The 136,855-nt window shown below is 41.6% G+C and overlaps 22 protein-coding genes and 1 pseudogene across 25 annotated transcripts in view; 17 read left to right on the top strand and 6 right to left on the bottom strand.

Annotated features, from left to right (window-relative positions):
* LOC102714311 (60S ribosomal protein L17-like) overlaps positions 1-1,890 on the top strand; it is a 2,397-nt gene extending 507 nt beyond the window's left edge. Inside the window, exons 4-7 of the mRNA XM_006659526.2 lie at positions 821-1,051; positions 1,141-1,243; positions 1,315-1,382; positions 1,637-1,890. Of these exons, the coding sequence (XP_006659589.1) occupies positions 821-1,051; positions 1,141-1,243; positions 1,315-1,382; positions 1,637-1,669 (435 nt within the window). The 3' untranslated portion in view covers positions 1,670-1,890. The remainder of the gene's footprint in view (positions 1-820; positions 1,052-1,140; positions 1,244-1,314; positions 1,383-1,636) is intronic.
* Positions 1,891-2,409: 519 nt separating this feature from the next.
* LOC102710146 (uncharacterized protein At4g15970-like) lies at positions 2,410-7,311 on the bottom strand. Its single transcript, XM_040527079.1, has 4 exons — positions 7,249-7,311; positions 5,016-5,204; positions 3,868-4,239; positions 2,410-3,190 (listed from the first exon to the last, which is right to left on the bottom strand). The coding sequence occupies exons 2-4, from the start codon at positions 5,187-5,189 to the stop codon at positions 2,702-2,704; spliced, it is 1,035 nt and encodes a 344-aa protein (XP_040383013.1). The 5' UTR covers positions 5,190-5,204; positions 7,249-7,311; the 3' UTR covers positions 2,410-2,701.
* Positions 7,312-8,781: 1,470 nt separating this feature from the next.
* On the bottom strand, positions 8,782-14,148 carry LOC102709867 (uridine kinase-like protein 1, chloroplastic). The gene is made up of 14 exons (XM_015840686.2): positions 13,818-14,148; positions 13,624-13,715; positions 12,841-12,910; positions 12,608-12,726; positions 12,036-12,132; positions 11,790-11,869; positions 11,464-11,658; positions 11,295-11,378; positions 11,120-11,180; positions 10,279-10,339; positions 9,653-9,746; positions 9,487-9,559; positions 9,287-9,369; positions 8,782-9,204 (listed from the first exon to the last, which is right to left on the bottom strand). The coding sequence occupies exons 1-14, from the start codon at positions 14,029-14,031 to the stop codon at positions 9,061-9,063; spliced, it is 1,467 nt and encodes a 488-aa protein (XP_015696172.2). The 5' UTR covers positions 14,032-14,148; the 3' UTR covers positions 8,782-9,060.
* Positions 14,149-22,629: 8,481 nt separating this feature from the next.
* LOC102709588 (triacylglycerol lipase 2-like) lies at positions 22,630-26,010 on the top strand. The gene is made up of 9 exons (XM_040526961.1): positions 22,630-22,901; positions 23,018-23,146; positions 23,987-24,127; positions 24,468-24,578; positions 24,682-24,825; positions 24,957-25,000; positions 25,087-25,166; positions 25,260-25,355; positions 25,482-26,010. Exons 1-9 carry the CDS (start codon positions 22,668-22,670, stop codon positions 25,802-25,804), a joined length of 1,302 nt encoding a protein of 433 aa, XP_040382895.1. The 5' UTR covers positions 22,630-22,667; the 3' UTR covers positions 25,805-26,010.
* A 1,105-nt stretch (positions 26,011-27,115) lies between these two features.
* On the top strand, positions 27,116-32,211 carry LOC102709304 (triacylglycerol lipase 2-like). Its single transcript, XM_040527187.1, is given in 9 exon segments — positions 27,116-27,331; positions 27,415-27,525; positions 30,327-30,467; positions 30,891-31,001; positions 31,092-31,235; positions 31,355-31,398; positions 31,517-31,596; positions 31,704-31,799; positions 31,889-32,211. Coding segments are annotated over 9 exon segments (1,266 nt in total).
* Positions 32,212-35,080: 2,869 nt separating this feature from the next.
* On the top strand, positions 35,081-37,024 carry LOC121055212 (putative F-box/kelch-repeat protein At1g15680). The gene is made up of 2 exons (XM_040527186.1): positions 35,081-35,104; positions 35,912-37,024. The coding sequence occupies exons 1-2, from the start codon at positions 35,081-35,083 to the stop codon at positions 37,022-37,024; spliced, it is 1,137 nt and encodes a 378-aa protein (XP_040383120.1).
* Positions 37,025-37,522: 498 nt separating this feature from the next.
* On the bottom strand, positions 37,523-38,895 carry LOC102708738 (putative F-box/kelch-repeat protein At1g15680). The gene has a single exon (XM_006660255.3). The coding sequence runs from the start codon at positions 38,852-38,854 to the stop codon at positions 37,712-37,714; it is 1,143 nt and encodes a 380-aa protein (XP_006660318.1). The 5' UTR covers positions 38,855-38,895; the 3' UTR covers positions 37,523-37,711.
* Positions 38,896-42,630: 3,735 nt separating this feature from the next.
* On the top strand, positions 42,631-44,242 carry LOC102708460 (CBS domain-containing protein CBSX6-like). Its single transcript, XM_040527185.1, has 2 exons — positions 42,631-42,953; positions 43,133-44,242. The coding sequence occupies exons 1-2, from the start codon at positions 42,631-42,633 to the stop codon at positions 44,025-44,027; spliced, it is 1,218 nt and encodes a 405-aa protein (XP_040383119.1). The 3' UTR covers positions 44,028-44,242.
* Positions 44,175-46,295, bottom strand: LOC102714578 (proteasome subunit beta type-1-like). Of its 2 annotated transcripts, none has more exons than XM_040526947.1 (6): positions 45,985-46,295; positions 45,376-45,457; positions 45,006-45,135; positions 44,764-44,906; positions 44,599-44,682; positions 44,175-44,501 (listed from the first exon to the last, which is right to left on the bottom strand). In XM_040526947.1, the coding sequence occupies exons 1-6, from the start codon at positions 46,125-46,127 to the stop codon at positions 44,424-44,426; spliced, it is 660 nt and encodes a 219-aa protein (XP_040382881.1). In that variant the 5' UTR covers positions 46,128-46,295; the 3' UTR covers positions 44,175-44,423. The 2 variants fall into 2 exon arrangements, with proteins under 2 accessions (XP_040382881.1, XP_006659590.2); XM_006659527.3 differs by having other exon boundaries at positions 44,324-44,498; positions 44,598-44,682.
* Positions 46,296-50,198: 3,903 nt separating this feature from the next.
* Positions 50,199-54,830, top strand: LOC107304769 (probable auxin efflux carrier component 5c). Its single transcript, XM_040526921.1, has 5 exons — positions 50,199-51,285; positions 51,396-51,481; positions 51,604-51,761; positions 54,202-54,278; positions 54,444-54,830. The coding sequence occupies exons 1-5, from the start codon at positions 50,507-50,509 to the stop codon at positions 54,511-54,513; spliced, it is 1,170 nt and encodes a 389-aa protein (XP_040382855.1). The 5' UTR covers positions 50,199-50,506; the 3' UTR covers positions 54,514-54,830.
* Positions 54,831-62,069: 7,239 nt separating this feature from the next.
* Positions 62,070-65,940, bottom strand: LOC102715135 (FHA domain-containing protein FHA2). Of its 3 annotated transcripts, XM_015839950.2 has the most exons (5): positions 65,781-65,940; positions 64,965-65,697; positions 64,089-64,246; positions 62,786-62,848; positions 62,482-62,571 (listed from the first exon to the last, which is right to left on the bottom strand). In XM_015839950.2, the coding sequence occupies exons 2-4, from the start codon at positions 65,629-65,631 to the stop codon at positions 62,789-62,791; spliced, it is 885 nt and encodes a 294-aa protein (XP_015695436.1). In that variant the 5' UTR covers positions 65,632-65,697; positions 65,781-65,940; the 3' UTR covers positions 62,482-62,571; positions 62,786-62,788. The 3 variants fall into 3 exon arrangements, with proteins under 3 accessions (XP_040383044.1, XP_006659592.1, XP_015695436.1); XM_040527110.1 differs by lacking the exon at positions 62,786-62,848 and having other exon boundaries at positions 62,070-62,571; positions 65,781-65,931; XM_006659529.3 differs by lacking the exon at positions 62,786-62,848 and having other exon boundaries at positions 62,070-62,571; positions 64,965-65,931.
* A 1,027-nt stretch (positions 65,941-66,967) lies between these two features.
* Positions 66,968-70,465, top strand: LOC102708176. The gene is made up of 2 exons (XM_040526558.1): positions 66,968-67,455; positions 68,639-70,465. The coding sequence occupies exons 1-2, from the start codon at positions 67,172-67,174 to the stop codon at positions 69,975-69,977; spliced, it is 1,623 nt and encodes a 540-aa protein (XP_040382492.1). The 5' UTR covers positions 66,968-67,171; the 3' UTR covers positions 69,978-70,465.
* A 1,493-nt stretch (positions 70,466-71,958) lies between these two features.
* Positions 71,959-73,754, top strand: LOC102707893. The gene has a single exon (XM_006660252.3). The coding sequence runs from the start codon at positions 72,037-72,039 to the stop codon at positions 73,243-73,245; it is 1,209 nt and encodes a 402-aa protein (XP_006660315.1). The 5' UTR covers positions 71,959-72,036; the 3' UTR covers positions 73,246-73,754.
* A 6,597-nt stretch (positions 73,755-80,351) lies between these two features.
* LOC102707609 (GDT1-like protein 4) lies at positions 80,352-83,626 on the top strand. Its single transcript, XM_040527026.1, has 9 exons — positions 80,352-80,495; positions 80,592-80,648; positions 80,759-80,878; positions 80,984-81,082; positions 81,176-81,248; positions 82,147-82,232; positions 82,800-82,883; positions 83,058-83,117; positions 83,244-83,626. The coding sequence occupies exons 1-9, from the start codon at positions 80,394-80,396 to the stop codon at positions 83,430-83,432; spliced, it is 870 nt and encodes a 289-aa protein (XP_040382960.1). The 5' UTR covers positions 80,352-80,393; the 3' UTR covers positions 83,433-83,626.
* Positions 83,627-84,282: 656 nt separating this feature from the next.
* LOC102715413 lies at positions 84,283-85,766 on the bottom strand. Its single transcript, XM_040527099.1, has 2 exons — positions 85,593-85,766; positions 84,283-85,259 (listed from the first exon to the last, which is right to left on the bottom strand). The coding sequence occupies exon 2, from the start codon at positions 85,111-85,113 to the stop codon at positions 84,484-84,486; it is 630 nt and encodes a 209-aa protein (XP_040383033.1). The 5' UTR covers positions 85,114-85,259; positions 85,593-85,766; the 3' UTR covers positions 84,283-84,483.
* Positions 85,767-88,157: 2,391 nt separating this feature from the next.
* Positions 88,158-92,269, top strand: LOC102707333 (ubiquitin carboxyl-terminal hydrolase 2-like). The gene is made up of 3 exons (XM_015840322.1): positions 88,158-89,516; positions 90,072-90,735; positions 91,569-92,269. Exons 1-3 carry the CDS (start codon positions 88,259-88,261, stop codon positions 91,798-91,800), a joined length of 2,154 nt encoding a protein of 717 aa, XP_015695808.1. The 5' UTR covers positions 88,158-88,258; the 3' UTR covers positions 91,801-92,269.
* Positions 92,270-93,864: 1,595 nt separating this feature from the next.
* Positions 93,865-98,671, top strand: LOC102707055 (ubiquitin carboxyl-terminal hydrolase 1-like). The gene is made up of 3 exons (XM_040527184.1): positions 93,865-95,611; positions 96,150-97,143; positions 98,119-98,671. The coding sequence occupies exons 1-3, from the start codon at positions 93,865-93,867 to the stop codon at positions 98,348-98,350; spliced, it is 2,973 nt and encodes a 990-aa protein (XP_040383118.1). The 3' UTR covers positions 98,351-98,671.
* A 758-nt stretch (positions 98,672-99,429) lies between these two features.
* LOC102706777 (ubiquitin carboxyl-terminal hydrolase 1-like) lies at positions 99,430-105,195 on the top strand. The gene is made up of 5 exons (XM_015840302.1): positions 99,430-99,493; positions 100,125-100,316; positions 100,410-102,122; positions 102,573-103,488; positions 104,507-105,195. Exons 2-5 carry the CDS (start codon positions 100,136-100,138, stop codon positions 104,736-104,738), a joined length of 3,042 nt encoding a protein of 1,013 aa, XP_015695788.1. The 5' UTR covers positions 99,430-99,493; positions 100,125-100,135; the 3' UTR covers positions 104,739-105,195.
* Positions 105,196-108,796: 3,601 nt separating this feature from the next.
* LOC102706499 lies at positions 108,797-112,874 on the top strand (annotated as a pseudogene).
* Positions 112,875-115,033: 2,159 nt separating this feature from the next.
* LOC102706221 (ubiquitin carboxyl-terminal hydrolase 1-like) lies at positions 115,034-119,674 on the top strand. The gene is made up of 4 exons (XM_040526543.1): positions 115,034-115,061; positions 115,360-116,919; positions 117,492-118,536; positions 118,983-119,674. Exons 2-4 carry the CDS (start codon positions 115,365-115,367, stop codon positions 119,212-119,214), a joined length of 2,832 nt encoding a protein of 943 aa, XP_040382477.1. The 5' UTR covers positions 115,034-115,061; positions 115,360-115,364; the 3' UTR covers positions 119,215-119,674.
* A 1,582-nt stretch (positions 119,675-121,256) lies between these two features.
* LOC102705939 (ubiquitin carboxyl-terminal hydrolase 2-like) lies at positions 121,257-125,517 on the top strand. The gene is made up of 4 exons (XM_015840724.2): positions 121,257-121,333; positions 121,716-123,293; positions 123,849-124,548; positions 125,054-125,517. The coding sequence occupies exons 2-4, from the start codon at positions 121,721-121,723 to the stop codon at positions 125,283-125,285; spliced, it is 2,505 nt and encodes an 834-aa protein (XP_015696210.1). The 5' UTR covers positions 121,257-121,333; positions 121,716-121,720; the 3' UTR covers positions 125,286-125,517.
* Positions 125,518-126,589: 1,072 nt separating this feature from the next.
* On the top strand, positions 126,590-130,639 carry LOC102705656 (ubiquitin carboxyl-terminal hydrolase 2-like). The gene is made up of 3 exons (XM_015840189.1): positions 126,590-128,066; positions 128,678-129,449; positions 130,019-130,639. Exons 1-3 carry the CDS (start codon positions 126,590-126,592, stop codon positions 130,248-130,250), a joined length of 2,481 nt encoding a protein of 826 aa, XP_015695675.1. The 3' UTR covers positions 130,251-130,639.
* A 549-nt stretch (positions 130,640-131,188) lies between these two features.
* LOC121055168 (atherin-like) lies at positions 131,189-133,126 on the top strand. Its single transcript, XM_040526971.1, has one exon. The coding sequence runs from the start codon at positions 131,527-131,529 to the stop codon at positions 132,301-132,303; it is 777 nt and encodes a 258-aa protein (XP_040382905.1). The 5' UTR covers positions 131,189-131,526; the 3' UTR covers positions 132,304-133,126.
* Positions 133,127-136,855: the final 3,729 nt, after the last annotated feature.

Raw genomic sequence — 136,855 nt, 5'->3', positions numbered from 1 at the left:
TTTGTAGATAGCATTCCGAAAGGATTGGAGAATCATTCTGTATATTGTGTAGGGATTGGAGAATTGTTCTGTAGATAGTATTAGAGTCTGATAACCTAAAGAGTAAAAGGTTCTGTTCTGTTTTTTTTCACACGAACAGTTCCCACGTTACTTTAGGGACATGAATGCACTGTCTTCTGACGAACTGTTGTATTGCAATGGCAAATGGTTCAGAGGCAATGCGACATCATCCTTATTCCTTGGCTATGATTTTGGCCTAGCAGATCATAAGTGTCTATGTTTGGCGAGAACCTATATCGTCTATCTGCTAAGTTTGATTTGCAGAAAGTGATAATAGTGATAATGTGAGCTTCACGATTTTTTTTGAGGACATTACTTGCATTATGCTATTCAACTCTTGATGTTGCTTTGGTGTGCACTGCACAATCCAGAGGAATTTATCTTAGCCTGATTGTTACATATAATTTTAAGAACGCGTCAAATGTTTCACAGGATTTTCTTTATCTGATTAAGCTTGGATTTACATCTATTATATGCTGTTACATTACTCATTTGACTTGTGTTTTGATCTTCCACGTACATTGAAATTTCATGTACCATTATTGTATAACATTTTGCTTTCTTGTCACACCGCCCATAACTCACTCTATATGCTGCTGCTAATATGAAATCATTTCGGAGCTATTCTTTGTGTGCATGGCAAACTGAATTCAGTGGAGTTGTATATACTTAGACCCTGATGTGTATGCAATTGTTCGTTGGTTGGTTCTTATTATCCTTTCTCTAGCCTAATGTCTAATACCCTGATAATGGTTTGCAGAACACAAGGGAGACAGCCTTTGCACTTCGCAAGCTGCCTTTGGTCAAGGCTAAGAGGTACCTTGAGGATGTTATTGCCCACAAGCAGGCAATTCCCTTCCGAAGGTACTGTGGAGGCGTGGGACGTACTGCACAAGCAAAGTCTCGCCATTCAAATGGGCAGGGCAGGTGGCCTGCCAAATCAGCCAGGTTTATTTTGGATCTGCTAAAGAATGCTGAGAGTAATGCCGATGTATGAACCTGTTGCTAGTCCTTTATATTTATATTTTAAGGTTGACATTCATTTATTTGAGCTAACTAATGGACTGTTGTTGCTTATAGGTTAAAGGCTTGGATGTCGACAACCTCTTCGTTTCACACATCCAGGTGAACCAGGCCCAGAAGCAGAGACGCAGGACATACCGTGCTCATGGACGCATTAATCGTAAGTTCTAAAGGATGGATGTTGGTTTGTGGTTCCATTGCTAGTTTACTAATATTTCTTTTTTGTGGCAGCTTACATGTCCTCACCCTGCCACGTTGAGCTTATCTTGTCAGAGAAGGAAGAGGCCGTGAAGAAAGAGGTATACCTTTTCTTTCATCCCATTATATTTGTTTCAGTTGCTTACTCGAATTAGACTTTGGATACAGACTATTTAAGCTGTCCTTGTCTTAGTGCCACATTTGCAATGAACAAAAAATCCTGACATTTACTTAAATCCATTTATCCTTGTCAGTCGGAATAAAATTTAGTAGACAACATCCCTTGCGATCATTTTGATTCAACTTTTGTTTAGCTGTTCCCTTCTAATCCATATAATGATTGTCTGTTTTGTAGCCTGAGAGCAGTATCGCACCGAGGAGGCAGTGAGCTCGTCTGTCCAAGAGTCGCAGCTGTAGTTTTTTCTAGTACTTGTTATGGCAGTGTTCTATTTTTGTTTCCGGTACCATTGTTTTAGTCGGAACTTGTTAATGTTGACTCTATCCTTTCGTTTGTGTATGATCAAATGGTAACGAGTGCTTACTTGACTTGTCTGCCAAAATTTTCCTTTCCTATATAAAAGCTCATCATCAACTGCCTTTGATTGCTTATTCAAATCTTATTTTTCGTGTATGCAAGCGGTCGGTCGTTTCTGGCAAACGGATGGTTAATCGGTCGAATTGCATGTTGTTACGCCATTTAGATTCACAAAAATTGCACGTACTATTAGGGGGCTTTCTAAATAGTTAGGATTTTTTATTCGTCTTCAAAAACATTTCCATCAGCGATGTTTACATAACTTTTCTGAGATATTTATCATCTTCGATAACGTTTTGAGCTTTATTAATATATTTACATGAGAATTTATCCATGATCTATCCAACTATCTAGTTGGAACAGGTCCTTGTAGTCATCTTTTGGCTGATTTAGTGAAAAAAAATGAAACAATATATTTGCAAATAAGAAAATATTTGTGAATAAAACTTTTGCATGCATACTCTTAGTTATCTAAAACCAAAGGCTAAAAAATAAATTACGATAAAAAAACTCTAAAATTAATTTAAATTTAAATTAAAAAAATTTAAATTTGGGTGTATAAGCATGAGTAGAAGCGAAAAGATGATGCCGGATTTAATCAATTAAGCCATCCATAAGTAAGCTGTATTATGTTCATACCACAAATGAAATGCAATTTGTATTATGTGGCATGATAAGAACACTTTTGTTTACAAAGCTGCCTCCTGAAACCAATCAATCCCACTATCAGAGCCATTGTTGGGAGGATCCCAACAAGAAGGGAAAACTCAAAATGTACACGCACGCACTGAGCAGTAACACACTATCACAGTTGGTTGTATAGTCGTCGGAGCAGCTAGGTAGCTAAGCCTTTTGGAGCCACTAGCTAGCTGCTCGAGGCCGGTGTCAGCGGATGCACCTGCCTGGCCTGGTCCAGCCGAAGCCCCCGCGGCGGCGGGCCGCCGGTGGCGCCGCCGTGTAGTTGGCCCAGTCGCGGAGCGCGGCGGCGAGGTCGTGCACCTTGTTGGCGAGGCCGGTGCAGCAGTTGGCGTGGAGGGTGCAGACCCTGGCCAAGTCGCGGCTGAGCTGGCAGAAGCCGCCGCAGTGCGCGGTGTCGAGGAACTGCATGCGCACGCCGGCGCGGCGGCTGAGCTCGGCCTGCGTGCGCTCCAGGACGTGCTGCTCGTTGGTGCCCGGCGGGAAGCGCCGCCGCGCCCGGCGCCACCGGCGGTAGAAGTCCACCGTGCGGTTGGCGGCGCGCACGTAGAGGAAGCCGCCGTTGGGGCGGTTGCGGAGGCTCTCCGGGTCGCCGTTGTAGTAGTCGTTGGCGATCGCGATGTCCGACGTGATCGCGATGTGCCGCAGCGGGTTCCGGAACCACATGATGTCAATGTCCTGAAATTTACAACGATTAATGCACGTCATATTACTCTCTCCGTTTTTTCTGACGCCTTTGACTCATATAAGCTAACCGTTCATCGTATTTAATTTTTTCAAATATATAAAATTATAAATTATGCTTAAAGCATAGTATTTAGTAATAAACCAAATCGTAACAAAATAACTTAATTATGTAACGTTTTTGAATTTTACGAATAATCAAACGTCCATATAAAAGTTAACGATGTTAAATAAAAATGAAGAGAGTATTCATTATTGAGTTGTATGTACCAGATAGTTTACGTGAAGTTCATCAAACTTATACTTTGAAAACATACTTTCTTCGAACCATAAAAATTTGACATATAGGAATAAAATTTGATCAAACTTTTCAAATTTTGATTACTAATTTTATTATATTAGAACAAGTTTAGAGAATATAACAGTTTTATGACACAATGCTTATACTTTTGAATAATATATACTTAATCTATTGTTAAATATACGATGCTTTCACTTTTTTTGATATAATCGTTTGACCACTTGTCTTATTCAATTTTTTTTTCTAAAGTTTCATTTCTCATGACTCGTTTTATCATGAAAAGTTAAAATAGGGTGACTGTTTTGAACACTACGTGTAATTGTGTAAAAGTAAAAACATGGTGAACAGAGGTAGTAATGTTGAGTCATACCGTGAAGAGGAAGTTGAAGCCGAGCTGGAGGATGGTTTGCTGGAACAGGTTACGTCCCCACATCATGTCGAGGTAGTCCTTGGTCATGAAGTGCTTCTCGTCGCTGTAGTCCACGGCGCCGTCCGGCCGCCGGAGGAGGTAGCAGTGGGGGTGCACCGACCGGCACCGCTCGAGCGCGCCGGGGTCCATAGCCACGATGAGGACATGCTTCAGCAGCGGCTCGGTGCCCTCGCCGAGCCGGAAGCTCTCGAGGAAGAGGTCCAGCAGGGAGCCCGGCGCGGCGTACGCGCGGTTGATGGACGTCATGATCACCGTCCTGTCGTCCATGGACGCGTTCCTCAGCACCTCCGTCAGCTCAGCCAGTGCTCTCATCTGCAACGCAATTTTATTTTTTCAGGCGTTTCATTAGATGCTATACAAATCAGTACATGCTACAGTTCATGATTTTGATTGAGAATCTGAATAAAAGGTTCAAGTAAAATTATCGAGATGCAGTTCGAGCTGGAAAGTTCGCACGTACAAAGTTTCTCATCACACTCGAATCAATTTGGCTGAGTTGTAAATGATGTAATAAATCCCACAAGGCTGCTTGGACATCAGGTTAGCATATTCCTTGCCTCTGCAGTAGTCAGTTTCAGCTTTAAGCTTTTTTGGGCCCTGGATGTGACAAAGCTACAGGAAGCTTATCTTATTCTTAGGCTAATGCTCGAAAAAGTATGACTGGCATTTTGATAGACTTCGTATAATCAAATTCTAGGCTTGATTACTACTGCGACGAACATATCTGCACCATTATTGGATATGGATTTTGTTGCCGTAGTTGCTTAGATGCTTTATGAGTTCACTGAACGAAGATGCAGCTAGAGGAATCTAGGATAGAAAGGGAGCCACTACTCTGATAATGATCATCTACACTGTCCCTAGTTGCAACTCCAGAATGTTTGCAGCAAAATGAAAAAATGAAATGGAAAGAAGGTAAAAAAGTGTTTTTTCAACCAGAACCTCAGGTGGAGTAAACAAAGTTACTGCAAAAACTTCATTTTTGAATTTAAGGCCATATCACATATACGACATCACCAGCTCAACCAAACAGCACTGAAAATGTTCAGATCGTTAAGCAGAAAGAGCAGCATCAATAGACCACTAACCTCTTCGGTGACGGCTGGCTGAGCACCATAGTTCCAGGTGGCCAGGGCGGAGAGCCTCCAGTTGACATCCAGAGTAGCAATGAGGAAGACGAACGCCGCCGTCAGTGCCGCGCCGAGGAAGAAGGAAATCACCGGCAGGAGCTTGCCGGTGTCCCCTTTCACCTTGCAAGCCATGTTCAGATGTCCTTGCTGCTCCTTGGAGAAGATGAGAAACAGGACGGATCATCAGAAAAGAGCTGGGGCATGATTTTATATATGCATGGCAACATGCAGCTTTTACCTACTACTAGTAGTCTAGCTAACTCTTAACCAAAATGAAACTGGGTCACTGAGCTGTCAAGCTAGTTAGTTACATGACCTCCAAAGCCCACTGTTTTAGCATTTCTAAAAGAGATTTTAGCCTTAATGCTGATGGTTAGTACGTTAGAATTGTTCTAAAATATTGATATTATCAGTATGCATGATTAAAAACAATTAAGACGTGAGAATTTGTCAACTTGAAGGAATTGGCAGCGGGAGTAGTGCTCCGGGAAAGAATATGCTGTCCAAGTGTCCAAGCAAATGAGTTTGTGCAATGCCAATGAAGGAATCGAATTTGTTAGCTTGACAGATATTCTGTTATTTGAACTCAAAAATGAAAAATGCATAAATAAGAACAAATATTATAAACTGAATGCCATAGCTAGCGAAGCCATTGAAATGTCAAAAGGAGAAAAATCAATTTTCATCAATTTGCAAGGATTTGAAGGGACATGTCCCTTGGAGAGATGGAAATTCAGAGTCAGACCAATTCATAAGAACAAAACGTGCTGTCTTCAACTTGAAGTAAAACCATGGGGGTTTAAGATCATGTTTAAAATCTTCAAACAATAGGGGATTGGCCCCCAAAAAATGCTGAAGATCCAAGTCTTAGCTGAGAGAATTAATCCTTTCATGTCTGAAAACTGAATGCAAAATTTTAGTGTGAAGCAGTTCATTTGAAATAATTTTATTTCATATCTCTACTCCTTTTTTCTTGATACATATCTCTGCTCCTTAAAAAAGTGCACTCATCCATACTCCCTCTTCTTTTGCACGTATCGCACTTCTACCCTAAGAAACCTGAAAAAAAACCAACCGCTCCCCACACCCTAATAAAACCGAAAAAACCATTGCTTCCCCACAAGCAGTGAATCACGTTCACAAGAAAAAACAGAACAAATAAACTTTTGTTTTTCTACTCAATCTTTATTAGACATATTTCCAATAGATCCATAAAATAATTACTACTATATTTAACTCAATGTCCCATTGTAAAACATGGGTGTGTAACATCTCAACTATTTAAAATTGGAGTCATCCGTGCTCTTACCCCACCCCATGTCACGTAAAAACCACTGTTTAACAAAAATCAGAAAAAAATGTCAAATGATTTCTTTAATAAATCATTTATTTTCTCTCTATAGACATGTGCAATACATCTTTAAAAATTAGGCAGGACATGTTACGATGAACAGTACAGTACTAGTTGTTACGAGTGTATATGTACGGAGACATTGTACGTTGCGTATCGTACATGCATGTACGGCGGAACACTTATTCGGTCAGTGGACTCAGTTCATGATGCATGCATGTGCGGAAGTTAGTTGAGTTAGTGGCTGAGCCATGTGTGCGATGCATTGCCAGCAGAGTTGGTGTATGCAGGTTAGTTGAGGACGTTGTGGTTAAGGTGATTAATTAGCATTTGTATTTAAATAGGGTTTTATCGGGAGCTTCTATGGCTGAGGCTGAAGGCTTGTAGCTGACAGAGGAAAAGAAAGGTATTTGGAGCGACAGAGAGGGAAAAAACAGTAAATTTGTCGCTCATCTGAATTGTTATTACAAAACAAACTTAAAAAAAATATCACTAGAGCTGTCGTTTGAAATTTAAATGGTGTCCTTACACACACAAAAATAAAAACAAATGATACGTTTGTAAATGTTCCCGAAAAAATTCCCCAACCGCAGACAAATTCAGAAATTGTAACTACACATGTACCGGCCCCAAACTGTCAGTTCGTACCATGTCTGAAACCGATGTAAAACGAGAGGAAAGGAAAACGAATTCCCTGAAATCAGTCGCGATGATCAGATGATCTACCAAAAAAAAAAGGAGGAAAAAATCCAACCGGATTCGCAGTGATCTGTATGCGATGAACTGATGATGAATGCCTAATGATGGCAAGTAAAGAGATCTCGAGTCACTCGTGATTACCGAGAGGTTAGCCGGCGGCCGGCGAGGCCGGCGTCGAGCGGCTGCGCGAGGGGGGCGACGGTGACGGTGGGGCGGCGGAGGAGGAGGAGGAGAGGGGGGGTTGCGGCGGCGGCGGCGGCGTGCCGGCGCGCGCGAGTGTGTTGGCGAGACCGCACGCTGTCCAAAGCCGCGAGTTGAGTTGGGTCGCGCCCGCCGCCTTTCGCTCCCGCTGCGTGGGTGCACGGTTCGGGCCGCGGCCCACTCGTCTCTCTTGCGGGAAATGGCCGTGATGGCCCGCGCGTCTAACGGGCTGGGCTGAATTTGACCGAGTGCTGCTCCCAGCCGAAACCACCACAACCACAAGCTGGAATTCTTGGAATTAACGACATGTTTGAGGGAGCTTCGTACGTATGGCTACTGTTTTTTTATAGTTTTTGTAAGTTATAATCTCTCTTAAATAACACTATGTTTTTAAGGATCCGGAGCTTCGGAGAATTAGAAGTTAGATTCTCACCAACTGATTCTCAATATCAGCTCTCAAAATAGACCTTTTAGGGTGAGTGACAGTTTTAGGGGCAGGTGAGTGACAAGTTTTACTTAATTACATCAATAAATTAGTGGAAAATAGGTTTGTAGTGGAGCCGTGAGCAGCAAAAATCCAACTGCACTCTTATAGATCATTTTCTAGAAGCAGTCATGCACTCGTGCTAACTCCACTCTTAAAAAATAGAATCTATATTGATTAGCACAAGCCTAGCTTGCAACTCGAATTGTTTGACTTACTTAACGAATTTAAATAGTGACCACGATTTGATTTTGGAGGTATATTAGGTTCTAACGAATGGAACGATATGTTTGATTCTTAATTTAAGCTATTTTATAACCAAACATCGGTACAATTTGACTTCGAAAGTTGCAATGTGTATTGATGAAATGAGATCTTCTGCACTTCGTCTACAGCAATGTTCATTAACATACTCCCTAACATATGAAGTACAGTAGAGGATCTGAATCCATATATTGATCTCACAATTTTTTTTCTAGTTGCTCTGTTAACATGTTAAAATGTCATTATTCATAGCTTATAAGTCCAAACAAATAGACATTTTTTTTGTCAAACTTTATAGAGTCATAAGCTTTTCTTATACTGTTAAATCAAAAGCTAAAGTTTAAGGATCTTTTTATATTTATTTATTTAAAGTAAATGCACGACCCTACTGTTTAAAAACCATTAGCCTATAATAAACCATACAAGTCAAAAATTCAGGTTATACTACCCGTGATAGCGCTCATTAGTCATTAACCGCGATCCCCTGTCTTAGACACCAACCTGTTATTCGCTATATTTATTAGCCGAGATTGCAATTTACAGGCAAACGTTACACGGGGCACGAAAGCACGAGAATCACCACTGCATAGTACATGATGATAATACATCATCACAGTGATCACATAGCGCACTATAATTACACCCATCAAACATTGTTTTCCCGGCGCGCAAACAATACTGTTAAGACAATGCATATACTTTGCCAATATGTAAGTTTCATTATGATCATCAATTCAATCAGAAAATCACAACTGAAACCACACGGCATCTCCCGCGTGCGGGCCTTAGGCCAATCTGTGATAAGTTTTTTTTTTTTTTGGTTCAGCGCCCAAAGTTCATCATAGAAGCAACAATGAGCACACGTCCAATTCCAATGGTTGCACACCACCGAGTATACCACAAACAACCAAACACAACCAGTATATCCCTCTCACGGTAATGTTAGCTCTAATGTGGGTATCTTGTCAAGTCCCCAGTGAAGAAGCAGTATCAACCGTTGTTGATTAGTCTGTGCCGAAGTAGCGATCACCATACTCCCCTAAGCCTGGGATGACACGCCATTCCTCGTTCAACCCGGTTTCTATCTCAGATGTTACAATCTTCAACCGGGGGAATCGCTTGCAGACACAATGGACCCCTTCAGGAGCCTGTTCATCAGAAGATGCCATAAACAAACTTTCACAAAATGAACCATGTTATATATCACATGTCAAAGAGAGATTGTTTTACCGAGATAAGATTGAGAAACATAATCCGCTCCTCAGGAACTCCTTTTCTTATAAGTAGTTCTATAGCTTGATTTGCTGAGTTACCTGTAGAGTTGAATAGTTATGACAAGAAACTTTAGCCGGGACTTCAATAATTCTTCATTCTGACAATTATGCAAAACAACATTACGAAAGGAACATTGGAAGAATTCAACCCAATACCTGTACCAAGCACAGGATCCATGAGTAGAACATGTCGTTCAGCAATATCCAAGGGTAACTTGTGGTATATGAGCTGGACAAGGGAAAAGAAGAAAGGTTCACTCAACATTTCACAGAAAGTGAATTATTTCCATGGTATTCGCAAGAAAAATACAAAGCACTTAACCTGTTGCCCGTCATCTCCAACCCTGTGTATTAGTATTTTGCCTATTTTAATCCCCTTACAACAAGCACGTAATGCATTCTCCATGCTTTCACCACTGCAGAACAACATATATACCGAGTGTTTAAGTGTTTTCATGCATAAGTATGTACAAATAAAAAATAAATCAAAGAAATGGATTATAAGTTGACTGACTACTGCTGGTCAGCTTGGGCTGAGTTATGAGTATCATAAATACATATTGAATAAAGATTTGCATCACAATAATATGCAAAAGAACTCTTTTACCCTATCTTTTGATTTTTGCTTATGCTTATGCTTATAAGCCAAAATTTGAATTTTCAACCTTAAATTTATTGATTTTGAGGTTTTTCATCGTAGTCGATTTTCCAGCCTTAGCTTTTAGATCACTATGAACGACACGCATATAAAGGTTTTATTCACAAATTATTTTTTGTTTACAAATATGCCGCTTGGCTTTTCCTTGGAAAATCCAAAAGATGACCCCCTCTGATCTATATATGGCATAGCAATTTACTCAAGTTTGAGAACATTGGAAGCGGCCCATAACCCCATCAGAATTTTTGCCTTTGAAGCTATTACTAGTTTTCAGGAAAGTAACAGCTTACCTTCGAACAATTGACACACCACAGAGCTTCTTACAGAAGTCAACTCCCATGTAAGTAGACCCTGGACCAAAGAACAAAATAATCATGGAAGTCATAAACGTGAAAACTCCCATAATTTGTTTGTGTGAAAATAAACGGACAGTGCTAGGCATGTGAAACTGTAAATAACCAGTAATTGTAGTGCTCTGCTTCCTATTCATTTATACAATGCCAGCAGAGCTGACCTTTCTAAAGAAAATAATTTCATGTAGTAAATAGGGCAATCAGTCAACAATCTTTTAGAGCCCCCAAATTCAAGACTTCTCTTGCCAATGAATATTGAACCAAGACAATTAGATTCCTTGATTCACAACTTCTTAGGAAATACATGCCATATTTTTCCACTTTGGATGGATAAGCTACATTATCTCCATCAATTTCAAACCAGGAGTGAAATTGTAAAGTGGTTATTCCAGCTCCTGTTGTCAGTATTTTTCAGGACAAAAGATAACAGGTAAGTAATCAATAAGTTACGTGATTCTGGGCAAAACCACCAATTTGCCAATGGAAAATGTCAAATGCCATGTTTTCATAGTGATATGTAAAATGATCTAGTTTTGTCAAATTGTAGTCCTTTCATTTCTACAGTACACAATAGCTGTTCTTACATACCATAGCAATATGTTAAGAAAACCTCTAAAGCATCAGATAACTTTTTAAGAGATAATTTCAAACATGATTAAGGTATTTTCCTTTTTTCTGGCTGGCATATGTTAATACATTCCTAGCGGACAAATTGCAAGAAAAAAAGGCGCATTTCCTCTATAAAAAGGTGCATGGTACAAGAGAACCAGCAAAATACCTGTTGGTGTAACGACCTGCTTCTCCGTAAATGGCAAATGCCCCAAGCCATGCTCAACTACCTAGCAAGATATTTATTTTGCACATAAATAATGCTTTAAATAAACAGTCAGCTACGTCAATAGCTCTCTAGTTCACTTAACTAATGAATTAGAGCCTTAAAGAATGAGTGCTACCAGACGAATCAGACGATCTGAATAGAAGACGAAATCAGGAGTCGCAATGTCCCGGTCGCGAATAAGAGTATGCATTCCACGTATCTGTTTAACCAAATGGTTATAACCACAAGTTTGTACATATAGTAATATCATGAAACTAAGGATCAAGAGAAACAATTGAGTGTACCTGGAAAGTTGTATGAACCACAAAAACATTTGGGTAAATTTTGCACAAGTCATGCTGACCAAGTTTTGTACGAATATGTTGCACAATTAAATCAATGGCAACATGGTTATCCCCCCCTCGTGGTATGATCACATCAGCATATTTCTTGGAAGGAAGAACAAAATCATCAAATGCAGGCTTCACAAATTTCCCATACTACAATTCAACAAGGTTCATAAGAAAAAAAGTGTCATTACATACATCAGGGCATGCAGATTCTTTAACATATTTAAATAGCAAAATACTAAAATCCAAAAATGAAGAAGATAGACTAGTGTTTAAATTACCTGCTCGAGCACTGAGATGACATCTCTACCTCTTTCAACTGTATCACGCCTTATACGGCGGGCAAGCCTAATATCGGCATCTAAATTGATGAATAAAAAACAAATGGATAAAAGGTCAACAATCACAGATTGACTAGAATACGATTAACAAATAAAGTTTGAAACCACTATAGGTCTAGAACATATACAGTTTCCGAAATTGTTAAATATTGATTATAGTATACCTAATAAAGAGGAGCAACAAACCTGCGTCAACAAAAATTTTCATGTCCATCAAATCACGAACCCTTTGATCATGAAATACTAAAATTCCCTCCAAAATGATGACATCTGATGCATTAACCTAAGAAAACAAATTTGTCAAGAGGTTTAAACCTAATTAACAATCATAATTCATTAGGGTTCACTAGCATTAAAGAAATCCAGAAAATAGACCACCAAATGACACTCGATTGAAAGAGAAATATCACTTATGATTTATTGCCGTGGTGGAACTAGGGTTGGGGTGGCTGAGGTTATGAAAAGTTTCATAAATCATAACTGCTATATAGGTTGAGAAAGGCCCACAATAAAAAGGTGACTACTCTTTTAGCATATGTAACTCGTTTATTAATAAAGGTCTCACAGTACACTACTTAATTACGTGCTTACAGATTCAATATTTTGCACCAAATTTCTACAACAGAATAAGAAAAGGGGCACACCATTTCAATGATGTACGTACAATCTTTGCATACAAAGTTATCAGCCAGTAATTAATCATAGGTAAAAAAACACACTATCTTTTTCACACCAATGGTCAACAATGATATTACTACCTTTCTAAAACTTTCAGAGCATCGGCGGTGGTTCTTAAAATCATATATAGGAATATTTACGGATTGCCCACTTTTTAGTTGTCCCATGCACTCGAGAAGTTGGTCTGTATCAAATGCATCTGCAAAGAAAAAGAACGGAAATATCTTAGCCTCTCGATCCTCTCCCCAATGTCAAGTAGCATATTGAAACCTTGAGAACTCAAAAAACAATTGATCTTTATCAAATCAAGCACCTGGGTGATCAAAGTTATAGTCCTGCACACGTTCAGATTCTTCCTCAGTTAAACCACGGTAGAATGAATCCTGAAAATTTGGAACGTTAGTTGAATTACATAGAGTAGCTGCACAAATTAGAAATATCTATCAGCCATAGTCAACTTGTTTTTGCTAGCTTTTGATGCAGCTCTTAATCAAATGACAGAAACTTGCAAGTACACAGATTAGCATTCACCCAACAGAGCAAGAAATCACTCAACCACTGCCAACCATAGGAAACACACAACTGAGTATGGATGCAAAATGTGCAGGCAATTTCTCGAAGATGTGCTCTAGCCTGTCAATATGCATAGTTTGTTCAGGAGGATTGTTTTCACAACCGATCTCTCCTTTTAACAATTTGCACAAATAGCAACTCTGCTTGCTTGCCTTAAAGAAACACGCTATCGCTAGTACAGAGAAAAAAAATATAGGACTGCACTAAGGGCCATACATGTTTAGGATTCATAAAACAGATTAAAGATGAACATACAATAAAGTAGTAACATGCTAGAGGTGGTGATCCCCTCCCCCATTTCCCGATATCACAAATGACCCCATCACAATATGTTCCGCTCAGTTATTTTGTTATGACAAAAGCTCAGTGATAACTGCAACCACATGTAGGTTGATTGAACAAATCGCTCGAAACACGAGAGGTCAGTACGCAAGCATATGCATATATTGCAACAGTACCAATCAACAAGGAGAACAAACAAAAAAAATTGTATGCAGCCCAACGAGCATCGAGCACGCCGCACCTGGTTGACCAGCACGACGCGGTGGTCATGCAGCTGCTGGATGATCATGTCACACACCGTCGTCTTCCCCGACGCCGTCCCGCCCGACACACCTTCACAACCACCAAAGTTCAAAACAAGCACCACCACGATTATCACGAGGGAACGAGCCGCTAGGGGGGAAGGCGACCACAGCGGCGGAGGAGGACGCGTACCGATCACGAAGGGCTGCCTGCTCCCCTCCGAGGCGGCGGTGGACGCCGCGAACCCGTTGGCCGCCGCCGCGGCGGTGCCGTCGGGGGCCGTGCCGCCTTTGCAGCTGCTCGAGGCGGAGGGCGAGGAGGGGAGGGAGGAGGAGGAGAGGCGGCGAGAGTCGAGGCGGAGCCCGCTGAAGTGCGGCCCCACCGCCGACTCCATCGCGGCGTCCATCTCTCCCCTCGCCTTCCCCTTCGCCGTCGCCGCCGCCGCCGCCGCCGCCGCCGTGCTGAGCTGGCGCGCTCGCTTCGGAGGCCGGAGGTTTTGACACGCGGATTGGGTGGGTTTTTGGTGGGGGCTGCGTGGACCCGGCTTATGTAGACCCTCCCCCGAGCCGGTGCCACGTCACCGCGCGGTCCACGAGGGACCGGTCCAGGGACGTTTCGAGGAGGAATATGAGGGGGTAGATTCTTTTCTTTTTTCACTTTTTCTTTCTTTTATTTTTTTTGATGCGCTGTTGCTCTGCAGAAATTGCAGTTGCTGGTCCTGTTTGGATTTTGGAAATTTGTTTCCTTCCCATTGTATGCATCTCCTGCGTATTTATGAGCCTGTGAAGATTTTTTTTTGGTTGTTTGTTTGATTTGAATGTTCATGAATGTCCTTTACTGCTCCAGCAGCTGTGAGATGTGCCTTTGACCGAATTTCTGCGTTTTTGCCGCTGCATTGGTACTGCCGACGTTCTCTGGCTCTAAGCAGATAAATGGGGTTGTTTAGATTAGCCCCATGTCATATCAGCAGGACGTTGAAGTATTAAATATAGGTTAATTAAAAAACTAATTTTATAAATGAGAACTAATACGCGAGACGAATTTTTTGAGTCTAATTAATTCATAATTAGCAAATGTTTACTGTAGCATCACATAGGCTAATCATGAATTAATTAGGCTCATTAGATTCGTCTCGCAAATTAGTCCAAGATTATACATGTATTTTATTTATAGACTACGTTTACTATTTATAATAAATGTCCAAACATCCGATATGACTAGGGGCTAAAGTTTAGCTCCTAAAAACAAACACCCCTTAATGTCTCGGTTTCACTCCATAGTTTTTAAAACAACCAATTCGATTAAACGATGCATGAAACAACTACCCACGGTGTAACATATCATTGTACCATTTCGAAAGTTAACTAAAGCATTTAATTACTACTGAAAGTTTGATTGAATGCAGAGAGAGTTTGATGGCATAAAACGTCTCAAGCCCCTCAATACGAGTTTCATAGCGTTACCGAGGACTTGCAACGGTGTCCAAAGGTTTCATGGCCATGAAACTAATTCTCTCTCTCCCTATAGTTTCATATGTGTCACCCAATTAATATGCATGACATCTCCATAAAACCCTCATTGATAATGGCCTAAGTGTCATTATAGTTATCGATACGCGGATTCCGTTTAATTTTATTTGTAAATATCAATATTTATAATGAGTGACACAACCGTATACAATATTAATCTAATTCTAATTACACAACCGATAAATATAAAAAATAATTCGTTATGAAAACTTTTGTATTTATATGTTGTTAGGAGCTGATACCATGTACTACAAAACAAACATAAAAAAGACCCTCGAAATCAATTTTAAATTATATAATTTAACTTTTAGTTACGGCTAATAAACCAACAAATAAACTATCGAAGCCAGTTTCATGCAAGATATTTTTATTTTGGATCATGACCATTTTGATCTTTAAAAAAAATATCATGTACATTTCATGCAAGCTGTTAAATATATTAGGCTTTGAAAGTGTTCAGAATTGCATTGCAAAGCATGGATGGAGCAGGTGTGACGGTGCATTGATTGACTGGAGATTAGCCACATTCTTTTTTTTTTGAACAAAGATTAGTCACGTTAAAAATACATAAAATACATGTGTTCTGATTCCCTGGGCTACAGGTTTGTGTTCACGTCAAAGGGACGCCATGATCCGCTCGAAAATGCAATAAACAATGACTCTAAGCTCTTGGCAGACAATGTGGATAAGATCAAATAAACTAAATAAACTATTGAAAACTCGTAAGGCTAAGGCTGCAAGTGGTGGCAGGGACGGATCCAGTGCTCGGAAAGAGTAGGAGGAAGAAGAGAGGGCGGGAGGAAAAATTAGGTAACCAGACTCCAGTTTTTAGACCTGAATTATTCACCGGCGACATTAACAAAATATGCGATTATTACAAATTTATCATGCAAAATGCAACGAGGCTAGCATCAACCAAAGTCGCTTTTGATCTACCCAAAAGCGTGAGTCGTGGTCAAGTGATTTAAAAAAGCGAGACAATTACGTGCACTCATCTACTTGGCTGCAAGTAGCATCAGCAACTGAAAAAAAAATGTTTAAAGTGATGGGCCTTTCTATTTTTGTTTGGTTAGGACCAAATTTGGATTTGGGCCGTACAAGTGCATAAGTTTGACTGATTTGGGCTGTAATTAGTAAATCACTTCAAATTGGGCCGGAACAATGCATTGGCTGATCTGGGCCGTAATTCTAGAGGACTTCAAGTTGGTCCGGAAATAGCCCAGATCTCTGTAGCTTGGGCATTTGGACTACATATTATTTGCTCCACCTCTCTAGAAATGTGTTTCTCAATTTCAAGAAAATTTCTTCTACCGACCACCACTTATTCTAAATAACTAGTTAAGCTTATCTATAGTAGGTAATGTTGATCGGTAGTCTACCAACTATATTATATATTAATAATATATCTTATCAACCACTTCTTTATCTATATACAATATTTCAAAATAATCCTATATATTGGTTCTTTTTTTTCATTCTAGTTCATACTTCTTCCTAGCAAATCACGTCTATTTAACTTGTCTTTCAAAAAATCCATCCACCCCAAAAAAATTGGTTATTTAACCACATGCCCCTATTTACAAACCCTTTTGGGATAGAAATATGTGCTACCGTTACTTCCCAACAGACATAATAACTGTGCATGTTCCTAATTACCCTGACTTCTTCTCTTCTAAGTTCCAAATTAGTCATTTATTTTGGAACAAAACTTTGAGTCAAAATAGTCACTTTTTTTGGAACAGAGAGATCAACTTATCCCCTCATCAATCATGTAGATTGTCGGTGAAAATAATCCGATGAATATTCTGTTTCAAACGAGGCAGCAAATGGCCTTCAAAGTTCAGAGAAGAACCGTGTGGACACCGGACAGTTCAGTGCTAACACTGAACTGTTGCTGCTCCAAATGTCAAAAGGGAGGAGATCAGATCAGCTAGGCGATGCTCCAATCTCATCATCTCCAAGAATCTCGCCTTTATTCTCGTTTCTGTTACTAGCTAGCTTGCTTCATCAGTTCATCTCATCGCCTCCACCGGATAAGTCAAACAGAGCATCTGTCTTCCTTCCTTCCTTTCTGGTGCCAGGTTAGAACTGAGACCTCGTTTAGTTCCTAAAAAATTTTTCAAAAAACATTACATTAAATTTTTTTTGGACATTTAAATAGAACATTAAACAGAGATGAAACGAAAAACTAATTGTATGGTTATGGGAGAAATCTTGAGACGAATCTTTTGAGCCTAATTAGTCCATGATTAGCCATACATGCTACAGTAACCAACATGTGCTAGTGGCAGCTTAATTATGCTCAAAAAATTTGTCTCGCGGTTTCCAGGCGGCATGTGAAATTTGTTTTTTATTCGTATCCGAAGACTCCTTCCGACATCCAGTCAAACGCCTGATGTGATATTTCTGTCAAAAAATTTTGTCATCTAAACACCCCCTGATATTCAGGCTCAATCAGACCAATGGGGGTCAACTTTTCGCTTTTTGAATAAAAAACAAAACAAAATATTAACAAACAAATAATAATTTATAAATCAAACTTTTACATGTTGTTATCTAAAAGTCAAGTGAAAAATAAATTGCGATGAAAAACTAAAAATTAACTATAAATTTAAGTTGAAATTTAAATTTTGGGTTTATAGGTAAAAGTAAAAGCGAAAAGACTGGAGAATAATTGTGTGATGTCTGCAACAATTGCATGGGCGATGGATTATGAATGCGTGCAGCTTCCGAGAGATGAGCTGCCTGCACTGCGTGGTGCACTCATCAAACTGGCTGGATCGATCTGATTGCTACATGACGTGGATCTGATGATGCAAATGCTTGCATGATCATAGGCTCCTAGCTACATGCGTGGACAGCTAGTGTCCGAGACCTGGAATGGAATCGATCCATATCCATGTCAGATAAGCTCTGAATTTTTGTCTGAAGAATGAAACTGAATGAAGTTAAGGTGGTGTTTAGATTGAGAAAATTTTTGGGAGAAATGTCACGTCAAATGTTTGATCGGATGTCGGAAGGTTTTTTGACACGAATGAAAAAACGAATTTCATGGCTAGCCTAGAAACCGTGAGACGAATCTTTTGAGCCTAATTAATCTGCCATTAGAACATATTGGTTACTGTAGCACTTATGGCTAATTAGGCTTAAAAGATTCGTCTTAAGATTTCTTATACAACTGTGCAATTAGTTTTTTGGTTCATCTATGTTTAATGCTTTATTTAGATGTCCAAAAATTTAATATGATGTTTTTAGAAAAAAAATTTGAAAACTAAACGAGGCCTAATTCATCGAGGGTTCAGAAGAAGAGAAATTGCATTGATTGTGTCTTTGATGTATGCATAGGCAAAAATGGAAGCTTACAGGGGACAATTAGTAGGGGAAATAGTGGATTAATTAGTGCCATGGTTTTTGGCAAATAGAGCTTGCCAGCAGCTGGCAAACCTACTGATCCTTTTTCAAGATATTGTATCAATAAGATCACGATTTGTTTATCCTAATTGCGTTCTTTTTTTCTCTCTTGTGGATATCTAATGATGGCTAGCTAGCTTATGCGAAAGAAGAATGCACTAACCATTTGCAATTACACGTTTTGCACTCTTTAAACGATAATGCACCCAACTGGTAGTGCTGCAGCAGCAGCACCAACAACACCCTTTTTTTTTTCTGAAGGAAACTGAAGGCAACATCAACACCAAACACTGATATGTGTCAGCTAGGCACCGAAGCAAATTCAAGAAAACTGAAAGCAAATTCAGTGAGTGAATGGACCACTAACTTATGCACTAAGGAAGACAGGAATGTGAACACATGAGCACATTTGTTCACTTCTCCTTTTCCAAGGACAAGAGCGAGGAATGTTCACTGTAGTTCAGAGTACTTGATAGGAGCCACATTTTTGTTTCCTCCAGAAAAAAAAGTCAAAAAACATATTTACAAATAAAAAATATTTATGAATAAAACTTTTTATATACGTGCTCTTACTGAACTAAATACAAACACTAAAAAATAAACTTAGATGAAATTAATCAAATCTAAATTTAAGCTTATTTAAATTTTAGTTTATAAACGTAAGCAAAAACGAAAATACGAAAAATGAAACCGTACTACTGCCCATTCTGAATGCGTCCCATGCGGTTTCCGGTACCGAGAAGACACCTATCTTGTTTCTGTTGCCGTTGCAGGGGATCGATCGAGCTAGCCAATGATCTAGTACACCGCTCTGTAACGCATTCTTGTCATGGTCCGTGCAGAAGACCAAGAACGCTGGATTGGTATTGGTAGGACGTGTGGTTCCTGGCCTTTTGTTATACAGATCGTGACGAGAATGCGACACAACAGCGGTGCAACAAATTAGCTTGTTTTCTCTATGACAAGAAGATAGCTTCCAGCAACATGTAGCTAGAGGGATCCATAATACCTACCATTTTGGTGTCAAATTTTTAGATTTTTGGCAATGAACATGTATAGATTATTATTGAGAATTATTTCAATAAAATCATATTTATATTTATATAACATTGGAATGAAAAATATCGACCAAAGTTTGTTTTTCCACAAAACATCTTCTACACTAACGGTCTCATCTTTTTGTTTCTACTTATATTTATAAGTAAAAATTTAAATTTTTAACATTAAATTTGGAGTTGATTTTAGGTATTTTTCATCATAGTTTTTTTAGTAATCTAATTTTCATATATATATATATATATATATATATATATATATATATGAAAATTAGATCCTATTAATAGGTGTAGTTACTCCCTGCATGTCCATGATGAAAAATATTTTCATACATGTTTCTGCTCCCACCCAATAGAAAGTATAAACACTATTAAATCTCATATGAATGATACAACTACATGTATATAGAGCTTGTATTTTCTATTGAAAGAGAGAAGAAATACATATAGAGATGTTTCTGCACCTTCGACGTGAAGAGAGTAGCTACACCTGATAGTAGGATAGAGACTTTTATATATATATATATATATATATATATATATATATATATATATATATATAAGTTTTATTTACAAACTATTTTTTCACTAATTAAATGATACTCCTTGATATTCGTCTGGTTGAGGCCTTTTTTTTTTCAGAAGCTGACAGCCTGACACGAGAAACACAAGCTGTGAGAAAAATCTCACACGACCAGAAACAGGTATCTCTCCGAGTCTATGCAGACTTATCGGTAGATGGGTTGCATGGGTTCATGTCTGTTTCTCACCTCCGTTTCCGGTGGCGTCTGAAGCCAAGAAAAACTAGACGTCAAAACTGATCGATATGGAGACTGAAGAATGTAGCAGAGTCCACCACGCCAAACTCAAGAACACCTCACACATGCATGGGCTTAATTATTTCTTTTTAGGAGAATTTCGTGAGGACACTATCAGGTTAATTAATTAAGGTCTTTTGATCTTTTGGATGTGTCAGGATTTAAATCTGATTTTTCTATAAAAGATTAAAGGTAGGTAGCTCTAGTTTGCTGGAAATGCAACTATTGGTCAGAGTGTTACAAAGTTTTTTTTGAAGTAAGTTTCAAATGATCCCACAATTTATGGTCAAAATTGTAGAAATCACTGATATAGCGTCTCGGTAGGGATGGAATGGTCAATCGTCAAGTCAAGGATGACTCCTTTGATGGCGAAACGATGGGCACCCCCACCTGCGGTAGCAATCCAGATCTAAAATTTAATAAACACTTTATAAGATGAACACCTTAAGTAAATTCATATTTTATATATATACATATATGTGGGATTTTGTGAAATTTTATTACCATAATACCTTATGCTATACTCCTTCAATCTTAGAAAAAAGCCAATTTATATGTTTGAATTTGTACATACGCTATATCCATGTTTAATACTGTACTAAAAAAATATTCTAGGAGAGGGAGTATGTCGCGAATCATAACGCATATGGTTTTCTACAATTTTGACCATAAAACATAGGTTTTTCTAGATCTTACATTTATAGGAAAAATGGATTGCATAGCTTTGTTTTCTAGAAAACCATGATTGATATGAAGGCTTATTTTTCTATTGGTGTTTGAATTGTTCCACCATACATTATATGCACCACTAGCATTCTAGCAACACTCTATTTAGCCCTTTGTACGAACATAAGCTAGTGAGTTTATTTGCTTAATGTACGTAATTAACTCCCAATGGAGGTAAGTTCATGTCCTTCAATTACTCGCAAAGCAGTCTTAAAAAGATCAATTACTAGCACTTAATTTTTTAATTAATTGAATTTGATATACTTAAACCTATAATTAAACCACCACAGGTCAAGTTAATTAACTAGCATTTGACCGAGTGGCATGGGGACAACTCGGTTCACGTTGTTCTCTTCTGAAATCTGAACCCTGAACATATGTACGTGTCACGCGCACACAAACATGGAGCCATGCACCAGGAACAGTCTATGGGGTTAATTATAACTTTACCCAATTGAAACGCAGTTACTCAGATTTAATGGGTATGTTTGGGAGCTTAGAATTTTGAGAGCCAGCCGGTTAGAAGTCAGTTTATTAGAATTTAAAAAAGCTGGGAAACCCATCTTCTGTCTTTTCATTTTCATGCAACTTTATTCTCAGAAGTTAAGTGCTATTTGGGAGAACATCTGACTTCTAGAGATTCTGCTACCCGATGCTCCCAAAACATACTCAATATACCAAACCAAATTCTTTTCACATGCAGTTAACTATGTACGTTAAATACAGTCTTATATGCCTAATGATTTTTTCGACAAGATATAAATGACTAAATTGACTACTAATAACTTCATTTATATTTCGTAATGTAAGATTTTCTATCATTTGTCTATATTCATATGTATATATGTTAATGAATATATATATATATATATATATTCATATGTATATATGTTAATGAATATATATATATATATATATATATATGTGGCTAAAAGGTTTTACAGTATAGAGCAGATGAAGTACTTAATTAAAAAATTGCTTAAAAAAACTTTTTGTTCGAAGTCTTTACACAAAACATGTCATTTAGATTCGAAAGTGTATCATGATAATTCGTAACCGATAACGTGAAAGTGGGTGATTACTCGTCTTCTTAATGAAAAAAAACTAAATAAGATATTTACAAACAAAAATAATTTGTAAATAAAAATTTTTATATACTTATTCTTAGTCTTAACGATAAAAACCAAACTAAACTACGGTAAAAAAAAAACCAAACATTTATAAGCGAAAAGATGGAAAAAAAAAATCAGAACTGAGCCGAGCCCGAGCTGCATTATGGTAGTTAGCTGCGTAGCCAAGCCAAGGTATCGCGCTGAAGAAAGCAAAGGCCAAGAACCTCACGCACTGGGGGTCGCCGCGTTCACACTCGCTGCTACTGCATCTCACTCTAGCTAGCCACCACGACCGCCTTTAAATACAAGCGCGCGCATGCGCCATGCGGTGCGTCGTCCACTCCGATCACTTGCTCTGAGCGCGCGCGCGCGCACGCCACGGCGCACCAGCATGAGCCCCGCGTGTCACGGCGGCCGCCGCCTGTCGCTCTCGGCGGCGACTACTGCGTCGGTCGCCGTCGCCGTCGTCCTCCTCCTCCTCTCCCTGCGTCACGCCGCCGGGTCGCGCGTCGTCCTGGACCACGGCGCTGAACTCCGGCGGCGCGACATTGCCACCGGCGCCGCCGCCGGCGGCGCGTGCGCGACGGCCGTGGCGCCGTTCGGCTACGCCTGCGAAGAGCACGAGGTCGACTGATTTAACTAATTTCCACGACTCGATCGATCGAACACCTGAACGTACGAGCGTCGATCAAAACCGTTAAATTAATTAATCTGTCTCTCCTCTTTCCATGGTCGACACAGGTGACGACGCAGGACGGCTACATCCTGAGCTTGCAAAGGATCCCAAGGGGACGCGCTGGCGCCGGCGCCGCCGGCGTCGCCGGCGGCGGAGCGCGGCAGCCGGTGCTACTGCAACATGGTGTTCTTGTGGTACGCGTGCGTGCATGCAGACATGGCACCTAACATTTTCTTTAAATCCATGGTCGATCGTTTCTTGTCAGCCTCACACACTTTCATGTGCCAAGCACTCTACGATGCCGGCCATGCCGGTGCGTGCACACGTATTCATCTCATCATGTCGCCGTTGCACCTTTCGGGCTGTTCTTAGTTAGCTTTACAGCCAGCTTTTGTCAGCAGTGTGAATTTAACTAAGTTTTGTACGTGTGAGAGATGCAAAATATATGCTTTTTGGTAGCTTATTTGGGTAGTAGAATAATCTGTGTCTAAACCGAAACCGGATCGTTGGTTTCACAGGATATATTAATATCACCAGTTTGAGATAGCTGAAATTGATGGATAAAAATAGTCATTCATGTGTTTAATTAAACAATGGTAGAAAGTAGTTTCAGGATAATCTTACGTAGAAATTTATTGAACAAAATGCACAATTAAGAATTAAGCTCGAAAAGCGTACAAAGAAAATAAAAGGAAAAATCTAGGATCTGAGAAGAACATGGTCTTGTCCAAGATTTTAGCGTCTTGAATGGAAACAAGCTTGAAATATATGTGTCTCTTGCTAGCGACAGCTAGTGATGGGAAGTGTCCAAGTTTGGATACTTCTTTTCCTGATACCCCAGTGTGTATCACTTGGTCCGTTCAAAAATATTTATCGGTTTAAACTTATATATCTATCTATCAAGATAGCTAAAAGAAATTACAGTATGCACTCTGGATTCTTTTTTTTTAAAAAAATATATTTACATTAACCGAAGAGAAATAGAAAAAAGAACTGTTTTATTGAGCACTTGAGGTGAGTTTTGTAAGCGGCAGGATGGCATGACATGGTTGCTGGGCTCGCCGGAGGAGTCGCTGCCCTACATCTTGGCTGACCGGGGCTTCGACGTCTGGATCGCCAACAACAGGGGCACACGCTGGAGCCGCCGTCACGTCTCTCTCGACCCATCAAGCCGGGTTTGTTATTATATATTCACTCTGTATACATTATAAATTATTTTATTCTTATCTACATTTATTTATATGCTAATAAATTTAGATCACATATGTACAAAATATATACATTGATATATAAATGAATCTGAACAAACTTAAAAATCTTATAATATGAAATAAAGTGAGTAATTTCTTCATATAAACAGACTCTATTTTTATACGCCAATGTGGATACTATAAAAGTATAGGCCTTTTTTTTTTTATGGAGGTAGTAATTCATCGTCAATCACACTTTGGCTGCTTGCCACTGTCATACTGAATACTGATGCTGAGTTGACCATCTCATTCTCCCGTCTGTCAGAGCTACTGGAACTGGTCATGGGACGACATCGTGGTCAACGACATGCCTGCAATAGTTGACTACATCTGCAGCCACACTGGCCAGAAGCCGCACTACGTTGGCCACTCCATGGTAAGCTGAGCACAATCAAAAAGAAGAAATCTCGATGTGTTTGCACCAAAAAACTGTTGCTGAAAACGTACTCTGCTTCTGGCTTCTGCTGATGTTGTTGCAGGGGACGCTGGTGGCGCTTGCGGCTTTCTCTGAAGGCAGGATGGTTGACAAGCTCAAATCGGCTGCACTGCTCAGCCCTGTTGCGTATCTGTCTCACATAACCACTCCCATTGGCATCGTGTTAGCTAAAGCATTTGTAGGAGAGGTGATCCTAATCCTCCCAACAAACAGTGTTCTTCATGCAGATGAGGAAAACTGTAGCTTTGCAGACATCTTTTTGCTTCGTTCTCTGAACTCTACTCTGATCAACAACGTGTGCATTCTGTTCTGAAACAGCTCATCTCTAATCTCTTTGGGATCGCCGAGTTCAACCCAGCATCGTATGGCCGCCATTCTCATGCCTTCAGAAAGATAAATCCTTTTTACAGGCCTAATGCTTGGTACTTTATCTCCATGTCTAATGCAGGCCTCAAGTGTCTAACTTGGTTAGGTCATTCTGTCGCAACCCTGGCATTAACTGCTACGACCTCCTTACATCTTTCACTGGTAATTAACATTTTTTGCAACCTGAATTAATTTGCTCTGCGTTTCAGCTCTTCTCATGATCCGTCCAGGCTAAATGCTATGCATACATGTCAGGGAAAAACTACTGTCTGAACAATTCAGCAGTTGACGTCTTCCTCAAGTACGAGCCCCAGCCAACATCCACAAAAACCTTGGTCCATCTCGCTCAAAGTAACTAATCGATTCTAGTTTCATAATTTCATTATTTTTTTAGGGTTTCATAATTTCATTAGTCATCTTAACTTCTAAGCAATCCAGTAAATTCATGTTAGTTTCTGAATAATTGGACACATGCAGCGGTGAGAGATGGAGTTCTGACCAAGTACGACTACGTGAGGCCCGACGTGAACGTGGCCAAGTACGGGCAGGCCGACCCGCCGGCGTACAACATGTCGGCGATCCCGGCGTGGTTCCCCCTCTTCCTCAGCTCCGGCGGCCGCGACTCGCTGTCCGACCCCGCCGACGTCGGCCTCCTCCTCGACGACCTCCGGGGCCACGCCGGCGACCGGCTGGCGGTGCAGTACCTGCAGCAGTTCGCGCACGCCGACTTCGTCATCGGCGTCTGCGCCAAGGACTACGTATACAACGACGTCATCTCCTTCTTCCACCGATTTCGCTGAGCTCATGCTCGTTTTGATCATTCAGTCACAAAAAATGAAGAAACTAAAGCAAAATATATATATACGGAGTAGCTGCTATTCACCAGTAGTTAATTATGTAGCTAATTTAATTTGGGAGTGTGAGAAAATTACCCTTTAGTTGATATATAGTTACATGAAAGATGATAAATGGAAATGTTACCGGTTATCACTTTGAAAACTCTGCTATACACACTCTTCTATAATATAACATATATTTAAATATTTATAATTTTTTCATTAAAAAACAAGCGGTAAAAGTTTTAAACTTAAATAGTACGCGTGTCAATTATTCAAGAACAAAGGAAGTACAAGGGAATGTACTAGTTGGGCCTGCCTGTGAATTGTGTTGGTCAGGGCTTTGGTTTTCATAAATTTGACGGAAATCAAGTGGCCGACTAACGACATATTAGGTTTCGAGGGATTTCAACACATAGGAGTAAAAAAAGATATAGGAATCACGCACGTACCAAATATTTTCAGGATGTTTGATTGGATGGAAAATTTTCTATGTTTTATGTTTATTGTTTGTAGAAAATAAAAAAAATATTTGGTTTTTCTATATTTCATGCCTACGAACCAAATGGTTTTATAGAAATTAATCCTTAGGACTTAAATCTGTTGCATTCCTTCCAAACAATGGCAGATCTATATTTCGTCCAAATTACTCCAAAATCGCAATGTTGATGTAAAAATCACGAAATTCAACAAAATTCATAGAACTCATAAGATTATACCATAAGCGATCAAGCTAACACGCTCTTGCTAATAATTCTATTGCTAATAATTCTATAGAAATGTTGACTATTATCTTAGGGTTTTGTAACCGCCAACACATCCCACACTAAGGGTTTCTTTGGTTTCGAGAAAAAACAAAGGATTTGATTCCTAAGGATTAATCCTGTAAAATTTATTCGGTTGGTAGAAATAAATCATATGAAAACACCATATATCGAATATTCGTGACCTAACTGGCTCCAGCTTAGCCTTGTAGAAGGGATAGAGGTGGGAATGGGCCAAAACTCATGAATTCTTTCACGACCCTATTTAATTATTAAAAAAAATTTTAGCTCAAAACACGGTATAATTTTATTTTCGACTTATTTTGAACTATACCTTTAAATTTTATAGGTAAATTGGTTGGACCGTTATCACCCCTGTGGTAGGGATAGAAGCATGGAGGATTGCTAATATTTTTTTATTTTTTTGGCGTGTATGAAAAACATTTAAATAGGCATGCGTCCACTCCTCTATCGCTCGCACATCACTGATCGAGCGCGCCACGGCGCCAGCATGAGCCCTGCCGGCCGCGGCTTCGCTCTCTCGGCGGCGGCCGCCGCCGTCGTCCTCCTGTTGTCCCTGCAGCTCGCCGCCGGGGTGCCGCGAGTCCAGAACCATGCCGAACACCGGCGGCGCGGCATTTCCACCTCCACCGCCGCCGCCGGCGGCGGCAGCGGCGCGTGCGCGGTGGCCGTGGCGCCGTTGGGCTACCCCTGCGAAGAGCACGAGGTTAATTAGCTTAACTAATTCCGGTCGAACACTGCGCGTGCAGAACGTACGTCTCTCCTTAATTTTTTTTTCCATGGACACAGGTGACGACACAGGACGGCTACATCCTGAGCTTGCAAAGAATCCCCAAGGGACGCACCGGCGCCGGCGGCGGGGTGCGGCAGCCGGTGCTGCTGCAGCATGGGGTTCTTGTGGTACCCACGCACGCACGCACGGCTCCAAACATTCTAATCTGTGGTCGTTCTGTTCTCAGTTTAATGTGCGTAATTAGCACCATTAAATCTATCGTCATCATCCTACTTATAAACCAATTTTTAAATTTTTAATCTTAAATTTTAAATTGATTTTTAGAGGTTTATAATAGTTTATTTTTCAACATACACTTTTATAGATCACTAAGAACAACTATAATTTTTATCTTATTTTTAAATTATTTATCATTTACGAATATATTGTTTTGGATTTCGTAAAAAAGACAAATAAATCAACCCTACGAATCTATGATGCCATGTCGGTGCGCACGTATTCATCTCATCATGTCGCACCTGTTTCGTTGCATCTTTCGGGGTTTTCGTGGCTTTGCAGCCAACTTTGTCAGCAGTGTAAATTAACCAAGTTCGTACGTGCGAGAGATGCAAAATATATATGCTTTTTCGTAGATTGGGTACTAGAATCTGTGTCCAAACGGAAACTAGATGAGAATTCTTCGACCCCGTTGGGTTCGTCCCATTCGATGGAGAACGTAACTGGATATGCTCCATCAGTTCCATACGTTCGTTCTAAGTTAAACTTTACTAAGTTTGATATAAAATGTTTGATAAAATTTATAGAAAAATTCACCAACATCTATAGCAAATTATCTTTTTATAAAAACCCACCAGCGAATGCATTGTTATATTTCTCTATAAAGTTTGTTAAAGTTATAAAAGTTTGATTTATGATAAATCCAAAATGTAACGGAGGGAAAACCAAACAGTTAGTGTGCAAGGCTTGTCTAAGATCTTGTAATTAAACCTGCTTCTCTTCTTAATATAGCACCAGCGTCAGCTGGCTTCGTTTTTTTTAAAAAAAAACCAAACAGTTGAGTACAAGGTTTTACCGATATCTTGAATGGAACATGCAGCATGGTATGTGCTTGCTCTCCTTTTTTAAAATAATAAATGACAATTTTATCTTTTAACACGATGTTTGATGTTCTTTTTTATCCAAAAAATAATGCAAGATCATTTATTTTTTAAATTTATTTAATTTACACAATTAAAATTAATATGATCTGGTGCAACGCACGGGATTTCACAAATATATAATTAAAATTAATGACTTGTTATGGTATTAAAGAATTTTTTTATATTTAATTATACTAAATTTTTAATAAACATATAATTAATTATTAACAAACGGAGGGAGTGTATATCAATCGCACAAAGTCCAAGATTTTATCATCTTGAATGGAAACGGACAGAGTAGCTTGGATCAGTGAGCAACTCAGTACCACGGACATGCAGCCAGCTGATGGCAAGTATGGATGCTTCTTTTCGTGAAATCCCAGAGTTTAAGTCTCGATACGGAATGCTGGACATTGAACATATGGGCATACGGCACAATATTGTTCGGCACCCTCTATCTCCTTGTTCACTGTACTTGGAACCCTTCGGACAATGTACGTATGAGCGATTTTGTGGCCCTCGTATATTTGTATACACCAACGCGACCTTTTGTTTTTTTTAATACGGATGATTTATTAGTACGTATATAAATTTAGACAGAAAAAATTTATAATACGTAACCAAGAAAATACGTTTCGTTCATTCTGCATGTGAATGGGCGAGACTGTGGTAACTGAGTCGTGGGAAGGATTTGGACTTGATGCAATCCTTCCTAGCCCCCGTTCTTGTCATCTCTCCCTATTGTTTGTCCGTTATTGCCATAATCTCCCATATATTTTTTACAAGAGTCTCTTAGGATCGATACTTTCATAGAACAATTATTTTACTTCATGCAAGTTAATTTATTTATCTATGCCGTTGAATATGTATCACAAAAGGCAAACAATCTATAACTTTATAGGAGTTAATTCAACTTTTTTTAGGGTCCAATTTTAGCTACTCAAACGGGAATAGTTGTGTGTGCCAAACAAAGCCTACACTGGTCAGATAGGTCATGACAAACAAATGTGAACATATCATTAATGCAAAGAATATTTTATGATCAAATAAGGATAATAAAAGATGCACATAAACATCCAATGATGTAGTTCAACAAAAAGCAATGATCATTCCGTACTACACTATTTTGCAATCAAAGCATAATCTATTTCATATTAGCATCCACAAACTGCCGTGTCATCCCCCTGCATTATGATTAGCATGTCCATCAACATCACAACCTTCTTTAATGTCTTCATGTGACATGTCTCCATGAACAATGGATACATACATTTCAGAATTATCCAAACACGCATCACCTAAAAGACTATAATAAAATCTCTCACGATACTTAAAAATAATTCTGCTTGATTAAGGTTATCAAATACATAGACAATAGCGGAGCTAACAAATTTGTACAACCCAGACAAATATAACTATAGTAACATTGAAATTATATTATGTGTTCACTGATGAGCTAGGAGCCCAAGAGGACGATTATCCTGGGTTGTTGAACATGATGTTTATGTTTATGCTTATAAGCCAAAATTTAAATTTTAACATTAACTTTGAAGTTGACTTTGGAGTTTCCTCGCTGTAGTTTATTTTTTAACCTTAGACTTTAGATCACTAAAAACATGTATATAAAAGTTTTATTTATAAATTATTTTTTATGAATAAATATGCCGACGATTGGTTTATTGATAAGAAAAGACCAACGATCTTGATTGATCACAGTAAAATTTATCTTGAATGTATGGCTGCGATAATCGTTAAACCTTATTTTCCCTCAAATGTTTTAAAAAAAGAATCATTAGATTTTTCTCGAGGTTGAGTTTTATGCATGGCAGGATGGCATGGTATGGCTGCTGGGGTCGCCGGAGGAATCGTTGCCCTACATCTTGGCCGACCGGGGCTTCGACGTCTGGATCGCCAACAACCGGGGGACACGCTGGAGCCGCCGCCACGTCTCGCTTCACCCGTCAAGCCGGGTGAGTGACTTTTTTTTTAATGAGGGGATTAATGAATTAATATGAACGTTTTCTGGACCGCTAAATTATATTTTTAAAAATTTGTATAGATTTTCAAAAGAAAAAAACTTCAAATTCATCTTTCATTTTTATCATCGATAGATATCATAAAATCATTCGGTATTAGACTCAAAAGAACATTGGAACCTGGCAGAGTCACACAGTTACAAACATGGGGAATTTTGTCGTCCTTAAAAAAATATCTCTAGTTGCTAAAGTTTTAGCGTGAAAGTTTGATATATGTAGATAACTAGTACCTAAAGGTATAAGTTTTTGTGCTAAAAATACTCCGTATGTTATTGGAAATAACTTTTCAAAAATAGTAAAAAAATGTACAAACATAAATACCGATAAGCGATGACCATCTCTTCTCCTATATGTCAGAGCTACTAGGACTGGTCATGGGACGAACTTGTGGTCAACGACATGCCTGCCATCGTTGACTACGTTTCGAGCCACACTGGCCAGAAGCCACACTACGTTGGCCACTCCATGGTACTGTAGTAACCTGCAAATCCAACAAGAAATCACCTTCCTGTACTTACTGAAAAAACTTGCTACTCAACTCTGCTTCTGTTGTTGCAGGGGACGCTGGTGGCGCTTGCAGCTTTCTCTCAGGGCATGATGGTTGATAAGCTGAAATCAGCTGCAATGCTCAGCCCTGTTGCATACCTGTCTCACATAACCACTCCCATTGGCAATGCTTTAGCTAGATCATTCACTGGAGAGGTAAATTGCACTCAACAAACAGTGTTGTTCATGCAGATGCAGAGATGCTTGCTGCAACTGCTACACTTGTGCTGCTGCCATCTGATCAACAATCTGTATATTCTGTTCCAAAGCTGCAGGTCGTCTCTGATGTCCTTGGCATCCCCGAGTTCGACCCAGCATCGTATGGCCGGAATTCTAATCCTACTTTCAGATGGATAAATCATTGTTTCGGTTTGGAATCGTCTGTGATTAACTGTCGAGCTGACAGCATTGGTATTTCACTTCTCTGTCTGATGCAGTCCTCAGGTGTCTAACTTGGTCAGAGAAACCTGTCGCAAGCCTGGCATGAACTGCTACGGCCTCCTTCCATCTGTCACAGGTAAATTAACCAAGGATTAGTGTTTTCGCAACCTGGATTAATTTGCTCTACATTTCAGCTCTTCTCACGATCATCTGTCCATGCAAATTACTATGCATACATGTCAGGGGAAAACTACTGTCTGAACAGTTCAGCAGACGACATCTTCCTCAAGTACGAGCCCCAGCTAACGTCCACAAAAACCATGGCCCATCTCGCTCAAAGTAACTAAAATTAAGTCTAGTTCCATCATTAGCTTGTGCACATACTAATCCAGTGATTAAAACCATGTTAATTAATTGGAAACATGCAGTGGTGAGAGATGGAGTTCTGACCAAGTACGACTACGTGAGGCCGGACGTGAACGTGGCCAGGTACGGTCAGGCCGACCCGCCGGCGTACAACATGTCGGCGATCCCGGCGTGGTTCCCTCTCTTCCTCAGCTCCGGCGGCCGCGACTCGCTGTCCGACCCCGCCGACGTCGGCCTCCTCCTCGACGACCTCCGGGGCCACGCCGGCGACCGGCTTACGGTGCAGTACCTGCAGCAGTTCGCGCACGCCGACTTCGTCATCGGCGTCTGCGCCAAGGACTTCGTCTACAACGACGTCATCTCCTTCTTCCATCGATTTCGCTGAGCTCCTATCATCATCCGACAACAGCAAACAAAAAAAAAAAAAACCAGAAAGTACGGAGTACTTAAGAAATTAATTAGTGCGATATGTATGCACCTTTAAAAATAATAGACCAAATGATGTATTAGCAATAAAAAGTAATTATTTTTTATGTTTATGTTCTTAGCAATCTAAACGACAATATTAAAAAGAAACTAAGACGGAAAACCCAAAAATAAATTCAAAAAATTTTATAATTTAAATTTGGCAACGTCATATATCTTTTAGGCCAAACGATGAGGCCCTAAACAATGGTGATGACTGATGAGAGAAGAATTTGCTATCATCCGAGAACCAACTTTTCCTACTACTTTTTTTTTTTTTGAAATTGTAAGGCAGTAAAAGTGTTTACATATCAGACATCTACCGCCAACTATTTACTTTATGTGAGAAAAAGTAACATAGTAAGACTAAATGGCACACATATGAGTAACAAATATATATACATAACAATTGAATATGATACATGCAAAAAATGGTGGTAATACTTTACTTAAAATATCATTGTAATTCTTTGGAACAGTAATTTGATCGATTGCTTTTCCATGGCAATGCAACTTCACAAACGCTACTAATTTGATCTCGGTAAAGTTAATCTCAACCACTAGCTAGGCTAAAGTGAGTATAAGAGCAATTTTACCATCTTTGAGAAAATATTGGGTGGTAACATTTTCTAGTACCTCTAGTTAATTTTTACCTTTGATGTACCCAAATTAAAAAAAAGTACCTAAAAGTAGCTTTTTAAGTATGATAAAATTGTTTGAAGTATAATCTAGTAAGACAACATGTAAACCTTGCTGGAGCGCAGTACAGTAGATAGTAAAGCAAACACCAGTTCAGTTCAGATCAAACAAAACTAGCTTTCTATTTTAATTGCTAGTGGGCATGAACTATATAGAAGGTATAGTTATGCTATAATCAAAATCTTTGTGATATATATGATAAATGGAAATGAAATTCTACAATATAATATACTAATTGGGCCTCTCTATTAGTAATTGAATTAGCATGGGCCGACCGGACCAACATGAATTGGGCTAGCACCAGGTAACCATGGAAAGCTCACAAAAGCTTTAGATTATACTACCTCCGTTTCGTAACGTAAAATATTTAACTTTTTTTAGTTGTAATGTTTGATCATTCGTCTTATTTAAAAATTTAGTACAAATATAAAAAATGACAAGCCATGCTTAAAGTTCTTTTGATAATAAAGTAAGTTACAAGCAAAATAAATAATATTTTTATAATTTTTTAAATAAGATAAATTATCAAACATTGCAATCAAAAAAGTCAAACATCTTACGTTATAAAGGGGAGTAGCATATATACTTTCTATAGTTCATGCCCACTGGCAATTAAGTACTCATAATTGGCATGTCTATTAGAATTCACATGGGCCAATCGGACCAACATGAATTGGGCCTAACACCATGTAACCATGAAAAGCTCACAGAAGATTTTGATTATATCATGTCTATACTCTCTATATATATAGTTCATGCTCACTAGCAATTAAATACTCCTAAAACATAACCTGCAAATATGCCATATCATTACCCATTAGCCACTAGCAATTATTAAGGACATGCAAGCACGTAATATCATTCATAAGTTTGCAAAATTATAATTTATAAATTTTCCCTAATTTATATGGTAATAAATTAATCACAGCTTTCTTCTTGAGAAATCAAAATCGTACTCTCTGATTTGCATGTAGTACTTTGCAGGGACATATATTTTATAGTGATATATATACATGCGGAAGATAACTTTTTGAACATACAAAACCGGTGCAAACATTTGACAGCATAGGCTCTTACACATATATTTAAAAGCACAACACGTGATTACTTATGGAGAAGGAAAACCATTATCTCTACTATATTATGCTTCCATCGTCCGTCATCGTCTTTCTTGTGTGCCTTGCGTTTTTCATCCACCTGCTGCTTTCATGGCTTCCGTCCGCGTGTTCCCAAATTCAATTCAGCGTCAATATAATGTCGTCTTAGATTCTAACTAATCACATCCTCCCTCCCTCTAATAGAATACCCCAAATCGCTCTAATATTAGACAAACTATTAATCCGATATATAGTATTTATCTGTTACAACACATGAACAATTTGCTAATATTATTATTGTTATCCCTATTGTTATATATGTCAAGTCTAATATAAATATTTTGTGGCTAACCTTTTTTTAGATTAGAACTTTGTGTCCATCTTATAAAGTTGTGGGATTTCTGGTGAAGAAAAAAGAAATCAAATCCAAAAGGAATTCATTGGACAAGAAAAAAAAATTCCTTCAAAGGTGTCTTTGTATTTATTCTCTTTGAACATGCAACTGACACGGATATAATTAAAGAACAATATAGGGGGGAAAAAGAGCACATATAGAGACGTCCGGCCATACCACGTACCGTGATTAATCCATCGAAGAAAACTAGCTGATTTCCTCGATGGTGACAGACAGGTCTGAATAAGCTTGGTTTTAGGACAAATTGACATGCCACAAAACAGCTGACTGTATCTTCCCTAAACTGTCCATCTAAATTTGAACCTGACATGAATTGGTAATGAGGCAGATATATCTCAAAGTAAACATATGGAGCAGCTAACAAAAATGAAGAAAACTTATCCACCTCTTGTTAACAAATATTGTTGGGTGTGCCTGTATAAGTTAATTTTATTATTTATACTCACTTTCTCTACCAGTTAAAAATAGGAGATTTGCTCCAGTCCAATAAAAAACACCTCGAGGTATCGGTATCTCATAGAACCAAATCGTTTCTGATCATTGGATCTAACAATATCCATCCTGCTCAGTTAGATCCGATGATAGGTAACGATTTGGTACCGGTACCTGGAGTTACTTTTTGTTGGACTGGAGAAAATCTCTAAAAATAGAGCATAAGCACTGCCACGATCATATTGCGTGAAATAAAATCATTACCTCAAGATAAAACAGAAAAACAGTTAGTTAAAGGCAAAATGGCTGATCGGTTCGCACTTCTAGCAAATCACAAATTATGTGAGGGAATGATAATACACTGATGTGTTATTAATTTGAAAAAAAAAATCAATAGTAGTGACCACTCCGTATCCTTAATTGTTAATATCTTAAGATATCCTTAAAATACAAGTATTCCATATCCTTAATGGTTAATATGTTAATACATCTTTAAAATACAAGTCTACCATATCAGATATCTATATGTATGAAATTGTTTTAAAATCTCACGATTAATCTATTCCAAACAATATTAGCACACATATAGTTTATATTATCTATAGAAAAAAAATACAGTTATCTAGCTAGTTTTTAAAATGTAGATAGCGTTGGTGCAAGCTTGTAATTAATCTGAGCTTAGTGGACTCCCATTATTATACATCTTAATGGATTATGGCAGCATCATTCATTCTGCAACAAATGCTACTCCAGTATTTATATACTCTGTGGGCTGTGACATTTGATCAATACGCGGATCTTATTTATATACTCCAGATTTGCTTTGGTCCCAACACAAAACATCTCGAGGTACCAAATTGTTTTTCATATGCACGGTTAGATCCAACGATTAGATATCATTCGATACCTCAAGATACTTTTTATTGGACCGAAGCAAATCTCTATTTATATACTCTGTGGGCTGTGACATGTTGTAGAGTTCGTTAACCAATTCGCCTGACATGGAATTCTGTGACGATTTGCTCGTCGAGATTTTCTCCAGGCTCCCGTTCGAGTCGCTGGCAAGATTCAAGTGCGTGTCCCGCTCATGGCGCGCGCTCATCTCCGGCGGCTACCTGCGCCGCAGGCTGCCGCTGCTCGCCGCCGGCTTGTTCGTGCACGTTCCACGCGATGGTGATTCCGCCGGCGGTGGCGGTGAGCCGAGGTATGCCACTGCGTGCGCCGGCGGCGGCGGCCTCGAGTTCTGCGACATGAGCTTCTTCCCGCTGGTGGAGACCGCGAGGGTCGTCGACGCGTGCGAGGGGCTGCTGCTGTACAGGTCGGTCGAATCGGCGTCGGAGCTGTTCGTCGCTTCCCCGGCGACGAGGAGGTGGGCGGCGCTGCCGGTGCCCCGGCGGGAGGCGCAGCTCCCGCTGCTGGCGTTCGATCCGGCCAGCGGCTCGCCGCCGCACTACCACGTCGTCTGCTTCGTGGCGTGGCAGGAGCGCGGCGCCACCGTGGACGTCTTCTCCTCGGCGTCCGGCGCGTGGGCCGAGCGCGACGCCGCGTTCGGCGTCGACGCCTCGTCGCTGTCGCCCACCACGCACTACCGCGGCGGCGTCCTCCACGTGCTCGCGTACCCGGACCGCGTCGTGCTCATGGACCTCGCCACAGCGATGGCGCCCTGCAGGCTCGCCCCCCGGCTGCCCGAGGACATCGACGCCGGCGCCCGCCTCGGCCACTCCCGTGGCCTGCTCCATTACGCCAAGTGCGACGGCGAGCGGCTCAGGGTCTGGGCGCTCGACTCCTCCTCCTCCTCGCCGGGCTCATCATGCCAATGGATCCTGACGAACACCGTCCGTGTCAACGACGTGATCATCAATGGCGGTCGCTGGCCGGTGACCGAGGTCAAGTTCTTGGCGTTCCACCCGGACATAGCGGACGTGGTGTACCTCTCGTCGCCGGCGGGGGAGGTGGCGAGCTGTGACCTGAGGAAAAAGGAGATCGTGAGCTCGTGGAAGCTGGGAGCCGAGCACCATATCGTCAGGTTTTGGTTGCTTTCTTTCTCCTCGGGTTTGATGAACTGCTTGGGTGTGGCTAGTAACCTTTGATTTGATTTCTGTAGAATTCATGTAGTATCAAAATTCAATTGTGAAGAAAAAAAGTCAAAAATTTTCTTTGTGAGATGTTTCTTTTCCATTTGACCATCGATTTGATACCCTGGCAAATTCATACATCAGAATTCAATGTAAAGAAAAGGTCGAAAATAATCTCGGATATTTCGTTTCCAGTTGACCTGTAGAGTTCAATTGATTTACGAATAAAAAATAATTTATAAATAAAACTTATATACTCATATTTTTTTTAGTAATCTAAAAATAAAGGCTGAAAATAAATTATGATAGAAAAACCTAAAATCTACACCAAAATAAAGTTTAAAAGTTTAAATTTGGGTTTATGAATATAAGAAGAAAGAAAAAATATGGGCTTAGAAAATCTGAAAATGTTAAATAGTTAGAAGTTGACACACTTGACTGCTCCTAACTATTTGCCTTGTTTTTCAAATCTACCAAAGTAAAATTGAACTTGGTTCGGAATTTTTTGTTCATCCTTGTATCCAGTAATTTTATTCTGAAATTCTCAACTGCTTCTACAATCAGTAAACACAAATTCACAAAATTACGCACAGTGCATCCAGCTACGCATCGTTGCCGTAAGAAACTCACTCTTTACAGTTTGCAAGCAACCACTAAAAATAAATGGTAAAAAAATATCAAACAGATTAACCGATTAATTAATCAACAACACTTCATCACATGAGAATGAGCTAAGCAATCCGATAGGTAGCACGACGACGGCACCAGCCACGTCTTGACGACACGATTCCTCTCGCCCTCACGAAACTCCCAGACATGGCAGGTCGTCGTCCTCCTCCTCCTCAGATCGCACTCCACAACCTTCCATGGCGACCACGCGTACACCACGTCCGCGTTCTCCGGGTGCAGCGCCAAGAACCTAACCTCGTCGCCTCCTCCCTCCACGAAATGTTCGATCTTGACGGCATGCTTCAGGCGCCATTGGCGCGAGGCAGGGGCGGGAGGGTCGCCGTCGAGCTCCCAGACCTTGAGCAGCTCGCCGTCGCTGCTCACGTAGTGCAGCCGGCCGCCGGAGTGCGCGACGCGGCCGTCGCCCCCGTCCATCGGCTCGGGGAGGCCGATAACTGAGCAGGCGAACTCGTCGGCGACGTCCAGGCAGACGAGGCAGTCTGGCTCGGAGGCGAGGATGTAGAGGACGCCGTCGTGGTAGTGCATCGAGCCAGAGAGGCAGCTCGCCGGGACGCCGAACTCGGGTTCGTGCACGGCCCACGTCCAAGTCTCCGACGAGAACACCTCCACCGCCGCGCCGCGGTCTCGCCACCCGGTGAAGTTGATCACGCGGTAGTCCAGCGAGGTGGACGGATCGAACGCCAGCACGGACAGCGTCGCCTCCTTCGCCGGCGCCGGGAGAGCCACCCACCTCCTCGTCACCGGCTCAACCACGAGCAACTCCGGCGTGCCGGGTGATCGACAGAGAAGCAGGCCGTTGCAGCCGTCGCAGACCACGGCGTCGCGTCCGTCCTCGAGCGGCAAGAACCCGAGGTCGCAGTCCTCAAGGCGGCGGCCGCCGTCGCCGCCGCCGTCCTCGCCCGCGCACGCAAACCGCGGCCCACCACCGCCGCAGCGGACAGTATCGTCATCGTCGGGGAAGTACACCACGGCCATGAGCAGCGGCAGGCTGCGGCGGAGGTAGTCGTCGGAGACGGCGGCGCGCCAGCTCCTCGACACGCAGCGGGAGCGCGCCACGGACTTGAACGGGAGCCTGACGATTATCTCCGACAGGAGATCGTCGCCGAGGACGGCGATCTCATCCTCGTCGGCGAATCTCGCGTCGCCGTCGTCCATCGAACAGCTATTCGAGGAAGAGTAACTTGCAAGTCGATGGCTTTCCAGATGAACAGCTGAATCACTAGTGGCAATCTCGCTGGTTTTTCATCATGGCGCACGTGCCATTTTTATACTCAGTTCAATATTGGCGTGTAGTACACGTGTCCTGCCACGTGTCTCCCTCCGGTGTCCCAGCTATAAACAGATAATACCGGTAACCGTCGGATCTCAGGTGGCGTGACACGTTGCAAATGCATGCACATATTTGGCCGAGCTTGCCGGTTTTCCTTGCTAAGCAACTAGAGTAAAAAAAGGCCCATCGTCTCACTATGCATGTACATAAAACAAGCGAGCATTAGCATATGATTAAATTATAGGAAACTTTAGATACAAAGCAATATGATTTTCCATAGCAACATTTTCATAGTAAATATTTGCAAAACCACGATATTTAATGACTCGAGAAGCATGGGTAGAAGATTGAGGGAGTAAAACTTAGGGGCATAAAAGGACCAAGAAAATCTCGACGGTTTCTGTACACCGTCTAAAATATATCACAAGTCTTGCTGCACGAACAAAAGCATGTACTTAGCTAACAAACACCATAAAGATAGGAATTGGCTATACGACGCTCCAGAAAATATGAAATTAGATAATGGATTTTTTTTGATATTATTTCATTGTACCATATGTAGATGGATAGAGAAATAATGAAAAGTACTAATTTGTCTATGTCTCGATCGATTTGTAAGGTGTAGTTAAATGATTCGGGCCCACCTATTATTTGCACCATATCCTTTCTCTAATAAAAATAATTTTTAAAATAATAAAGTCATGATATGGTCTATCCGCTATATGATTTATATATGTATACGTTATTAGGTGGCATAAAGTTATTTAAATGTTTCTCTCCGCATACGGCTATATAATAATAAAATAATATTAAGAAGTCCTATTAGTTAATTATGTGTTTTTAGTACGGTATAGAATCAATTTACATCTTTGCCGTGGTGCCTCAGCTAATTACATGTTTTGGGTTATACCTAGATACGTGTTTTTAGGAATTTAGAAACAATTACAAATTACAAACAATAAAAAATTATAAAACCAAGAGTCAAAGTTCAAATTCTGAATATATGCTGTGAGAAAAGATATTCCCGGGAAAGAGGGGATGGCGCCCGCGATCCAGGCACCGGCTTGGGCCACTGTTGCCGCGTTCGCCGAGTGCGTGTCATGGCTTGCTGGCTACCCCACCGCCGCCCCACGACGGAGCCGGCCGGTGACCGGATTGCACTAAACTTAACTGGATTTGCACGTAGCCTTGTGCATGCTCTGCTGGCTGCAAGTTCAGCATATATAAGATATCTTTGTTTTCCTTAGATTTATATAAACAATATAAAATTAAACATACATATATATATATATTAATCTATTTTATATATTTATTAATTCATGGTAAATAAAACAGTTTGTATCAATAATACAACAAATGATCAAGGTAATTAAAGAATGAGAATCATCAGCGAGAGCAAATCCACCGTGATGGCTGTGGGGGCTATAGCCTTTCTACGGGCTACAGGATATCTCTGTAGAAAATAGGGAGAGATAAGAAAGAAGAAGAGGTGGCTCAAGAAAAAGATAATCAACTCTCACTGTTTGCATCCTAGATCCGTCACTGCTCGTGTGTACGTGCGTAGAGCTTAAGAAACTCCCTCCTAGATCCGTCACTGCTCGTGGGTGCGTATGTAGAGCTTAAGAAACTCCCTCCTAGATCCCTCTCGTCGATGCGTACGTAGAGCTTAGGAAACTCCAGACCTGGCCATGTGCGTGCCGGCGGTGCCACCACTGATCGACATGGGCGATGGATGTGATATCGCACTACCTGGCCGCTGACTTTGAAATACGAACACGAGTACCTGTTCCAAATATTCAACGGGAAAGCCCCGCAATTAAGGAAACGGTTGTGATCATTAACGTGCGGTGGTCCCCAGCTCCTGATCGATCGAGCTGACACAGTTTATTTAATACGAGTAGAGTACTCGCTCTGGTATGGTATGGAGTGAGCATGACTCGTATGATCCGATCCGGTCGGCCAGCTATTTCTTGGCGCGCTAATCACATCTCGTGCCAGCGATATCCAACATTGGAGGTAATAGCAAGTGCGGGCTATACATACCGCTCATGGAAATTTTTATTTTTTCATGATAGGTATGCTTACTACTACATTACGTTATTACAAACTCAATATACATATGTATACTTCCTCCATGTTTTAATAGATGGTGTGATTATCATTTGTTTTGTTACTATGGATTTTCTATCAAATATATTTGATCATGATCTAGATTTTTACATGTTTGCACAAAATTATTAAATAATAAGAATGATCAAACGTGTATAAAAAATCAACATGTTATCTATTAAAATACAGAGGGACAGGAAAGGAGCTACAACGAAATATAGAGATGTGTCATGCATTTGCTTTTTAGTGCTTTAAATTGAATTCAGTTTGCTACGAGTGTCTCACTGTAAATTAAGATTGATATATATGTGGCGCAAACCTTCTGGTGTAAGTTCATGGGAACCCCCACCCCTAATGTAGCTCCACCCCTGCAAAGTGAGTATTAAATCATTTAAACTATAATACAAGTTTATCATTAATATGTTATATAATCACAAATATGCTAAAATTAGCACTTCTTTTTAATGCTTATATAAGGTCCTATGGAGCCAAAATCCAAGGTGGTTCTAGACCGCTAGGCCACGTTCGGCATGAGGTTAGTTATCTGACACGAAAAACGTAGTAATATGTTAGTACATAATTAATTAATTATTAATCTAAAAAATATAAAATAAATTAATATGATTTTAAAAAAATAATTTTTTTATTGTATATTTTAAAAAAATAGTTTGAAAAGCATACGTGCGAAAAAAAAAGTGAATTTGGAGTTAAAAGGGGATAGAGGAACGTGACCCTAGTCATATAAGCATCACCCTTAAGGAGCTATGCATGTCATGGTGGTGGCTATGGCTATGCATATGTGATGCGTTGGTGTCAACGTCGACAACGGCATTAACCTTGGACGCGGTTGCATCAGTCGTGGACGCTTGGACAGTGCCCCAGGAATGAGAACAGTCCGACAAATATCTAAACCATTAATTAGACCATATTTCTTTTCTTAGAATGGAATAAGAACAGATGAATAAGAGATATTAGTATTGTTACTATCGAAATATTGGAAAATATCGGAATCGCAATAGAGTATCAGAAACCAAGTAGTTAGTTATGTTTGTATTATAGATTAAAGGCATACACATATATTAGTGGAGATCAAAAGTAACAAGTAAAAAAATTAAAATACTTCATAAAGATATTATTACACAATATGGACAACACACGGTCATATTTCTATATTATGACGGGATGTCTATATCATACGAGATGATATGAAATTGAATAAAATATTCGATTAAGAAAAGGATTACCGATACCGTTAAAAATTTCAATACTCTCTGGTTTTCTTATTTGACATCATTGACGTGTGATCGTTCGTTTTATTTAAAAAATTTACATAAATATGCGAAATTATAAATCATGTTTAAAATGTTTTTAGTGGGCTGCAGGGAATCAGTTTGAAGCGCGCCTTGCACGAGTTGGGCCGTTTCCGCACCATCATGGGCCCGTGACAGCCCACAATCCCACGGCCTTTTCTCTGCTCTGACCTCGTCAAACACTGCACGGGTTGGCCTCGCTCCGACAACGAGAGGTCACCATCACATCGCACGTACCGGCGATGGCCCACGTCGTCTTCCTCCGCGCGTCCGCCGCCGACCTCACCGCCGGCAAGCCGCCGCTGGCGGGCGTCCCAGCCTCCGCCCCTCTCTCCGCGGCGGCCGCGGCCATCCCGGCGTCGCCTGAGGCCGCCGTCGCCGTCTGGCGCGGCCCCGACGGCCCCTCGCCCGCCGCGGCCAGCGTCGTCGGCCTGCTCAGCTCCATCGACGTCGTGGCGTTCCTCGCCTCCCACCCCGGTGGCGCCGCCGCCGCAATGGCCACCCCTGCCGGCGACGTCGTGGCCCAGGAGCCGGCCCTCGTGCGCGAGGTCGAGCCCGACTCGAGGTCACCATTGTTTTTTCCAAGAAACAGAGCAACCATTACTGCACGCATCACCAACCACGAATGATTAATGCTGCATTGCGTTGCATCCATGAATTCATCACCATGATCACAAAAAAAAGATTGTGTTTTCTTGGAGTTTAACTTCAAAATTCAAATGTGCAACTGTTTTTGAATTCAAGGTTGATAGAAATAGTGGAGCTAATGAAGCAGGGAGCAAGGCGAGTGCTCGTGCGCAAGAAGATCACAGAAGGATGCGCCATCAGCAAGCAGCCATTCGCGCCATTCTACAAGGCCGTGCCCAAGATCACCGGGACACCACGGGCGCCGGCCACCGCCGGCAGGTCGTCGTCGTCGTCGCCGTCGACGCTGGGCTGCGACAAATACTGCTGCCTCACGCGGGAAGACATCGTCCGGTTCCTCATCAACTGCCTCGGCGCCCTCGCGCCCATCCCGATGCAGTCCATCTCTTCCCTCGGAGCGGTCACCCGCAGCTACTCCCACGTCGAGGACTCCTCCCCCGCCATTGGAGCCGTCTGGGAGCTCCCCTCCGACCCGCGCGCCGTCGCCGTCGTGCAGGCCAGCCGCGACGGGTCGTCGCACGTGATTCTTGGCGATATATCCGGCTACAAGCTGTGGAAGAAAGACTACGTGGCCGCTGCCGAGGCGATGGCGACGTTGTCGGCGCTGGACTTCGCCACCGGCGTCGACGACAGTGGGCCGTCGCCAGCTGCTGCTGCTGTCAATGGCGGCGGCGGCGCACTTGCGCCGCTGGGGAGCATCCAGGATGAGATCGTGCCTCGCCCGAGGCTGACGAGATTCAGCAGCAGGAAGATTGGGTTCTCGGCGAGCTTCGCCAACCTGATCATGGCGAGCCACCGGAAGAACCGGGTGCTGACCTGCAAGACCACGAGCTCGCTCGCCGCCGTCATGGCGCAGATGGTGTCGCACCGGGCCACGCATCTCTGGGTCGTCGAAGATGGCGCCGACGCCGGCGAAGCCGCCGTCTTGGTTGGCATGATTGGGTACATGGAGATCTTCCATGCCGTCACCAGGGGTGTTGTTCCTCCGGCTTGATTGCCGTCTGAAAAGTCCAATTGGGACTTGATAAATTTTTCAGTTTGCAGTTAACAAATTCTGGCAGATGTTCTGGTTTTGACATAGTAATGTTTTCTTGATTAAATTAGTAATTAGGATGGTAAATTAACTGTACATCTTTGAGCAGAGATTTCATTTGTGTTGTCCTCCAACTATTTCTGACAGCTTGCCAATTCATTCAGGGCTTCAGGCAATGAAAGTACAATTCAGTGAGCAATTTAGAAACGCATAGTTCAGATAGAAAGATTACAACAATGTCGTGCACACTGAACAAAACTGAAATTTAAATACATCTGACAAGGAAAAGCACATCCTGCTACTGATGGAATGGTGGTGTTGTTGCATAGGTACTAGCTAGTATGATAGTATCCCACACTAATCCTTCCTTAGCTCAATGCACTCCCGGTGAGAGCCGGAGCTGTTGATGACAACGATTTCCAGTTTATCTCCCTGCAAAATTCGTGGAACAAAATCATAATTATGAATCAGCACAGTTTGATTGGCCACTAGTAATCAGCTGAGCTTCCATAGAGATAAAAAGCATCTTACAGTGTATATCTCTCTCTGTGGCTGATGCAAAAACGTCCTTTACCAGATCAACAGCATCTGATTCAGACAATGGTGTCACTGCATCCTGCATAATAACTGGGAATTAGAGCTCTCATTCGTCAGAAAAAACATACTTGTAAGTTGCAACTGAAATTGTACAACTCACCCGAGCTGGAAGTAACAGAGGGCTAGGAGATTTCAACTGATTGTCGAGAACAGGCATCATCAAAGCTGCACCTGTTCCCTGAGCACTATAACCTGTTCGCTCATATGACCCAACAGCGTCATATGTGAAGACACATCCTTTACCTGCAAAAAAGGAAGAAATTCTCACAGGGCAATGGTTATACATTCATACTGATTAGTGAGCAACCACTGTAAGGGCTAAAGAAGTAACACAAATCCCACCATGGCTGTCCAACCCTCCCAACACATTGAAGGCATAATATGGGAAGAATCTTTTGTAGTAGAGCGTGTTGGATAGTAATTGTGCCATTGCAGGGCAGCTCATTTTCTTGTTATGGTTGTGTTCATAAACCTATAAAAGTATAACTCACAACATCATAAGCTTGTACTGAATGCAATCTAACTGGATACACTGTTCGTGATTAAAACTTGAACGGTGACTATGTAGAAAACAATCTTCAGCATCAGATCAGACTAGATAAACAGACAATATTTTGGATTATTGCTATAAAGTAGTCAAAAGAGTGTTTAGCCATGAAAATATCTTACAATTCAGATGGAAAGATGGTTTCAGAGAATTGTTCAGACTTACCAATTCCTTGGCAGCAAGGTTCCTCTGCAAAGCCTTGACATCACCTTGAAATCCAGATGAAGCCAGAACACATTTATCCGCTCTAATTGAAGGAGCAAGGGAAACCGCATTAGCACTTTATTCAGCAAAAGATAAAAATGCTTTCAGATCAGCATTTAGACCAATGTTTTCCAATAAACATAAATCTCTCTATGTTGTGTTCAGCATGATAATTCTGTGCAGTTTTTTTTGTAAGGGACAACAGTTACTATAGTAAAATTTGTGCATTGAAACAGAGAATTTGGGTTGAACCTCATCCAACAACACATTCAGTTTACTCAGCGTATAATTTCAGGTGAAAAGAATGAACCATCAGTAGTGCTACCAAAATAGTTCATGCGCGGCCTAAATTGCTTCAAGTTCACAAATCACAACCAAACTGTACAATAGCTTGCACAACATGTACAGTATGTCTCTCGATTCCCGAACAGTAAGCCCACTATTTTGCCTTCCTTACAGGCATCTAATTAACACCCCAAAAAATTCATCCATTGAATCGGACCGACTCTCACAGATGGAATCACGCATCAAACAGGATGAGGGGACAGGGTTTGGATTTCGGAAACATACAGGTGGGCAATCTTGGAGCTGTCGCGGCTGAGGATGTTGTATCCGGCGGAGAGGCGCGTGTCGGCGGCGACCACGCAGTAGTCGGCGCCGGCGATGGCGACGCACGTGCCGCCGTTGTTCTCGTACGGGTCGAACCTCGCCATCGTTCTCGCTACCTCGCTCCTCCTCCTCCGCCGCCTCAGCTCCTCAAAAACCTCCGCCTCTTTCTCTCTCACTCTCTCACGAAGTATTCGGGACGCGGCGCGGTGAGGAGGACGGCGACACGGCGGCGTCGCGGGAGAGGAATTTATTTCTGCTCGGCTTCTTCTTGTGCTGCAAGAAGAGAGACCGGCTCGGTGCAAGCTTGACGAGTCGAGTGGTGGAAGAATCCATTTTTAGGCCCGGCCCATCTTAGAGTGGGCCGTAGTAAATGCTTGGGCCTGAAAGACATATGGGCGGTCTTATAAGTTATTGATGGGCTTAAAGGAAGTTAGCCCATGGATAAATTTTCCTTTTTTTTAATAACTATGTATTGCTTTTAGTTATTGCTCTTTCCATCTTATAAAGACTTTAATATTCTTCAATCATACACATATTAATACAAACCTAAAAATGCCCTTCACTTTAATAAATTTTAGTGTTTGTCTCCCACTTGAAAGTCCAATGCATTTGTTCCTCCATTTTATCAAACTCTAATGCATTAATTGTTTTAGACATAAAGTTTTTTTGAGATAAATAAAGAGGCGGGAGTGAAAAAGAGTTTGGTCTCATCGACATTTTGTACAAGTGCAAGAGACAACATGGCATAAGCCTCCTAGTAAACTTTAGTTGTTTCATTTCGATAATTATAATACCTTCAACCCTCTTTAGAAATGGCGAGATTTGAGCTAATTCATGTAAAAAGTTTATCAAATTCCTATGTTTCATAGTAGCCCTCAATTTTGGGAGGGTTGTGCTGTATAAGAAGATAAATTGGACAGCCCAGATTAGTCTGAAATTGCCACCCAGAATCATACCTATAAAATTCCGTTGTTTTATATGGCTGCATCTTTTGTTAGATGAAGATGGAAAAAAAAACATATCTGATTTTTATGATAGCTATTTTATGATATAAATGATAAAATTAATTGCTATAAAGTGAAAACCCTACTTAAGAAATATCATATGATCACCTTCTATATAGAAACTTTTTATTAAAAAAATACACTATTCAACCGTTAAGAAAGCACAAATGCAAAAGTCAAGGAATAATATCAATAGTAGTAGTAAATTGGATGTAAACCAGCTGGGTTGTTTTCATTCGATCAACCATGACGTCCACGGTCCACCCATAGTGACAATTTTTTTTCTCTGAAAAAAGTATGACTCTCTGAGCACTTGTGTTCAAATCCGCGTCACATCGAGTGGGCAGAACTGTGGAACAGCTCAGCTCCCCTGCGGCAAAAAACAATTCAGTTCATCAGCAAAAGAACACCTGGGTTTAAAATTACTCCAAATTCCTTAGCCTCAGAAGAAAATTCACTCTATTCTCGAGCTATGACGCCAAGTCCCAAGAGCTTTCTCTCTTCCCTTTAGTTGCCAAGTTTAAGCTTGCCCCTGAATGGAAAGATCAAAATGTTTGCTGCTACAAAGTGGTGTAAGAGTCATTCAGTTAGTGCTCTGACCTACCAGACCAGACTAGCTGCTCTTTTCACCCTTTTTTTCATTGCCATCCAACATGTTTTGATCATACTTCTCTTGTTTCTGCATGAAAGGATGGTTTGTCAAAGCGAACTGCTTGCCCTCTGCGTGCTACCTTTCTTGTTTTCCATTCATCTTTTCTCTTCTTTCATTTGTACAGATTTCTTGAGTTGAATCTTATTGTAAAGTCACCATGATCTTCATAATCTAGCCCTCAGTTTTTACGTTGGATTTGTGCTTCGTCTCTGATTATCCTACTTGTTTGCTCTGCTTTTAACACCACCACTCTTGGTAAATTAACAGCAGAGAGCTAGAGCCGTTGTTTGCATCTTCTCTTTCTCTCTGAACTTATTTTATCTCCCATGGCGGCCTAGTTGCACTTTCTCTTTTCTTTTTCATCTTTTTCACCGATCATGCCAAAACTCGACCATACCTATGGATTTTAAGGTACCATTCGATAAACTGCGAGCCATCCGTTACTTGGGATCTAACGGATCTGATTTTCTTATACTATGCTGGTAATAGTGTAGCAGAAATTTTATAGAGGTAAAATTTAAACTAAAATATATAACATTGTAATAAATTTGTGTATAATATTTTATATTGAAATAGATGAATTACTAAATATATCTTATTGAAGTTTTGAATAAAATTTTTAACATACTTATAAAAATATATGATTAGTTTAAAATTTTACTATAATACTACCCTTCCTACTACCATGTACTGTAACAATGCCCTACCTATGACATGGTGATGCAAATGGCAGATTAGCTTAGCTGCATGATCAGAGCATCAATTCTTGCGTGTGGGATCAAATTTTCCTTCAGGTGGATGCTGGATGGAAGCAGTTTCTTAGCACACGGGTGTATATACACCCGTTGCTTGCATGTCATCTAAATAGTCATAAAAAATTATGAAAAAATTTAACAAGATAGTTTAATATGAGTTATATCACTCCACCAACATGCAAGTTTACATTCAACTTCTACAAGTTGTAGCTAAAATAACAAAAACAATTATGAATATGCGTATACTTAGTTTCAGTTTTGTTTGTTTTTTTTGCTACAACTTGTAAAAGTTGAATTTAAACTTGCATATTTGTGAAGTGATATAAATCATATTAATATATCTTATCAATTTTTTTTATCTTTTTTGATGTCTATTTAGATGGCATGCAAGCACACGTCGTGTGCTAAAAACTGTTTCCAGATGCTGGATATGTTGTACTGGTTTGTTTGGAGTTTCAGGGCAAGTTGATCGAAGCGACTCATCAATGGCACATGCTGATCTTCTTTCAGGAAGTGGGGTTCTGATGCTGCAAAAAAAAAAATGCTAACATTCCAGCATAAGCACACCGCACAGATACACACGTTTGCTCCTGAAACCATCGGTTTAATGCAACCAAATTAACACTGCCGCTCTGAATACATCAACGCGTCCGTGCTTGTCTCTGTCGTTCAGGTTTCGGTCTAGACAGTAATTGCCAGCCACAGACTTCAATTGTCAGATCAGAATCAAATTCGCATGCAATATATTCAGGTCTGTGTCGAACGTAATCGAATTCGATCGATCTGCACCTGTCGGAACTGGAAGGGGTTGCTCAGTATAATCAGTATGAGAGTGTGATTTAATTTGTCGGTTGCTTATATTCAGCTAGCTGGACCGGTGTGCGCCACCGTTCATGCATCATCAAAGATGATGGTAAAAATGCACTTCATACATACACTAGCTAGCCATGGTAAAAAAAAAGCAATAACCAAAAAGATATTTGCTCCCGTCTAACAAAAAATATCTTAATATACTGGTATCTCACGCTACCAAATTGTTTCTGATCGTTGGATCCAACAATGTTCATTCTATTTAGCTAGAGATTTACTTCGGTTCAACAAAAAGTACCTCGAGATACCGGTACCTTGAGGTATCAAATCATTTCTCATCATTGAATCTAGAGTTTTACCTCCATCCTTTCTTTTGTACCTCGAGGTACCGGTACCTCACGGTACCAAATCGTTTTTGATCGTTGGATCCAACAGTACATATCCTACTTAGCTAGATCCAATGGTGAGAAACGATTTGATACCTCAAGATAGGATGTGCGCTGTTAGATACAACAATAAGAAATGAATTGATCCGTGAGGTATCAGTACCTCGGGGTACTTTTTGTTTCTTTTTGTTGGACTGTAAATATTGCTCATTTAGTTAGATTCAATGATAAGAAATAATTTAGTATTATAAGATACCGGTACCTTGATTTATTTTTTATTGGACCGGAGCATATCTCAACCAAAAAGCTGCGCCGAACTAGCTAGCAAAGCAATGTCTCCACGTCTATGAAGATCGAGTGCACCCTCCATTTACTGACGAAACCAGCTGCAATGCAGCTCCCAGGAAGAATCAGATTATCAGAATAATACTCATCGGCCTCCACATATATGCTCTGCAACTGCATCCATCGATTGACTGTTTGTGATCATGCCATCTAAATTGCACCCACAGTCCTACAGTACCATCCAATTCCAACACCACATTTTATTCCTTAAATATCTTTCAGTTTTGCCGATGGAGGCAGACAGACATCTGATGAGCCAATGTTCAGATAAGAGAAGAGGAGTGAGGAGCTCATCAGGATGGACAGCTTTTGCTCATGGCCATTGGGAGGGACCCAATTCCCAACACATTTGATTCCTCTTCTTCCTCAGCTACAGCTATATAAGCACTCCAATGGCAGCACACAAATTTCATTCCTGGTTCAGAGTTTCAGTCCATTGATCAGTTCCTACTTCCAATTTGATAGTATTAGCAAAGAAAATTAATTAGAGAAAGTTTAAGTAGTAATTAACTATTGGAGAGGTCAGTGAAGATGATAGCTTGGGGTGATATCTACAAGGTGGTGGCGGCAATGGCGCCGCTCTACTTCGCGCTGGGGCTCGGGTACGGGTCGGTGCGGTGGTGGCGGTTCTTCTCGCCGGAGCAATGCGCCGCAATCAACACCATGGTGGTGTACTTCTCCATGCCGTTCTTCACCTTCGACTTCGTCGTCCGCACCGACCCCTTCTCCATGAACTACCGCGTCATCGCCGCGGATGCCGTCTCCAAGGTGATCACCATCCTCGCCATGGCGGCCTGGGCGCGGTGCTGCGCCAAGGCCGGGGCGCAGTCGTGGTCCATCACCGGGTTCTCCCTCGCCGCGCTGAACAACACGCTCGTCGTCGGCGTGCCGCTGCTGAACGCCATGTACGGCAAGTGGGCGCAGGACCTCGTGGTGCAGATCGCCGTGGTGCAGTCCATGGTGTGGTTCCCGCTGCTGCTCATGGCGTTCGAGCTCCGCAAGGCCTGGGTCGCCGGCGCCGCGGCACCGTCCACGGCGGCCGACGGCGACGTCGATCACGTACACCTCGACGGCAGTGACGGCGGCCGGGGACGCCGCGTCGAGCCGGTGATGTCGCCACCGCCGGAGAAGGACGGCAGCGGCGGCGACGTCGAGATGAACGCCGTCGTCGTCGCCCCCGCACCGGCCGCCACCGGCGGCGTCCGGCTACGGTTCTGGCCGACGGCGAGGGGCGTGGGGCTGAAGCTGGCGAGGAACCCCAACGTGTACGCCAGCGTGCTCGGCGTCGTCTGGGCGTGCATCGCCTACAGGTACGTACGTTCTTTAACGTGCATGCAGCCATGCATGCATCCTCATCGTCGTCGCCGTCGCCGTCGTGAAACACACAAGCTTCTTTCTCACGGCCGTCGCCGGCGTGCAGGTGGAACCTGAGCTTGCCGGGCATCGTGACGGGGTCGCTGCAGGTGATGTCCAAGACCGGCACCGGGATGTCCATGTTCAGCATGGGTAAGCCATCGAGATCGATTCATGTTCTTGCATCAGATAAACATTTGGATGTGATGATGATGACGATGGATCGGAATATCGGATATATATGGTTGATGGATTGGGAATTTGGGATGATGCAGGGTTGTTCATGGCGCAGCAGAAGAGGATGATCGCGTGCGGGGCGGGGCTGACGGCGCTGGGGTTGGCGCTGCGGTTCGTCGCCGGCCCGATCGCCACGCTCGTCGGCGCCGCCGCGCTCGGCCTCCGCGGCGACGTCCTCCATCTCGCCATCATACAGGTGATGATGCTACATGTCTCTGTTTGTTTTAACCTTGTCGGAAGGAAATGGATTTTAACTCTTGGAGAGTGTATCCCCTGTTATAAAAAAATAATATATCACCGTTTAAATTCAACATCTATAAGTTATAAATAAATAATTTAAATTTTGCTTAGCATACGTATATTTATAATAATATTTATTTTTACCCTTATAAATTGAATTTAATAAGGGAATATTTAAGGTTTAAAAGAGTTTGCCCTGTCGGAACCAACGTTCAAGTCACATCACCACGCACTTTTCGCCGTGTACTTGATGCTTATGCAATTGTTGAATTATGTACTATGCTCATTTCGGCACCTTTCGCTTTCGTTGTCTCTTATTCTCTCGAGAAAATCTGCTCCATACCGTTGAGTTTTTATCGATTCAACGATCTGTCATAAACTTTGTCGAGTTCTAATATATACCCTCGGTTAGCAGTTTTCTCTATAATATACCATTGGATCCTATACATTTGTAATAAATATTCAAAATGTCATTTCGATATAAAAGATTGACTATTAATTTATCATATTAGAAGATCGAGAAAATTATGTTGCCTAACATCCTAACAAATCATTATAGTTTATGGGTATGTTTTAAGATTGAGAAAACATTTTTCCAAAAAATAAAATATGAAAAATAATCTTAAAAGATACTCATAAACTATAATAATTTGTTAGGATGCTAGGCAAAAAATTTTATAATTTTCTCGATCTTCTAACATGATAAATTAATAAGCAATTTTACAGTCCAACAAAAAGTACCTCAAGGTACCGGTACCTTACGGTACCAAATCATTTCTGATCGTTGAATCTAACGGCACACATTCTACTCAACTAGATCTAATGGTAAGAAATGATTTGGTACCCTGAGGTACCGGTACCTCAAGGTACTTTTTGTTGGACCAGAGCAAATCTCTAAATTAATAGTAAATCTTGTATGTCTAAAGGGTATTTTGGATATTTATTACAAATGCATAAGACCCAAGGATATATTATAGAGAAAACTGCTAACCGAGGATATATCTTAGAACTCAACAAAGTCAATGATAGATCGTTGAATCGATACAAACTTAATGGTATAGAGTAGATTTTCTCTATTCTCCTCAGCTATGTTCCCTGTCGGGGGCAGGCACCCTCTCTAATCTTCAGAAAAGCATCCAAATATTATTATATAAGTTTTTTTTTGATATTTTAAAAGTGTTTTTAACAGTATAATAATTAATTAAAATTATCATTACACTTTAAATCGCTATTACAAAATCTGAAGAAAAACAGAGAACTCTAGCTTCCGAAGAAAAACAAATGAGCTCGAGCGATCGGCAGCTAATGCTTGCTAACTGCAGATCACTTTGCCGCTCTTTTGAAACTGTTGTTTTGCGCGCGTCAACCGGTAAGCAACTTGCCGAGTGTTGTACCCACCTTTTTATTTTTCACCTTTCAGAAACCTATCCTGTTAAATGTTTTAAACTTTTTTTTATAACAAATTAGATAAGATGAACGAAACGAGGGTGAATCCTCTTGAGAGATTAAAAGAATTTCCCTCCGTCCCATAATATAATATATTTTATCATTTGAATTTATCTCACAATATAAGAGATTTCGTGACTCCAAGATAATACTTTATTTCTCATCGATTAAATTTATATTCCTTTTCTATCCTATTATAAGACTATTTAGTCTTGCATAGATTTATGTATATAATGAGAGATTTGCTTCAGTCCAACAAAAAGTAATAAAAAATACCTTAAGGTATCGGTACCTTGTGGTATCAAATTATTTCTAATCATTTGTTCTAACATTGCACATCCTGATCAGCTAGATCCAATTATGAGAAATGATTTGGTACCTCGAGGTACCGGTACTTCGAGATATTTTTTATTAGACCGGAGCAAACCTCATATAATGAAAATACATAATTTATATATATGACTAGATTTTTAACATCCATATAAATTAATCTAAACAACTCTATAAAATCTTATATCATGAAACAAGAGTACTAATTTTTTTCTTTAAACTCACTTTCGTACTACTTCTATCTCACGTCAATCAACTTTGTACTATTTTATTTCCCCACCTACTTTTTTTTACATGACTTGTAACATGAACGCTTCCTTAAATTGTTTTTAAAAAGTATATAACCATTATATTATTAGACAGAGGGAGTATATATATCCTGACAGGTAATTTTACTAATCCAGCTTTGCATTGATGAATACTCAAAAGGGGAATTAATGTCTATACTGCAGGCTGGAGGCGCCTAAATTTTGACAAATTTCTGCCACTCTTCTCATCTCTTGAGTGGCAATTCAATTATTCTCATTAATTATGTAGTACTGCTCCTATAAGACAACATGTTACATTCCGGTCTTAACTAATACTGGTAATGTAATTAATTTAGACGTACATGCATGCAGGCCGCGCTGCCTCAGTCGATTGCTTCCTTCGTCTTCGCAAAGGAGTACGGACTTCACGCAGATGTACTCAGCACAGCGTGAGTTAACTAATTCAACCTGATGATTATTGATTAATTAATTATGCCGTACGAGCTCATTCCTTAATTGTGCTATATTAGATCAGAACAGATCAGTTTTTTCGTTTAACTAAGGTCGTATTAACTTAATTAATCGATCACTAACAAATCCAATTTGCATTTCAGGGTTATATTCGGGACGTTGATCTCTTTGCCGATTCTGATTGCATACTACGTGGTTCTGGGCTTCGTCTGACGTGTGTACAGCAAAATATGCTTTAGGCTAAACGCAGAATATTTTACGGAAAACGGTCTAATTCCTCTAAAATTTCTATAAAATTTCTCCAAACCGATTTTTAATTACATTGGATGCAGGCGTATTCCGGCCGTATTGTCCAAATCCAATGTACGTAGCTGACATCTAAACCAATGCAGGGTGTTAAATCACGCAAAAGAAGGAAGCTACACTGAAGCACTTCACGCAGTACAGCTTTAGTGTTGCAAGCTCTAATTAATCGAAATTAATTGTACGTATTTCAAGTAGAGAACATAATAATAAAGTTTTCAGCAGTTTTCCTGCCTGTATGTACTACTGTAGGTACGTTGGATCACTGGGGAAATTATATCATACACGTCGAGATCGCTTGTGAGTTGTGAATCTGTGCAAAATTCGTGTGTTTAATTAAGTCCTTAATTTGAAATGAAGAACGGGCGATGGAAAGCTCAATTTCATTGCTACAGAGTTCCCATTGCCAACAAACAGAGGATGAAACAGTTCCTAGTGGATAGTGTGGTGCCATGAGAAATTTTAGAAATTTGATCAGTCCATCTTGTTCTAAACTAAAATTATGTTTTTTTAATAGGAAATATTATTTTAGTGATAGATAATATCCTCGTGAACAATTAAATGTTTAGACGATCTCAAGATATAGTGTTCCAAACTCTTAAACTTGTAGGAATAGAAGGAATAGAATTAGATATGCCTTGTGCATTACTAAGGATTGGTGTGCGCTCTCGTTTGTGTTTAAGCATGTGTGCTCTCATGTGTGTGAAAAACATTGAATATGAAGAAATCCTTTCATCTGTTGTGTATTATACTGATCCAGTAACCCTCGTTGGTATTTATATAGCGTACATATGAGATATATACCTAGAGTACGAGGCAAATATTCAATCAATTCTTTCTAGTATTTTATTTTTATTTCTAGATATTCTCTTAAACTCTACTATCTCTAATTATAGATATTTTATATTTAGCAATATGTCTATGTATAAGCGTTTGGATGTACGTACTGTTTTAAGAAAAAATGGAAAAAAATAAACCACCCAACACCATGCTTACTAATTACCGCAGTGTAGCGAAGGTTGGTTTTGAACTGTTTAGTCTCAAACGTAGATGAACGATCCTATCATTAACCGTAAGTCTCGATTAGGAATAATTGTAAATTAGTATCTGTGTTCACCCTGGCACCTCCAATACAGAGTGCTTACTGAAGTACTTAATAATATGATTAAGCTAAGCACTATACTAATTTTTATACACAAGCACCTCTCTTTAGCACTCTATTGGAGGTGCCCAGCTGATTATCACGGGATATTAGAAAAGCCACGGACCAAACAGTGGTAGATCTAGCCAACTAGATTAGAGAGTATAAATAAGTCAGATGGAGTTTTGACTCTCGTTTCTATTGATCTTTGGCATAAAATTTAGGGAGTTCTTTATGAGGGCTCTAATAGCCTTAACGGGATAGTGGGGGTTCAAGCCCCCTAGCCCCACGTTAAATCCGCCCCTAGGACCAAACATAGTATATATAATAGGGTAAGGATGTCTCTATTATTTTTAATCCGTCGTTCTTTCTTGCCTTTTAATTGTCATTCCACAATAAATTTGATGGTGACGGAATATTGGATCTACAATTTTAATTTTTTCAGAATAAGCGATGCCTATCAAATATCAGTTTTGTACTTCTTTATTAACCGTTAATATTCCATACTCGCTCGTATGAAATTATGCTACAATGTATAAAAAAATATGCATTATGTACTTATGTGCAAATTTTATTTATTTTATTTCTTTTGCGTATTGTGAGCATAGTCTAATCGGTGAACACTGAATAGCACTCTATCTCTTTCGAGCATGAGCTTTTTTTTATCGTACTTAAAAAACACGATGGGTACTAAAAATTTGTGTAAAATTCTGATACCTCAAAATGCATTATGCCTTGAGGTATAAAATTTTTACACTGAAAAAAGAAATATGGTATTTGTTAAAAAAAACACTTGAGGCATAGCATGAGAGTGATGTGTGGTGCATCATCAAAATGTAGGTAGTTACGTACTTACTCAGAGAGAAAAAAACATCTACACAAAATATCCGGCTAAAGTGCAAAAGTGCTGTACAACTACCACATACGGATCGAATGCCCTGGATATTTCACATTTCCCCGGATTCACATGTGTTCCGACCGATCCGCGGGACCAGGAGGCATGCCATGATGCCACCGATGCGTCGATCCTATTGGCTACCAGAAAATGCCACATTAGCAATATAATTACATGTCATATTATACTCTGATAGACTGATACCGATAGTCCATCCTACCAGAAAATGCCGCACTCACTATATGTCATATTATACTCCTTTATTTTTTTTATTTGATAGTTTACTCTTGGATTGTTCGTCTAATAAAAGTTTTGTGCAAACATAAAAAATATAAGTTGTTTTTAAAGCTTCTTTATTAATAAATTAAATTATAACAAAATAATTATCGCCTTGATAATTATATTTTTTTAAAAAAAAGACGAATGTTCAGACGTAGACCAAAGTTAATAGCATCAAATAAAAAATAAAAAAGATAGAAAGTAACCGGATGGTCACAAATTCCAACGTACATACATGCATTATGTAGAAAGAAAATTTATAAACCATATAAAAATTAGGTGAATACATATAAAAATTTAATATGCGTACGAACCGAATGGTTGCTCGGTGTTCCAACCGAGGGTAAGGTTCTATTTCTTTATATATGAAAATTAAATTGGGATTTTATTTCTCCTTATATGATAGATCAAATTGGATGGAGAAAGTACTTGTTCGTTCTATCAGTGGTGCGATGCGTACGCACCAATAACAACTCGATCAGCCGGTCCATTGGTGGCACTCACGTCGACAGTGACTCACTCGATCGTGCTTAATTTGCTCTATCCATATCGACTTATCGTCGGTCAGATGGTCACCATCAGCAGCGGCACGGCATCCCCATCCATATCTTCTTCCTATCGAGTTTTTTTTAGAACGAAGCAAATATCTTTGTATATAGTTTTTGCATATTAGCTATAATACTGGACTGGTCTATTATTTTTTCTTTTATCTATTTTCTCTCCCATATGTAATATGTTTGTTTTGAAACATATATGCAGCAATCTCTTGCATTAGAACCAACCATTCTTATTTTGTTTTTTCTCTTCTCCATATGTGCTTGTAGTAAGCCCTGTACTTGCTCCTCACTAGCAACTACTCCTTCCGTATTTTTATATACAATGTTGTTAACTTTTTGACATGCGTTTGATCATTTGTCTTATTTAATTTTTATAAATATATAAAATATGAGTTATAATTAAATATATTTAGTAATATATTTAATTTTTATAAATATATAAAATATGAGTTATAAATAATAATTATGGAAGTTTTTTAAATAAGATAAATAATCAAATATATACTAAAAGGTCAATAGCTCATCTATTAAAATATGGAAGGGTATTATATTTCAACCTCGTGCACACATACTACGTCATCTATAAATTATCAGATTCTAAAGATTAATATATAAACATATCAAATCATCATCATCTATATACTATTATTTTTATAATGTTTTAGCGTGTATTTATTCATTATTTTAACATATAAGGTGTCATCTACTACCTCCGTCCCATAATAACCTCATTTTTCGTTTTTTCGTATCCAACGTTTGACCATTCGTCTTATTTAAAAATTTTATAAAAAACTTAAAAAAAATTAGTCACGTATAAAATACTATTCATATTTTATCGTCTAGTAACAATAAAAATATTAATCACAAAAAAATTTAAATAAGACGAATAGTTAAACGTTGAACACGAAAAAATGAAAAATAAGACTATTATGGAATTATGGGACAGAGAGGCAGTAGTACATCTTTGTGTCTATGTATATACACACACGCTAGCGTCGTACGTCAGTACGTGTGTGCTTCTACTGGGTAATCATCACACTGCGCACTGCACATATCGCACGGCGAGATGGCATGGTAGTGCGTTCCTGGCGTGAAATGCACGTACGACGACGTACAAGCGCGGTGTATGCTGCCGCCTTGCTGGCCTTGCACTTGCAGGCACCAGTGCACTACCACCTCGATCATCTATACAACCTGCCCTTGGTTTGGCGATAACACTACCCGAGGAAAAAAAGATAAGTTCGATGGATATCTAACTCTTTCTTGCGTATTATCTAAAAATTATTAACATATTTTGAAAAGTACAATTAATATGAGATATATCATTTACAAACATATATATAAGTTCAAATTTAACGTCTACATGTTACGATCAAAATAACAAACATAACTGTAAATATGTAAACAATAGTTCCAGTTTTATTTTTATTTTCTTACTATTTATAAATATTAAATCTGAACTTACATGTTGTATAGTTTTATATTTAAACAACGATTCTCTATCTATCTTGCTACATAGGTTCTGTATCACATATATCTTCGATAAGATCAGTGCAGCGTGTTTTAGATAAATTGCGATGACATGCAAGGCATGTAATGACTAAAGTTAAGCTACCGTACGTATTATCGTATATTTAATTTTGAGTGGTTTAGATTACTAGAAACGGTGACAGAGCTACACTACACTATCAATACATGCTACACAATAACAGAATGAATTTCGGCCCATGGATAGTTGGATTTGAGTCCAACCGTCGGTGGTGGAGTGCCGACTTCGCCCGATCCCAATCCGTCCCAGATTTCACCTACAGTACTACCCTACGTGGTACATAAGTGCGCGCACCATTTGCCGGCCGGAATGTTTGAATTCTTGAGAAACAGTACTAGAAAACACAAGTGGATGTGGATCCATCGATCCAGTAGTTAGCCAGCCAGATTCGTCGAGAATTCGCCGCCGACACGCCTAGCTTTTCCCCGAACGGCGAGACAAATTTGGCCGAGCTCGCCGTCGCCGTGATCGGTCAGCTGCCTGTAGTACGGGTCTCTGCATCGGCGTCGGGCGGCGCCATGATGCTGGTTGATCGCCGTGGTGGTGGAACGCAGCGCAGGGCCCAGCCATGGCACGCGCGGCGTTCCTTTCTTTTCTTTTTTTTTTTTGCTATCTCAGTGTGTGTGTTACGCCACTGCCGTCGCATCCTATCGAGTCTGCAGTGGTCGGAAGAATCTCTCGCCAAACCTCGTACGGTCGTTACGCATCTAGAGCGAGTACAATATGCCCACGAGGCCCTTCGCAAAAACTTTTTTAAAAAATATCATATCGAGTTTTTAGATATCTAAATAAAGCATTAAATATATGTAAACATTAAAACTAATTACACAATTATGGTGGAAATAGTCAGACAAATCTTTTGAGCCTAATTAGGACGTCATTAGCCATAAGTGCTACAGTAACCAATATGTGTTAATTACGGATTAATTAGACCTAAAAGATTCGTCTCGCGGTTTCTAGGCGGAATCTAAAATTTGTTTTGTAATTAAACTACGTTTAATACTTCAAATATGTGTTTAAAGTTTTGATGTTATGTTTTTGCAAACTAAACAATGCCTTAGATAGCAAATTTTTTTGGAGAAGAGGTCACATCGAACGTTTCGACTGAATGTCGGAAAGAGTTTTCGGACACGAATAAAAAACGAATTTCACAGCTTGGCTAGAAACCGTGAGACGAATTTTTTGAGCCTAATTAAGCCGTCATTAGCACATGTTGGTTACTGTAGCACTTATGACTAATCATGTACTAATTAGGCTCAAAAGATTCATCTTAAGATTTCTCCCATAAATGTGCAATTAGTTTTTCATTTCATCTATATTTAATGCTCTATTTAAATGTCTAAAAATTTGATGTGAAGTTTTTAGAAAAATATTTTGGAAACTAAACAAGGCCAGTTAACTTATGCAGTCTACCTCCGTCTTTTCCCTTCTGCGGCCAGACAAGGTTACCTCGTGTAAAATATAATAACATACTAGCATATGATTAATTAATTATAGCTATAAAAAAATTAAAAAATATATTGATATGATTTTTTAAATAAACTTTTATATATAAAATTTTCACGAAATACATATTATTTAGCACATCGGGAAGCATGCATGCAAGAAACGAGGGAATCAATTAGTTGTTTGGGGGAAAGAACGGGGCTCGCTTATGCTTCTAAGCCAAAATTTAAATTTTTAACCTTACATTTAGAGTTGATTTTGGGTTTTTTATTTATAGTTTATTTTAAGCATTCGCTTTTAGATCGCTAATAATATATATATAAATATTTTGTTCATAAATTATCTTTCGTTCCTAAATGACCTCTTGTAAGAATCAATACATCATATTTGTGCTTATATGGACGAGAGGTCATACAAATGAGATATAGATTTATAGTTAGTTGTAGCATGAACCGTAACAAACTATGTGAGAGATATGTGAATCATGCATGTATATTATACCATGTGTGCATAACTAATTGTTGTATAAGTTGGTTATTACATTGGCTAGAGATGATGGATTGATTTTTAGAATAGTAGTTAGTTTTATACGATTGGTCTTGCTATGTAACTCTTCATTCACCACGGACCATTGTATTTGAGGCATTTAACTTTTGGTCGTTCTTAGAAATGACACTTAACTTATTTGCCACCCGCTATCTATGATATGTGAACCCTCATGTATCTATGACATGTGGGTCCAGTAACAAATATATTAGCACCATTTCTAAGAGTGACAAAAAGTTAATTATTTCATTGTATTCCCCCTTTATAAGAAAACCCAACCACCGTGTATCCATGTAATATTAGCGGTAAAGAAAAATGACTGAATTGCATCTTATTAATGTGAGTATGTTTGTGTAGTATTGGTGTGTAGGTATAGAGTATTTAATAGATTCTTTTTTATTTGTAGATCAGTAGTAGCTAAGAAGATAATGATTAAGGGCAGTGACGGATCTACCCAACGAGATTAGGGGGTTTGAACAAGTTGAATAAAGTTTTAACCCCTCTTCTATTTATCTTTGCCATAAAATTTTAGAAGGGTCTTCGTGAAAGCTCCAATAGCTTTAACGAGGTTAGCGGAGGGTCGAGTCCCCACCATCCCCAAGTTAATCCGCCCTTGATCAAAGGTCTTTATCTTTCGTTTCGTTTCTGCTTGTGTTTATAAGACAATTTAAAATTTTAACCTTAAATCTAAAGTTAATTTGGAGTTTTTTATCTTTGATTTTTATCGCTAAAAACACATATATAAATTTTTTATTCTCAAGTTATTTTCATTTGTAATATGCCATTTTTTGAAAAAGCCAAACTATGGAGGCCTAATTTATTTTAAAACAAAGTTTAAATTATACTAGAAGTTAATTTAATATGGAATGGAGTGGTACACCTCTAGCTGCTGTTGCATAAGTGTAGAGCGGATTTTCATGGTACTCCAATCCACAGATATAAGAACTTCTTACGTTTAAAATGTATCCGAAAAATAAGGATTTGTAATTTTATTTTCATCCGATATTTACCTCAGCCACCCTCTTCTCCAATCATCTAATGATGCATTATAGCTTTCTTTTCCGCTTTTCCAAATGATGTGAATTTTCGCACTCAGTCAATAAGTTGTCTCAACAGTACTACACATACACACGGACATACATTCTCCCCCTCAAACATAACAGCCAGACATAGCCCGAGCCACTAACACAAGTTAAAATCCTGTTTCCCTATGTAATTCCCGGCATTACAGAGCTAAGGGGTAAACACAGGGCCGGTAAGGTACAACAGGCCAGTTCAGTTCTATGATTGAAGATCCACAGGTCCAGAACGGTGAGAATAGATTATGCACTGTTCCAACTTACCTCTAGGAGAGCAAAGAGACCAGCGAGACAAACTCCGATGTTACCCTGCCTTTTGATCTTGTGTTGATGACAAAATGTTCTGGATACTTCCTCAGCAGCGCAAGAAGGCCATACCATGGCCTACCCTTTGTTTCAGTTGGTGACCAGTCCTCTGGTGTTAGGTACTTTCGGACCCTGCTGTGGTGCCACACATTGCCAAACTGTTCAAGAAGCTGCAAGTAATCAAATAAGTAAGCTTCCATACAAAGAAAGAGGAACATTCCCAGGTGTAAAGGTGGCAAGCAAGAAGAGATGGCTAGGTGAAACAAAGATCTCTCAAACATTGAACACATGCTAATGCAAATACATGCACAGATGCACCAACTATGCTAGGTGAACAAATAGCATTGTCATCTTAACAGTATCGTGTCCATGATTTATGCTGACCTTTTAGATGACTGGTTGAAAATGCACAGAGAAGACATCAGAGAAGAGGGCACCATGAGAGTTCTGACATTTACAAGAGCAATAAATGGTTGGAAACAAGCACAACTGCAAAGTGCCAAACGTTTCAATCATTTTGGCTGAACACCTACCATAGCAAATCATAGTTCCAGGCATTTTTAAGTAACAGAAAAAAAATATCTTCTAGCATTTTCCTTAGGTTTGAACTTTGGATGAAGGCTAAGCATGAAAACTTACCACAAGAGGTAGAAACAAATTTCAACACTAGTTTTGCACAAGCATCCATGCTTGTTTGTTCTGTTAGAAGGCCAAAGCATAAGCGCAACTACTGTATTTACTTATAGGCATCCCATCACTTGCGGAAGCAATTCTCTGGTTATCAGTATAATTCCGTTACAAGAATCTCTCTCTGGTAGTCAATGTCCAGCAGGCAAATAATGCATTTAAATCCTAGCAGGCTTATACTCAAGAGGACCAAAAGTGCATGCTTCTATATGTTAGTTTTGTCTACTGATTACAAACTTGTAGACACCAGGCAGCCAGCAGAAGAAGAAGAATATAACCCATACTACAGATAAGATGCCATATTATACATGCGTTTTTTGGGGCAGTGCTCTTCATGAAATAAATCATCAGATTCAGATTGCAGGATCAACTACTACTCCATCTGCCTCAAAATATAAGTATTTCTAGGTTGTTTAACAAAGATTAATGTTAAGGAAAAAAGACTTCGTTGCCCCTCAATAAATAAGGAATAGATTATTGTGGAAGAATAGGTAGGGGTAAGATAGGACAATTTTTGAATGGAAAGTGATAGATGCGACAAGTAGTGCAATGAATAGTGCTAAAAATCACTATATTGTGGGACAAGGTTTGAACCATAGAAGTTCTTATATTTTGGGACGGTGGGAGTATATGGTGATTGACATAGAAGCGATGCTAGCATCCAAATTGTATTCCCAGATGGCATCAACCAAGAAGTTTCTTTAGTGATCAAGTTTTCTCATTCATCATGGTGGTTCCATTTAGTCTTCGAATATATGTTCATCTTACCATCCATTTCAATAAAAAAATCCTTTTCTTCTTGTTGTAGTTTTCTAAGGCCCATTCTTCCATTAAAATTGGTGGAAATTACTTATCCCTAGACTAGCCTTTCCAAGCAAAAAAGGTGGTGATTCAGTCATTTCACAGAAGACTGGGACTAAAAAGGCATACTAGAGTAACCTAGCTTTTACATATACCGCCTAGAAATTGCATGAAATATTTAAGTTCATCTGTGACAAACCTCTGTGTGTAGTTTTGCCATAGGCATCCATTCTCCAGGACCACAGAGGTCAGATAACACTGTTGCAACAGATGACACTACATCCTTTTCCTCTGCTTGCAGGATGTGTTGGTTATCCATATCCCTGTCACCCCTTGATCTTATTTCTGATCTGCTTTCTGCACAAAAAATTAACAAAAGAAGGTGGTTAAGATCATGTCAGACAATAAGATGTTCTTCCAAATGGCACAGCTATGGATAACTATAACACATTAACAGTTCCAAAAATTGAATATCCACAGCTGGGAACCGGAAAAGAGCAGCAGGGGAGAACTAACGTTATACCACATCAGCTATGATTTATTAGTCTGAAATAAAATATCTCCTACACTCCTGCTGATAAAGTACCCAGGTAATGCATCTAAATTATTGTTGAACATCCAAATTCTTTTTATGAAAATGAGAGATGTATTAGAATTGCTAATTGAAAGACACACACCAACATGTGACAGCTTTGATACAAAAAAAGGGGTGTCGTTCCTAGAAAATTCTTTTTGGGAAGAATATGCTATTGCATCTAAATTGGTATATTCTTGTTATACTCTTTATCTTGTTTATAGCGTAAATTGAGTCTCTTCATTCTATCCAATACAGAAGGTTGAAATAACCTTATATTGCATTGATGATCATGAGTTTCATTTTCTGATTTTCAACATGCAAATTAATTGAGCAAAAAAGCACATCTACGTTTATTGATTGTCTGATCACATTTTTTTAATATCAAAATGCCAATGCCATCAATGCAGAATCAATATGTAGTGTACTATATTTTACAAGGACAAGACAGGGCAAGAAAGGAAAGGATATCCAATATGAGTGAAGAGCAAAGATTAACACCTTCACCGAGTGTTCCAATTGCTTCAGCATTGATCCGATGCCGGTGCCCACCATAGATATCTGACTCCCCGGACAGCTTCTTGTTTCTCTTTATCAACTTCCCCCTCATTCCACCTTCACTGACACCATTACCAATGTCATCACCCTCCCGGCCATAGTCTCCCTCAAAGGAGCGGTCATGGAAATCGGACAAGCGAGGGCGGCCTGTTCGCACATAGGACGGCGGAGGCATCTGCGGCGGGATGATAGGCGCATGCCGCGCCGCTGCAGCCGATGCAAAGATAGACCGAGTGGGTAGCAGGAAGTAAAACTTCTTGTCCCCAATCTGAAGTAGGTCCTGAGAATCGAGCTTAACCGGCGGGTTCCCGGGGAGATGCAGGACACCCTCAACAAGGCACCCGTTCTTGCCGATCACATCGAGCGCGAAGCGGCGGCGCTGGAAGTCGTAGAATATCCTGGCGTGGTGGCGGGAGATGTTCATGCCCCCGCCGAGGCTGGAGAGATCCACGTCCACCGTCGACTTCTTGCTGTTGCGGCCGAGCATGATCGAGTAGGTCTGCATGTAGTACTCGAAGTCCTCCCCCTGGAGCTTCGCGAACCCTGCCTCCACCTCGCCGTCGCCGCCCGAGGATCCCGCGGGCATCGCGCTGGCGCCGAGGGTGGCCATCCCCCCTCACCTAGCTAGCTGCTGCAGCTGCGAAATGATCCTGCTCCCTCCCTCCAGCTCCTGCTCCTGCGCACGGGCTGGCGGTGAAAATGGTGGGAAATTTTGTAGGGTGGTGGGGAGTTTGGGGGCGCGGAGGAGGGGCGGCTTACCGGGTACGGGCTGGCCGGCGGGGTAGGCGAGGCGCGGTGTCGCGGCGGAGGGAGCAGGGCCGGCCGCCGGCGGCAGCAGCTGCTGGTCTAGCCCTAGAGATCGCCTGGATTGGGGAATTTGGAGGCTTTGGTTCAGCAGAAGAGGGCGAGTGAGGGGAACCGTCACAGAGTTACCTAGTGGGGCCCACATGGCAGTCACACAAAGTTCAAGGACAGCATATGGTTGGGGGAATGGGGATCCTTGCACATGATGAGAAATTGTGAAGGAAAATTGATAATCCACTCGGTTGTTCAAAAAAATGGAAAGTACTAGGTAATCCCGTGTCATTACAAGTAATAAACCTTTAAAATTATAGCATTATGTCAACTTTATCATATGAAAAAAGTCAATGGAACGATGAATAATTGATAATACTTAATTGCTCAAACACAAGGATAGTAATCAAACATAACACTTACCGAACATAAGTTGTAAACCTTTTCAAATCAACTAAGTATATATATTTGACTCTATGTAATAATGTGGGAGGATCTAAAATCTCCAAAAGACTAAAATAGCGGTTGAAAACGATGGAAAAGAAATCATTTAATAATATCAAGAGCTGGCGGCTTTACTATTCCTGATACACAATACTATAGCGATATCTAAAACTCCTACTATAAAGCTAAGTACTCCCTCCGTTTTTCAATAGAATATGTCGTTGAGTTTTAAGACTTATTATTCGAAATTATACAAATACGTGAAAAACATAACTTGCATTTAAAATAAAATTAGTAATTGAACCAATTACAAATGATTACATAAGTTTTTTAATAAGTTGAGTGGTTAAACATGGGTCAAAAGATTCAACAAAATCATCGGATGTCATAATGTTAACTCTGATTTTATGTAACTCCTCATATATTACGTGACATGTGCTAAATATACTGCTTGAAAATTATATGTCAATCATGAAATTTCATGTAATATCCTACTCTTGTATCTCGTTACTTTTATATTCGTTTACACTTAAAAATAAGCTAAAAAAAGATCATCAAACATGCCGATATAATTTGGATCAACAGAACTACTCTTATAATGGAATTGGGATGAAGCACGGTTAGCATAATAATTGGGAGTGCAACGCCCATATGCCCCGTTCCAATCCGTGTATCCCACGAAGGAACAAGACGAACGCGAGCGCTCACATGCGACCGCGACATGGCTACACTGTGTCACGTTCGTTGCTAAGCCTACAGATGCAAACTGCAAGACGCTCCCTCCCCTCCCCACCCTTCTCCCCCCTCCTCTCTCTCGTTTCGAAGAAACCACAGGCTGCGGCGCCGCCCGTGCGCCGGCCGCCGGTAGCGTAGCGGGAGGGAGCGGAGTGGCTTGGAAGGGGCGGCGGCCAATGGGGGTCCTGGGCGACGGCTCCGGGTGGTGCTTCTGCTCCGGCGGGGCCAAGCTGGAGCGGATCAAGAACACCGTCCTCGCTGCCAAGGGCGCCGCCGTCGCCGCCGTGTCCTTCCCCGGCGGCGGTGGCGAGAGGGGAGGAGGAGGAGGAGGGAGCGGGTTCCTCATCCACCGCGGCCTCCTGCTCACCACCCACGGCACCATCCCCTCGGCCGCGGTCGCCGGCACCGCCGAGGTCCGGCTCAGCCACGGCCGCCTCCCGGCTCGCCTCGTGCCGCAGAGGTAGCTAGCTATCCCGCCGCCATTTCTTTGGATTTCCTTCTCCGCTTTCTCTTTGGCTGTTCGACGCGGCGCCGCATGATTACATTTTTGTGGGAATCGCTTGATGCTGCAATGAGCTACGCGAAGATTCGAATTTGAAAGCTAATGCGGCGGCTTTAGCAATTTCCTTTTGGGTTGCACGCGCGCTAGGAATAGGATTGCACTATGGTGTAAAAAGATCTAATTTTCATCATTGGATGTAAAAGGTGGTAGATTTCCGTAGGTGTCCCAGCTGCAAATTTGTTCAATGCCAAATGAAATCTAGTTTTTGGCGAGTTCTTGAGATAGTCATTCGGGGGTTCTGAATTACAAGAAAAAGAATGGATTTTTGCTCGCTGAAGTTCAGGACTTGAGGCCATTGTGATTGTGGTGGGGTGGGGTTTGACTTCCATATGGTTCATGGTATCATTTGGGGCTTGTTATCATGGGACCTAGACAATCTTGATGTTATTAATGCATTCCAGTTATTGTAGCAGCCGTACTTTTCAGTGGGGATAATATCCTTCGTTTGGCCTTCCACGATCAAATGCAACTAAGCACAAATAAAATTGTTAATGTTATTCATACGGTTTTGGTAGATCACCGAACAGATTTATGAGCCAGCAGGTGTATGTCAGAAAGCATTACTGCCATCGGATGAGTAAAGTCAATTTTGTGCAGTAGCTGCGTGAAGCAGATATAGCATCGAGGATCACCTCACATCTTTGTACAAGTAGGCATAAACTCTATTGAATTCTGGATGCCTGACTAGAAAATTAAAATAGGAGGCAATATTTGCTGAACGTGGTCCATGGTTCAATTCATGCACTTGAGTGATGGGAATAGGACAATGCTGTTTTAAATGCAGTCTTGATTCAAAAGCAATATAGGGTCAATCTGGATTTTTTTTAAACACTTCATTTACTGTGGACCACCCGACATTCAGAACTTAATTGCCATATCAAGAAATAAAAAGGTGATGATATAAAGTTGTAATTTGTGGAATAGAAATAAACGTGTTGTGCATACTGCATGTCTATTGCTTTTTTAGCGTGAAACTTAGCAAGTTTTTACTTTGAACTTTGGATTAACATTTATTTGATCAAATGGGTCATGCCTTTGCGATGAAATTTTACCAGTTATTTGTTTTGTTTCTTTATTCCAGATTCTTCATCACTAGCCCCATTTTGGACCTTACAATAGTGGGTCTTGATGTGGTGAATGATGACTTAAATTCACATGGACAACAGCCTCATTTCCTAAAAACCTGCCTCAACCCCAGCTTGGACCTTGGCAGTACGGTTTTGCTCCTGGGTCACACAAAGAGAAAAGACCTGACGATAGGCGAAGGGAAGGTTGTAATAGCAACGGACAACCTGATAAAGTTCTCAACTGATGAAGTTACATGGTATCCTGGATCTGCTGGTTTTGATATGCACGGAAATTTAGCCTTTATGGTCTGTGATCCGATGAAGCTTGCACCTTCTACGCCTACTGGGTATGCTTCCGCATCATCAACTGCACTCCTTTCGTCAAAGAAGGATGTGCCAACACAGTTTGGGATGCCCATTCCTGCAGTCTGTGGTTGGTTGAAGCAACATTGGAATGGTAACTTAGAAGATGTTAGCAAGCCAATGATGCCTCCCGCACGATTAATATCCGCTGGGCAACGAAGTGAGTGTTCCTCTCTTGGTCGTATTAACTACATCAAGACCATGGAGCGAGAGGGTGGTGATGTGATATCATCATCACAAATACCACCTAGGCTGACACAGCATAATGGATCATGCAGTTCAGCTTCTGCGAAGATTTCATGCGGTGAAAATGATTCTGTTGACTCACATTCTATTCATGAACAACAAGATCTGACCTCACAAATGCAAGAACCGAAGATTGAGCATCCTGCTTCACTTATGGATAATAACTTTCCTCCAGGGCATCCAAGATCAATTCGCCTGCCACTTCCTCTAAAGCACATGATGTCTCATGAGAATAAGATAAAACCGAACCCTTCATTTTCACATGAAGCACAGCTAGCTAATGTGAGAATCAATTGTGGAACTCTTCACAATGTTGCTTACCAAGAAAATTGCTGGAGTGAGGCTCAGTCAAGTTCTTCTCCTCCAGAGAGATCAGATTTGGGGGATGAGAGAGGTGGTTTTAGCAGTGGGGAGGAGACAATGTACTCCGCAGAAACTAGGGAAAGCCGAAATATCCCTAGTCCAAAGGAAAAGAATCCTAAGATGGTTGGTAGATCACAAAGTTTTGTGAATCATAGCAAGTGGGACTCACCCAGAAGTGTTGAATCTTCGAAAGGGGTTCCCTCAAAGTCACATACCTTCATACCTTTGAGAAAACCACATTTGCAGGCTGCAGCCATTTCACAGAAAAGCCAAGATTTTTTCAGCCCTACTGTCTCATCAAGCATGAAAAAGAGAAACTTATCACAAATTCCTATGAAACCTCGACAAAGCGCTCAAGTTACCTCCAAGTGGATTATCTGATATTATCAACTTTCTTCAAGCCATACAAAGATACCATATCTTTTGGTTCAGTCAGTTCCACGAATACTTCCTTTTTAGTTATGTAACTGTATGGTGTAAATTTATTCTAGTCACAAACTACTCTCTAGTGATTCTTTTCAGTGTAACATAATCTAGCTTATATTCTTTTCTGTTTGCCATGCATTCGCCCAGTGAATGTAAATTTTAGTCAGACAGGTAGCCATGGAGAATGGACTGAGCATTCTTGATTTTCCCCAACAGTTTATGCAAGGAGCAATGAACTGGGAATCTGGGATACACTGGCATAAGAAGCAGTGCTTACCTACTCATGAAGCTGCATAAGAAGTGTTCCATTTCTGTGGGGGAGAATAACTGGATAAGCCAATGCAGTTCTGTCCAGTTTTGGCAAGAGCACCCCAGAGTGGTTCGCCAATCTCCACCATTTGAAACTGTTTGGTATGGATCACCTTTTGAATGTTAAGTGATAGAGGGGGTGATAGTTTGGTTTTTTATAAATAAAATCAAACGGCATATCTGCAAACGAACAATAATTTCTGAATAAAACTTTTATATATGTATTCCTAGTGATCTAAAGCCAAGGCTAAAAATAAACTTTCTAGAAACCTAAAATCAACATCGAATTTAAGATAAAAAATTTAAGTCTTATAAGCGAAAATGTTGCGAGAGTAATCAGCATTTGTGTCCTCTCTATCAAAGTGAGTGTGTTGTGCACATGCACCATTGCATCTCATCATGGCAGAACACAATTCTAGCCATATGTTCATGACTTCTTTTCAGCAAACATTTTTAGTCATGATGAGAACAAACGTCATATGATTTCATTTTTTTAAAGATCTCCTAAGACGCATTGGCATATATTGGCGCTCTTTTGTGAGCCGAGGGGTGATTGTTTCATTTTTTATAAAAAAAGTCAAACGACATATTTACAAATAAAAAATAATTTATAAATAAAACTTTTATATACGTAATCTTAGTGATTTAAAAGCTAAGACAAAAAAATAAACTTGAACCCTAAAATTAGCTATAAATTAAAGATTAATAATTTAAATTTTAGTTCATAAGTATAAGCTTGAGAAGCTAGTAAAGGTGTCCAGCATTGCAGCTACTACTTAAAGCCCACAATGTCATTCTCGATGCTTCCGAAGTTACCTTAACACTAAAATGAATCAAAAGCACTCATTGGATAGCTACCACAATTGCATTTAAACAAATGTAGGTACAAATGAATAAATCGATCAGGAAGAGAGGGGGAGGTTAGAACAGGATTACATTGCCATCCTGTAAGTTAGAACATGATTACATTGCCATCCTGTATTTAGCAGTGTATATTAGGAACAGGGAATGTTACCGTTTATGTTTTTGACAGCTTTAGCCTCCAGGGAGATTTGATCGAGAAAAATGCTTCCACCTTCACGAGAGATGTCAGTTCTGCGTCAAACGGAAACTCAAAACTTCAATAGTTTATAGTTTAATAGAAGGTGCCGTTGATTTTTATCACGTGTTTAATCCTCCATCTTATTTTAAAAATTATATAAAATATTTAGTAATAAATTCAGTCACGATAAAATAAATAATTGTTATATAAGTTTTTTATAAAATAAATGGTTAAACGTGCGGAAAAGTCAATCACATTATATATTAAAATATGAAACCGATACAGTAATAAAAATACCAATGTATCGAATTAAAAAAAAGAGATAGTTTAGCTAGGAAAGCCAACACGTGGTGTATAAACACAAAAGTAGCTATGAAACCATACAATACTTGCACTATTTTTTTCGACATTATCATGTTTATGTTTATGCTTATAACCTAAAAATTTAAATTTTTATATTAAATTTAATATAGATTTTAGGATTTTTTAATCATAATTTACTTCTTTTGTCTTAACTTTATTAAAAACATGTATATATAAATTTACTAACCAATTATTTTTTATTGGCAACCGGTTTGACCTTTTCACTCAATAAACCAACCAATCACCCCCACCATCCTCCGCCTAGCCGGCGGCGGCCTCGAACTCGCCGGCGCCACCACCATGCTCCGCCTCCGGAACCACCTCCTTCCCCTGCTCCGCGCCTCCTTCCATGCCTCCACCTTCTCCTCCCCTCTGCAGCTCCGCCGCCTTCTCCCCTCCACCGCCGCCGCATCCCCCTCTGTGCACCTCAGCCGCCTCAACTCCGCCGCCGCCAGGTCTGCCACGGCGACCCCCTTCTCCGTGGAGGAGTACCTCGTCGGCACGTGCGGCCTCACCGGCGCCCAGGCGCTGGAAGCCTCCAAGAAGGTCTCCAGCCTCAAGTCCCCCTCCAAGCCGGACGCGGTGGTCGCTATCCTCTCCGGCCTCGGCCTCTCCCGCGCGGACCTCGCCGTCGTCATCGCCGCCGAACCACGAATCCTTCGCATCAGGCCGCACAACATCGGCCTCCGCATTACCGCCCTACGCGACCGCGTCGGTTTGTCCGACCCCCAGATCGTCCGCATTCTCCTGTCCGGCGGCGCAAGGGGCCTCCAGAGAGGCGACATGTCCCCGAGGCTCGAGTTCTGGATCCCCTTCGTGGGATCCTTCGATACGCTTCTCAAGATCTTGAAGAGAAACAACGCAATCGTCTTCTCAAACATTGAGAAGGTTATCAAGCCCAACATCGCGCTGCTCCGGGAGTGCGGGCTACGTGATTGTGAAATTGTCCAGTTGTCCAAGACGGCAGCGCGTATCCTCACGTACAATCCAGAGCGAGTGAAGGCTGTTGTGCAGCGAGCCGAGAAGCTTCGCATGCTGGATTACTCGTGGCCATGGGCATTCAAGCACATTGTGGTCACTGCTGCCCGTTGCAATGAAGGCATTGTGGCTGCGAGGATGGAGTTCTTGACTGGAGCTCTTGGTTGCTCGGTGGACAAGCTCCGTTCTGCAGTCTGCAAGTGTCCACGAATTCTGGAATTATCCGAGAGCAAACTTCTCAGCAAGATAGAGTTCTTGGTTACCAAGGTCAGAGTGGAACCTGACTACATTTTGCATAGGCCTGTGTTGCTTACGTACAGCCTGGAGAAGCGGTTGGTGCCGAGGCATTATGTTGTAGAAGTCCTTCTGGTGAAGGGATTGATAAAAGGAGGTGTTGACTTTTACGGTTGTGTATGTTTGAGCGACAAAGATTTTGTAGCAAGGTACATTGAATACCATGAGAATGATGTTCCAGGGCTTGCAGATGCCTACACTGCAGTTTGTTCTGGGAAAAGTCCTCCATTGATCTAACTCTACATCTTTGGACAGAGATATTGGAGGTTCATACTTGAAAGTGCCTTCCAAAGTCTAACTATTGGCCTGTTTTGATGGGCATATGGAGATCAATTACTTTTCGAGCCTAGGGCTATTGCAACACTTTGTTCTCCGAGGCTCATTAGTTGATGTTAATTCCTGGTATTGTCTCTTTTGGAATTCTGATTTCAACAGTACAACTACCAATTATCTGATCGCGCATAATGCTAGGCAGGTTTTGGTCCTGGATATTACGCAGCAACTGGGTTGTTTTAATCTTGCTGTCCTTATTTCATGGATCTTGCTTCAACAGCTATTTTCCTGTTCAGGTACTTTGAGCAAACAGGATTGTGGCCTCACTCCCTTCAGCATTTTCTAAGTTATAATTATATTCAACATTTGATGTTTTTATTGCTAACTATGATTATTGGAAAATATAATGTATGACATCAAACTGCATGCTATGATATAGTACCTCAGTTGTTGTCCAAGTTCGTTCTAACCTATTCTTGAATGGTGAAATACCATGGATTAAACTTTAGTGATTAATAATTTATAGGCAAAAAAATCATGCAATCAAAATGAAAGGGAATATGATAAGGGTGATTTTTCAAGTGCCATTTTCACTCTTTGGTTCATTTTTTTTATTGGGTTGTTGCTGAAAAGTAATTTATGTATGTCAGATTGTCTGTAATCGTACTGTCACTTATTTGGCAGTTTATCACTAATAAGCCTTCCAGTTATCTACTTCAAAGTTACAATATGTTAATTGATGCTTCTAAGGTTTGGTGAACTCTAACATTAACTAAAAGTGCTCATTGTATGCCTACCACAAGTACACCTAAACAATTTTAAGTATACCAATGAATTGATCAGGAAGAGGTGTGGAAGATGGAACAGGATGGCCTCTTCTAGCTCCTTAATCCTTATGCTGAAGGCAAGCCAATATAGGCAGTGCCTTTTTTTAGTGATGCGTGAGGCATCGAAGTGAAGTGTCTCACACTGGTTCTGCAGTACTGGCAGGTTAAAAGAAATATTACCCCTGCAGCCAGTAGGATTGGGGCCTGTTTGGGGGAGCTTCTTCCAACTGCAGTTTTTTTTTTTAAAGTTGCTTCTGTCAGAAGCTGCCATAAACAGTCCACAACTTCTAAGAATAACTACAGATTTTGGAAAATGAACTAAGAATTCAGAAGCTAGAGAAGTTGGGTTTAAGAGTTTTTCCAGATTTTCAGAACCTGGTTACCAAGCAGCTGCTTCTCAGAATCTAAAGTTCTCCTAAACAGGCCCTTGAAAAAGGTCTCATGAGTCTGTACCATGAAGGAAAGAAGTGAAGTAATGATAAGTTATAAAATAGCGTAGAACATATTCAGGGGTGGGATTATGTGATGTCGTGGACTCAAGCAACCACAGATTCTGGCCCTGTTCTTTTCCTCAGCAGATTTTGGATTTTTCACGGGTAAAATTCCCAAGTGCCTAAATGGTGTGTTTCGTGCAAAACATTCTATATAAAAATTCATCATCTAATCTTTGTAGAGCAAATTTTCAATTTGCAGTAATTAATTCATTCATTTGTACCCTCAAACAGTTATCACAAAAATAAGATAATTCAGAAATCCAAAATCTTCAGAGTTTTTTTTTTCTTCTGATGAGGAACTCCACAGAAAGATAAAGAGTTCTTGGTTACTGAAGTTGGCTTGCATGGTAGGCGTCCATTGCTCTTGTTCATCCTGGAGAAGATGCTGTTGTTGAGACAAGAGAAGTGGCTGGTGCCCATGCATAATGTTGTAGAGGTACTTGTGAAGGGATTGATGGATATAGGTGTTGACTTTTATACCTATATCTCTTCTGGTGAGAGATTTCTTAGCAAGATACATTGACCATGCAAAGGTACTACGGTTCATGGACTTGCAGATGCTCATGCTGCAGTTTGTGCTGTGAAAGTGCCTGCATAAGTCTTAGCTTAACATATCTGGACCTAGATACTATCGCACTCTGTCTCTCTGTCTCATAGTCAAGTCAACAAACCGTGAGCACCTCTTGCTGTAACCCCGGCTCAGTTGATGTCATTCCTTGTAATGTTTTTTGAATTTTGATTTTAGTAGTATAACAACCATCTGATCCATCTTAATGCTATGCAAGTTCAACGTATGGATATTATAAAGCAACTCGATTGTCCTGCTGCTCATGTGAATATGATCAAGACGCGAACGTCATGGAGGGAATGGAGAGGGGGTTGGTTCTATCTTCAGATGACCAACCACCTGGATGCCTGCCATTCTGCCAACTGCCAACCAAACCGGTGCAGCCGATCGCAGCTTGGGAAGAGCAGCCGGTGTTGTTGGATTTGCTGAAGGTATACGTGGAGAAGGTCGCTGATCCCCAGAATGCTCATGCTGGTCTGACAGATCACGAAGTTGATCTGGACTTTGCGACTCGTCGGATCAGTCCCTTGGAAGGTAAAAACCTTTTGTGAACCTCTCGGACCAAGACCAACGATTGGTATTTTATTTCTTTGTCTGATGTAGACTTTGGTTTGCAGACCTGCTTCCTGAACAGGCCGCGAATAAGATGAAGACAAATTGATGTCTCATAGGTTCTGCAACTATGTTCTTGTCCTGGTAAAATTTTCAAATGTCATTTTCACTGTTTCTTATTCTTGATTGGCCTATCACTGAAAATTAGGTTCTGTATGTAAGATGGTCTGTAATTGTACTGTCATTTAGCATGAGTAACTAGTAACCCTTCCAGTTATATACTTCAAAAACTACATTATACTTCAAAAATTATGGAAAATAGGAAATAAATACAATAGTATATATGGTACTTGTAGAATGTATTACTCCTTCCGTTTCATAATGTAAGATGTTTGACTTTTTTACTTGTAAAGTTTGATCATTTGTCTTATTCAAAAAATTATGAAAATATTATTTATTTTGCTTGTGACTTACTTTATTATCAAAAGAACTTTAAGCACGACTTGTTATTTTTTATATTTGTACTAAATTTTTGAATAAGACAAATAGTCAAACGTTGTAAAAAAGTCAAACATCTTATATTATAAAACGGAAGTAGTAGTTGGTAAATAGAAAATTTTGGCATGATCTTTCCTAATTAATATTCAAATAAATATAAAAAATCTCAATTAACCAATAAATATACAACATATTTGAAAATTTAAAATTCACGCATGTATCATAATACGATGTCAATTGATAGAAGGTTAATAGTGTACATAAGAGAATCGTAAATGATACAACCAAATATTATTTATGACATAAATAATGATATATATGGAGGTTACAAATATCCATGAGAACACGTCGCGTACGCCGATGGTCTCCTAAAATGTTTAAAAAGTATAAAAAAATAGAGTAAGCATTATAAAAAAAATTATGATACAGTCCGCTTAAACCTACCTTTATTTATTTTCTCCTAATTAGTCGGTTTTGTTCATAATTGATAGTAGAATTGTTATTTTTAGAAAAATTGACACCTAAATAGAGTAAGCATTATAAAAAAAATTATGATACAGTCTGCTTAAACCTACCTTTATTCATTTTCTCCCAATTAGTCGGTTTTGGTTCATGATTTGATCGTAAAATTGTTACTTTTAGAAAATTTGACACCAAACAACTTTACAAATACATATCCACTCCCCAGAATTTTTTGACTTTTTCACAAATATTTTTAAAATATTTGAATTTGATCCAAATTAAAAAAAATGCTAGCGTATATAGCCAATACCGTCCTCCGCAGAGACATCGGCTACCGCGGTAAGGTAAACGTGACGTTACCACGGTAACGGAAACCATTAGCTACCCGTGCTAGCATAGTGGTGAAGAACCCAAAACCCGAATCCATGTTCCAGGGTCCAGACCCGCACCCGCTCCGTTCATTCCCAGTCATCTGACCTCTCTCTCCTCCCTCGGCCCTCGCCGCGACCTCCGCCTCCGCCGCTTCGGCGCCGACCGATCGAGGTGTCGCCGTCGCCGCAGACCTCCACGCAGCCGCCCGCGCAGCCGGAGATCCGGTATCTATTCTCTCCTCTCTCTCTCTCTCTCTCTCTCTCTAAGGGTTATCTGATCTCTAGGGCTCTGAGTATTCGGGAACTGGAATGTGTGGAGGTAGCGAGGTGTCGAGGAGGAGTTGACGGCGGCGCCGGCGCGACCGGGAGGGAGGGAAGGATGCGGCAGCAGCGTGGGAGGGGAGGAGGGCGTGGGGAGCCCGGGATGCTGACGAGGGCGGTGGAGAAGGTGTTCCGCTTCGTCCGCCTCGCCGAGTTCGAGATCCTCTTCGTCCTCTTCTTCCTCATCGCCTTCGTCCTCTTCAAGGATCTCGTAAGCGCTCGCTCCTCGTCTCTTTCTCGCTTGCGAATTTCACCTCTAGCTCTAGGCCATGTTTGGACATAGAGGTCCGCGCAGTTTGTTTATGACCGATTGGCATGGATTCGATCAGTTTGGTACCGCGTGTCCTTCCTTGAAGAGCGCTTATCCTGTTTTATCATTGGTTTGATTAAATTCTTAATCTCTTATTGTCTGTAAGTAATTCAACTGAAAACATGGGAAAATTGGTGTTTTACTATATCCAAACACTATAGTTCCGCACATAATATTGATGTGCTGCTGCATGACAAGTAGAATGGCACATTTTGGTTGTTGGTGCCAGATATAACTTTTGTTTGAACTATTCTCTAATTCAACCGAACAATCATATAGATAATCCTTTCATTTGCATCGATGTTGTTTTGGCTTTTGGCCTTTTGAGTACTAGCTGTCGCCTTGATATGCCTGAGTAGCAAATCAGGTCTATTTGTTATTTGGTTAAACCTTGGGTGAGTTAGCAAATCAGGTTTATTTGCTATTTGGTTAAACTTTGGGATGCTAGTGTACTTTGGCTTATATAGTCTGTTATATCTGGTTTGGACTGGAGTATATGTCCTTCTTTAATTATTGAATGACTTTACCTGCAGATGTCACGACCACAATACAACTCAATCTTTGTCAAGAAGCCTGATCTGGATGACCGGTGGCCTTAGAAGACTCATGTAATGTTCTTATTGTAGTGTGATCAATGTTCTCCTTTTTTGCTCGTTTGCCCAAACTACATCTCTTAGGTGCTTCGTAAACTTCAGTTCTTATGACTTCCTAGAGAATCTTTCATGATGATGAATATATTTAGTCATTTTTGGTACTCAGAAATTTTGGATGAATTACTGCTCGTTTTCTGAAAAATCTGCTTAAGACTGTTGTCAACTTGTCATGGTTGCTTGGTATGGGCCTTTATATTGCTGTCTGCTACAAGCTTACCTCTGAAACTTTGTTAAGTGGGCATACTGAAGTTGGTGTGCCAACAGCCCTTGTTTGCACCATGGTGTTCTCTCCATATATATTGATGGGCTGTCACAACTAAACCTCATGTCACATTAATTCATGGTTGTGTGTGTGGCGTGTCTTTTGTAATAGAAAAAAAAACTGGCATTCTTGTTCTCATATTCGTACACCAACGGCTCAACTTTGTTTTGGCTGTGTGTCAAAGGTTACCATTTAGTCAGGAGGTTTGGCTCTGAGCCTCTGAGACTGATTTTGCCACGAATACTGTCCTGTCAGGCTTCCTAGTTATTGGATCAGCTATTCACCGCTGCATATTTCAATCATTGCACTTTCCTAATTTCCCTGAAGGTATTGCTTTCTAAGTTTTTATTGTTCACTGGAAATGATGCCTTGTTGGTATGATATTTTTGTCCTCTTGTTTTTGTTTTGCTTTGCCAGCTACCTCTTACGAATGCCAAACCTATCTATCTCATTCTTCTCAAAAGAAAAAGGATGGTACTCATAAGCTCATGATATATTTCTAGTCTAGTACTGAATGGTTCGTCAAATCCACAAACTTCTTTCGGAAGTTCGACATTCGTTTCAATGTATTCTGGAAACGAGTTATGCATTATTGGTACTACATGATTACATAAAAGTGGATCATCACCATGCAAACTGTTTATCTTAACAGTATGCAGTTCATTGACGGTCAAATTCTTCATTTTACTCAAAGCCATCAAGTGCATTGCTAAATTCATCGACGATGAGATGGTGCAGAAAAGTCAGGTGAGCCTCTTGCACCATGTCAGGTTTCAAGTTGTATATATGAGTCAAATCTGTTTATCAGCGACTTATTTAGGCTTCATATAAGAATGACCAAATGTTAGCTGATCCTACAGAAAGTTTACTATTCCATTTCGTATAAATTCCTGTAAAATCCCTACATCTGTTAACTATTCTATTTCGTATAAATTCATGGAAAATCCCTACATTTGTATTACCCAGTTTAATAACTTCACTAGTTCACTGGATAGATGACACATACGGACAGCAAATTGATTGATTTGTTCAGGTAATTTGGGATTCCTTTGCCTTGGAAATGTATTTGCATGCTCTTTGCGTGCATGTTGAAGAAGCAAGTCCTCGAAACCAGATTCTAGTTGACGGTGTACCCACGTTCAAGGAAACACCAAATCATCGCATGTGCAACGCGTCAATGTCGTCAATTAGAGAATTACGTGAGATCCAACCTAATGGCATGGGAAAGTTGCAAATAAAAATAATGGCTGGAGTTTGGAAATTCGGCAAAGTTGGGCTTAACCCAACTCACATGCAGCGAGTTGCAGAGTGCGCGAGCTGCGACAGCGAAAGAAAACGAGGGAGGATTTTTTGTCACTTCCATAGTTCCATTCAAACTCAACGGTGGTCGGTGGGACGTGAGAGTTCAAATTTTGCACAGAAATGTCGAAAAAGGGTTTAAATTCTGCATATTATCACGGAAATTCACTTCAAACTGGCGTAATTTTTAAAATTCAATAAGAACCGCGAGAATTCCTCGTGTAACAGCGGCCCGGCGCGTCGCGCGCACGAGGCGTGGGAAGGAATGGGTCGCTGACACGTGGGACCCACTTTTCTCGGGCCCACAAGTCAGCGAGGAGAGAGCCGGATGGTGGGCGGTGGGTCAGTGGCCTGTCCACTCGGCCGCCCTCCTCTTTTTAACTCTCTCCGGCCGGCGCCACCCGCACGCCGCGCGCGGGCTCGAGATCCCCGCCCTCGCCGTCGCCGCCGTCTCGCCTCGCCTCGCCTCCTCCGCCCAGACCGTCGTCGTTCTCAATGCCTAAACGCGTCCTCCTCCTCCTCGCCGTCGTCCTCGGCGTCGCTGTCCTCTCCCTCTCCGCGCCCCTCGTCGCCGCCGCGGTGGCTGCCGGAGACCAGGTCAGCGTTGCTCCCTCGATTCTCTTCACGCTTCCGTGTTTGTTTCCCGGCGAGTCCGCGCTCTGACTCCTGCGCGGTTGGCTCCTTTCTCCGCAGGACCCCGATGGCGCCGCCGGCGACAACGCCACCGCCCGTTTGGATCGCCGCACCAAGGTGAGGACTCGCGTGTGTGTCGCCTCTTCCAGTGCCCGGATTGGATTGAGTTTTGGGAGCTGGGTTGGTATCTCATCGAGGCACTCCTCCCCGTCTGTGCTGATTCGCAGATGTTCCTCCGCACGGCCGGGGCGAGCGGCGGGGGCGCCACGGAGACGGAGATGGAGAAGGCCGGGCTGGGGCTCTTCGACGCCTTCTTCGCTAGCCTCTCCATGATTATCGTCAGCGAGGTAGGCGACATTTCGGCATGGAAAATACTACAGCGGCTCTGAATTTGTTTTCCCTTTTCTTGTCTAACTACCAAGTACTTCCTGTTTATGCATTGCTGGGTGAAGATTGGAGATGAGACCTTCATCATCGCGGCGCTGATGGCGATGCGGCACCCTAAATCCACCGTGCTCTCAGGCGCGTTGTCGGCGCTGGTCGTTATGACAGTAGGTGAAACTGCAGTTTGCAGTAGCTGTTTCTTTGGCAAGATTGGACCGCAGTTTAGTGTAGCTAATCCTGATTTGGCTGTACTGTTGTAGATATTGTCGACCGGGCTTGGAAGGATTGTTCCAAATTTGATATCGAGGAAGCACACTAACAGTGCGGCAACTGGTATGGCTAATCTGATTGCTTCATCATCGTGCTATGACTGAGCTAGCGTGCGGTGATGTGTTAGATTATGATTAGATTATGCATCAACATCCCAGAGGCCGGAGAAAGAATGATCAAAGCATCAAAATTTCAAAATAAAAATGAAGTAGCATGGTCAGTTGCTCCAAAAGCTAGTACACTCCAAAAGCATCTAAAGACATGCTAACAGCCAGACTATATCACATTTATCCTTGCAAGTGGTTGTACGGTACAACCGTGCACCAGACAATCAGTTTATAGCTCTCACTGCATTATTGTCGGAACCGATATTCCAATTTCACGCTTGATCGTACAAAAGTTCAGAGGTTTGATGCATGCACCTACATTGGCTACAATGTTTTTAAGAACAATTTCTCTTTCTCCTTAGATATTGAAACGGGTAGAATTTGTTTCAACTATCATGGTTCAGTAATTAAAGATATACACCTCTCAACACTCTGAGTTAGTTCTCCCAGAACCAAGGAGCATCAGAATCAGGAGATAAAAGATAAGTAAGAAAACAACTCCTAGTTTCTTCCTCTATTATATACTGAAGTACATATGTACATCCATTTGCAAGATCGCCCCCTCATGCACTTTATACTTATTTTCAACAGAAAACAAGTCTTGAAAATAAATATTGGTTGAAAGAAAGAAAGTCACCTAGGTCTCAGTCTAGTGCCCATGAGTTCCATCACTGTGGTCATGTACCCTGTGTTGGCTTTTAAATAAATACTTTAATCTCAAGATTTTTAAGATAGTCTGTTGACTATCAGTATCATCATATTTATTTTAGCAACAGGACATACCAAGCAGTTAATTCTAACAATTTATCAGCTGACCTGATATTTATATCCTCTTTTGGTCTTTTGTTCTACAGTCCTTTATGCATTCTTTGGGCTACGGTTGCTGTACATTGCTTGGAGGTCAGATTCTAAGGCATCACAGAAGAAGGAAATTGAAGAAGTATGTGCATTTTCTTATGTCTACACTTTGTCTCTACACCTTTGCATTAGTTCAATTTTGTTTGCTTACCATGCAACGCACAGATTATAGTGGTTTTGTTTCATTGCTTTTCTCATTATACATATTCAGTAGCTATACATTTACTGAAAGCATTAGAATGCAGTGTACTGTGTTCTTCTCGTGCTGTTATCATTTTTTGCCAGGCCAGCCAAGTAGCCAGCCAAAATTCTTAAGATTGAAAGAATCGTGCTCTTAACTAGTAGCATACCTCTTTGTTATATCCAGTATAATTCACTTTCTAACTTTAGAGAACTCTGTTATACCAATTTCAGCTTTTATGTGTCCTATTGTTCTTGAAAAATTGAACTAAAGTGCTGCATTATATGTAGTTATTTGGGAAGATACAGCCTTCTTTTGTGTTACTGGGTGTTTTACCATCATCTGGTTGTTTATATTATGCATTGTGATTGTGTTATGGGCTATTGGCTCTGACCTTTGATATTGTCATATTGTTTGGCATGCTACTTGAATCATGTTATACATGTTGAATCCCTTTGACATACACAGGTAGAGGAAAAGTTGGAAGCAGGACAAGGGAAATCAACATTTAGACGCATCTTCTCGAGGTTCTGTACTCCTATTTTCTTGGAGGTACATTTCCCCTCTTCGCATTATACAGTTTGGTGTTTCTTGGCAATACATTAACTACCATCTGATTTCAGATGGATACAGAATTATCAATACACTCATTTTTTAACCGACGATGCTTGGTGAAATATACCTCATCCAATGTTGAATGGCTTTCCGCATGACTTTCCAATGCAGTCATTTGTGTTGACCTTCCTGGCGGAGTGGGGCGACCGAAGTCAGATCGCCACGATTGCGGTATCGCTTACTTCCTTTCTCGAGTGATTTCCAATACATTTATCTGTTCACAACCCATAACTAGTTGCATTCTTTTTGGGCCTTCCTTTTTGAAAAAAAAACTTACCTGCATTCTTCTCAATGCAGTTGGCTACGCACAAAAATGCGGTAGGGGTTGCCGTGGGAGCTACCTTGGGACACACCATCTGCACATCATTCGCTGTGGTGGGTGGCAGCATGCTGGCGTCCAAGATATCTCAGGGCACGGTGGCCACCATTGGAGGCCTCCTCTTCCTTGGCTTCTCTTTGTCATCATACTTCTACCCACCCTTGTGATTAACACCCTAATTGACATCTCTCCTGCTCCTGCAGCTAGCTTAATTCTCTCCTCGTCATTTCAGCGATGATACGATGATAATTAGCATGCGATTTTTTGTTGTAAAAGTATACACGGATAAGTGATTAGCAATATGGTCAATATACTAATGTATACTACTATATCCGATTTTTTAAATTTAACACCATTAACTTTTGGATCTGTCTGATCATTAATCTTATTCAAACATATAATTATTAATTAATTTTGTTGTGATTTGTTTTATCATTAAATGTACTTTAAGCATATAATTTTGCATATTTGCATTTTTTTAATAAGATGTCAATGGTGTTAAATTAAAAAATCGCATCGAGTACCGAATGTTAAAAAAAATGTATACTACTGGTTGTCAAAGTTTCAACAAGTTATCTCTGATTTCTTATTTGGGCTCACTTCTCCCATTTCAAGCTCCTTGCTGCAAATACGGCGAGCCTGACATGCGAGCCCACATGTAAGTGAGCATGCAAGCTAGATGGGCCTTGATTTGGCCCATGCCAAACCATCTAATACAATGGGTCTGTTTGAAATAGCTTTGATTGGAAAGACGAAGTATTATATGATTTTCTTATATCCACCGAGGGTATAAACGGTTGAACTAACTAATAGAATGTAAAAATATTGTTGTAAAAGTATTGATTGGAATGGTGAAGTATTATATGATTTTCTTATATCCATTGAGGCTATAAACAATTGAATTAACTAATAAAATGTAAAAATATTATTTTAGAAAGTTTATATGTTAAACTTTTTATATAAAAATATGTGCTATAAAATGCACCATTTAAAAGCATGAGAAAACGTACCGCCAAAAATATCTCAAGCAGAACCAATATATGCAGAGGTAGTGTGAGTATGTACACCTTGTTAGTACAAAGTCGCAGTGCCAGATACCAGGAGATTAAGAAGTGATAAAAGTCAATTAATTGGGCTAATGGCTAGTAAAAAACAGTAGTTAATCCAGTATGTATAACTAATGAATCATCTAATTAATAATTAATAATAGGCAATTAATTAGTAGTTGAACCACCATCGCCAGCGCCCGATGATCATGCCGACGTAGGCGTTGTCGTGGGGCTTGTACCGGCACACGGTGGGGAAGACGCCGAGCGCGTGGGCGCACTCCCGGAGCAGCACGTCGCCGACGAGCGTCTTCTCCCTGCGCCGGCGCCGCCCCGTGACGAGGAACATGTGGCCGTCCTGGAACAGGTAGTGGCACCCGCCCTCGTCGACGCGGCACCGGGGCGCGTAGCCGGCGCTGCTGTTGAACACCACCACGTCCTGGAGGAAGTTGCCCATGTACCCCCACTTGCACAGGATGGCGTAGGGCTCGCCGGCCGGCGGCGGCGGGGGCTGGAAGAAGGCGCGCTGCGGCTTGTAGGGGTCGAGGATGAAGTAGTGGAAGTACTCCCAGTTGCCGGCGTAGGCGGCGCGGCAGCTCAGGATCATCTGCCCGCCGGTCATCGTGCTCAGCATCGACACCGAGTGGTTCTGCGCCGGCGACGGCGCGGCGCCGCCCCGGGGCTCCGCCGCGTGCGGCGACAGCATCCCCACGATGATCACGATCGACGGGATGGCGACGAACACGAACGGGATCGAGATGATCGTCAGCCGCCGCAGCAGGTCCTTCTTCTTCTCCTCCATATTTGATTTCTCTCTCTCTCTCTCTCTCTCTCTCTCTCTTTGCTTCTAAAAAAAATAATTAACTCGCCTCTTCTTCTTCCTAAGCCTCTAACTTATCGTGTGGTTGTCGAGATGGTGCGTCAAAAATAGAAAACTGACGACAAAATCTGTACGCCGATGAGAGATATGAGATATTTTGATCAAATGTATCAAGAATTTGTACATGTTCGTAGCTAATTCGGAATGAACCGATTGCAATTAAATCCAAGGAAATGATATAGCAAAGAACAAATCCTGTTAAATTTTAACATCCGAGCGCATGATAATCGCTCGATCGGTACTGGTTTCAAGAATTAAAGCTAACAACAATGATCAGAAACAGCATGCATTCCCAGGATTGAAATGCAGATTTGAAACTCCATTCAAGAAAAAATGCAGATTTGAAACAGCTCGAATTTTATATGATGGATGCAAGAGCCGAAGAACATTGTGGTGCACACCTGTGAAAATGGAATGCACCAATTGGTAGCTCTCTGCTCAAGAACAAGAGAGAGATCAGGGGAGAAAAGGAGATTGGTTGATGCTGTTGCTCTATGTGGACGAAGAGAGAGAGAGAGAGAGAGAGAGAGGAACTTCTTCTTTTTTTTTTTTATACAAGCCATGTAAAAAATGTTGGCAGCATAGTGTGAATTGTGATTGACGAACAAACACATTTTGGGCGTGGCTAATCTAGGCTGGCCAGTTCTGGCATTATTTGTTATATTTATCCTTTTTCACGTATCGTTTGGACAACCCGATGCAAGCATTATATGTTCTAGTCAGGTGTTCATTTTCAGTTATACATAAAAATAAAAATATATAAAAAACATATTGATATTATCTTCCATTTCAGGGCTCTTCGGAACACGGGAATTTTACAGAATTTTTAGAGAAAACAGTTCAATCCCTCTAATTTTTCTACAAAATTCCTTCAAAAGACCCTCAAACTTTAAGATTAACACGAAAGCCCAAGACGGAAAAGACCGTCGCCACGAACGGAGGCTTCGTCCCATTCCTCCCTCTGAGAGATCTTGGGACATGTTTCAGGAGCATAAGACAATTGCAGTTTCTCAAAGTCTTTTTAAGAAGTCAGAGACTCTTTTAAACGTAATTTATGAAAATTTAAAGTTATAGAATTCAGAGGAAAATTATTAGCCAGAAGCCTGAAAACACAACATTTTCAGATTTTGAGAAATTTTAACTACCTATTGGCTACTCTCTCCATACCAAATTGATCATCATATAAGGCTTGGATACAAAGACCAATAATCTATTTAATTAGTATTGAAAAAGCTATAGTCGCACATTCCAAGCGACATGCATACATGCAAAATTGGAATTTACAAATCACACCAAAACTGATTAGATAGTTGCATGTAAATATTTAATGTGCATGTGAACCAAATGGTTTTCACACTACAATTAATGCATAGTAGACTCTCTTCTTTTATATGAGGACATGTTCAACGGCAGAGCCCATTATGAGCTCTACTCAAGCCACGTCAGCAAAAGAATCTATTTTAAAATGATACGTACAAATGTAGAGTCATGTGTGGTCTCTTCATTAATGCAATAAAATATTTTTTATTAAGCTAGTTTTCTTTTTATATATTCTCATGCAAGAAAGTTTCCTTTAATAAATGCTAAGAGTCGACTCTAAACCGTTGCCATGCATGACAACAATTTTTCTCTCTCCTTTCCTCTTTTTTCTCCACGTCACCAAATTTGCTTACGTGGCGATTGAAACAATCAGCTAATAGGTATCTTTGTACGTGCCCTGATGATCAATTTGACATTTCTCTTTTTTTCTCTTATATGATGATTCCAAAAATTTGGAAGGAAGGGAGTATTTCCTAGTATCCTAATTCTTAAGCTCCCTCAAACGTGCACGTGGTTTGCTTGGATTGCATATCTACTTTTGTACACACGCGAAACGGCATGCCTTGGTCAGCCAACATTGGGTTGTTTTGATGTAAAACATCGATGTGGTTTTTTTTTTGGTTTTTTTGGAAAAAGTCAAATGACGTGTTTGTAAAGAAATAATTTATGAATAAAAAGTAAAGACTGAAAAATTAAAAAAAAACTCAAAAAACTCTAAAGTTGAGATTGATAATTCAAATTTTGGCCCCAAAATAAGCCAAAATCAAGGAAGTTTTCTACTCAGGCCCAGTGGTAGCCCACGATTAAAGCAGGCCCATTAGTAGCCCACTATTAAATTAAGGAATTCTTTTACTCAGGCGGTCACGCATCCCGAGGTGATCAACAGAAATCGGCCTCGTCGCCGGCTCGCCGCCGCGCCGCACTTCCAACCTCTCGGCCTCCCCGCCACGAGCGCTCCACTGGCCTCGCACCCCTCGTCGACGATCCCCACCGGCTCCTCGCGTTCTCTGGTAAGTCTTCCACCCCCGCACTTTCTCCTGCTGTTCGACGCCGACGAGGGGTTTGATCGCGCGCGCGCTCGGTGGTGGGTTTCTTGGCCTCCGGAATGAATCCGCCGCGGCGCCCGTTCTAGGTCATCGCCGGAATGTTCCGTTTCTTGGCCCGTTCCTAATCCGTGGAGCCCCTCGCGCAATTCTTGCAATGCTGGGTGTTCTTGCAGAGCTTTGATCTTGTAGTTCTCCCCCCTCTCCTTTGCTTTCTTGGCTTCTTGCTTCACGTTCGTGAGTTTTGTCTACTCGTTCTTGGAGGTTTTATGGATTTACGCGAGCTAGTTTGTCTTGCGGTTCTTGCAATTCCAGGCGCGATGGACAACGAGAGGAGGACGAGGGCGACGGCGAGGGTGCGGGATATTGCCAAGGCCAAGGGGAGATCCCCACACCCGAGGTGGTCAGCTGCAGCGACGGAGGCCGGTTCTGGAGCCGCCGCCGCCGCGGCGGCAGCGCTAGATACGAGCAATCTGTGGGCGCAAGCAGCGGCGTTAACCGGAGACGGTGGCAGTATCCGGTGGTGCCAGCACGTCTTGTGTGAGCAGGCTGTCATCGATGTGGGCATAGAACTGATAAAGACCTCCGTTGATGGCCCGATGTGTAATGCCTACAAGTGTGGCGCCACTGAGGGGAGGAATATCTTGGTTTGCTTGGGCTGCGAATCGAGTTTCTGCACCGGGCACGCGATATGGCACGCCCGGATGAACCAGCATTGGGTTGCTTTGATGTACAAGAGACCAAATGTGGCGCATTGCTTTGCGTGTGAAGACTCCTATTTCATCAGAAGTGAGAAGCCTTTGGGGGCAATGGCGACTGTTAAGGATGACTCCTCCATCGGTACCATTAAGAAGGATGAGAAGGGAATGGCGATCGACAATGAGGCAGGAGGTCATGCGTCTGCAGCGAAAGAGGCTGATTCTGGAGGCGGCGATATGGCGGTGTTAACCAATGATGCTACTCCCCAGCAGTGCAAACACGCGTATAAGAGGGGTGATATTGTTCGGGTCACTAAAAGGATCTTGTCACGCGATATTGCCCCTATGTGTAGTGATTCTGCGTGTGATACCTTTGAGGGGAGCTTGATCTTGGTGTGCCTGGGATGTGAAAAGGCTTTCTGCGCTGAGCACGCCGGTATGCATGCCAAGAACACCAAGCATTGGAATTATTTGATATACCAAAACCCGCATGTGGTGTCCTGCTTTGTGTGTAAAGGCATCGTTTTCCTCAGTGTTGGGGTGGATAAGAAGGAGAAACTGGCTGACAATGCGACAGCTGATCATGCGTCTGGGTCAGTTATTGGGCATGCCCATGCTATCAAAGGGATACCGAATCTTGGAAACACTTGTTATTTGAATGCATTGTTGCAGTGCCTCCTTGTGCTTGGAAGGCTGCGGGCAAGGATGTTAGGACTGGATGCTCCTCCAACAGGGACCCTTGGTCTAGTACTGAGAGATCTCTTTAAGGATACAGGCAGCGTGAACAATGGAGGAGACCTTCTGGATCCAAAGAATCTCTTGAAATGTGTACAAATATTGCACCCACAGTTTCGAGGCACTTGTATGCAAGACAGCCATGAAATGCTTTGCTGTCTGCGCAATGGTTTGGATATGGAGGAGAGTATAATGACGCCGTCTAACATGCAAGATGGTGATCCTAGTGCAGTGGCTCCTACAGTTTTTCATTCCATTTTTGGTGGTCAACTGTCTGTTACCAAATTTTGCAAGTGTTGCTCGTTTCATTCAGTTTCCCATGATGCATTCTATGATCTCTCAGTGCCACTACCTGAGAAGGCTTTAGCCAAAAGGGTTGAACCACCATGGAGCACTAAAGGTCTCAGATCTCAACGGAAGAGGAATACAGAAAAGATTCATAGAATTGCTGAAGATGGTGATTCTCAGAGTGTTGCTTTAGAATTGGAAGATGTCTTCTTGGTGAAAAGATCAGAGCCTTTGAAAGTTGGTAAGTTATGAGCTCATGTTCCTAATTAAAGGAACAGAAGGTTATGTTGAACAGGCCTGCAAATGTGCATGCTGTCTCAGAAATCAGAACATAGAACTATGATTCAACACACCAAACTGTGACAGTGCCTTTTTTATTTGTTAATTTTTGCTCCAGACAAGAAAAAGGGAATTTTGCAGAATGGCTCCCTTGTACTAGATAAATGGAAAACATGTTCAAGGACTTGATTATACACGGACTGCAGAAATGTCAGAACATTCAGGATGTCTACATTAGACAAGCAGAATGTTTGAGCAGATTTAACATGACATGCCCTTTTGTTACAATGTAACAGTTATTATTGGCACTGAAAAGATAGCTAAGGGTGTTGAATCGTCCTTGTCTTCAACTCTTCATATAATAAATATTGCTCCAAATTGTTGGTTAACATAAGTCTTGCGGAGATCCTTGAAAAAAAAGAAGCTTCAAATAATCAAATGTAGAGAATGAAGGTTGCTGGTTCATGAAGTTTCTGATGAGGACAAAACTAAATACTTATAATCCTTTATTCTGCAGATTCTACTAAAGTGGAGCAGATATTACAAAGCAATGATGCAATTCATGGTCATTTCCAGACACATAAGGATAAGGTCCAAGGAAAGGCTGTTGATGTCCTTTCTCAAAAAGTGTTGTATGATGCGGCAACAGAAGATTCCTGCATTCCGGAAGACCTTGCTTCACCTCCATTTGTTTCTCCACTAAGGGAAGAGAATCCACTGATAGCATCAGGCAGTGATGTAGAGAAAAATGACAGTACTGTTCAGCCAGAAGTTAGTACAGAAGCCAAAATAACCACTTGCTCAGTAAAAATTACTTCAAAAGACAAGGGGAAAGTACATAGTAGTCATATTTTATATGACAAGGTACAAGGTATCAACTCTGTTGCGTCAATTGAGGAGTGCTTGGAATTGCATTTTGAAGCAGCGATGATGGAATGGACCTGTGAGAACTGCTCCAAGGTTGCTCAGAAACCAGGCAACATTATAGGTTCTAGTGAATGCCAAGTGGAAGAAAAGCAAAATGAACAGATGGATAGGAAAAAAGGTACAGTTCAAACACGTCTAAGCAAGCTGCCACCTGTATTAGTCATTCATCTGAAGAGAAATTTGGGACCTCATAAGGTAATAGGACATGTGAGCTTTCAAAAAGTCCTTGATGTGGGACTGTTCATGGACCCCAGGTACTTACTACTGCTTTTGTTTCTTTTCTAAAACATGTAACTGTTAGCATTTCTATACAGCAACTTCTAATGATAGGTTGCTTTCTTATTTTCAGTAAGCTAATAAATATTATTTTTCCTACTTCGTTCCTTTTGCTTTAGGAATGCATCTCTCCCACAATAGGTTGCTTTCAGGTGACATAAGTATTGCTTGTCAATGAGTAATTTGTATCTCCATTTTTCATTGTTTCTTGCTATGGGTATGTGGAATTCTGGATTATTGTACTGTCCGTGTCAATGACTAAATATGTCATGCCTCGTGTAATTAATAACTAAGACAAGGTTACAAATTACTCATTAATTAATAACTAAGACAAGGTTTGCTTGTTGATGTCCCCTTGCTAGTAATTTCTTATGGTTATGCTGTTCTTTTGTGAAATGGAAATAAGGTTAGTGTGAATGTTTCAACTGTATTTGTGGAATTAGGCATGATTTGGATTTTAGGATAATTTGAATTCGTGTGATTTTAGGGACTCGGTTTAGTTGTACTATACTCTCTTGTTGTTTCCTACCCTTTAGAGTCAGATTATCCATCCTCAGAGTAACTCTAGGTTTGTTGATAATATCCATCATACTGGCCAAAGTAAATTCACTGTGGCAGAATATCCTTCCCTATTCTTTTTATACTTTTTCTTTGAAGTCACAATCTCCTTAAAATTCCATCCACTATGATTTCTCATTAACAATACCCATTTACAAGGATATTTAGCCAAGAAAGAAGTGCTGCTGTGTACAACGGGCTATATGAGTTAAAGTCTTACGTCTGCTTTGATTATTTTTCCCTCTGATTTCAGCTCTGAGGACAAATATAATTCCAGCTATCGTCTAGTTGGTATTATTGAGCACCAGGGCCTTGGCAAAGATGCAGGGCACTTTGTTGCTTATGTGAGAAAAGGTCGTCCGCAGCAGAGCAATGGCTCTTCCCTATGGTTTCGTGCAAGTGATACCAAAATCAGAAAAATCTCTTTAGAAGAAGTTCTCAAGTGTGAGGCTTACCTTCTATTCTATGAGAGGATTGAAGGCTAAGGTTTGTGGAATTCTATAATCCATCAGCTGCTAATCAGAATAGCAATCAGAGGGTTCTTGGATGGCCAATTATCCAATTCTGTTTTCTACATACTGACGTTGGATCAAAATCAAGATAGTTTGTTGCTTAGGCCGAGTCCTTGCAAGACATCAATTTGGCCGCAACATGTGTGTACCAGATTTCGGTTGTTCTTGAGTAGCTGGTCTGGTTATACACATTCTTACCTTTTTCTCTCGTTGTTTTTCCTTTTTGTCCAAGAGGAATGCATTATGAGTTGGCACAATTTTGTCGGATTGTACTGTTATCTGTAATTGCTTTACATCATTGGCGAAATTTGTAACATTTCATTTGATATGTTGAGCTTTGCCAATATTTTTGTGATGGCAAGGTACATAGTATGCAAGGTGATTAAGATTAACCTTGAATCAGCAGTAACAAGAGCATATTCTTTCTTTCTTTCTTCCATTGATTTCTGGACGGACATAATATAACATGGGATGAGAACCTGCTGCTTTGAGCCTCGGTTGATGCTGAGATTTCAGCTGCTTTGTTAGCATCACTGTTCTCCAGCAAGAATCTGGGGAGGATTTATTTATTTTAAGTTAGAAGCATGGGTAATGTCCAGTACAGTAGTAGTACATGTTCAATGTGGCTTCTTATTTGAGAGAGGAGTAAGCCTAAGCAAATCTGCAAATGGAACCAGCATAGGCAGCCCTCTGCTGGTTGGTCTAACGGATGAAAACTCGCGCGTAAAGTTTGTATACGTAAATTTTTATGCTTTATATTTATATGTAGATAAATTTGTACGTAGAAATAAATTTCACGCAAAAAATCTAATTTGAAATTATCATTTTAGAAATATATATGTTTTTATATAAACTTTTATATACAATTTAGTTTATAATTTTGGACATATAAAATATTCAGGTGTGTAGTGGGTGCGTGGGCGTTCAGCTTTTTCGGCCCAACACGGCACAGTAAAAAGAGCCGTAGAGCAAAGGCGAAAGCCCATCCCATAGTTGGGCCGATTACGCCGTGAGGCCAGAATGATCGCGGCCCAGTAGGCCCGATTAGACAAAAAACACGGTGGTGCTTCTGCTCACGCGGTCACGAAACTCACGAATCCGCCGTCTCCATCTCCGGCGTCTCCGCCCTCGCTGTCCTCTCAACTTCTCGGCCTCCTCGTCGCGAGCTCTCCAGCTCGATCGCGCGGGCGGTAGATTCCGAGCCCTCCTCTGCGCGTGCTCTGGTAAGTTTTCTCCTCCCGCCGGTTGGTACTGCTCGTCGCCGACGCTTGGTGGGTGGGTGGGTGGCTTTATTGGTTCCCGAACTCGCGGCGCGGCGGCAGAGCGGGTGTTGGTCGTCGGCGTCGGCGCCGGAATGTTCGATTGCGACCGCCGGCCCTGTATTGTTTGGTGGAGTCCTCTCTGGTTCTTCCGATTTGTTTGGTTTCTCGGTTCGTTGATTTGCTCCTGTTTGCTTAACCCCTAGTCCTCCTCAGGCGTGCTCCGGTAAGTTTCTCCCGGTTGCTGCTGCACATCGCCGACGCGGGGTTTGATCGCGCGCTTCCCGAATCCGCGGCGCGACGCCTGGATGTTCGATTTCGCCGGCTCTGTATCCTTTGATTGCTCCTCGCTTAATTGCCCAAATGCTGTCGGTTTATTCTCCCCTCGTCATCTTCTTTTGCTTTCTTCGTTACTGGTTCTTGGGGTTCGTGGATTCCCGAGCTCTCCTTTCTACTCTGGTATGTTTTGCATTTCGTCTCCCAGCCCTGTTGTTGTAGGTCGTAGCCGACGAGGGGCTTGATCGCTCGCCTGATTGGTTTGTTGGTTCCAGAATCCGCGGCGGCGCCGTTCTTGGCCCAGAATGTTCAATTTCGCCCTTTTCCTATTGGTGGACCTCTCTCGGGTTCTTCGATTTTCTTTGGGTTTCCCGTGCTGTTCTCATTCTGCGTGCCTTCTTGGTTCACGCAGTTGATTGATTGACAAGCTCCATACTGGTTCCTTGAGGTTTATGGATTGAAACGAGTTTTTTGTCTTGTGGTTGTTGCAGTGCCAGACGTGATGGACGAGGAGAAGAGAGCGCGGACGGGGGATACTGCTGGCTCTCCACGGAAATGCCGGCGGCTGGAGCGGCCAGCCGGGGAGACAGAGGCCGATTCTGGAGGCGGCGGTGCGACGCTGTTCGCACTGATGAAATTCAGCGGCGACCGCCGTGTTAGGCGGTGCCAACACGTCTCGTGTGGGCAGGATGACATTGTTTTGACCACAATACTGATCAAGACTTGTGATGACACCCCAAAGTGTAGTGCTCCCGAGTGTGACAATACTGATCGAGGGGGAAGGAAAATCACGGTGTGCTTGAGTTGTGAGTCCCGCATCTGCGATATACACGGAAAATGGCATGCCCAGAACAACCAGCATTGGATTGCCTTGGTGTACGAGAGGCCGAATGTGGCATATTGCTTTGCGTGTGAAGAGTGCTATTTCATAACTGATACATTTTGGGAGAAAATGGTCAGTGAGGATGTCGTGTTCAGCGATATCGATGAGAAAGGTGAGAAGGGGATGAGTCGAATGACAGTCGATGATGAGGCAGATAGTTATGCACCTATGGTGACAGTGGCTATCGTTGGAGATGGCACCAAGGTGGAGCTGGATGTGAGGAATCCATGCAAACAAGCATCAGAGTTAGTTAGTGATGGGAGTATTCAGCGATGTCCACATGTCTTGTGTGACCAGGATGACATTGATGTGGTTATAACAATGATCAAGTACTGTGATGTGGCCCCGATTTGTAATGATTACATGTGTGGCAATATTGAGAAGAGGAATATCATGGTGTGCTTGGGTTGTGAGAAGCTTCTCTGTATAAATCACGCTTATTCTCACGCCTGGAGTAAACAGAACCAGCATTGGGTTGCTTTGGTGTATGACAAGCCGTATGCGTTGTTTTGCTTCGCATGTGAAGAGTTCTATTTCATCAGCAATGAGGAGTTTTTGAGGAGAATAGAGGATGACAAGGATGACTTCATCATCAGTACCCGTGAAAAGGGTGAGGGAATGAAGGTTGACAACGAGGTAGGCGGTCATTCATCTGGGTCAGTTATTGGGCATGCCTATCCTATTAAAGGAATACCGAATCTTGGAAACACTTGCTACTTGAATGCATTGGTGCAATGCCTCCTTGTGCTTGGAAGGCTACGGGCAAGGATGTTAGGACCAGATGCTCCTCTAACAGGGCCTGGTCTAGTATTGAGAGATCTCTTTGAGGACACAGTCAGTGTGAATAATGCAGGAGACCTGCTGGACCCAACGAAGCTCTTGGCTTGTGTACGCATGATGAACTCAGGGTTTGTAGGCACTTCTATGCAAGACAGCCATGAAGCTCTTTGCCATCTGCGCGATGGTTTGGATCGGGATGAGAGGATAAAGAAACTGTCTAACGTACAAGACGATGCTCCGAGTGCAGTGGCTCCTACAGTTATTGATTCCATTTTTGGTGGCCAGATATCTGTTACCAGGTCATGCCAACGTTGCTCGTTTAGATCAGTTTCCTGTGATGTATTTCATGATCTCTCAGTGCCGCTACCACTGATGAAGTCTCCAGCCAAAAGTGTTGGATTACCACTGTGTACTAAAGGTTGCAGATCTCAACGCAAGACTCATATTAACCTGCTTCCAGCAATACAGAAACTCAAAAGCGACATTGCAATGGCTCGTAAAATTGCTGAAAGAGGTGATTCTCAGAGTCCTGCTTCAGAATTGGAAGATGTGGTCATGGTGAAAGCATCAGAGCCTTTGAAAGCTGGTAAGTTTATGTGCTCATGTGCTTAATTAAATGAAGGAAAACAATGCTGAACAGGCCCACAAATGTGCAAGGTGTCTCAGGAGTCAGAACATAGAGCTTTTCATGAATGAGCACAGCAAACTGTGATAATACCACTACTGTTTGTTAGTTTTTGTTCAAGATAAGAAAAACGGGGCAATTTTCAGAAGGACTTGTACTAGCTACATGAAGAAAAATGTGTAAGGACTTGATTCATGCATGGACTGCACTTCAGAATGAGTTAGCAGGATGTTTCAGCAGTTTTAACATCGCGTAGCTTTTTGTTAAAAGTGTAGTAGTCACTAATGCCGCAGGGGCGATAGCAGGTTATTGAGTCCTTGTTTGTATAATATTTTTTCTCCACATTGCTGGTTAAGTAACATACATGTGGATATCATTGGAGAAAAGAAGCTTCAAATAATCAAATGTAGAGGATAAGACCATGTAGAGAATGAAGGCTGCTGGTTTCATGAAGTAGCTGATGAGGACAAAACTAAGAATTATATGCTTGATGCTGCAGATTCTACTAAAGTGGAACAGATCTCACAAAGCAAGGATACTGCACATGGTCCTTTGCGGACTCAGAAGGATAAGGTCCAAGGAAGGGCTGTTGATGTCATTCCTCAAAAAGTGTTGTATGATGTCAAAGTTGGGGTAATGGATGCCACAAGAGCAGATTTACGCATTCTAGAAGATATTATTTTACCTCCATCTGTATCTTCACTAAGGGAAGAGGGTGCACCAGTATCATCAGGCGACGGTGAGAAAAGTGACAGTGCTCAGTCAGTAGTTAGTACAGAAGCCAACATGACCACTTCCTTAGCAAAAGTTACTACAGAAGACAAGGGGAAAGCTGAGAGTAGGGATATTGTTTATGACAGGGCACAAGATTCCAACTCTCTTGCGTCCATGGAGGAGTTCTTGAAATTGTATTTTGAAGCAGAGATGATAGAATGGGCCTGTGAGAATTGCTCCAAGGTTGCTGAGAAGCCCGGCATTATACCAAGTATCAAGGAGGACGCATCTGTTGGAGACCAGAGTGAAGAGTCAGAGAAGATAGAATCACATGGTTCTGATTCACAGCTTCAAGTTATACTCACAATGGACAGCATTACTAAAGTAACCACTCCAGGGACGATCTCTGGTGAACAAGAGTTAGCCTCTGACAACATACGCAACAAAAACTCTGAATGCCACGAATGTGTTCAAGAAGTTGTGCCTAATTGGGCTCCATCTGAGAAACAGTCCAAGCTATTGAGTGGGCATGATCAAAATGCCATCACACGAGATGAGGGCAGGGCGGAGCAAGTAAAGCTGGGTCATAGTGCATGCCAAGTGGAAGAAAACCAAAATGAGCAGAGAGATAAGAAAGAAGGTGCAATTCAAACACGTCTTATTCGCAAGCTACCACCTGTATTAACCATTCATCTGGTGAGATCTTTGGGGCCTCATAAGGTGATAGGACATGTGAGCTTTAAGGAAATCCTTGATGTGGGACTGTTCATGGACCCCAGGTACTGACAACTGCATCAGTTTTTTATTTCCTGAAAATACATTCTATTGACATTTCTAGAGAGCAACTACTATGGGTTCGATGTCACTATAATTAAGTTTCTTATCTGAACTAAGCTGAGAAATGCTGTTTTCGTTAATTTGTTCCTACTTGCTTCAAGAATACACCCCCCTCCCACAAAAGGATGCTTTTCACTAGCACTGTATGTCAATGAGTAATCTGTATGTCCATTTCTCATGTTTTCTTGCAATGAGTTTGTGGAGTATTCATGTGTGTCAGTTTGTAATCTAAATGCCTTCTGTAACATTTACATGGCTAAATAAGAAAAGGTGTACTTGATGGTTTGCTAGTAAATTTCAATGGTTATGCTGTTATTTTGTGAAATGGAAACAAGGAAACAAGGTGACAGTGTGAATGGTTCCACTGTATTTGAGGAATTTAATTGTGATTGGGTTTTTAAACAGTTAGAATTTGTTGATTTTAACAATCTGATTTGATTGTACTCTACTCCTGCTCCTACTTACCGTTTAGAGTCAGATTATACATCCTCAGAATAACCAAAGTCGATACACTGTAGCAGAGTGTCATTTATTATGATTTGGATGCTTTCTTGTGAAATAAAACACTCTCCTTAAGAAATCAGAATCATTATACATTGAAGCTATTAGTTTTTTCTTTGGTAGGCGTGTGACTTCAAATGGCTAGCCTGGCAAACTTTTTTAGTTGATTCTTCAGTAAATAAACACCTAATAGTGATGATCGAAGTGTTTATTTGTTGATTTTCATAACACTACATGATTAGTCACTTAAAGACGGTTTAGACTAGTTTTTTTATCTGACAGATATTTCTTGTTGGCAATATTCAATTACAAGGACACAATATTAAGCCTAGACCGGCATGCTATTTTTTACATCGAGCTATAATGAGTTAAAACCTTACATTTGCTTTAGTCATGTTATTTCCTCTAATCTTCAGTTCCGAGGACAGAGATAATTCCAGCTATCGTCTAGTTGGTGTTGTTGAGCACCAGGGCAGCGGCGTTGATACAGGACACTTTGTTGCTTATGTGAGACCAAGTCATCAGCAGCACAGCAGTGGCTCTTCCTCATGGTTTTGTGCAAGCGATGCCAACATCAGAGAAATCTCCTTAGAAGAAGTTCTCAAGTGCGAGGCTTACCTTCTTTTCTACGAGAGGATGGAAGGCTAAGATGTCTGGGATCCTATGTCCACCATCTAATCAGATTATCAAGCATTCTTACCAATGGTTCAATTTTACTGTGTACATACTTAAGTAGCCTCGTGATCAAGTTTAATTTCCTTGCTTTGGCTGAGTCACTGCAGGAATTATTTGGCCTTAGCACGTATGTAGTTGAGAGATTTTTGTGGTTCTTGACCATCTGATCGTATCCATTTTTTTTTTTGTCCATGAGGACTGTATTAGGAATTCATTTGTAAAAAAAACAAATAAAAATACAGCATAGTTGGACATGGAGCATTAAGAAAATTGAGCAAGGTGGTCATCTAGGCACTTGTACAGACCTTTTTTTCAAGTAAAGGGTACTGGTGCTCATTATTTGATATTTTGAGTTTTGCCTCGATATTTTTGTGATGACATGATTCAGTTATATTTATATTTTTGCCTCAACAGTATTGTCGTACGCAAGATGATACCAATGGAAACACCATGGAAGTAGAAATGTGACATGCAATGAGATCCTAGCTACTGCTTTGAACCTATTGCATTACATTATGTCCATTGTACATTGTTGCCGAGATGGGCATGCGATTTGTTAGCATCACTTTTCTCGTTTGTCATCTTTAGTATTTGGATGCGTCTGAAACATATTTTTCACCCGATTATTGTTCATTGTTTTGGATTAAAAATAACTCATATTTTTGTATATTTACCCAAAGTACTTACCCAAGATGAATGATCAAACATGTATCTAAAATCAACAGTTTCATCTACTTAAAACCGAAGGGAGTAAATTACAAGTAAATTAGAACAAGTGATCTGGGTGGCTTACGAATGAACAAAATGATGCCAGCCCAGGCAATCCTCCACGGCCCAGTAGACAGAGCCATAGAGTCAAATACGAAAGCCCACCCCCATCGTTGGGCCCAATCACGCCATGAGGCCCAGACGATCTCGGCCCAGTAGCACTGGGGCTTTTTGCTCACGAATCCCGAGGTGATTAACACAAACCGGCCAAGCCCACGCCACACCTCTTCTCCGTCTCCGCCTTTCCGCTCTCGCTCTCCCTCTCCTCCCTCCAACTTCTCGGCCTCGTCGTGAGCTGGAGAGCTCGAGCGCGCGGTGGCTTGCGAGCCCTCGTCTGCGCGTGCTCTGGTAGGTTCCTCCTCCCGCCGGCTGCTACTGCTACTCGTCGCCGACGCGCGCGGGTTTGATCGCGCGCTTGGTGGGTGGGTGGGTGGGTTTATATTGGTTCCTGAATCCGCGGCGCGGCGGCGGAGCGGGTATTGGTCGTCGGCGCCGGAACGTTCGATTGCGCCCGCCGTCCTTGTGTTGGTTTTCCAATTTTGTTTGGTTTCTCGGTTCGTTGATTTGCTCCTGTTTGCTTTGTCCCGAGTTGGCTACGTCGTTTCTGGTTCGTTGGGGGTTTATGGATTGCGAGCTCTCCTCGCTACTCTGGTTTGTTTTGCATTTCGTCTCCCAGCCCTGCTGTTCGTAGCCTACGATGGGGTTTTATAGAGCTCTTGATGGGCTCGATTCCTGAAATCCGTCGCGCCAAGGCGCCGTTCATGGACCGGATGGAATTTTCGATTTCTCCCTTTTCCTGTTGGTGGAGTTCTCTCGTGTTCTTCGTTTTCTTTCGGTTTCATGGTTCATTCATCGCGCTGTTCCCTGTTTCATGGTTCATCCTTGGTGAACCCGCTGTTCTCATGCTGCGTGTTTTATTGTTCACGCAGGTTCGTTTGGGGTTATGGATTGACGGAGTTTTTGGCTTGTGTTGTTGCAGTTCCAGACGTGATGGACGAGGAGAAGAGGGCGAGGAAGGGGGATACCTCGCCCGCGGGGTCCCCGCGGAAATCCCCGCGCCTGGGGCGGCCAGCTGCGGCGACGGGGGCCGGTTCTGGAGGCGGTGGCGCAGCGCCGCAGGAGGGGGGCAATCCGTGCGATGAGCTTAACGACCCAAATGCTGCCTCTCTTGGTGAACTTCTCTTCTATCTTGTTTCTCCTCCTCTTTGGGGTTTATGGATTCACGCGAGGTTTATGGATTTTACGCGGGTTCCTGCAATTTCAGACGTGATGGACGAGGAGAAGAGGGCGAGGCCGGCAGATGCTGAGGAGGCGACGCCGCTGGATGTGAGCGATTGGTGGGAGAAAGCGGCAGCGTTAACATTGTTGGGATTCAGCGGCGCCGGCGGTGCTCGGCGGTGCCGGCACGTCTTGTGTGACCATGATGAGGTTGATTTGGCCATAACACTGATCAAGACCTGCTATGGCACCCCAAAGTGTGGTGCTCCCAAGTGTGGCAATAGTGAGGGGAAGGAAATCGCGGTGTGCTTGGATTGTGAGTCCCGCTTCTGCACTAGACACGGGAAACGGCATGCCTGGAACAGCCAGCATTGGGTTGCTTTAGTGTACGACAGGCCGAATATGGCGTATTGCTTCGCGTGTGAAGAGTGCTATTTCATCAGAACTGATGGTTTTGGGGAGGAAATGTCGGTTGAGGATGATGAGCTCTTCCTCATTGGTATCCATAAGAAAGGTGAGAAGGGAATGACAGTTGACAATGAGGCAGGTGGTCTTGCATCTATGGTGACAGTGCCTGTTGCTGGAGGTGGGATTAAGACGGAGCTGGATGTGAGCAATCTATGGAAACAAGTGGCAGCGCTAGTCAGTGACGGGAGTATTCACTGTTGTCCCCATGTCTTCTGTAAGGAGGATGACATCGATGTGGCTATAACAATGATCAAGTCCTGTGATGAGGCCCCGAGGTGTGATAGTTACATGTGTGACACTACTGAGAAGAGGAATATCATGGTGTGCTTGGGTTGTGAATCGCGGTTCTGTATAAAACACGCTTATTCTCACTCCTGGAGGGAACAGAAGGAGCATTGGATTGCTTTGGTGTACGAGAGGCCAAATGTGGTGTATTGCTTCGCATGTGAGAAGTGCTATTTCATCAGAACTGATAATTTTGGGGAGCAAATGGCGGTCAATGATGGTGAGGATGCCGTCGTCATTGATATCCATAAGGAAGGTGAGAAGGGAATGACAGTTGATAAAGAGGCAGGAGGTCATGCATCCGGGTCAGTTATTCGGCGTGCCTGTCCTATTAAAGGGATACCGAATCGTGGAAACACTTGCTATGTGAATGCATTGGTCCAGTGCCTCCTTGTGCTTGAAAGACTGCGCGCAGCGATGTTAGGACCAGATGCTCCAAAGGGGATCATTGGTAACACGCTGAGATATCTCTTTGAGGACGCAGACAATGTAAATAACACAGGACTGCTGGACCCAACACAGCTGTTGGCTTGTTTACGCATGCTGAACTCAGGGTTTGTAGGCACTTCTATGCAAGATAGCCATGAAGTGCTTTGCTGTCTGCGCGATGGTTTGGATAGGGAGGAGAGTATCATGAAGCCGTCTAACATACAAGACGGTGCTCCCAGTGCAGTGGATCCTTCAGTTATTAATTCCACTTTTGGCAGTCAGATTTCTATCACCAGGTCATGCAAACGTTGCTCGTTTAGATCAGTTTCCTGTGATGTATTCCATGATCTCTCAGTGCCACTACCAAGTAAGACGTTTTCAGTTGAATCACCACCATGGACTAACAAAGGTCACAGATCTCAACGTAAGATTCGTATTAACCTGTTTCCAGCAATAGAGAAACAAAAAAGAGACAATGAAAAGACTTGTAAAATTGCTGAAAGAGGTGATTCTCAGAGCCCTGCTTCAGAGTTGGAAGATGTGGTCATGGTGAAAGAATCAGAGCCTTTGAAAGTTGGTAAGTTTTTGCGCTCATGTGCTTAATTAAAGGAAGGAAAAACTATGTTGAACAGGCCTACAAACATGCATGATAAGAAAAACGGACCGGAGCTCTCGTACTTGTTACATGAAGAAAGAATATTTAATGACTTGATTCATATATGGACTGCACTTCAGGATGTTCATATTGTCAGGATATTTCAGCAGTTTTAACATGGCATAGTTTTTGTAACTAGTGTAGCAGTCATTATTGCCACAGGGTATTGAGTGCCCCTTGCTTTCGTGTTATAATTTTATCTCCAAATTGTTGGTTAACTTAAGTGCATGTGGATATCATTGAAGAAAAGAAGCTTCAAATAATCAAATGTAAAGGATAAACCTTCTCAAACCATGTAGAGAATGGAGGTTGCTGGTTTCATGAAGTAGCTGATGAGGGAAAAATTAAGAACTTATATGCTTGATTCTGCAGATTCTTCTCAAGTGGAACAGATCTCACAAAGCAAGGATGCTGTAAAGGTTGTTGATGTCCATCCTCAAGAAGTATTGTATGATGTCAAAGTTGAGATAGCGGATGCCACAGCAGCAGAGTCGTGCATTCCAGAAGATCTTGCTCCACCTCTGCCTCCACTTGTTTCTCTAGTGAGGGAAGATAATGCAAGGATAGAAACAGGCAGTGATGTAGACAAAAATGACATTGTTGTTCAGCCAGAAGTTAGTACAGAAGAAGTTACTACAGAATACAAGGGGAAAACTAAGTGGGATGTTATTTATGACAAGGCACAGGATATCAACTCTCTTGCTTCGATTGAGGAGTGCTTGAAATTGCATTTTGAAGCTGAGATGATAGAATGGGCCTGTGGGAACTGCTCCAAGGTTGGTGAACAGAATGAACAGTCAGAGAAGATATCATGCCAAAGTGAGCAATCTAGCAATTTGAACAGGTTGGAAGTAGAACGCACTTCTTCAAGTAGCGAATTTCATGGTTCTGATTCACAGCATCAGGCTATGCTCACTGTGGACAGCATCACTAAAGGAATCTCTGGCAAACAAGACTTAGCATCTGACGACATAGACGACAAAAAATCTGAATGCCATGAAGGTGTTCAAGAAGGTACACCTAGTTGTGCTCCAGCTGATCAAAATGTTAGCACACAAGATGAGGACAAGGGGAAGCAAGTAAAGCTTGATCATAGTGCACAACAAGTTGAAGAAAACCAAAATGACCAGAAAGATAAGAATGATGGTGCAATTCAAACATGTCTTATTCGCAAGCTGTCACCTGTATTAGTCATTCATCTGATAAGATCTTTATTGGGGCCTCATAAGGTGATAGGGCATGTGAGATTCAAGGAAATCCTTGACATGGGACTGTTCATGGACCCCAGGTATTGATAACTGCATATGTTTTTTTCGAAAACATCTAACTACTGACATTTCTATACAGCAGGTTATATGCAATGTGATTAGGTTTCTTATGAAAACGTTGTTTTTGTTAATATGTTTCTGTTTGCTTTAAGAATACCCCTCTCCCATGCAAGGATGTTTTCAGATGACACTAGCATTGCATGTCAGTGTGTAATTTGTACTTCCATTTCTCATGTTAGCTTGCTATGAGTATGTGGATTATTGTAATGTGTGTCAGGTTGTAATCTATATGTCTTCTATAGCTTTAACTGTTGCTTATTAAGAATGGTGTACTTCCTGATGGCTGTGTGGCTCCTATTGCTAGTATATTTCAATTGTTATGCTGTTATTTTGTGAAATGTGAAGAAGTAAACAAGGTGACAATGTGAATGATTCTGCTGTATTTTATGGGAAAAGGTAGAGAGCCTGGGTTTGGTTGTGATTTAGGTTGTCAAATAATTCGAATTTGTGTGATTTTGAGCTCTTAACAACCCTATGTGATTGTACTCTACTCTTGCTTGTACCTGCCCTTTAGAGTTAGATTATACATCCATAGAGTAACTCTACATTTGTTGATATAACTATCATGCCGGCCAAGGTCAATTCATTATTTGGATACTTTTTTGCGGATAAGCGCAGTCTCCTTTAAAAAACCAGAATTGTTATGGATTGAAGCTTTTAGCTTTCTTGGTAGGGGTGTGCCTTCAGATGGGCTAAGCTGGCAACCTTGAGTCAGTATTTAGTTGATGATGGACATATACAAACCTGACATTTTCCAACGGACTGTTGAAATTATCAAAGTGTTTATTGCTATTTTTTGTAACACTATATAATATTCACTTGTGATTGTTTAAACCGGTCTTTTATCTAACAGATATTTCTTCTTAACAATATTCAGTTACAAGGATATTAAGCCAAGACTGGCAAGCTGTTGTTTATATTGAGCTGAGTTAAAGTCTTACATCTGTTTTGACCGCTTCTATTTTCTCTAATCTTCAGTTCTGAGGATAAAGCTAACTCCAGCTATCGTCTAGTTGGTGTTGTTGAGCACCTGGGCCAAGGGAACGATGCAGGGCATTTTGTTGCTTATGTGAGGCCAAGTCATCCGGAGCAGACCAGCGGCTCTTCCTCATGGTTTCGTGCAAGTGATGAGAACATCAGAGAAATCTCTTTAGAAGAAGTTCTCAAGTGCGAGGCTTACCTTCTTTTCTATGAGAGGATGGAAGACTAAGATGTCTGGAATCCTATATCCACCAGCTAATCAGAACAGGAAGCAGATGTGTCAGATTATTAAGCATTCTTTGAACGACCGAGGATTCAATTTTAATCAGTGTACATACTGACGATCAAGTTGAATTTTGTTGCTTTGCCAAGTCATTGCAGGACTTCAATTTGACCAGTTGAGAGATTTCGGTGGTTGTTGATCAATTGATCGTGTCCTTTTTTTTTTGTCGAGAAAGCATTTGGAATTCATTTGAAAAAAAAAACAGCATACTTGGGCATGTGGCATCAAAGAACCGAGCAAGGTGAGCATAGTTGTATAGGCGATGGTACAGTTTTTTTTTCCTTGAAGTAAAGGCACTAGTATAATTGTGGATGTTACTGAAAAGCGATTTTTCTATCCTTAAGAAGGTATCATAAGGTATCATTTAAAAAAAACAGCATACTTGGGCATGTGGCATCAAAGAACCGAGCAAGGTGAGCATATAGTTGTATAGGCAATGGTACAGTTTAAAATCAACTCTCCCGGTATATTTCCTCACAATCTTTCCACTAAAGCAATGGACAATCAAAAAAATAGATAAAATCAGGAGAGGCTTTTTGTGGAAAGGAGCGGAGGAAGCAAACGGAGGCCACTGCTTAGTTAACTGGAAAAGGGTTTGCCGTCCGAAAAACATGGGGGGCTTGGGGATTATAGATTTGGAGCGTTTTGGCAGGGCACTGAGACTCCGATGGTTATGGTATGATTGGACAAGAGATCATACACCTTGGAAGGGTTCTAAACTGCCATGTGATGACATAGACAAAGCACTCTTCCAAACATCGACGGTGATCACCGTGGGAGATGGACAGAAAGCTAAATTCTGGCATGACCGTTGGCTAAATGGTTTTGCGCCAAAGATATTAGCACCAAACCTTTTCAGCCTGGTTCCTAGAAAAAAAACAAATCAGTGGCACAGAAGATAAAGGAGGGCAATTGGCTTCGACAAATGCGAAGAATAAACACCTTTCAGCAAGCACATGAATATGTTGGTCTCTGGCTTTAAATTCAACAGCTACATCTCAATGAACAGACCAGCGATAGAATCACATGGAAATGGACAACAACAGAATCGTATACATCGAACTCGGCATACAAAATACAGTTCATGGGGGGTATCATCGATGACAGATATAACAATATTTGGAGAGCGCAGGCGGAAAACAAATGCAAATTCTTCGCGTGGCTGGTAGTGTAGAAATAAGGCTCACAGCGGACAGGCTGCAACTGAGAGGATCGCCGAACAACAATGTTTGTCCAATGTGCGGCCTAGCGGAAGAGACGGCTCAACATTTAATCATGGACTGTGCGTTAGCGAAACAGGTATGGGCCAAGACATTCCAGCGTGCAGGGCTCGGGCTACCGCTGATGTGAAATTTCAGGGGAGACTTTCTAGCTTGGTGGATTATCACAAGAAAGAAAATTGTTAAAGATCACAGACGACAGTTTGACGGAATAATAGTTTTTATGCTTTGGAGTATTTGGTTATAGAAAAATGATAGGATTTTCAATTGTATCTGCAAAACGGTGCAGGATGTGGTTGACGAGGCCATCAATTTGTATCGAGAGAGGGAGAGAGCTTGGACGCGAGAGTAGTACAGTCTGTTTCCTTAGTTTTCTGGAGTGAACGCTCCTGTCCTTGACGTGTTCGTCGGCATGATGGTGTGGTTGTATCAGGACTTGCTTTCTTCTCTCTAATATGAATTTGACAGAACTCTTGCCGCCTTCCTCGAAAAAACTTTACAGTAGCGTGAAATTTTTTGGAACATATTGATAGCAATATACATTTGAGAGATTTACTCCGATCCAATAAAAATACCTCGAGCTACCAAATCATTTTCTACCATTAGATCTACAGAGCAGGATATGCACTGTTAGATCTAACGATCAGAAATAATTTGGTACCGCGAGGTACCAGTGCCTCGAGATATTTTTTGTTACTTTTTGTTGGAATAGAGCAAATCTCATACATCGAAGGCAAGATGATTCAGATACACTCAATACAACTTGAAGTGGAAATAACAAGAACAATTTTGTACGTATGTTTTCTGATTTTCTGAATGGATATAATGTGTCATGCAAATGCAATGAGACCCTGCTGTTTCGAGCCTATTGCTTTACATGATTTCCGTTGTTGCTAAGGGATAGGCATGCTCTTTGTTAGCATAACTGTTCTTCTGAAGATCGAGAGGACCATTTGTTTTTAACCAATCCTCTTGAAGGTGTCACTCTCTCCTCCGATTCCCTTCGTTTCATGTATACTTATAAGTTAAAATTTGTATTTTAAAATTTAAGTATAGAAATTTTGGAGTTGATTTTATGATTTTTTATCGTAATTTATTTGGCAGCATTTGCTTTTGAATCATGATTCCATATAGGTACGTATATAAAAGTTTTATAAGTAAATTATTTTTTATTTATTAATAAGTCCAAAAAGCGAAACGACCAGCGTTGCCGTTGCCGTTCGTGGCTGTTGCGCGCTTGATCTCGATTCGCCGTGGCGCCGTTCATGATCCTCGACGGAACACCCACTGATGGAGACTCAGGGCCTCATTGTTTTGAAAACATCTTATAAGCTTATATGCATAAGCCAAAATTTAAAATAAAGAACTTAATTTTAGAGTTGATTTAGGATTTTTTTTATTATAATTTATTTTGTGGCACTTGTTTTTAAAATGATAAGAACATATATACAAAAGTTTTACCCATAATTTTTTTAATAATTACTGATATATCATTTCACTTATACTTATTGGAAGTGAAAGATGAGGTTGTTAGCAATCAATTGTTATCTTCGGCTTTAGGCCGTCATTCCTGTTACTTTTCTTTTGGGGCTATTTGCATTCTTGCCCTTATTTTCAACTCTAGTTGTGATTTTTTTTCTTACCTTTTCAATTTTATTATTTTATCCATGTTTTTTTTAAAGTGAATCTCATCTTTACCCCTATTCCATTAAGTACTCCTAGTGGTGTTAAATATATGTGTGCCATTTGCATATTCCCCCCTATTTTTTAAATGACTTTCTGGTTTTTGCCCCTGTTTTTGAATATTTTAACACTATTCTAGCTCATGTTTTAACATAACTTTTCACACATTCATTTTTTAAGGATATGGTCAGGTATAATCTTGACATGAATTTTGACCCTATTTTAACTTGGTTTTTGACATCGTTAAGGGAACTTAACATAATAGGGAAAAAACTAAGTTTTAGTTTGAAAAAATGAGGGAAAATTCACAAAGTTGAACAAATAGGAGTAAAATCACAATTAGAGTTGAAAACAGAAACACAATTGTCCCTTTATTTTTTTTCCATCAGACTGAATTTTGTAATTTGCAATTATTTTGAATTCCAAGGTATGTAATAATTCGCTGCAGTTTCTTTGAAGAAAGAATAGAATGAATGTCTTAAGTCAATACATAAAAAGAAAAAGGTTTTCCTCAAATAATAAATGAACAAAAACCAAGAAAAGAGTTCTAAAATGCACGACCACTGCCCCACTACGCCTCAATTCTAGGCCCATCCACGCGTTCGGGCCACGGCCCAATCCGGCCAATCAACCTTTTGGGCTTATTCCAGAAGTAACGGGGCTTATTCTAGAAGCCACTCAGCCCACCACTACATAAGCAACCACGCGCACCACCCCTCTGAGCAACGGCCATTTTCTCGGTCTCTCTCCCTCGCCGAACCAGCGAAGCCGCTCCTCTCCCTCCCTCCTCTCGCCGTCGTCGGAGACGCCGCAGGCCGTAGCTCGATCGCCGCCGCGCCCCTGCTCGATTCCGATCCCTCCTCTCGTATTCCTGTGAGTCTCCTCGCGCGTTTCTCTTGCCCCTCGATCCCTTTGTTCGCTACCGATGACTCCTTGACCAAGTTGGTGCTCGCCGGGATGTTTGGTTTCTGGTCCTGTTGGTGGTGGTGGAGACCTCGCTTGGTTGTTGGTCTTGTTGCGGTGCATTGGGGTTGGATTATCAATGGATTCATGCGGTTTTTTGGGTTCTAGGCGCGATGGAAGAGAAGAGGGTAAGGACGGGGGATAGGGCTACCACCGAGAGCCCGCGGAAAGAGAAATCCCCGCGGATGGGAGCGCCGCCTGTGATGCTGGATGCTGGTGAACCCAGATGCGGCATGGAGACGCTGCCTACGTTTTTGGAGGCTGATGATTCTGAATGCGGCGGCGCTGCGTCGCTGAAGGTGAGCGGTTCGAGGGACACGCTGATCGTGGCAATCAGAGACACCGACGGCAAGCAATGCGAGCACATGATTTGCACCGAGCATGACATGGAGGAGGTCGTGTCGAAGATTGCGTCGTCCAAGGGCGAACTGATGTGCGAGGATGAAACCTGTCTGGCCACCGGGAGGCACCTCATGATGGTGTGCTCGGAATGCGACTGCCATGTCTGCATTGGGAGGTCAGCCAACAAAGCTAAGCCGCAAGGGCACATCAGGGAACATGCATTGCTAGATGGGCATTGGGTTGCGCTGTGTACCAAGATCCATATGTAGGTTACTGCTTTGAGTGTGAAGAATCCTTGACCATTGGTGCTGAGGTAGGTGAGAAGGGAGTGATGGTCAGCAGGGAGGAAGGCTATCGTGCATCTGGGTTTGCTGATGAGCATGGCTTTGTTATCAGAGGGATACTGAATCTTGGAAACACTTGCTACTTGAATGCGCTGTTGCAGTGTCTCCTTGTGCTTGGAAAGCTGCGGACATGGATGTGTGGACCGGATGCTCCATCAGGGATCCTTGGTGAAATACTGCGTGATCTCTTTGTTCAAACCAACAAAGTGGGGGATACACAAGGCCTGTTGGACCCAACGACGCTCTTGGGTTGTGCGCGCATGTATGAGTCTCGGTTTGAAGACGCTTTTATGCAATATAGCCATGAATTGCTTTGCTTTTTGCTTATCGTTTGGACAAAGAGGAAAAGATGACAATGCCTGGCAATGTACAACAGCATGCTCCTAGTGCGGTGGTTCCAACAGTTATTGATTCCATATTTGGTGGTCAGCTATCAGTTACCACGTCTTGCAACCGTTGCTTGTTTAAGTCAGTTTCACAAGATGTATTCCATAATCTCTCAGTGCCATTACCGCCAAGTGGGACTCTGTCCAAAATTGTCATGTCACCACCACGGAATAAAATATGTGTATCTGTATCTCAACAGAGCCTTCAACTAGTTCCAGAAATTGATAAGGCTAGCACAGAAAAGTTCCATACAATTTCTGACGGTGGTGAACCTCGGTTTCCTGCTTCAAAATTGGAAGATAAGTTCATGATGAAAACATCAGGGCCTTTGAACCTTGGTAAGTTTATGTGCTCTTGTGCCTAACTAAAAGGAAGGAAAACGAGGCTGAACGCAAACATGCAGAGTTAATCAGAAGATGGAACCTCTCATTAATGAATTCAGCAAACTATGATAGTACCACTATTGTTTATTATTATTTTTCTTCAATGAGAAAAGGACATTTTTCAGAGCAGCCCTCTTTTGGTAGCTAAATAGAGGAAATCGGTTAAGGTATGAGTCATACATGGACTGAAGAAATATCAGAACCTTCAAGCATTATACAAACAGGATGTTCCAGTAGTTTCAGTATGCTACACTATAGCAGTTATTGTCACCACTGGAAGGTAGTTTTAATGGTTAACTTAAGTGCATGCCAAGATCCTTGAAGAAAATAAGCTTCAAATAATCTAATGTAGAGGATAGAGATTCTCAAACCATGTAGCGAACAGTTGTTGGATTCATGAAGTTGCTGATGAGGACAAGACCTAAATTTTATATGCTTGATTATGCAGATTCTAATGAATTGGAATTGATCTTTCCAATGGAGGATACCGTACATGCTCCTTTGTGGACTCCAACAAAGAAAGAGAATACACAGACAACATCAGAGAGTGATGTAGAGAAAACTAAGAGTGTTGTTCTTGATAATGCGTTCAGTGGACCAGAAGTTAGTATAGAAGCTCAGATGGGAATTTTCTCAGCAGATGTTACTACCGAAGGCACGGAGAAAGCTCAAAATTGTGATATAGTTTATGATGAGACAGAGGATATCAACTGTTGTCCATCAATTGAGGAGTGCTTGAAGTTGCATATTAAAGCAGAGATGATAGAATGGAAATGTGAGAATTGTTCCAAGGTTGCTCAGAAGGCAAGCAGTATAAGTGGTAAAGATGGTGAACAGACTGGTGGTGACGCTAAAGGGTTGAGTTGTGGTGAACAAGACTTATCCCCTTACAGCATACCCAACAAAACACTTGAATGCCTTGAAGGTGATCAAGAAGATGTACCTAGGTGCCATCTAGCTGAGGAGCAGGCCAGCCTGTTGAGTGGCCAGTGTCCAAATGCCAGCATACAAGGTCAGGAAAGGGGGAAGCAAGTAAATCTGGGTCATATTGCACAACAAGTGGAAGAAAACCAATATGATCGGCAAGACATGAAGGAAGGTGAAGGTGTGATTAAATCACATCTTATTAACAAGCTCCCACCTGTGTTAGTCATTCAACTCAAGAGATCGTTGGGACCTCTGAAAGTGAGTGGACATGTGAGCTTTATGGAGATCCTTGATATGGAACCTTTCATGGACCCCAGGTACTTACTACTCTTTATTCTGTCTATTTTTGGTCTACTTAAGTTATGAGCATGTTGATTACTGTATAATGTCTACATGTTGTTCTTTGTTTGCCCAATTGAACCAAGAAAGCAAAACAAGCATGCCGTGTAAATCTCCTAGCATAATCAGCTAGCTTATTTTTATCATAGAAACAGGTTAGAACTTAGCATAACACCACTCTTGTTTCTTTTTCTGGCAAGCTAACATGGTTCAGGATAAAGAAATAGAAACAAACAAAACCATGCTCTAGATATTATGTTTTGCTGGGTCGGCTGAAACTGCTGACCAAAATTCATTATTAAGAAACAGAAAGAAAGGAGTATACACCGTTATTAGGGGAACTGTTCTAGATATTATGGAAACATTTGTTTGGAAGAGCACCGTTATTAGTGGAGTCAAGTGGAATGTACAATAGCGCAGCACTAGCAATAAAGTGAATTGGCATTCTAAAGCTGCCGTAGATGGAACTGCATATCCCCCAAGTTAGGCCTTGTGCACTTTATGATCTTTCTAACCCTTTAGAGTCAGGCTACTACATTGGCACAGTAACTCTAGTTTTGTTTATATGATATCACCCATCGTGGATGCCAAACTCAATCACTGTAGCAGTTCATCATTGACCACTCTGGATATTTTTTGGAAAATGGCATCCAGTTAAAAAAGATCTGAATTGGAGTATACGATTGCCTTTTTCTGTTTCATTCGTAGGTGATGCGATACAGTTTTCTTGTTAATGGTGTTATGTTCCTTGGCTGTGTACACCCATGTTAGATGTAGAGGTCAGATTTTATCTATCCATTATCTAAACAATATTTTGTTCCTAATATATATGTGCTATATAATATCAAGAAAGACATGATGTTGTTTACATCGAGCTATAATGAGTTAAAACCTTACATCTGCTTTGATTGTTTTTGTTTTCTCTAATCTTCAGTTCTGAGGACAAAGATAATTCCAGATATCGTCTAGTGGGTGTTGTTGAGCACCTGGGCCGACGCACTATACAGGGCACTTCGTTGCTTATGTGAGACCAAGTCATCAGCTTCACGGTGGTGGCTCGTCCTCATGGTTTCGTGCAAGCGATGCCAACATCAAAGAAATCTGCTTAGAAGAAGTTCTCCGGTGCGAGGCTTACCTTCTTTTCTACGAGAGAATGGAAGGCTAAGTTGTCTGGCGTTCAACTAATCGCAACAGTAGTCATAAAGGAAGCAGGTGGCAACCATTCTTTAGATGGCCAAGGATCCAATTATAATCAGTGTGCATACCGATGTAGCCTTGTGATCAGTTGATTTTCGTTGTTTTTGTCTGAGTCATTGCAGGACTTCAGCTAGACCGCAGCATGTACATACCTGCTGAGAAACCTCGGTTGTTCTGGACAACCCTTAGGCGCACTCATATTCATTTGACCAGCACTCATATTCATTTGACCAGCACTCATATTCATTTGACCATTGGACATGTATTCGTGCTTCGTTTTGAAAAAAAAAACCAGCATAGTAGGACATGCACCATTAGAGAATTGACATGTCGGATGGCACTGTTATTTTACAATTGCTCTACAGTACCGTAGAAATTTTGGAACATATATTGTTTGAAACGTTGATCATTGCATCTCTAACTTTCTGGTGGGAGGTACAAGGTATGCAAGATGATTAAGGCCTTGTTTAGCTTCTAAAATTTTTTTCCAAAAATATTACATCAAATCTTTAGGCACCTAAATAAAACATTAAACATAGATAAACCAAAAAACAAAACTAATTGCATAGTTACGAAAGAAATCTTAAGACGAATCTTTTGAGCCTAATTAGAAAGTGATTAGTCATAAGTGCTACAGTAACCAATATGTGCTAATGAAGGATTACTTAGGCTTAAAAAATTCGTCTCGCGGTTTTCAGCCGGAATCTGAAATTTATTTTATAATTAAACTACGTTTAATACTTTAAATATGTATTCGAAAACTTAATGTGATGTTTTTACAAATTTTTTTGCAAACTAAACACCACCTAAGATATACATAAGTATCAATGCAAATAGCTTTTTTTTGGGTCATTTTACTGTACCTCCCACTAGGGCCGCGTTTGGCTAGGCATGGTAAGTATTTACCTCCCTCATTTTCCGCGTGTACGTTTTCCGAATTGTTAAACGGTATATTTTATATAAAAATTTTTTATAGAAAAATTATTTTAAAAAATCATATTAATCTATTATATATTTTTAATAATTAATAATTAATTAATCATGTACTAATCTATTACTACGTTTTCCGTGTCAGAGTATAACTTAACTTATGCCTATTAGCCGAACGCGGCCTAGGAGGGGTAGTAGTGTAGTAGGAGTTAATCACACCAATGATTTCGATAACATTAACATTGACATAATTTTTTTTGTCAGCTCAACCTACAAATGCCTTCACATATACTTGTGCTCTGTACATACTCTGAAAAACTTAGAAAATACTACTTTATTTTTTTTTGTTTGATGGGCAAACTACAGTATATGCAACTGGATTCAGAATTTCAGATATTGGATTGGGAACCTGTTGCATTTTGACTTACTGGCCTGTGAAAGGAACATCGTTTCAGTGATCAAGTTCAGCTAAATGCTCAACAATTCCGATACTTCTTTGAGCTGCGTGGTGCTGATGGATTTTTTTTTAAAAAAAACGAAACATGAGAAAAGTCTAACAAAAATGGCATGTGTATACTGGGCAAGCTGAAGGTTAGCTGATGGATTTGTTTGCATCTACCACTTTTTGCGCAGATCTTTCGTTCATCGGTGGCATTTGTATTTGTCGTATTTTTACATGGATTTATTATATCACTATGTTTATCCAGATTTTCTATCCCAGTTATAAATGAAATGTAGCACTCTTTCTGTTTGAAAAAAAATAAACATTTATAGTATTTAAATTTTGTATCATAGTATAAGCATTCTGTAACATCCCAGCGCAAAGCTTAATAAGATTTAATAGAATATTTATACCAACAAATTACAATTTCTTTTCCGAAAGCTTATCTTAAGAAAACCGAGGAAATCTTGATGTCCTAAAGAACGACCATGTGTTAACGGGCCCGACCTAGGGAGTTTCTAGGGTCGGGACGTGACATTCATATGGTGATTTTATGGTTTCAATCATGCCAACTATTAAAGATCCAATAAGTTGCTTGGAAATAGAATCTCAGCAATTCAAAATTGAAAGTAACTAAAAGGGATTTTTCTCTGTTTGCATTATAATAAGATGTTCTACCAAATTTCTATATTTTTGTATAATATTTAAATATAAGAAACAATTATATTTTGGAACGAGAGAGTAGAACAGACGGAGTAATCGTTAAATAACCTAGAAATATCTATATTCCAGAAAAGAAAAATTACAAATTTACCATTGGTTTAAAATATTTATTAAAAAATATCACTAAAACGGCAGTGACATCTTCATAATATAAGAAAAAATCAGTGGTAATTTTTTGCAAATCCCAGGAAAAAGATGCACGTTGGATGAGCCGGCCCAGCCCAATACACCTGCCGGGCCGGACCTTGATTAGTCCCAAGCCCACCACCGTCCGCCCAAACCGCACAACGGCGCCAGCGCCACCGTCCCCAACTCCCGGCCTCCTCGTCGTCGTCGCGGGACGCTGCGGCTCGTCGTCGTCGATCCCGCGGCCCCCCTCGCCTCTCCCGGTGAGTCGCCCCTCCCCCCCCCCCCTCCCCGCGCATTCCTTCCCCCCAAGTCCCGCTGTTCGTCGCCCACGCGGGGTTGATTGTCGGTTGGCGGTGGGTTTGCTTGGTGCCGGAGTCCGAGGCGGCGGCGGGTTCGTGGTTCCTCGCCGGGATGTTCTACTGGTGGATCTCTCTCTCTCTCTCTCTCTGGTTTTCCTCTGGTCTCGCTACTGTTGGTTGCGTGCTTGTTGGATGTTGGTCCTCGCGCGTAACGGCCAACATGTTTGATGATTTGCTTGGTTCATCCCTATGGATTCAGAGGCGATGGAAGAGGATAAGACGAGCACGGGGGTGCCGGAGGCGGAGGCGGACGAGAGGAGACCGCTCAAATCCCCCCGCATGGACCACGCCGAGAAGACTCTGCCGGAGGCGAGCAAGCGGAAAGCGAAGGCGGCGGCGCCGACCAGCAACACCGAGATGGGGCTATGCCCCCACTTTGTACGTTTCGAGGAAGACATGGTAAGGTTCGTATCGAAGCTCAGGTCCTCCGAGCGCGCCCCGAGGTGTGAGCATTACCTGTGCGAGAACAAGGTGGAAAAGAGCAGTATCTTGGTGTGCATCGACTGCAACCTGCATTTCTGTATTGGGAGCGGGACCAAGAACAGTCCACAGGGACACGCCCGGTGGCACGCTGAACTGGAGCAGCATCCTGTTGGTGCGTTCTCCAGCGAACCCCAAACTCTGTACTGCTTCATTTGTGAACGTCGTCTGGAATTGGAGGTCAATGAAATGCAGTGCGAATGTGACATCAAAAGCGACAACAGCAACAGCAACAGCACCGACAGCTGTGGATGTGGACACTTCCTGTTGGACGAGGAAGAAATTAATCTGATTGTGTCAGAGGTCATGGCCTCCAAGAATGCTCTGGCGTGCCAACATCCCGGGTGTAAGATCACTGGGAGGACCCGTATCATGGTGTGCACGGGATGCAACAAGCATTTCTGCACTAGAGCTAAGGCCAAGAAAAGGCCGCTTGGACATGCCCGGCAGCATGCTAAGAAGTGTGAGCATTGGGTTGGTTTGTGGTGCAGTAATCTATGTCTCGGCTACTGCTTCATGTGTGAATTCGAGTTGACCCTCGGTACACGGAATTTTGATGTGGGAATGATGTTTGGCAAGGAAGCATTTGGTCGTGCATTTGGGTCCAAGAAGGAGCATGTATGTCCTATCAGAGGGATGCCGAATCTTGGAAACACTTGCTACATGAATGCATTGTTGCAGTGCCTTTTTGTGCTTGGAAAGCTGCGGGCAAGGATGTTAGCACCAGATGCTCCTTCAGATATGCTTGGTGTGGCACTCAAAGATCTCTTTGAAGAGGTAAACAATGTGAATAATGCACGACACCAACTGAACCCAACGAAGTTCTTTTCTTGCCTTTGTATTTTGGATGCACGGTATGCAGGCAGTGATATGCAAGACAGCCATGAATTGCTTTGTTTGATACTGGATCGATTGGTTGAGGAGGAGAAGTTAAATATGGCTGCAGTGATTCCTACAGTTGTTGATTCCATTTTTCGTAGTCATATATCTGTTACCATGTCCTGTACTTGTTGCTCATATAGTTCACCTTCATGTGAAGTAACGTATGATATCTCACTTCCACTGCCATTGGAGAGGCCACCACCAAAAAGTATTGCATTGCCACCAAGGAACATAAGTTGCATGTCTCAAGAGAAGACTGGTACTAAACTATTCCCAGAGGATGACATGAGTAATACCGAACATATTCAGGCAATTGCTGCAGGCCGTGATTCTCATGTCACTGGTTTAGAACCCAGAGATGTGGCTGTAGAGAAAATATCTGAGCCTTTGGAAGTTGGTAAGTTTACTGTTTCTAAATAAAAGAAGAGAACATTATGAACAGATATGCAGGTAGAGGGGGCTGCCCCAGATCATACATCTTTGGCGGAATAAATGAAAAAATCTGAGGAATACTGTAATCATACCACCATTATTTTCTCATCATAATGAGAAAACGGGCACTTTTTTTTGGAATGGAGCTCCAATTCTAGTTAAACACAGAAAAAATTGTAAGGACTTGCTAAACACATGGAATGAAGAAATATCTGGAAAACATTCAGGATGGCTACAAACAAAAGAAGCATTATGTTTGAGCAGTCTTAGCATGGCAGTGTTGTTTGTCATAGTATAGCAGCTAATTAAGAGCTTAGAATGGAAGATTGTCTATTTGTTGAGGCCTTGTCTTCGATTGTTTAATTGTTGAGGCCTTGTCTTCATGCATAAAATTTTGCTCTAGAAGGTTGGTTTACTTGATCAACAATGGAGATTCTCGAAGAAATGCAGCTTCAAGTTGTAGTGAATGAAGGTTGATGGTTGCACGTTGTGACTAATATGGATAAATTATAGCCTTATGTATGCTTGATTCTGCAGATTCTATTGAAGTGGAACATAGCTCACGAACCAAGGATGGTTTATGTGTTCCTTCGCAGACTCAGAAGGATAATGTCCCAGGGGAGATTGTTCAGGTGCCAACTAAGGCTGGTGATTTAGGGCAAAATGACAATACTGGTCTTGGTAACACGTCCAGTGAGCCAGAAGTTAGTATAAAAGACAAGAAAAACACTTGCTCTGTAGAAGGTGCAGCAGAAGACAAGAGGAAATCTCAGGGTAGAAATATTGATCATGGCAAGACAGAGGCTAACAACTCTCTCGCATCAATTGAGGAGTGTCTAGCACTGCATTTTAAAGCAGAGCTCCTGGAATGGAATTGTGAGAAATGTTCTAAAGCTGCTCAGCATCCGAGCACCACTAATAGTAAAGATACTAAACAGACGATGGCAAGCACCAATGAAAACACAGTTGATGGAGATCAGACTGTACAGTCGGACAAGATAGCATGCCAAAGCCAGCAATCTAGGAATTTGGACACTTCAGCACTAGAATGCAGTAGTAAGCAACCACATGGTTCTGATTCACAACGTCAAGCTATGCCCACAGCAGATAGCATTACTAAAGGAATCAGCACAAGCCCTCCTGCCAAGCACATGTACACATTGTGCAGCCAAGGTCCGTTATCAAGCCACAACAGAGTAACTTCAGGGATGACCTATGGTGAACAACAGTTTGCCTCTGATAACGACATAAAAACTGAAGGTCATGAAGGTGTTCAAGAAGCTGGACCTAGTTGTCTTCCAACTGAGGAACCGGTCAACCAGTTGAGTGTCCAGGGTCAAAATGCCAGCACTGCAGATCAGGGTGAGGGGAAGCAAGTAAAGCTGGATCATAATGCAGGCCAAGTGGATGCAAACCAAAGCAAGCGGGAAGATAGGATTCAAGGTGGAATTCAAACTCGTCTTATTAGCAAGCTGCCACCTGTATTGGCCATTCATCTGAAGAGATCCTTATGCACTGGTAAAGTGAGAGGACACGTGAGCTTTGAGGAGATACTTGATGTAGCACAGTTCATGGAACCCAGGTACTGACTGTTGGCATCTCTGCATGGCAATATCTATATAGCTATTTCCTCTTTATATATTTGACTAACTATAATACTATATCTCATTGGAAAATCAGAATTAGCTTTAGAATGTTTGTAGATGGTTAGGTACCTCCAAGTGCATTTCTTAAAAAATATTGCTTTGGTTTTATTCTGGTTTTAGTATTTTGGTATTAGATGGGAAGAATCAGATATATCTTTTTAGATAGTAATATCCCAACCTTCGCACTGGGAAATGCATATAATCATACAGATAATCCAACATATTTCTATGGCATGTTGAAGTATTTGTTAAATATTGATCCTTGCACTATTGTGCACTTGTGATTAGTTGTGTTTGTATATATCTCATAGGGGGTTCTTGTTATGAATAACCCTGCCTAACATCTAGTTTGGTTGCTTTTGTTTTTTTCTGTAACCTTCAGTTCTGAGGACAAACATAATTCCAGCTATCGTCTGGTAGGTGTCATTGAACACTTGGGCCCCAGAACCAGTGCAGGCCACTGGATTGCTTATGTGAGACAAAACCGCGAACAGCCTGACAGTGGCTCTTCTTCATGGTATTGTGCTGATGATATCAACATCAAAGAAGTATCTCTAGAAGAAGTTCTCAAGTGTGAGGCTCAGCTTCTTTTCTATGAGAGAATGGATGGCTGACATGTATGGAATTCTAGATCAGCCAACTAATCCGAAGACCAATCACAAAGGAAGCAGATGTTTGAGATTATCAAGCTTTATTTGGAGATGGGCAATGGTCGAGTCAGTGTATTTACTAGCGTAGGCTCGTGATCAGGTCCAATTTTGTTGTTGTGGGTGGATGATGTTGAGTCATTTCAGGACTTCAAACTGACTGCAACATGTATGTACCCAGTTGAGATGTTTCGGCTGGTGTTCTTGATCATCTGGTCTGGTTACTCTCATTCACATCCATTTTGTCCGTCCATACGGAATATATTAGGATTCTTTGGAGAAAGAAAAAATAACAGATTAGGACTTATGGCATTACTGAAGCGAGAAATGTGCTTGTGCCTGTTTGGTTGTGTGTTGTACTCCATCTTATTTCTTTGAGCATTGTTACACGTAGTGAAAAAGAATTTTTATTATTCTTATAAAGAAAGCTCACAGTTCTTTGATTTAACTAGATGTGACTTGTGAGTTACGAGAAATCTAGATTTACTATTTCAAGAAAAAATCTGTACTCACCATACACCACATCGGGCCTTTGCAAGAGTTTTATGTAAGAGAAATTTTGTACTTTTCCTATTTCTTTTGCAAGGCGAGCTGAAGCTGTATGCAACGTGACTCCGAATTTCAGATACTGCATTGAGAACTTACTGCCTCCTGGGTACGTTCTGACTTCTCACGGCCGTTCTGTGGTTGGCTCGTTAGCCCGCGTAAAAAAACGTAAGGACGGATTAACATAGGTTAATTATTAACTATATAAAATTAAAAAATTAATTAATATGATATTTTAAAATGATTTGCTGTAGAAAATTTTCGTAAAGAATACACTGTCTAACTATTCAGCAAGCATATGATTTGGGAAGAAGGGGTGACTAGCATGGCCTGAGCCAGACCTTGCTCAACAGCGCTGGTACTTTGAGCCCCGTGGTATATTCAGGGTTTGACGTATTGTTTCGTAAGTCGAGACCGCACGCTAGCGATACCACAATTATCGATGATAGACGTAATAATCACGTGAAAATCGTATAGATTTGAATTCAATTTTTTGAATAAATTTTCGCGCTTTTAGGGGTCAAACTGTGAGGTAGGGAGTGATTATCACACGATAGATGATGATTATCACCGTGGTTTCTGTGTGAAACCGTGCGATATATTATGATTATCACGGTATATCAACATGATTTTTTTTGGAATTTTCTTCCAAATGTTTTATATTCTTGCGATATTTACCAAACCAAACCACAGTTTATTATTATTGTGCCATTGTGGTATGGTCATTATCACGATTATCGTGACGATAATCACGATATTGCAAACCCTCGGTATATCGAAACTTGTATGGATTTTAAAAAACAAAGAAAAAACAGTTAGAAGCTCGCCTCATATGCGGAGCGAGAGCAATAAACTAATAGAGAAGGAGCAATGTGTTTATGGAAAGCCCGAGTGACATGGTAGTGGAATCGTGGATGCATTACTTCACTCATTATGCTCAAATCCATATGCCCACGAATATACCTCCCACGAAGTGAGTTTTCGACACGAGACCAAGATATGTCGTATGTCGCATGTTCTCGTTCCTTGGAGCATGTGTGAGTATGGTGTTAACATGTTGCATTTCTAGTGGTACGTGTGCGTGTCGGTCTGTCACGTAACCGTAAAAATGAATTTTTTTTTAGAAAATAGGAAGATTAGTCAACGGTTGACATCTACTACCTCCATCCATAATAACGCTATTTCTTTTATTTCTGTGTCCAATGTTTTGACTATTCATCTTATTTGAAAAATTTATAAAAAACTTAAAAATTAGTTATGCATAAAGTACTATTCATATTTTATCACCTAGTAACAATGAAAACATTGATCACAAAAAAGTTTTAAATAAGACCAGAATTATTTCGGGACGAAGGTAATACTAGGCTGGGCCTTGATTTCCCCTGGCTATTTAAGCCCAAAGCCCAACCCGCCAGGAGCTACACCTCCAAAGCCCACCACCTCCTCCAACTTCTCGGTCTCGCCGTCGCGGGGCGCTGAGGCTCGCGCCGGCGGCGGCGGCCCGGCCCTGCTCGGTTCCGCGCTCTCCTCGCGTTTTCCGGTGAGCTTTTCCCCATCACCCCCCCCCCCCCGCCCCACCCCCAACCCAAAAAAAAATCCGCAGTGCTCGTCGCGAACGCGGGGGTTGATCGCTCGATTCGTGGTGGTGGTGGTGGTTTTGCTTGGTGCCGGAATCCACGGGAGCGCCGCGTTCGTGATTCCTCGCCGCCGGGAACGTTCCTTGCTTGCTCGGCACTCGTGGTTCACCCTGGGCTACTGTCGTGGTTTGGGTTGTTGGATTGGTCCTCGCGCCTAGCAGCCAACCTGTTTGATGATTTGCTTGTCTTCTTTGTTCATCCCTGATTCGTACTGTTCTTCGTATGGTTTGTTCGTTGGGAATTTGTGAGTTCACTCGACTGTTTCTTGTGGTTCTTGCATTCCAGAGACGATGGAGGAGGAGGAGGAGGAGGAGGAGAGGACCACGCGGGCGCGGGAGCCGGGCAAGAAGAGCCCGCAGGAATCCCCCCTCCTGGACCTTCTGGCTGCGGCGGTGCCCGATGCTGGATGCGGCGAGTCGGTGCCGCCGGAGGTGAGCAAGCCGAAAGAGGAGGCGGCGGCGGCGGCGACCAGCAACACCGAGGAGGAGCTATGCGCCCGCACCCACTTCGTACGCTCCGAGGAGGACATGGTAAAGATCATATTAAAACTCGGGTCCTCCAGGCGCGCACCGAGGTGTGAGCATTACCTGTGTGAGAACAAGGTGGAAAAGAGCAGTATCTTGGTGTGCATCGACTGCAGCTTGCATTTCTGCATTGGGGACGGGACCAAGAACAGGCCGAAGGGGCACGCCCGGTGGCACGCTGATCTGGAGCAGCATTGTGTTGGTGCGTTCTTCGACGAACCGGAAAGTCTGTACTGCTTCACTTGTGAACGTCTTTGGGAATTGGAGGTCAGTGACATGCAGTCAGAAAGCGACAGCAGTGACATTGAGTGGTGCGGACACTTCTCCTTGGACGAGGAAAAAGCTAACTTGATTGCGTCAAAGGCCACTGCCTCCAAGAAGGTTCCGGTGTGCCAACATCCTGGTTGTAAGATCACTGGGAAGACCTGTATCATGGTGTGTGTGGGATGCAACAAGCGTTTCTGCACTAGAGCTCAGGCCAAGCAAAGGCCATTTGGACATGCCCGTGAACACGCCAAGCACTCTGGGCATTGCGTAGGTTTGTGGTGCAGTGATCCGTATACGATGTACTGCTTCACGTGTGAATACGAATTGGCCCTTGCTGCACCGTATGTTGAGACGGGGATGGTGTTTGGCAAGGAAGCATTCGGTCAGGCATCTGGCTTAGTGAAGGAGCATGTCTGTCCTATCAGAGGGATGCCGAATCTTGGAAACACTTGCTACGTGAACGCGTTGTTGCAGTGCCTCTTTGTGCTCAGAAAGCTGCGGGCAAGGATGCTAGCACCAGATGTTCCTTTGGATATGCTTGGTGTGACACTGAAAGAGCTCTTTGAAGATGTAAACAATGTGGATAATGCACGACTCCTACTAAACCCGATAAATTTCTTGACTTGTGTTCGTATTTTGGATGCACGGTTCGTAGGCAGTGATATGCAAGACAGCCATGAATTGCTTTGCTTTATACTGGATCGATTGGATAAGGAGGAGAGGTTGCAGATGCCTGCAGTAGCTCCAACACTTGTAGATTCCCTTTTTAGTGTTGGGATGTCTGTTGCCATGTCCTGTACTCATTGCTCATATAGTTCACCTTCTTGTGAAGTAATGTATGATATCTCACTTCCTCTGCCATTGGAGAGGCCACCACCAAAAAGTATTGCATCGCCACCAAGGAACATAAGTTGCATATCTCGAGAGAAGACTGGTATCAAACTATTCCCACAGGTTGACATGAGTAACACCGAAATTGTTCAAGCAATTGCTCAAGGCAGTGACTCGCATATCACTGGTTTAGAACTGGGAGATGTGGCCATAGAAAAAATAAGCGAGCCTTTGGAAGTTGGTAAGTTTATGCAACCTGTTTCCAAATAAAAGATGAGAAAATATTTTTGAACAGATATGCAGGTATAGGCAAGTGGCCCAGACCATAACATCTTTTGAGGAATGAATGAAAGAATATGAGGAATACTGTAATCATTCCACCATTATTTTTCTCATCATAAGGAATTAAGAGGCATTTTTTTGGAATGGAGCTCCAGTTCTAGTTAAACAGAGAAAATTTTGTAGGACTTGCTAAAAACATGGAATGAAGAAATATCAGGAAAACCTTTCAGGTTGGCTAGAAAAAAGAAGCATGACGTTTGAGCAGTCTTAGGCAGCATGACAGAGTTATTTGTCATAGGGTAGCAGTTAAGAGCTTACAATGGAAGATTGTTTATATGTTGAGCCCTTGTCTTCGTGCCAAAAATTTTGCTCTAAAAGGTCGGTTACTTAATCAAGTATGGAGATTCTCGAAGAAATACAGCTTCAAATCGTAGAGAATGAAGGTTTATGGTTGCACGTTGTAAGTTGTAACTGATGCGGATTATTATAGCCTTATATATGCTTGATTCTGCAGATTCTATTGAAGTGGAACAGAGCTCAGGAGCCAAGGATGGTTTACGTGTTCCTTCCCAGACTCAGAAGGATAGCAACTCTCTCGCATCGATTGAGGAGTGTCTAGCACTGCAGTTTAAAGCAGAGCTGCTTGAATGGAATTGTGAGAAGTGTTCTAAAGCTGCTCACCATCCGAGTACCACTAGTAGTAAAGATGGTGACCAGATGATGATAAGCACCAACAAAAACACGATTGATGGAGATCAGACTGTACAGTTGGACAAGATAGCACGCCAAGGCCAGCAGTCTAGGAATTTTGAAAGTTTGACACTAGAATGCAGTTCAAGTAGGCAACCACATGTTTCTGATTCACAATGTCAAGCTATGCTAAGAGCGGACAGCATTACTGAAGAGATGGCCGATGATAACAAAGCCAACAAAAAAACTGAAGACCATGAAGGTGTTCAAGAAGCTGTGCCTAGGTGTCTTCCAACTGAAAAACCGGCCAACCAGTTGAGTGACCAGGGTCAAAATGCAGACCAAGTGGATGCAAACCAAAGAGAGCGGGAAGATAGGAATCAAGGTGGCATTAAAACTCGTCTTATTAGCAAGCTGCCACCAGTATTGGTTATTCATCTGAAGAGAGCCTTGTTAACTGGTAAAGTGAGAGGACACGTGAGCTTTGAGGAGATCCTTGATGTAGGACGGTTCATGGACCCCAGGTACTGACTATTCGCTTTTCTACATGGCAATATCTTTTAAGCATGTGCCATTTCTACATGGCAGTATCTTTCCTCTTTGTATATATTTTTATTTTTTGACGAGCTATAATCATAGATCTCATTAGAAAATCAGTATTATTATGCTTTAGAGATCAACTACCTTTATAAGCATGTGCATTTGTTTGGAAATGTTAGGTTTAGTATTTGGTATTAGATGGGAGATAATCAGATAGATCTTTTTAGATAGTGAAATAAATATCCCAGTGTTCACACTGCGAAATGCATATATAATCATATAGATAGGCCTAACATCTTTGAATGGCATGTTTGGATTTCATTTGAAGGCCCTTATTTGTTGAATATTTGATCATTGCGCTACTATGCACTTCTGATTAATCGTTTATAGAGGTTCTTGTTAGCAATATGCAGTGACGAGGATATGACGTGGAAATAACCATGCCTAACATCTAGTTTGTTTGCTTTTGTTTTTTTCTGTAACCTTCAGTTCTGAGGACAAACATAATTCCAGCTATCGTCTAGTAGGTGTCATTGAACACCAGGGGCCCAGTACCAGTGCAGGCCACTGGATTGCTTATGTGAGACAAATTCACGAGCAGCATGACGGTGGCTATTCCTCATGGTATTGGGCAGATGGTATCAGCGTCAACGAAGCATCTCTAGAAGAAGTTCTCATGTGCGAGGCTCAGCTTCTTTTCTATGACAGAATTGAAGGCTAACGTTAAATTGGTTAGATTAGCAAGTACTCTTTTGGATGGACAAGGGTCCATTCAGTGTATGTACTGGCTGGTAAGTAGATGTTGGTGATCATGTCCATTTTTTGCTCTGGGCGAGTCATTGTAGGACTGCAAATTGACTGTAATACGTTCCTAAGCAGCTGAATACATGTTGGCCGGTGTTCTTAATCAGCTAGTCTTATCACATTCATATATTCCTTTTTTACCTTTTTTGTTCCACGATGATCATACTTATTTTTCTTGAAAAGAATGAAGTAGGAGCTAGGAGGGTGGTGGCGGGGCTTACATCCTCGCAAACATTATATTCCCCCGTTCCTAAATATTTGACGCTGTTGATTTTTTTATATGCGTTTGACCATTTGTTTTATTTTTTTTTAAAAAAATATGTAAAGTTATATATATATATATGCATAAAAGTATATTTAACAATAAATGATATGATATGATATAAAAATAATTAATAATTATGTAAATTTTTTTAAATAAGACGAAATGTCAAACGTGTATAAAATAGTCAACAGCGTTAAATATTTAGGGACGGAGGTGGTATTTACAAACAAAAAATAAGTTATAAATAAAACTCTTATATACATATTTAAAGCCTGCAACGGCGGATGGTAGCGGCACGGGCTTGCCACCTACTGGGCCGGGCCTTAGATTTTCCCCTGGCTATGGAAGCCACATGGATCAAGGCCGGCTGGGCCCTACTTCTCCAAAGCCCACCACCGTCCCCAACCAACCATCTCCCTCTCCTTCCGCTCTCCCTCCTCCAAACCCCTCGGCCTCGTCGTCGCGGGGCGGGACGCCGCGCCTTGCGCCGGCGCTGCTCGATTCCGTGCCGGCCTCGCGTCTTCCGGTGAGTTCCGCCCCCCCCCCACAACCACCCCGCATTCCTTCCCTCAATTCCTGCTGCTCGTCGCCGACGCGGGGATGATCGCTCGGTTCGGTGGTGGTGGTTTTGCTTGGCGCCGGAATCCGCGGCGGCGCGTTGCGTTCGCGGTTCTTCGCCGGGAATGTTCCGTTTGGTTGAGCTTTCTGTGGTTTTTCACCCCGTTTTCTCTGCTCTCGTGGAGTGGGTTGTTAGATTTGGTCCTCGCGCGTAATGGCCAACCTGTTTGATGATTTGCTTGTCTGCTTGGTTCATCACCATTCTGGACTGTTCTTCATTTTAGTTTGTTTGATTCGTTGTGGAATTATGGACCCACTCGATTCTTTCTTGTGGTTCTTGCGTTCCAGGCGTGATGGGAGAGGAGAAGACGAGCACGCGACTGCTCGAAGCCCCCCACATGGAGGTGCCGGCTGATCCTGGACGCGGCGACACGGCGCCCCCGGAGGTGAGCAAGCCGAAAGAGAAGGCGGCGGCGCCGACCAGCAACACCGAGACGGGGATGTGCGCCCACTTCCAAAGCTTCGAGGAAGACATGGTAATGTTCATATCAAGGCTCAGGTCCTCCGAGCGCGCCCCGAGGTGTGAGCATGGCCTGTGCGAGAACAAGGTGGAAAAGAGCAGTATCTTGGTTTGCCTGGACTGCAGCTCATATCTCTGCATTGGGGACGGGACCAGGAACAAGCCGCAGGGACACGCCCGGCGGCACGCTGACCTGCGTCAGCACTGTGTTGCTGCGTTCTTCAGTGAACCGGAAACTCTGTACTGCTTCACTTGTGAACGTCGTCTGGAATTGGATGTCAGTGACATGGAGTCAGACAGTGACATCAGCAGCGAGAGCGGGGGATGCAAACACTTCTTATTGGACGAGGAAGAACTTACTCTGATTGTGTCAGAGATCTCCGCCTCCAAGAACGTCCCGGCGTGCCAACATCCTGAGTGTAAGATCACTGGGAAGACTCATATCATGGTGTGCACAGGATGCAACAAGCATTTCTGCACTAGAGCTGAGGCCAAGGAAAGGCCGTTTGGACATGCCCGGCAACACGCCAAGCACTGTGGGCATTGGGTAGGTTTGTGGTACAGTGATCCACATACGATGTACTGCTTCACGTGTGAATTCGACTTGGCCCTCGCTGCACCGAATGCTGAGGCGGGGATGGTGTTTGGCAAGGAAGCATTTGGTCAGGCATCTGGCTTAGTGAAGGAACATGTCTGTCCTATCAGAGGGATGCCGAATCTTGGAAACACTTGCTACGTGAACGCTTTGTTGCAATGCCTCTTTGTGCTCAGAAAGCTGCGGGCAAGGATGCTAGCACCAGATGTTCCTTCGGATATGCTTGGTGTGACACTGAAAGAACTCTTTGAAGAGGTAAACAATGTGGATAATGCACGACTTCTACTAAACCCGATGAAGTTCTTGACTTGTGTTCGTATTTTGGATGCACGGTTCGTAGGGATTGATATGCAAGACAGCCATGAATTGCTTTGCTTTATACTGGATCGATTGGATAAGGAGGAGAAGTTACAGATGCCTGCAGTAGCTCCAACACTTGTAGAATCCATTTTTAGTGGTGAGATGTCTGTTGCCGTGTCCTGTAGGCATTGCTCGTACACTTCAGCTTCTTCCCATGAAGTAATATATGATATCTCGGCTCCACTGCCATCGGAGATGCCTCCACCAAAAAGCATCGCATTGCCACCAAGGAACATAAGTTGCATGTCTCGAGAGAAGACTGTTATCAAACTATTCCCACAGGTTGACATGAGTAACATCGAAATTGTTCAAGCAATTGCTCAAGGCAGTGACTCGCATATCACTGGTTTAGAACTGGGAGATGTGGCCATAGAGAAAATATGTGAGCCTTTGGATGTTGGTAAGTTTATGCAACCTGTTTCCAAATAAAAGATGAGAAAATATTTTTGAACAGATATGCAGGTATAGGCAAGTGCCCCAGACCATACATCTTTTGAGGAATGAATGAAAGAATCTGAGGAATATTGTAATCATCCCACTATTATTTTCCTCGTCATAATGAGAAAACATTTTTTTTAATGGAGCTCCAATTCTAGTTAAACAGAAAAAATTGTAAGCACCTGATATAACACATGGAGTTTAGAAATATCTGGAAAACCTTCAGGATGGCTACACAACGGAAGCATGACGTTTGAGCAGTCTTAGCATGGCAGAGTTGTTTGTCGTAGTATAGCTGCTAGTTAAGAGCTTAGAATGGAAGATTGTTTATTTGTTGTTGAGGAGCGTGGATTCTAAGTTCTTGAGGGAGCATCCTCTCGTCGGCTTCTCGTCTATTGCATAATATCTAAATAGTCTTTGTACATAAAATTTTGCTCTAAAGGTTGGTCTACTTAATTAAGTATGGAGATTTTCAAAGAAATGCAGATTCAAGTAATAGAGAATGAAGGTTGATGGTTGCATGTTGTTGCTGTTGCTCATAAATTATAGCCTCATGTATGCTTGATTCTGCAGATTCTATTGAAGTGGAAAAGCGCTCTCAAAGCAAGGATGCTGTACATGTTCCATCGCAGACTCAAAAGGGTAATGTCCCAGGGGAGATTGTTCAGCTGCCAACTATGGCTGATGATTTAGGGCAAAATGACAATGCTGGTTTAGATAACACGTCCAGTGAACTAGAAGTTAGTATGGAAGCCAAGAAAAACACTTGCTCTGTAGAAGGTGCAGCAGAAGACAAGGGGAAAGCTCAGTGTAGCAATATTGCTTATGGCAAGACAGAGGATAACAACTCTCTTGCATCGATCGAGGACTGTCTAGCACTGCATTTTAAATCTGAGCTGCTGGGATGGACCTGTGAGAACTGTTCTAAAGCTGCTCACCATCCGAGCAACACTAGCAGTAAAGATGGAGAGAAGATGATGGCAACCACCAGGCAAAACAGAGTAATTGATGGAGATCAGACTGAGCACCTGGTTGTTCAAGAAGCTGTACCTAGTTGCCTTCCAACTGAAGAACCGGCCAACCACTTGAGTGACCAGGGCCAAAATGCCAGCACTCTAGTTCAGTGTAACGGGAAGCAAGTAAAGCTGGATCATCGTGCAGACCAAGTGGAAGCAAACCAAAAGAAGAGGGAAGATAGGAATCAAGGTGCAAATCAAATTCGTCTTTTTAGCAAGCTGCCACCTGTATTGGCCATTCATCTGAAGAGATCCTTGTTGACTGGTAAAGTGCGAGGACACGTGAGCTTTGAGGAGATCCTTGATGTAGGACGGTTCATGGACCCCAGGTACTGACTATTGGCATTTCTGCTTGGCAATATGTATATAAGCATGTGCCAGCTCCAATAAATTTATGATTCACACTAAGAATGTTGCTATTTCTTCTTTGTATTTTTTTTAAGAAACCTTCTATGTATATTTTTTTGACCAGCTTTAATAATACATCTCATCAGAAAATCAAAACTATTATGCTTTAGAGATCACTACCTTTATGCCTCCAAGTGCATTTGTTCAAAAATATTAGTTTGTTTTTTTTTCTGGTTTTCGTATTTTGGTATTAATTGAGTATAATCTGATATATATATTTAGATAGTGAAATAAATATCCCAGCCTTCATACCGGGAAAGGCATATAACAATATAGATAATGGTAACATCTGTCAATGGCATGCTGATATTCATTAAAAGACCTTTATTTGTTAAATATTCGATCCTTCCACTATTATGCACTTGTGATTAATCGTATGTATAAATCTGATAAGGGTTCTTGTTAGCAATATGCAGTTACGAGGATATGTGATCAAAATAGCCATGCCTAACATCTCGTGTGGTTGCTTTTGTTTTTCTGTAATCTTCAGCTCTCAGGACAAAGATAATTCCAGCTATCTTCTAGTAGGTGTCATTGAACACTTGGGCCCCAGGACCAGTGCAGGCCACTGGATTGCTTACGTGAGACAAAGTCGTGAGCAGCCTGACGGTGGCTCTTCGTCATGGTTTTGTGCAAATGATATGAACATCCGGGAGGTATCTCTTGAACAAGTTCTCAAGTGTGAGGGTCAGCATTTTTTCTATGAGAGAATTGGAGGCTAACGTCCAAGGAAGTAAACTAGTGGTTGGATTAGCAAGTATTCTTTGGATGGATATGGATCCATTCAGTGTACGTACTAAGTAGATGTCATGGTGATTCAATTTTGTTGGGGCAAGTTGACTGTAATACGTTCGTGCTCAGCAGAATAGATGGATGTTTGTCGGTGTTCTTAGTCAGATAGTCTGGTCACATTCATAATATTTTATTTTTCATGAGGAACATACCTCTTCTTATGGAAAAGAATGAAGGTGTAGGACATGTTCCATCGGTAAATGACTAAATGAGCAAATTGATTGTACAGGATTGTACATTTGTACTAATGCTTGGTAATGCTTTACACTAGGTGGAATACACACAACACATATTATCTTGGTCCCCGTATTTTTTTTAAGATGTGCAAGCCAAGCAATTTGTTTCAGCCTCTTGTATTGTGGATGGACATTGTGCAACATGCTTCGAGTACTTGATCGCTTGATGCGTTGGGAACCCCCACCCCCCTACAATTTCTGTTCTAATAGATCAATCAAGAAATGGAAATTGGAAATTTCTGGTGGACAAATCCTTTTCAGTCTTGTTTATACATGCAACCTGGTGTTATTTACAGCTCATTTTGGGACTCAATTTGCTTGCCGGTGGAGAGCGGAGGATTGGATATCAGGGCAAATCACTCAGGAATCAGGATTAAGAGGCTCGTGGTGACCAAGCTAACGGACGAAGCTTAGGGATACAAAGTAGACTTTATATGGCAGTAAGGCTATTGTGGGCCAAACGGGCCTAGGAGCACATCGGCCCACATCCGCCGTCGACTATTTGGGCCACGTCCCACAAAACCCCCCGAGCCGAGAGGCCGCCGACGCCTCCGACAAACCGGCGTCCGGTGTTCGTTCCGCTGCGCTCTGCACGGCTGCACCGTGCCTCCGTCCTGCCCAAAGCGAAACCAACCCGGTGGTGGTGGTGACGCCAAACGCAACCGTGCCGTGCCGCCGTGTCGCGTCGCGTGGGTCAAGCCAAGCCACCGCGGACGCGCCCAAAAACCCAGCAAAAACGCAAAAACTTAGGCCGTTTCGCCCACACTTCTCTCGGCATCGCCGACGCCGCCCGAGATCCACACACCGTTTCCTTCCTCCTTTGCTTTATTAACCCAAACCAGCGGTGGTGGCTTTTGCCGTGTCCGGACACACGCGGCGAGGCAGGCAGCCTTCTTGTTCTTGCTGCCCCCCGAGAAGGGGAGGGGAGTGGAGTGGAGTGGAGCAAGCTTGGGGTGGGAGCGCGAGATCGATGGAGGGGAGGGTGGTGCTGAGGCGCAGCGTCACGCTGGCCGACCAGCTCGCCGCCGTGGGGCCGGCGGGGCCGTCCTGCAACCTCCGCGACCTGCTCAAGCTCCGCGACGAGGACGACCTCGCCGCAGGGCGCCGCGCCGCGGTCACACTCGCGTCCGCCATGGCGGCCGAGAGGATGGTGCCGCCTGCTGCGCCTGAGCCGCTGGCTCCGTCGCCGCCGTTGTCGTCGTCCACCGTGGCTGCCGCGGCGGCGCGTACTTTGCTGGATATTATCCGGGATGACCAGCTCCCGGTCTCTACTGCCGGCGGCGGCGGCGACGGTGGTGGTGATCCCCTCGTCCGCCGCGCGGTCTCGCTGCCTGCACCGGTTACGACCGCTTCCTCCCCGCCGGCAGTAGAGGCCACGACTCCTCCGCCCGCCCCGGAGACGCCGCCGCCGCCGGTGGAGGAGGAGCAGGGGGAGAGGGTGTCCCTGATGGCGCTGCTGGAGCAGACGGAGAGGCACTGGAGCGCCACCGCGCGGGACCAGGAGCCGGAGCCCGCCGCTGGCGCATCCGCCGGCGCCGCGGCGGAGGACGAGGCGGAGCCGGAGATGGGCAGAGGAGGGGCGGTCGGCGGCGGCTGCTGCTGCGTGTGCATGGCGCGGGCCAAGGGCGCCGCCTTCATCCCGTGCGGCCACACCTTCTGCCGCACCTGCGCCCGCGAGCTCCTCGCCGGCCGCGGCCGCTGCCCGCTCTGCAACGCCGCCATCCTCGACGTCCTCGACATCTTCTAACCCCCGCCTCCTCAGCTCGCCGCCGGCGACCAAGATTGCCTCCGGCGAGCTCAGCAAGAATCAGCTAAACCGGCTGCTCCTGCAACTGAGATAGGATCCACTGATCCAGACATAGATAGATCTCCCCTCTCCCCCACCTGTTCTTGATTGAGTTCTCCGCAAATGCAAAAGAAAAAGGGACCTGCAAAGATTAGAACTTGTTCATCTTGCTGCAAGCCTACAACTTGTAAGCGGTCAACATTCTCTTCCTGTTCCAATTCCCCAAATCCAAAACCCACCCTGGATCGATCGATCGATCGATCAATCAAAAGGTTGTTCTTGCGTCCTGTAGGAACGCATAAATGATTCTTGATTCAACAATCAAGATCAGCAAAATGGTGGGTGGGTGCTTTGCCTGCCTGGGTGGTAGTGGTAGGTTAAAAATTAAAACTTTTGACTACAGATTATGAATCTGGCAGAGTTAGTAACTGTAAATCTGGTAGAAATCTTATTTTTCACTTTCTTGTCCAGTCTCCAGCTAGCACAAGCAGTGCATTGTTTGAAGATCTCTAGAAATTACTAAGATACTCCGGCTAGTACGTAGATAACTTAAATTTACTGCTCCAATAATCAACCCCACTTCGCTGTGCATCCCTATCGTATGAACTCATTTACTTCCAAGGAAGGAGCGCATTTCAGATTCTGATTGTCTCGAAATTTATGATACGAAGAGAAAATCTCATAAATTTGCGTGACACCGACGAGGACGAAAGCTATAGGCATATTAGGTTTCGGGGCTGTTTGGAACATTGACTTTTTGACCTAATGTTTAGATGTTAATTAAGAGTATTAATATGTACGATGATAAAACTAATTATATAAATAAGGGATATTTTATTAGACAAAATTTTAAGCCTAATTAATCCACGATTAGTAAATGTTTACTGCAGCATCACATTCGCTAATCATGAACTAATTAGATGCAATAGATTCGTTTCGCGAAATAGTCCAGAGTGTGAGATAGGTTTTATTAATAGTCTATATTTAATATCTCTAATTAGTGTCCAAACATTCGATGTGACAGGGACTTAAAAAAGTTGAGGGGAACCAAACATGCACGAAGTTCAATAGTATAGCCAACTACTAGCTCCAATTCATCTATAGTCAATCTAAAAGCCAATTCATACAATAGTTACCTACAAAACATCAATATATAGCTTCATATGTCATACACATATTTTGTCTGGAGCCCGTGTGCAGCTGGCTATAAATTAGTAGCTCACATCTCTTCTCTCTCCCCTTTTATCTTTTTAAAATATGCTTATAGCTAGCTTATAGCCTGCTATTGTATCTGCTCTTATTATCATTATGGATTATCATTGTTTGGTGCAAAAATATTTTGCATAAAATTTCTTATCTTACATTTGTAGATCAAAACTTTGACATTATACTAGTTAATTCAATCATTAATATCCTTATATAGCTATACAAAATTAGATGATCTAGAAAATCTAAAAATCCCATAATAAAAGAACATGTCTTAATAGCAATGTACGATTAGTAGTATGGCACTAGTGGCATATGCCCTATTGTTTGGTTTTTTCTTTGAAAAAAAACTAAACTGACATTTATAAAAAATAGTTCGTGAATCAAAATTTTATATGTGTTTTTAGTGATCTAAAAACAAATATTAAAAAGTAAACTTGAATAAAAAAAATTCTAAAATCAACTATAAATTTAAGGTTAAAAGCTTAAATTTTGGTTTATAAGTAAAAATAAAAGCGAAAAAACCAGTTTATTGTAGATTTTGCAGCTAAAGCTTCAAGGCAACCAAAGTCATAGGCCTAATGATGATGCTGACCTGATAAACGAAATTCCATTGCACTAATCCTCCCTTCCTTTTCTTCATAATATAATGGACTAATTGGGGGTACACACGCCAAAAGGTTGGCCGAGAGCATCCAAATGTCAATGCTGGGGCCGTGACAGATGGTCATGTGTGAGTTAAAGTCTGATAGAGCACTTTCGCAATGAATACCTCCATCCATCTCAATAGCATAATTGGATAATTAGGTTCGATTTTTGGGTATTGTCTTTTGAAAGAAAAAAGATGTAAGCTGATTGTCACCTCCACTGATTCTGGTACGAGGTTGGGTGAGGAAAATGTTTAATAGATGCACCAAATGACCAAATTTTCCTAACAGTTGTCAGCCAATGGTGATCGATAATTTTTTTTTTCTGGCAAGAACAAGAGAACCATTCAACCCTACAAAACCCACAATTTCTGAAAGTCTGATTGCTCCTTGTACTGTACTGAAAAAGATGTGGACTATTTTTTTACTGGTTATATGTGGACTATTAGGGTAAGATTAAGTAAGTGATTTTAATAATAAATAGTTATAAAATGAATTATTTGATATTTTTGTAAAAAAAAATTTACATGAACCGTTCTTTATCAGAAATCACATCACTCAGTATCTTGAAAAATATTTCCATAAAAGCAAGTATAGTAAGGGGACTCTAAAAGTTGTCATGTTGCATTTATATTTACTTGAATGAGAGAGAAAAATGAGAAAAAAATTAAGCTACAAATTTACAGCAGCACAGGGCTTGGCTGCATTCCAAGGTGAAAGTTATGTTAGCCAATTAGCTGCTCAGAAAACGATAAATATAATTAGTATATAATTAATTAAGTATTACTTATTAAAATTTTGAAAATGAATTTATTTGATTTTTTAAAACAATTTTTATATAGAAAATTTTCGCACAAAATACATCGTTCAGTAGTTTGAAAAACGTGCTAACGGAAAACGAGGATTAGTTCAGACGGACGGACTAAAACGAACGCAGCCCTTAAGACATAGTATGCGTAAGAGATGAACTATATATCTATAAAATGATTTTGTATCCGTTAGCTCTTTTATTAAGCTTGCTCTAGTATGGAGAAGTAGCCAGCCAAAACTTCAAAAAAAGTAACTAGACTTATATTGGGGGCGCCATGATGGTTTTGTTTTGGGCAGTGCAGTACCGTAGTAGGGTCGTTCTGATCAGGTTAGTTAAGCTAACTTCCAGCATCACAAACAAAAGCGTAGCAGCACCAGCATTCCGTCGCTCTGGACGCTTGCCCCCGTTTACCGGTTGGTCAAGACGCGATCATTTTAACCTCCTCTCCTTGGATGGATTGGAGGCGAACCCACTTTTTACGTGCATCCGGCCATGATTTTGTCGTCGCGGACGGCAACATCTCGCGTCGCGCAGCGCACGCCGCGTCGGGCCGTGGAGAGAGCGAGAGCGACCGGCCGTGCTGCCTGCCGCTGGTGAGAAAATCGATCGATCGATCGGCCGCGGCCGGCACGTTCGCCGCGTGGGATTTTGGAACGGGAAATCGCGGCGCGCGCGGTGCGAAAGAAGAGGGAAAAAATGGGCGGATTGCAAGGGAAATCGCGGTGCGCGCAGCGGGAGTGGGGCTAAAAGATATTGGGCGGATCGGGGGAGGGGTGCCGGTTATCGAGCCCCCCCGCGGGATTCCTGGCGTGCGGTCGCAAGCCGGATGCCACGCGACGACGAGCGCGCGCATGTGGACTTTGTGGAGGTGGGGATTGGTTTCTTTCGTTCAATTCATACGCCTAAAGGTGAGGAGCACGAATATATATATTTTTAGCGATATAAAAGTCAGTGTTGAAAATATAAGTTTTAATAAAAAATATTAAAATTAACTGTTAAAAGTTTAGCATTACATTTAAGCAAAAACAAGAGTGAAAAGAGGACTATGCACATAAAAATCTCCGCTGCTTAAAAGAAATGTTCTCGTGCATCAACGTATAGCACAATAACACAAGAAAATCAGAAAAATAATCACTCACACTCCATATTCATTGTGCCAGAGAAAATCAAACAAATAAACAACTTTGTTTCCCTACATCTATTGGGCATATTCTCAGTGAACTCATAAAATAATCAATATGATATTGTTGCTCCATTACTCTATATCCTGTTACAAACCACGAATACATTACTCGTTAGTTGAAAGGAACACGTACATATACAAACCGCAATTGCTGACTAGAGATATTATAAGGTTTGTTTGTTTTTTTTTTCTCATCTGTTTTATTTTTCAAAGTGGGAAACCTTTCTCAAGTGGTATCTGACCTAATCAGGCTGAATGCTTCTTTTTATAACCTTTGGTATGGAGAGACCGCGCATAGTATATATGGCAAGACTCAAGAGCAGCTGTCGTCGTGCTAACGGTTTTAAAAGAAGCCATGCACAAATGAAAAGAGAACACACTCATACACGTCGCAGTTATGCTTGAAGTTCTATTTTTCATCTATTTTCTTTCGCTTGCTATGTGTGTGATGTTTGTCAATCTAGATGTTTTGTTTTTTCCTTTTGCTATATGTGCGATATTTGTCAATCAAAATGTTATTTTTCTTTTGCTATGTGTTGGATGTTTGTTTTTTTTTAAAAAAAAAACTTAGTATAAGTCAATGGGTGGGACTATGGTTGCATTACTCAGGTATTCTTAGATTTTTTTTCCTCGGTTTTTATACACAAACTTATTGAACTGTTAAGC

Source organism: Oryza brachyantha, chromosome 8 (genome assembly GCF_000231095.2).
Source record: "Oryza brachyantha chromosome 8, ObraRS2, whole genome shotgun sequence".
In the NCBI taxonomy this organism is placed as follows: Eukaryota; Viridiplantae; Streptophyta; class Magnoliopsida; order Poales; family Poaceae; genus Oryza; species Oryza brachyantha.
The sequence above is the reverse complement of the archived record's forward strand: the minus strand, read 5'-3'. Positions and strand labels throughout refer to the sequence as shown.

Excerpts from the sequence above, each read along its gene's own strand:
- LOC102710146 (XM_040527079.1), bottom strand. The coding sequence starts at position 5,189 with ATGGCTTGCAAGGTGAAAGGGGACACCGGCAAGCTCCTGCCGGTGATT. Across the intron at positions 4,240-5,015 it reads AGCCAGCCGTCACCGAAGAG|ATGAGAGCACTGGCTGAGCT; the intron begins GTTAGTGGTCTA and ends ATTGCGTTGCAG. Across the intron at positions 3,191-3,867 it reads GCTTCAACTTCCTCTTCACG|GACATTGACATCATGTGGTT; the intron begins GTATGACTCAAC and ends TGTAAATTTCAG.
- LOC102709867 (XM_015840686.2), bottom strand. The coding sequence starts at position 14,031 with ATGGACGCCGCGATGGAGTCGGCGGTGGGGCCGCACTTCAGCGGGCTC. Across the intron at positions 11,659-11,789 it reads TCATCTCAGTGCTCGAGCAG|TATGGGAAATTTGTGAAGCC; the intron begins GTAATTTAAACA and ends GTTGAATTGTAG. Across the intron at positions 9,205-9,286 it reads TGTTTCTCAATCTTATCTCG|GCTCCTGAAGGGGTCCATTG; the intron begins GTAAAACAATCT and ends TCTGATGAACAG.
- LOC102709588 (XM_040526961.1), top strand. The coding sequence starts at position 22,668 with ATGAGCCCCGCGTGTCACGGCGGCCGCCGCCTGTCGCTCTCGGCGGCG. Across the intron at positions 23,147-23,986 it reads TGCAACATGGTGTTCTTGTG|GATGGCATGACATGGTTGCT; the intron begins GTACGCGTGCGT and ends TGTAAGCGGCAG. Across the intron at positions 24,826-24,956 it reads CTAAAGCATTTGTAGGAGAG|CTCATCTCTAATCTCTTTGG; the intron begins GTGATCCTAATC and ends GTTCTGAAACAG.
- LOC121055212 (XM_040527186.1), top strand. The coding sequence starts at position 35,081 with ATGATAGGTAACGATTTGGTACCG. Across the intron at positions 35,105-35,911 it reads TAGGTAACGATTTGGTACCG|AGTTCGTTAACCAATTCGCC; the intron begins GTACCTGGAGTT and ends GACATGTTGTAG.
- LOC102708738 (XM_006660255.3), bottom strand. The coding sequence starts at position 38,854 with ATGGACGACGGCGACGCGAGATTCGCCGACGAGGATGAGATCGCCGTC.
- LOC102708460 (XM_040527185.1), top strand. The coding sequence starts at position 42,631 with ATGGCCCACGTCGTCTTCCTCCGCGCGTCCGCCGCCGACCTCACCGCC. Across the intron at positions 42,954-43,132 it reads GAGGTCGAGCCCGACTCGAG|GTTGATAGAAATAGTGGAGC; the intron begins GTCACCATTGTT and ends TTTGAATTCAAG.
- LOC102714578 (XM_040526947.1), bottom strand. The coding sequence starts at position 46,127 with ATGGCGAGGTTCGACCCGTACGAGAACAACGGCGGCACGTGCGTCGCC. Across the intron at positions 45,136-45,375 it reads ACCTTGCTGCCAAGGAATTG|GTTTATGAACACAACCATAA; the intron begins GTAAGTCTGAAC and ends ATACTTTTATAG. Across the intron at positions 44,907-45,005 it reads GGGAGGGTTGGACAGCCATG|GTAAAGGATGTGTCTTCACA; the intron begins GTGGGATTTGTG and ends CCTTTTTTGCAG.
- LOC107304769 (XM_040526921.1), top strand. The coding sequence starts at position 50,507 with ATGATAGCTTGGGGTGATATCTACAAGGTGGTGGCGGCAATGGCGCCG. Across the intron at positions 51,286-51,395 it reads TGGGCGTGCATCGCCTACAG|GTGGAACCTGAGCTTGCCGG; the intron begins GTACGTACGTTC and ends GCCGGCGTGCAG. Across the intron at positions 51,482-51,603 it reads GATGTCCATGTTCAGCATGG|GGTTGTTCATGGCGCAGCAG; the intron begins GTAAGCCATCGA and ends GGGATGATGCAG.
- LOC102715135 (XM_006659529.3), bottom strand. The coding sequence starts at position 65,631 with ATGGCCACCCTCGGCGCCAGCGCGATGCCCGCGGGATCCTCGGGCGGC. Across the intron at positions 64,247-64,964 it reads AATTGGAACACTCGGTGAAG|AAAGCAGATCAGAAATAAGA; the intron begins GTGTTAATCTTT and ends TTTTTTGTGCAG. Across the intron at positions 62,572-64,088 it reads TGGCAAAACTACACACAGAG|CTTCTTGAACAGTTTGGCAA; the intron begins GTTTGTCACAGA and ends GATTACTTGCAG.
- LOC102708176 (XM_040526558.1), top strand. The coding sequence starts at position 67,172 with ATGGGGGTCCTGGGCGACGGCTCCGGGTGGTGCTTCTGCTCCGGCGGG. Across the intron at positions 67,456-68,638 it reads GCTCGCCTCGTGCCGCAGAG|ATTCTTCATCACTAGCCCCA; the intron begins GTAGCTAGCTAT and ends TCTTTATTCCAG.
- LOC102707893 (XM_006660252.3), top strand. The coding sequence starts at position 72,037 with ATGCTCCGCCTCCGGAACCACCTCCTTCCCCTGCTCCGCGCCTCCTTC.
- LOC102707609 (XM_040527026.1), top strand. The coding sequence starts at position 80,394 with ATGCCTAAACGCGTCCTCCTCCTCCTCGCCGTCGTCCTCGGCGTCGCT. Across the intron at positions 81,249-82,146 it reads CACTAACAGTGCGGCAACTG|TCCTTTATGCATTCTTTGGG; the intron begins GTATGGCTAATC and ends TTTGTTCTACAG. Across the intron at positions 83,118-83,243 it reads GTCAGATCGCCACGATTGCG|TTGGCTACGCACAAAAATGC; the intron begins GTATCGCTTACT and ends TTCTCAATGCAG.
- LOC102715413 (XM_040527099.1), bottom strand. The coding sequence starts at position 85,113 with ATGGAGGAGAAGAAGAAGGACCTGCTGCGGCGGCTGACGATCATCTCG.
- LOC102707333 (XM_015840322.1), top strand. The coding sequence starts at position 88,259 with ATGAACCAGCATTGGGTTGCTTTGATGTACAAGAGACCAAATGTGGCG. Across the intron at positions 89,517-90,071 it reads ATCAGAGCCTTTGAAAGTTG|ATTCTACTAAAGTGGAGCAG; the intron begins GTAAGTTATGAG and ends TTTATTCTGCAG. Across the intron at positions 90,736-91,568 it reads GGACTGTTCATGGACCCCAG|CTCTGAGGACAAATATAATT; the intron begins GTACTTACTACT and ends CTCTGATTTCAG.
- LOC102707055 (XM_040527184.1), top strand. The coding sequence starts at position 93,865 with ATGGACGAGGAGAAGAGAGCGCGGACGGGGGATACTGCTGGCTCTCCA. Across the intron at positions 95,612-96,149 it reads ATCAGAGCCTTTGAAAGCTG|ATTCTACTAAAGTGGAACAG; the intron begins GTAAGTTTATGT and ends TTGATGCTGCAG. Across the intron at positions 97,144-98,118 it reads GGACTGTTCATGGACCCCAG|TTCCGAGGACAGAGATAATT; the intron begins GTACTGACAACT and ends TCTAATCTTCAG.
- LOC102706777 (XM_015840302.1), top strand. The coding sequence starts at position 100,136 with ATGGACGAGGAGAAGAGGGCGAGGAAGGGGGATACCTCGCCCGCGGGG. Across the intron at positions 102,123-102,572 it reads ATCAGAGCCTTTGAAAGTTG|ATTCTTCTCAAGTGGAACAG; the intron begins GTAAGTTTTTGC and ends TTGATTCTGCAG. Across the intron at positions 103,489-104,506 it reads GGACTGTTCATGGACCCCAG|TTCTGAGGATAAAGCTAACT; the intron begins GTATTGATAACT and ends TCTAATCTTCAG.
- LOC102706221 (XM_040526543.1), top strand. The coding sequence starts at position 115,365 with ATGGAAGAGGATAAGACGAGCACGGGGGTGCCGGAGGCGGAGGCGGAC. Across the intron at positions 116,920-117,491 it reads ATCTGAGCCTTTGGAAGTTG|ATTCTATTGAAGTGGAACAT; the intron begins GTAAGTTTACTG and ends TTGATTCTGCAG. Across the intron at positions 118,537-118,982 it reads GCACAGTTCATGGAACCCAG|TTCTGAGGACAAACATAATT; the intron begins GTACTGACTGTT and ends TGTAACCTTCAG.
- LOC102705939 (XM_015840724.2), top strand. The coding sequence starts at position 121,721 with ATGGAGGAGGAGGAGGAGGAGGAGGAGAGGACCACGCGGGCGCGGGAG. Across the intron at positions 123,294-123,848 it reads AAGCGAGCCTTTGGAAGTTG|ATTCTATTGAAGTGGAACAG; the intron begins GTAAGTTTATGC and ends TTGATTCTGCAG. Across the intron at positions 124,549-125,053 it reads GGACGGTTCATGGACCCCAG|TTCTGAGGACAAACATAATT; the intron begins GTACTGACTATT and ends TGTAACCTTCAG.
- LOC102705656 (XM_015840189.1), top strand. The coding sequence starts at position 126,590 with ATGGAGGTGCCGGCTGATCCTGGACGCGGCGACACGGCGCCCCCGGAG. Across the intron at positions 128,067-128,677 it reads ATGTGAGCCTTTGGATGTTG|ATTCTATTGAAGTGGAAAAG; the intron begins GTAAGTTTATGC and ends TTGATTCTGCAG. Across the intron at positions 129,450-130,018 it reads GGACGGTTCATGGACCCCAG|CTCTCAGGACAAAGATAATT; the intron begins GTACTGACTATT and ends TGTAATCTTCAG.
- LOC121055168 (XM_040526971.1), top strand. The coding sequence starts at position 131,527 with ATGGAGGGGAGGGTGGTGCTGAGGCGCAGCGTCACGCTGGCCGACCAG.